Consider the following 144,179-nt stretch of genomic DNA (forward strand, 5'->3'; position numbering starts at 1 on the left):
TCAAGAGGTCTTTGTTTCATTATCTTGTATTTATTTTATTCACTTTCTTCCAAAGTAACACAGACAGTTCTGCACAGTCAATGTATTTCGCCCACGATTTGGGCTTCTTCAGGGCATAATAAGACTGGTTAATTCATTAATCCGACAGATGTGGGGTGATCCCGTCTTCTCCCATTTAGTGCTCAGCTTAACCGTGTAATCCTTGTCTGGATGTTAATCCATTATTATACTGGTACAATCTGGCTCCATTCAATAATCCAAATTCGACAAGCAACTGTTCTATGCCAGACGTCTGAGACTGTGTCTGGCCATAGCGATAGGCACAGAGTCAGCATTTTCCATAATTCAATGATTATACTTCAAAATGTGTTGATTCAGGTGTGTATATTTGGACTGCATTATACAAATATGCATAACTTGTGAAAAAATACTTACCACGAGTACTTTCCCATTGCTGGAGTCTGGACCATAAGTGCCCAGTCCTGTCCATGGATAAATACTGCAAAATGGACTAACCTGGATGTCAGCGCCAACAGGGTAGTTTTCTACGGGTTCAAGAAGCTGCTGTAAAGGGGGGCCCTGGAGAAAGGAATTCATGTCGGAGACTTTAGGGAAGAAAAGAAAATGGGTGAGTTTGCAACCCAATAGCAGACTCAAAGCAGGCAGTTTTCTGCCACGCTCGGCTCGTCGGAAAGCCAACTCTTTTAATTTGAACAGTGGTAAACTTTACTGTACCACCCTCTAGCAGTTGCTTTGCCATTGTGGCGGTCTGAGAATGGCTGTCAATGGAGATGGTGCTCCAGCGGTCTTTTGTTCAGCAAACCTTCAACATCGTAACACAGTAGGCAAACTGCCAACTGTGTGACAGGGAGCCTGATGCAACGCCGGTCTCAAGACCACCAAAATCGTAATTGGACCCTTAATTTGGTTGTGTCAAACTAGTTACATCTTTCACTTTAATTATACTGGTTTTGAAAAAGGTGTTTCATCTTGGATAATATTATGACCGCAAGACTGCTGTTGGAAGCAGTTCTAGGGAAGGATTTACTCAAATTCTATGCTTTTTTGAGGGATTACTCCCAATGGTTTAACTGCATTGATCACAATCACGTGCTGGGTGAATTAAACATAGGTGTATTGAAGATTAATTAATGAGATTAATGAGTGTGCGCAATATGGAGATGCGAGTTGGAGTCCAACTTGCAGCCTTTGATAAATTGCAGCTTCTTAGGACATTGGTTTAGATGCACTATTTTACCATTTGAATTATTCTGCTGCATTCAAAGTCAGCACCTTCTAACATGGTTGCATTTTGAAACCCTTAATTAATGTTATGATGTCAGGAGATTACCTCAAGACAAATTGAACTGTTCTGTCAAAATGAACAGCCATTACTACGTGCAAAATTAATAGTATTCTTAATATAATTAAAAACCAAGCTAGAGGATGCCATCACTGCCAAGACACCATGGGGCCTTACCGAGAACTATCACAACTTCACAAGCTGCATTAATTTATATGTTTACTCATTTAAGAGTTTTTTTAAGTATGAATATTTTATGTTTTGTATTGGTGCACCAGATGAGGTTGTATGTGGCTTTCTATTTTTTTTTCCTTTTAGATTTCTATATTTTTATTAGTGCATGTTTTGAAAACACAACTAAGGCCATGACATGTCTCAGTATTAGACAAGATATTGACAGGAAATGCATTATATTTATAGTGCTATGGATATAATAGTAAAACTGTCGCTTGAATGGCAAAGAATCATCTTTCTGTTGCGTTAGCGCTATAAACTCAAAAAAAGGACTGCATCCTTACTGCATGTAACTGGAAGAGCGGAAAATACGTACATACACATAAACACATAGACATGTTTCAGCATGCTTGAGTGATATACAAGAAAATACTTTTATTTACTGAAGCTTTAACGTGCAAACTTTATTACATCCAGCTTGGATAACTGTGTGATGAGTATCGTTCCTATTATTATTATTATTATTCGTTGATGAGGGTCACTTTACACATTTATTTTTGAAACAGATGCCCAGTGTTGTACCATCCATGTTTTTCCTCTATAAAAATAGGAATTTAGGGTTGTGGTCATCCATTTTAACACTTACACCAGTATTGCACAAGAAAAGTAGGTCGCAAGAATGAAAATAGTTCAGGTTACAGTACGAAGTGAGTGGCTAGAGATGCAGCCTTGACAATTTACATTTCTTTTTTTTCTGTTTTATATTAAACCAGACACAATGACTCGCATAGGACCTACTGTGAATAATGAGGCTCTAATTGCTTCTAGTAGATGAGGGTGACACCATAAACTGTGCCAGTGCAGCAAAATAGCACACTAACAAGACCGCAAATAGCAGCGATTTAATAGGCAAAGTATAAAAATAAACTCGAGTGTGGTATTTAAACCAAGCCTACTGTGTTATTTCTAAGTCAGAGGCAATTCAAGGAGGGTCAACAAAAATATAAATGGCTTGTGGAAATGCTCTTGCTTTGGGTACTGCTTTTACTCACAGTGTATGCTGAGAGGAGAACGCCTTTACACAATCATTGTTTAGCTGGTAAGTAGGACATCTGCGGCAGAATTAGTTAATTATAAGGGACATTTATACAGCTATATGTGTACAAAACAAGGTGAAAAATATGGTTCTCATTAGTTGTTAAGTGTTGGGAGGAAGAACATATGTGCTCCTTTCTGCTGTGAACTCTGCATAGTGGAAGAGGTGTGGCGCCGCGGCCAGGGCGACTGACGCTGGAATCTGGGGATCACGGTTCGATCCCCGGCTCCGGCGGCAGGTCAACCGAGCACCATGTGACTCTGGGCAATAGCTTGCTTAATCTTCCCGACGGCCCCCAGCGCCTAGAGACCCTAACGTGATTGTGCGCACAAATGTGGTTTTATATTATTATTATTATTATTACTATCCTCTTACTTTGAATTTGTGATGTCTGCCACTCTTCACTTGACATTTGTACTGGTGGTCTTGTCATGACAGCCGCATTTAACAGGGCAAATGTGTAGAAACTAAGTAGGGCTCATTCTTCTCATTTGCTTGGATTTGAAATGTCAACGTAGAAGCACTAGTTTTATATAGTGTGATAATGTATTTGACTCATCAAATGATGGATATCCCCTAGGCCATTACCGGAAGTATTTCCTAGTGGTAAATCTGGAAACATATCTAATAACACCCTCGCCACAGTTAATTTTTCAATTGTCTTTTGCATCTTTAAATATGGAGGTCGTACAGATCATTAATGCATTTACATCGAGATACATTTTCTCCAGAGTAGGAAACCGCAATGTAGGCTCACATTAGGAGTGGGCCGATTATTACCAGCATGTGGTTTGCTTCTGTCACCATACAACTCGGAATTATGTGTTGTTTTGATCTTTTTGTTGCACCCGGTATACAGGCTGGTGCGATGAAATATGTATCTCATAATACATTTCAGCACGTCTAACCTGCTGGAATTTCAAATGAGAAATTCCCCGGTAAATTAACTAACGTGACATGCAGATTTTAGTACAATAAGCATCAAAATCCATCCCTATGTTATGCGCCATTTTATAAGCGAAACTCCCAATAAGCGATAATCATTGCAGACGATTAATTCCGAACACTTCGGTAGTGGAATTTATCAAAACCTGGGCCACTCGTAATGAGGGCTTTAGAAGGAATTAATGCACATTCCAAAGACACCATTTCGGATGCTTTCCGCCGAATGTGACCAATTTAAGGAGTGTGTGTACTGAACCTTTTTTTTTTTAAGTTTGAAAGCTTTATTGAAAGAATTGATATGCAATTACAATATGACATCAGCAAATAGAATAAAACATAGAGCAAAACATATCGAAAAACCAAATCTACTGATGACAATACTAAGAAACCAAGCATTTTCTTGATTTTAAAAGGGAAAGGTAGAGGGAAGGGAAGAGGGTAAATAGAGACTATGGGGCCGATTAGGATGGAGGATTTTCCGCCTCCTCCGGGCCGGTGGAAGCCACCTCCGGCCCGGAGGAGGCGGAAAATCCTCTGCGGAGTCACCAAAGACCCACCGCCGCATTACGATGGCTGGTGGGTCTTGGTTTCTGTCCGCTGCTTTTCCGCCGCGGTCGGATTACAACCACGGCGGAAAAGCTCTCATTTGGCTGGCAGTGTCTATCAGACACCGCCAGCCAAATTAGGATGCATTTTTAAACATGCTTTTCCGCGGCGGTTTTTCCGCCGTGGAAAAGCATGTGTACTTTTGATTTTGGGGGCCCGTTGCGGGCCCCCAGGGTGTAGGCGGGTGGGGGGTGCACATGGGGGGTACCTATGGTACCCCCCAGTATTTACATTCACAAAGCGGCAGGCACCGCGCGGTGCCTGCCACTTTGTGCATGTAAATGTAAAACATGCACTTTTAACATTGCGGCGGGTGCTGCTTGAAGCAGCACCCGCCGCAATGTTAAATATCCAGGATGTGACCGCCAGGGTGGCAGTCACATCCTAATTTGCACGGAGGGACCGCCGCAGCCCATGCGGACGGTCCCTCCACCTCTGGGATGGCGAACGGACGCAAGTCCGTCCGCCATCCTAATCGGCCCCTAAGTTATAACAAAAATTATGCTTATAGAAATTTAACAGCATGCATGGCAATTGCACAATGAGTAAGAAAAACTACACAATATCTGAAAAACCTTATATTATAAAGAAAACTGTGAATTGTAGGAAAGAAAACAAGTAGGAGAGAGTAAAGATCCTTCAGGGAGGCTTAACATTTTCTGAGGAGAGAGAAGTGTATCTCCGGTTGGCGCAATGATCTAAATATGTAGTAAGGGGCAACCAATAAAGTTCAACAATGCGAGAGGGTTTACAGGAGGAGGCAAATACAGCATCGAGTCTATGAACATGACATAATGATTTCCACCAACAACATATGGAAACCTTGGTAAGGGACTTCCAATTATAGGTAATATGTTGAAATGCAAGAGCAAGCATTAGGTCAAAAAGACCAAGTGAGTGTAAAGGGAGATTTAAAGAGTCTGAAAGACTCCCCATAAATACAAGAGTAGTGGAATAAGGAACAGAGAGAGTACAAATGTGAGAAATATAAGACCAGACTTGCTGCCAGAATGCAGCTACAGGAGGGCAGAAAAAGAAGAGATGAAGAAGATCAGCGTCAGGTGTATCACAAGTCCAACTGTTAGAGTTAGAGGAAGGAGTAAAACAAGAGGGAGAAAGAGGAGAAAGGTAGAGTCTATGATATAGAAAAAATAAAGATTGAGTAAGAGAAGCGGAACGAGAAGTTTTCAGGGTTTTGGACCATAGCTTATCCCAGGAAGGAATAGGCCATGAGAAATCTAAATCTTTTTCCCAAGAAGTCTCCAGTTCAGTTTTAGCACGTTCAGGGTTAGGAGTAGAGAAAAAAACGGTAAATAAGGGAAGCTTTAGGGAGAGAGGCAAGTATTATGAGAAGAGGAGAAGGAGGGGATGGTGAATTTGAAGAAGGAAGAGAGTAATAACGGTCAAGAATAATTTCCATAAGAATATAATATTTCTGAGAAAAAGAACGAGGGCAATGAAATCGTGTTTGAAATTGGGGGAAGGAGCAAGGTGAAGTACCATCGAAGAGTTGATTAACCCAAATTATATCCTTAGATCTCCAAGAGGCCCAAGCGATAGGTCTGTTATTGAGCAAAATAAGGGAATTATGCCAGATGGGTGAGAGTTAGAAAGATTCACGAGAAGCAGACAATGGAGACAGCAATGGCTTCAGAAGAGAAGAAGTGTGTTTAAACAAAGGGAGAATGGTATAGGGGGATTTGGTAGTAAAGCGAGATACATCTTGAAATGAAAAAGGCAGTAATAAGGACTGTTCAATGTGGAGCCAAAGGGGAGAAAAAGGAGACTGCTCTGATGATAACCATCTAGAAGCTTGACGTAAAGAAAAGGATTTATGGTAGAGACGGAAATCAGGGAAATTGACACCCCCATTTGATTTGACCTTGCGAAGAGCTAAAAAGAAATCCTAGCTTTTTTACGATTCCGAAGAAATTTGGATAAAACAGAATCAATACGATTGAAATAGAGAGCAGGAATATGAACAGGAAGCATAGAGAGCATATAAATAAGAATAGGGGCAATCATCATTTTAATAGAATCAAGACAACCCCACCAAGAAAGAAATAAGGGATTACAAGAAGAAAACAATTGTTCTATCCGGGAAATAACTGCAGATATATTTAATTTAATGGAGGATGAAATAGAATTGGAAAACAAGATACCAAGATATTTAATTTTAGTACTATTCCAGGCAAAACCAGTAGAAGAGAAGTAATGCGGAAGACAATATTTGGTTAAGGGAAGAATTTCTGTTTTATCAGAGTTGATTTTATATCCTGAGACAAGAGAACACCCATTGAATTCAGCCAATAAAGAAGGGACAGATGTTTCCGGATCCGAAATAAATAAAAGAATGTCGTCAGCATACGCAGAAAGTTTTAAGTGATTATCCCCATACAGAAATCCAGAAATGGAAGAATTATTACGGATAGAAGAAAGAAAGGGTTCGAGGGCTAACACAAAAAGAAGAGGGGAGAGGGGACAACCCTGACGAACACCACGCTGAAGAGTGAAGGAAGAGGAAAGTTGACCATTAACAAGAACCGAGGCTTTTGGCATAGAGTATAAAAAAGATATAAAGGAAATAAATTTAGGACCAAAACCGTGCCATTGTAGAGAGGCAAATAAAAAGGACCAATTAACTCTATCGAAGGTTTTTTCAGCGTCAACAGAGATAGCTGCTAAAGGAATAGAAAGAGAAGAAGCTTCATTTAGGACATTTAGAAAAAGTCTAGAATTATCAGAGGTAAGACGGCCCTTAACAAAACCGCATTGCTCCTTCCCAATGAGGTGAGGGATGAAAGGGTCCAGACGTAATGCAAGCAATTTAGCAAGGAGTTTGTAATCTACATTGACTAACGAAATTGGGCGGTAGTTTTTACAAAACTTCGGATCGCGGCCTTCCTTATGAATAAGACAAATAGTAGCGTCTTGAAAGGAGCCTTCGGCCACACCAGAAGAACAAAACGATTGGAAAAGAGAAAAAAGTCTAGGTAACAGAAGTTCGGAAAAATGTATGTAAGACTCAACCGGAAAGCCATCAGGGCCTGGGGTTTTACCTTTGGTAAGAGAGGACAGAGCAGTGAAAAGTTCATGCAGAGAAAGGTCTGTTTCAATATCCGAGAAAGTAGGTGGAGGAACAGAAGGTTTGGGCAAATTGTCAAAGTAAGACTGAAGAAGGGAGGGCGTAGGTGGAGCTTCCGGAGTATATAAAGTTTCATAAATCGATTGGAATTGGTCAAGGATGTCTTTATCCGTATGAAGTAGAACATTAGTAGGGGAATAGATGGACTCAATAAAAGTATGCTCTTTACAAGATTTAAGATAATTGGCCAGGAGTTTACCTGATTAATTGCGGCCACCATAATAACATGCACTACTGCGAAGGAGAAAAGAGGAAGCAGAGTCAGTAGTGAGCTTGTTAAATGCAATCTTGGCACGGAGAAGTTCAGATGACATACGAGTGGTAGAGGAAGAATAGAACTGATGTTCGAAACGTTTAATATGGGCCAAAGCAACTTTACGCTTTTGAATAAATTGTTTCTTCTTCTTAGATACAAAATCAATAATGAAGTCGCGCACCGTAGCTTTAAAAGAGTCCCACAAGACATGAGGAGAGATATGAGGGTCAGAATTGAGATGGAAAAATTCATTAGTAAAGGAACGAAAAGAAGAAGAAAAGGTAGGATCAGTAAGTAGTGAACAATTAAAACGCCAACGAGAGGATTTAGGAGAAGGAGGAAGCAAGTCAAAGTCTGTAAGAATCGGAGCATGATCCGAAATTACAATAGGTTCAATAGAGGAAGACAATACATTTTGAGATAGAGACAAGGAGAGAAAGATATAATCTAAGCTAGAAAAAGAGGCATGAGGCGGAGAGAAAAAAGAAAAATCTAAGGTGTCTGGATGAGTGAGTCTCCAAGAATCAGAGAGATGTGCTTGAGAAATAGTGTCCAAAAATTGTTTATGAGGTTTGTGGGGAATAAAACGAACAGAGGACTTACGATCCAAAAACGATCGACTAATTGATTGCAATCACCTCCTAAAAGAAAAAAGTCATCTTTATGTTGGATACATTTGCTGGTGATTGATGGCCAAAAGGAAGAATCAAGTTGAGTAGGTCCATAAACATTAAACACGGTAATAGGAATTGCATTAATAAGCAACTTAGCTAAAACCCATCGGCCGTCACCATCTTTTACTTCCAATAGGATTTTACATTTCAACTTTTTATGGATAAAAACAGCAACACAATTTTTTTTATTGACCAAAGGGGAAAACAAAACAGAACCAACCCAATTCCTTCTCAATTTTAAAGATTCAAGGTCAGAGAGATGGGTTTCTTGTAGAAGGAAAATATCGGGATTATAAGAGGAGAGATGAGAGAGTACTCTCTGCCGCTTAATAGGATTATTAAAACCTTTCACATTCCAGGAAACAACTCTGAATGTATAAACAGATTAAGCATAATAACTTCAAAAAGTGCAAAAGAACAAGCAAAGATCAACAAATTGAAACTAGAAAAAAGGAAGAGGGAAAGTAGGGAACAATGAATACAAGGGGGCTTAAGGGAGAGGTGAGATAGGAGAAAAGAAAAAGAATTAGAAAAGAAGTAGGGAAGGAATAGACAGAAGAGGCAGCACAAAACCCTAAGGATGACTGCAAAAACATACCTGAGAGGGAGGTACAAAAGGAAGGTGGGGAAATGGCGACACTTAACAAGATGAACCAGCCGAGGAGTAGGGACACAACCGCATCGGAACGTCATAGAACCACAAAAGGAGATCACAATGAGGAGGGAACAAAGAGTATAAATCTGTGGGAGGGAAGAGAAATAATTAGAACCAAATTTTGACAGGAAAATATGTTACGAAAATTACAACACTGCAACGACAAGGTGATAGACAATAACGGATAAAACAAAGACAATCAATGTAGATATTGGAAGCGCACAGGAATCCTGTAAAAAAAAAAAAACAACTAAGAATGAGAACTTGAGAACAATTAGAACAATTACAAAGCATCAAAAGTAACTAAAAACTGTTCAGCCATTAGATGAAGAGGAGGACTACATGCCACCGTTGGTCTGCAGAAGAATGAAGTTTCGAAGTTCAACAGGGTCTTGAAAAGTCCAAGTCTTATTTTGATAAGTGACTTTAAAAATGCAGGGGTGGAACAGACCATAACGTGCCCCTAGGGAGCGCAAAGAGGGGCGAAGAGAGAGGAATTCTTTCCTTCTTGTGGCGGTAGCATTAGATACATCTTGAGCAAGGAATACACACTGACCCAAACAAGAAACTTGACGCTTGGCTCTAGCAGCAGTGAGGACTAAAAGGAGGTCAGTACATTTTAAAAAAAGTATGATGACTCCACGATGCTTCGTAAAGGCAGCTGTGCACAGACCAAGTCTATGAGCTCTTTGGATACTGATGGAAGTGGATGGCGGCATGTCCAAGAGCTTTGGAAGAAAGGAGGTAAAAAATGTCACCGGATCGTCCCCCTCACGAGATTCCTGCAGGCCATAAATACGAAGGTTGTTCCTTCTGTTTCTATTTTCCAAATCCTCCGTGTTTTGTTGGGAGGAGAGAACAGACTTTTCCAGGGAGGACATACGCTGTGAGTTGGATTGTATTTCAGGAACTTGCTGCTCAACTGAAGTGATCCGGGCATCCATGACCGACCATCTTTCCTTTAGGAGTTGCATGTCTTTATTTATTCCTCGATAGATGGACGCAATGCGCGTATTTCTTCCAGAATCAACTCCATGGAGGAGGAAGATGATGTTTTGTCAGGGGAAGGAGGACATGCTTTAGGCGTTTGGAAGAAGATGCAGGAGGTGAAGATTTATTGGAAGTAGCCTGCGCAACAGAAGAACGATGAGGAGCTGAACAAGCCATTGTTGGTGTCAAGATGGAAGCACAACAGTCTGCAGAGGAAGATTCTGGAACACTCGTGGAGGGAACAAAAATAAATGTAGGTGTACGAAGCTTGACAATATGAATTAATATGCCCAAAATGTATCTGAAAAAACGTGTATAGTAAGAACCTGGTATTCAGACAAAAATAAAACTGCAGCAAAAATAAGCAATGAAGCAATGCAATAACTCAAGCCAAAGCTAAGCACAATTTATTTATTTATTTATTTATTTATTAAGAGTTTTGTATAGCGCGGACAAGACCCTTGGGTATCAGAGCGCTTCACATTGCATGAGGTAGTTATATTCTTACATTGTCAACGTAGTTTTCACATTATTATGAGGTAGGTACATAACTTATACAGGCGACAGTATCCATAAAATTTCTACAAGAGTAATAGCATAAATTAAGACAAAACTTTCAGTAAATAGTGGCATATAAGTGTAAAAGAGTCAGTCAGTCCTGATGGATTATTTCTTGTGTGTGTTTCAGCTCCAGTCCTTAAGCAAGATTTCTGACTTCCCGTGCCTCAACTATGGAAGGAATTTACTCATTAGGAAGATCTTAGTTTCCCTCTTAAAGGTTGCTGTATCTTCAATCTTTCTGATGTTTGAAGGAAGTGAGTTCCATATTCTAGGGGCTGCTCCTGAAAAAGCTCTGTCGTAAGTCTTCTTCTTCCGGAAGATGGCGGGTCTCAGCATTAGCTCATTTGTGCTCCTGGTTGGTCTGTTACCTCCAGAAAGCTTAATTTTCTGAGCTAGGTATTTGGGTGTATTGTGGTGGAGCGCCTTATGTGTTATGCATGCCATTTTTAGCTGGATTCTTGCTTCGAACGGTAGCCAGTTTAATGTCTTCAAGTGTGGCGATATATGGTCAAATTTCCTTGATCCCGTGATCATTCGTGCGGCTGCATTGAGACAAGCTTTCAGGGGCGCTGTTGACATTTTTGGTAGACCTGCTAGCGTAGTGCATCCATATTCAATCCTCGCTATAACTAGTGACTGAACTGCCAGTTTGAGGTCTGCTTTGGATATGAATGGTTTCACTTTTCTGATGTAATTTAGAGGGTAGCGGGCGCTTTTTGCCATTGCGTTAATATGTGCTTTCATGTTTAGTTTCTCATCTAGAGTGATTCCTAGAGATTTTGCTGAGTCAACTAGAGTAGGGGTGCAGTTTAGTGCTGTTATCATCTTGGACCATTCCTTCACTTCTGTTTGTTTCTTTGGTGGAGATATTAGCAAGAATTCAGTTTTTTGTGCGTTTAGTTTCAAATGGTTGATCGATAACCATTGCAAAGTCAGTTTTAAGGTCTCATTCATTCTCATAATGTCTTCCCTGGATGTGATCTTGATGTAAATGTGGGTATCGTCGGCGTACATGTGGTAGGAAATATTAGATTTTCGAAGGATTTCAGTGAGAGGTTCGATGTAAAGGTTGAACAGTGATGGTGATAAAGTAGAGCCTTGAGGGACTCCAATTGAATTAGGGCATGCTGGTGAGAGTGTTTGATTGACCAGGAATCTTTGCGTTCTATTCTGCAGGAAAGATTCAAACCATTTTAGGACGTTTCCAGTTATTCCCATCCTATCATGAAGCCTGATTAGTAATTTTTCATGATTGACCGTGTCGAATGCTGATGATAGGTCCAGGAGGATAAGTAGACATGTTTGATTGCTGTCTAGTGCCTGTAGTGCATCATCGACAATATGTAGGATCGCTGTTTCTGTGCTATGACCTGTCCTGAATCCTGATTGGCAGTCGTCTAGTAGTGAGAACTTCGTGATGTGTTGACTTAGTTGATTTTGGACGCATTTCTCTATTAGTTTGGCCAGCATAGGGATGTTGGTCACAGGGCGAAAGTTATTTGGATCTGCTGGGTCCGCCGTTGTTTTTTTGATGATAGGGATGACTTGACCTGTTTTTAGGCAATCTGGAAGTATCCCTTGTGATAGGAAAGCGTTTATTATTTTTGTCCAAATGGGAATCACAATATGGTTTATGTCTCTGATGCATTTAGCAGGTAGAGAATCACTGTAGTGGTTGTTAGGTTTGATGTCTGATAGTGTTTTGGTTACGGTATTTTGATCCAGTAGTTCGAAGTTAACCCATTGAGCCTGGTTTTTTGTCCTATTGTGGTCGTTTTCTATGGTGCTGTTGAGGTTTTGTCTGACCATATTGCCAGTGTTATCAGCCTCTTTCCCGAGCTCTCTTTCAAGTTTGTTTGCCTTGTCTGTGAAGAATGTTGCGAATTCTTCACTACTTATTTGTGTTGTTGTGGTTTCTTGGTCGGTTTTAGCTAATTTATTGGATTGCTGTTTCAGGATCTCAAATAATTTCCGTGGTCTATTTTTGGCGTTATCTAGCTCAGATCTGATCAATTCTTTTTTGGAGTGTAGTATTTATTTGTTATATTCGCTTCTAATTCTTCTAAGTGATTTCAGTTCTGGTGATGCTGGGTGTTGTCTCCATCTTCTTTCTGCTAGTCTTAGTTTCCTCCTTTCTTCATTAAGAGTCTCACTGAACCATGGGTTTTTTATCTTCTCTGTGACTCTTTTCAGTTTCAGAGGCATCGTACTGTTGACTATATTCGTTATTGTTTCAGTGTAGTGATCTGTAAGTTCTTCCACACTTTGGAAGTTGTTTGGTGGAGTCAGTTTTTCCTCACAGCTTTCCACTAATAATGATATATTCGGATTTCTAGTATCTCGCAGCCATTTCTTGTATCTCTTAGGTTGTATCGTTTTGTTCTTATTCATATTGTTTATCAGGAAAGTTATGGCATGGTGATCTGACCAGTCGCATGGTTCAATTTCTATAATTGAGGTATTGTTAGTTTTAGATATTATCCAATCCAGCGTGGCTCCTTTTTCATGTGTTGGCTCAGTGCAAACTTGGTTAAGATTTAACTCCGTTGGGAGGTCTTTCAGAGCGTTGACTTGTTTGTCTTGGTTGTCATTCCAGTGTAAGTTGAAGTCTCCTAGGATAATGTTGTTATTTTCAGAGTCGGAGTCGGTGGTGATGATTTCCATTAAATTGTCTATGAAGGTTGAATTATTGCCTGGCGGGTGGTAAAGTGCATGTAGATTGCACATTTGATTATCTGCTGATCTAATCTTGAGATTTAGGTGTTCACAGAATTCGTGATGTTCTGATGGCACATGTTTGACTTCTAATTCCGATCGGTAAGTGCAGGCAACCCCACCCCCTGTCTTTTTTTGTCTGTCGAGTCTCACAATACTATACTGTGGGGGTACTAGTAGGTCCATACTAGGAGATGAGGATTCCGATAGCCATGTTTCCGTCAGGATTGACACATCTATTTCTTTGTTTAATATGAAATCAGCTATGTCAGATGCATGTTTTGTAGCCGACCGACAGTTAAGGAGTAGGCATTTTAAAGGTTTCCCTGCTAACCTTGTGTTCATGACGTGTGGTTCCGTGATTAGTTGTACTTGTTTTGGGTTGTTATGATTTGTTTTCCTTTCCTTTCGTTTCGTTTTGAAGTTCTGTTAGCATCGATCTGGACTGTTCTGATTTTTTCGCCTTCAGTAGGGTCAGTGGACTCATAATCTTGAAGTAATGATAGCGTTTCTTCTTCCGTAAGATGGTAGAGGTTCCTGTCTGGGCGAATTTGTCTGTTTGATAATGGTAATGCCATCTTATTTCCTTCTTTTTGACATTTAATAAGAACTTCACTGATGTACTCGACTTTTTTATGGGTGCTAAGAGTGATTTCCAGCATCTTTTTCATTTCTTGTACCGTAGTTAGAATACTGATCATCTGAGTTTGAAGCTCTTTGATTCTTCTACGAGTTAGGGCTGCTGTGTTAAACGCGTTCGTCTTCCTTTTTCTGTAGCCTTGTTTTGCGTTCACGCTTTTGAATTTTGAACTCATCATCGGATCTCTTCCCTTTTTGTCACTACTTTGGTATTCTGCTCCTTCTCTGTTCATGTCGTGGACAACCGTTTTGTCTCCGGTATCATCAACAGTTTGGTAGTCTGCTCCATCTCTGTTCATGTCGTGGACAGCCGTGTTGTCTTCTATGTTGACATTGTTTTGGTTGTCTCCTCCGCCTCGGTTTTTGTCGTGTGCTGTCGTGTTTCCTTCTATAATATCCTGAGTTTGGTTGTCTTCTCCGCCTCCGTCCCTGTCGTGAACATCCGAGTTATTGTCCATCTCATTCTTTTCCACGTTCTCCTTTGGTGTATTACTCAACTGTGATGACCTGCCAGAGTTTTTCCTCAGATATGTTTTCCGTGTGGCATTTGCATTTTGTGTATCCAATTCAACTCTTTCTGTGTTCTTCCTAGTCTTGAGTGGTTGTGTTGAAACTTCTATCTGAGATATTTTTGGGGCATGAAGCATGAGGCGTCCAATTTGTAACAAAAGAGTCTTATGGGAAAACATTCCAGAAAAAATAAGCTTGTGAAAGATGCTCAATAGACATGAGGTATGAATGAATGGCAGTAGAAAAGTCTAGGTGAAGAAACATTCCTTTGTAGAAACATGTAGAACCAAAATTACAGGCTGAGTCTATATAGAGCGTTTGTAACAATCTGCCACATGAGGTAAAAATTAGGAGAGGCAGGAGAAATGCAGGTCCTTCAGCAGTAGTTCAGAGAGTGGCAGGGTGACGCATAAGGCAACAGGTGGAGATGTAGAGCAGGAGGCGCAAAATTGACAACAAAGAAATGTCTTAAAGGAACACTCAAATGCGCCAAAATGTGGAAAAAATAGTAAAAGCTGCGAGGCATACCAATGAAAAACGTGGTTGAAGCAGCACTCCAGGGTAAAATAGGCCAATGAAGACAGTAAATGAAAGTCATAAAAATAAGTTCAGGAAATACATTGAGGAGATGTATTGAGGTCCACGTGAAGGGAAATGCTTCAGCAGCTATACAAAAGTGGCAGACCATCATAAAAATACTGCCAGAACATTGAAACTGCCATGCTCACCAGCGCAGACGAGATTCCTGTGGTGCGGCGAAAGGCAGCATCAGCTGGCGGGAGAAGAGCGCGTGAAATGGCGGCGAGTCGCTCCGCTGTGAGGAAAATGGGTCGCGGCCGTATATCAGCGCTTACATGCAGGAGAAATGCAAGAAAGGTCCCTTCAATCGCCGCTTACATTCCGACAGCCTTCTCTTCGTCCCAAATGGACAGAGAAGGGCAGGAGACGGAGAAAACACCAAAGGTCCGTTCCGACGCGGCGGAGACCCCATTCTAGGCGGCCATCTTCATTGGCGCCATAGCCACACCCCCATAATGTTTTTTTTACTGAGGACTTTGGTGAGGGAAGGCGTGGAGCTCTGTTGTCACTTTAAGAGTGAAAGGTGGAATGGGAGTGTAAGGACTGTAACCATAACGGAATCAGGACTTTTCTAAAATCTCTCCTCTGACGATAGATATTGAAACCTCTCCAGGCATTGCACACTGGTTGCTTAGGTCTCTGCGGTACCTCTTCCTGTATGATTTTATATTCTTCCACTGGTGGTGCCCTGCCCAGAGACTTGTATAGTTTCAATAGGACCATATGGATGAGATTTAGAGGCTATGCGTTAGTAATAGCAGACATATTCTAAATAGTACTCACCCTATAAAGTTTCCCTTTTTATTTAAAACATGCTACTACTAATCACACATCATGCACGTCCAAATTAGCCATTGTTAAAAAGCCCATTCCTGTCTGACCTGTGCCACAGTTTAGCAAAAGAATGCACCACTGAACTTTCAAATCTGGAATCCCACTGGAAAATCTACAGACGGGCCTGTTTCAGCATATGAGAGTGTCATTTTCATGGATTCGGAAACCAGGCACGGCAAACCTACATCTCATGCCTCAGGCTCTAATAAATATATATTTTCATGTTTGGAAACTAGTGTTTGTAGAAATGTTCCTGTTGTGGTGAATAAAAAACTGTAAATGTACCGTATGTTTGATCAATCATATGTAAGGGTGCATCATTCCTAGCCTTTACAACTCAGAAACATCGACTGTAAACAGCGACTGTACCACAATCCCCACTATATATACATTTCAAGGTACATTAATCACTTAATGGAGTTGATAATACTATAAAAGATATAATATATAAAAAAGGCACATAAAATACAGACATTGTGCAAAATACGCCATGCAAAACTCTGCACCTCACCAAAATAGCACATAAGTGTGTTGTTTTACTTATCCCATAATTCAAGTACCTAAAACATATGGCTATTTTACAGTTCGATTCAAACCTGTAACACATAATCAATATAAAATTGCTACCTTTTGAAACAATACATAATATGGGAGGCAAGAGTGCTGTATACTTCAACTACCCCATTTAGCCCTTAATCTAAAAGCAGACCGTAGAAAATTTGTGATACAAAGAAGTGTAAAAACATCTAGTGGCAATTTTAAAAATACCAGGGCCACACGCCCCTGTCTAAATCTGGCTTTCTTTAGAAGGCCCTTTAAAATATCTTCTGGGGTATGCATTAAATGGGCAAAGTAGTACAACATGGAGGGTATCCTGTGGAGACCTATTGTCACAGCCACTGGGTCTCTTCAGTTCTGTGGTCACCGAAAACCCTGCCGGTACCGCCAATAGATGGTGCAGAAGATTTAACCTAAAGCGGGTAATTAATAATCTATCATGAGCCCTGCTCGTCAAAGACAAGTAAGGTTCAATACCGTCAGTGGACTTAACTACTAGATATTCTCTCACAACTAGTTTGACAAACTCTCTGTCCTCACGTAGCCTCATAGGATGCTTAAGGAACTAGTCCTTAACCAGTGCCTTATCCTGAGTGCTCATATTGAGCGGGTTAATAAATAACTCTGCTCAGGCCAAACTCTCCAAGGACTCCATCACATACCTTAACCACGGAATTTTGAGCCTGTGATCGAGAGAGTGTCAGCCTTGGATTTCCAGTCTACAGAATGTTGCCTCCTCATTTGCCCAGATCTTTGCAAAGCAGAGAAGGGGTTTGACTGCCACCAGATCGGCGACATATCTAACTACGAGCTCTTCATGGATAATATGCACCGGAGTTCTCTAGGGAACTTTCAGCAGGCGCCTCAGGTACTTGTTCTCCTCGACTTGCAGCTTATCAGTATCAATAAATCCCCACACCTCTCTTCCATATAACACTTTACCACACCACATTGAACTATATAATTTTAAAACCTGCTCTGGCGTCCACCGTCCTAACCAATGTGCAAATTTCGATATTGATCCTGTGGACCTAACCATAGCTAAACAGTTCCCCTCTAACTGATGTTTAACATTAAATGTCCGTCAAATAATATACCCAGATATGAAAAAGACTGAACTTTGCTTAGACAGTGGGAACCTATTTTATAATTGTAGGGTTTGGGTGGTTTCTTCCCATTTCTAAAATATATGATTTCATTAAGTTTGGGGACATATCCAAATTTCCATGAAAGACACAAAGCCATCTATTAAAAGCTGCAGAACCTTAGTGGTACGAGCGATGAGTACTGCATCGTCTGAATAAAGCAGGACAGGAACAGGGCGAGTACCTATCCTGGGACTCTCTGCCTGTACATCACTCAGGACCGAGTCAAGACCATTTATCTATAGAGTGAACAAAAAGGGTGCTAATATGCACCCCTGTCTAACCCCACTGGTGGTACATTTAAAGGGGCCTGGTATTTTCCCCTCCTCGTTATATCTAACCACTGCCGTGGTGTTACAATGTAAAGACTTTAAAATATCAATTACCACCGGTTCCCCCCCAAGTCTACTCATAATTAACCAAAATTTGCCATGATTCACTCTTTCAAAGGCCGCAGTAAGATCCATAAATGCTAAATACATTGTCCCTGATTTAACTACTGTGTATTTAGCACTAATAAGATATAAATTTAGACATTGATCTGTGGTAGATTTTCCTGGTCGAAATCCAAATTGGATTTCTGCTATGACATGCTGCTCCTGGGCCCAATCCATCAGTCGATTTAAAACCACCCGCCCCAAGACCTTCGCCGATACATCAATAAGGGAGATAGGACGGTAACAATGGGGGCTATCTCTATTACCTTTTTTTAAAATAGGGACAATCGTAGCAGTGGATCATGATGCCGGTAGTACGGTGTCCACTGCTGCGTTTAGGACCCTTGTTAGAAGGGGCGCCCAGAGCTCGACATTACTACAAAAAAGATCCGGTGGGATCCCATCTGGACCTGTGCCTTATTCCTAGTAAAGCCCTCAATTCCCCTAGTCACTTCATCCAGGGAAAATGTAATTGGAGAGACATTCTGCTCCAAATGATACACTTGTGCTTGGTCCAAACCCGGCTGGCGGTTGCACAGCCCCTTAAAATGCTGCTGCCATTGCGCAGGCAAAATGTTATTACTTAACCCCGGCTTATTTGCGTCTTTAAAACAAGGGTTATTAACAACTCGCCAGAAGCGAGTAGAATCCTTCAACTCCACTGCCTCTGTGAGTTCTTCCCAGACTTGCTGCTGCAGTTGTCCCTTATGCCCCTTGACAGCTTGCTTATATTTTATACGTCAAGCTGTCACCCGATCCCTGTCCCTCAGAGAGTGCTTTAGGGCAACTTTCAGCTCTTTTAAAGCATGTGAGCATTGTGGATCAAACCATCTGGGGCTGTCCCTAATAGCCACATGAGTTGGTGCTTTCTCTGAGTCATTCCGGCAGTGGACCATCGGTTGTGCAAGGGAACCGCCGTTCCCTGGCGGTGGCGTGGCCGAGGGCCAATGCAATATGCTGGGAGGGACAGGCACAATCTCACCCAGCATGTTACGAGTTTCCCTACCGCTAGCCTTTTCATGGGCCTGAGTCTGCCATGAAAAGGCTGCCGGACTGGAAACAAAGGGGGCCCTACAGGGTGCCAAGCCCCCCTCATGGGGATGCATTCAGGGGGGCACAACTTGCCCCCCCCCCCATTTGCTTGCACCCCCAGTTCCAGCATGGCATGGACGTCACCGCCTGTTTTTCTGGCACCGCCATAGAAAAGCCAAAAGACTCGTCCACCTGCACAAGTTGAACCCTGTTAGAAATGGAGGCCTCTAGTTGGCAGAGGTATGTACCTAGGTCCAAATAGGGACCCTTGCTTCTAGTCAGGGTAAGGGGAATACCCACTTTAGATAAACCCTGCTCACTCCCTGGGTAGCTTGGTACGAGCAGACAGACTTATCCCAAAGGCAATGTGTAAAGTATCTGTACTAAAAACACACAGTAAAACAGTGATAAAACCACAAATGTGCACCACACCAGTTTAGAATAATAAAGTATCTTTATATAAACTCAACAAGACCAAAACAACAAAAATCCAACATACATGTTATAAGAATATGACTTTTAAAAAGGATTTAAACAACTTAGCCCATAGAAAACTACGGATGCATGATTTCTCTCAAAATACCTGTAGCTGCAACAAAATTCACAAGGCCAAACAGCCGCAGAGATGGGAAGCGTAAAAAAACAAAGAGATGCGTAAGTTCCTGAGACCACGGGAAGGTGATGCAACAGTTCTGCTGCACGCAGGAGAAGTGATGTGTGGAATCTGGTCTGTAGGGGAAAGTTATGCATCAATTCTGTGACGGATCTGGTCTGCGGGTGATGCATCAGGAAAACGTGCCACACAGGTATGATGTGTGGAAATCTGGGATCTCGGTGATCGATGCAGCAGCTTCGAGTGGCACTGTGTCAGTTTCTTCAACCGCAATCCCTCAATGCTTTGCTTCTTGCAGTTGCAACAGTACTGCGTCGGATTCGGCAGCAGCGCAGCGATGCGTGGAGATTTCTCTTGCACATCGGTGCTCTGTCGGAAAAACAGCGGCAAGAAGAGCGATGCATCGATTTTCTTGTTGTTGCGTTGTTTTTCCAGCTTCCAAAGGCAGGAACAAACTCCAGAGGCCCAATACAGTCACAGGCACCTCTTAGCAGGTCAGAACTCCCAAGAAGGAAGTTCAGGGGAGCTGGGAGTGATGTCTTTGTGTCCCTGACACTTCAGAACAGGAGGCAAGCTCTACTCAAGCCTTTGGAGATATTCCTCAAACAGGGGGACACAGCACACAGCAAAGTCCTTGTCCTTTCCTTGGCAGAAACAACTACTGCAGGCTAACCCCAGACAGCACACAGCAAAGGGACGGTACTTCTCCAGTTTCTCCAGCTCGTCTCCTTGGCAAAAGTTCTTCTTGATTCCAGAGGTAATCTACACCTTTGGGGTTTCAGGTCTAATACTTATACCCCAAAAGGTTGTTGTTCTCTTTTTGCAAGGGTCTCTGAGCCCAGTCCAAACCAGTTCTGTCATCACAGGTGCAGCATGACAACAGGGGGTAGAAACAGCATTGTGCAAGGGAGACAGACCCTATTCAGGTACAAGGACATCTCCTCCCACTACTCTAAATGCAGCCAAGGTCTACTCAGCTCAGCTCTGAGTCTTTCAGGAAGGGCTAAGCACACCTCAAACCGTCAGTGGCTGTCTACAGTGAATACACATCCCCCGCCCCTGTCACTCAAAAACCAGACAGTCAATTCACAAACAGGCAGAGGCACCCGGATTAGTTAAACAAGAAAATGCCCACTTTCTAAAAGTTTATAAAGCTAAGGAGTTAGGTCCATACAAGGTGTGGGGTAGGCTGGACCCTATTATATTAGTAACACACAAACAATGTGCCTACACCCAACTTCTTTTCAAACACTTATTCTTAACCAGTGGGGCAAACAAAAAAATGTTTTTCTTAAGTTTGACCCGGTATTTTTATTTATACCTGTCTACTTCAGTATTTATACATTACTTTTTTCCATTTTGCAAAAAAGGAAAAACTATACATTCAATATATTTCAATTAGCCTATACATGACTATTTACAAACAAATATTTACATTACATATACACATTTATCATACATTCCACAAATAATACAAAATACAAACAAGAATTATTTTAAATTTTTCAATAGAATTGATCTATATCCATAAGAAAAGAAAGGGGAAAAAGTCAAAAGAAGGAGCAAGTCTTCAATTGAAAGTAACTTTGCAACTAGCAGAGGCCAGTTAAAACGCTTAGTGGTATTAATTGCTCCCTCGGATGTGCCGACGCGTTTCTAGTCCAAGGAAATCAATTCCTGGACTTTCATCAGGGCATTGTCGCTTATCTGTCAATGTCTGATATCCTGGCCTCTCTCGGTGAAACAATCCCGACTAGAAAAATGTCAATCAGGGAGAACCAATTGGAACAACAATTTACACAGGAAGCTCTTGCACTTTTACAGTGATAAGCAGTGGCAAAGTGCCCAAAGCATCTAAGCTAGCAAAAATGAAATCCAGAATACCAACAAAATTACCGGAGGTATAGGCAAAAAGTCAGATGAAACCACGTCAAAGATGCCAAGTATAACAAACTCATAATCAGGTTGGCGGTCCTTGCGCAGCTTTGACACAGCTGTGCCAGCGGAAAGCTGGCGCAACTGCACCAAAGTCATAATTAGCCACTAAGACATTAGGGGCCAAATCTATCTATATTCGGAATAGCGATTACCTGATTGCGATTCTCTGCAAAATTGCTATTCCTAATTTATGAAACTCATGGAGTTTCATTTCATTTAGTGATTTCTAGTGAGTCATAAACTGACCTACCTCATGGATAATTACTTAATAGAAAAGAAGAAATAATTTCTTGAAATAAAGGTAATGATTTAATCAGGAAAGCAATTGGAAGAACTTTTGTTTATTGAATGCACATTTGTTTAACTTGGAGGAGAAACCTAAGGTTTCAAAGTAAAAGTGCACACATCCACCAGGGACTGGTGCGCCTGACCTGATAAATATTCATTGATTCCAGGCACTGCCAGACACAGTGCAACAGATGTAGAAGCACCACATAAAACTCGAGTAATTAGAGAACGTTGAATAATTGAATGCACCCAGAACTATTATATGCTAATAATGAGGTAGGTCACAATTTGTGATCACTTAGGAATTGCTAAAATCAAGGGATGGTGGCCTGCTGGGGTCAGAAAACCATCATGTTTGTGATTGCTTCTGAATAAAGCAAGCATTTTTTTATTGAATCCTGCCCGTTTTCCTAAAAAGAAAATGGCATGCATTTAAAAAAGAAAAAAGAAAATGTTTCTTTTCATTCTACGGACCACTGCCTGCTCTTAAATAATTTTCCACAACCATTCACAAAGGAGAAGAGGTCCTTTGGAGACCCCTGCCCGTTTGCGAATGGGTGATCACCTACTTGAAGAAGGCTGTAAAATGTGAATGCTTAGCAACCGCATTTTGGTCGCCGAACATTCTTACATACCACTGCGATTCGGAATTAAGAAGGGATGCCCTAAACATGCCCCTTCCTAATAGCAAATCAGTATGTATTCACAATTCCATATTGTGATTCAGTAACATGTTACCAAATCACAATTTGAGAATGATACATACCAAAATGTTTTTTTGCCGTCGCAAACGGCTCGATTCTGCGAATTGGGCGGATAGCGCCCAGAAAAATACTTGATACTTCAGGCCCTTGATGTTCTGCAGAATTACCTGTATTTTTAAGAATGGCTGTAACATTAATAATGTCTGAACACGTTAAGATATCAGAGATTGTGTAGTTTGTGGAATTTTGAGGTCAAGGACTCCAGGGACAATGCTACATCCTTGTTTCATCGTCCAATGGCCACAACAACAAATGATATGAAGATCAATGTTAGACGTTCTATTAAGTATTAACAGTTCACAGTTCTGAAAAAAAAATCCAAGTGATATTAACAGACACTGTCAAAGACAGTGATCCTGCTGTATGTTAAGAGATAACACAGAAGAGCACAGGTTATATTTCAGTGAGTCTCTGGTGCAATTAGAGCCAAGGGCAATGCTATGTGGCTGAAAGTACGAGTATGTCACATACTGCTGGAAATATGAGGTGGCAAGGCATTAATATTAAGTATTGGTGACAGACACTTCCTCCAGGATTTTTTAATTTTGGGAGCACCATTGGGAAGCTTGGGCAGAAACTGGGAAGTGCTGTGCAACGCTGGGTAATACAGGTGACAGCTGCTGTCTCAGTTTAGGGGGTTCATGTGCTGTGGTAAGACATTGCCAGAAGGTCAGATGAAGGGGAAGTAAGGGATTAGGACAATACCAGGAAATAACACTGTGTGTACCAGAGGCAGCTGCTGAATGTGTTGTGCTGTAAATGTCAAATGACATATGAAGAAGGTAGAAAAACAAAGAAGATTGGAAGTTTTACCCATGGAGCAATACCTGCACTCAGTCGCATTTGGGAAGACGAATAGGGGCTAGGGGCTAGGGGACAGCATGTGGTCATAAATCATTCATAATTTATTGACTTTGTAGAGTAGGCGGTAATCCATTTTCAAAAGGGAAGGGGTCCCCAAGGGACCCCTTCCCCTTTGTGAATGTGGATGAAAATCTTTTTTAAGAGCAGGCAGTGGTCCTATGGACCACTGCCTATTCTTAACAAATGAAAAGAAAGCTTTTTATTTTTATTTTTGTAATTCAACCAATTTTCCTTTAAGGAGAACGAGCTGCTTTACAAAAAATGTTGCTTTATTCAAAAAGCAATCACAGACATGGTGGCCTGCTAACTCAAGCAGGCCACCATCCCTATGATAATAGCCATCCCAAATGGGTCGCAAATTGTGACCTACCTCATGAATATTGATGAGGCAGGTCCATTTGTGAGCTATTTGGTAATCGCAAAATGTGTCCCAGACACAATAGCACATTTGATTCTGCAAGTCTCTAATTGCAAGTCACAAAAAATCACAATTAGAAACTCGCAAAACCAAATGGTAGTGCATTGGGTCCCAGACGTACACAGGTCTTTTGCATTTCTTATCTGGCCAAATTGCAATTTCAGCCCATTAAGACTTGCAAAACAGCCTTTTTCTATGTACAAAGGCCTTAAAGTAACTGCAAAATATGATTTCTTCCTAGGAGAAATCGCATTTTGCAATTCCCTTAATAGGAAATAGCAAATAAGGAACTCCTATTTGCGATTTTTTAGCACATGTACAAAGCATTTCCTAAATGCAAAATGAGCATTTTGGAAAAGCAATTACCATTGACTTCAAGTTCAAGGTAACCATGTGCAATCTAAAAAGAGCACCCCAAGAAGCTTTTATAAATTTCAGTAGAGCCCACACATGCCCCTAGGGCATATGTGTGTTCTACATGTGCAACACTAGTTTTGGGGTGCATTTTGGGGGTTCTGTGATGTACGAAAGCCAATCACAATCCAATTTTAGTGCTGCAACAGTTTTGTGATTTGGTAATTTTTTATGAACAAAAATAGTGAATCGCAATCATAGAATCCCTAATTGCTACTCACAAACGGTATGTTGAAGGCTGTCGCAATAAGCGACTACTCACAAAAAGGCCTGTTTGCGAATGCAATTTACCACCAATTCAAATCAGGCGGTAACTGTGTGCAAAATATGAAAACTGGCCCAAAATAGAGCAGGGATTTCCACAATGATTGCTTTGTATATGATTATAAGGAAGGTTCGAATGCTGGCTGCTGAACAGAGGAGGAGACGGTGACAACAGAAACATTTCAGGCTGGCCATTTTTCAAACAGAGAAAGAAATATTTAACAAAAACAGCTAGAAAGCAGTAGTCTGCTCAGCATTTCAATCACCAATCATGTTTCGGTGTGGTGCTTGTTACACCTATTGGCCTCAGACAGTTACCCAGGTGGGATTGCTATTACAAGAGGGGTGTCTCAAACTGCGCTATCACATTTTTCCTGTGCATTTCTAGATGACATACTTCAATATATCCACTGCTACTTATACCTACCTAGGACTGCTCAGGAAATGCAGAGTACCAAATTATATTTTTCAGGATTGCCAAATTTCCCCCTTTTGACCTCTTTTCAATCTTGAATATCTTTATAGGAACAGGAAAAATAATCATTCCTTCAATATTCAAGTTGTATATGACACCCACCATTTAATAACTGATATTGGGCCATAGTATCCAGGAGACACCCATGACTCCTGCATGTTTAGGCACAGTAGAGTATAGAGATGGCTGGAAAGAGGGGAGTTTGATCATGTGTATTTATTAGGTAATGAAATGTAAATAAAGTTTTGCTTTTTTCAATCTATTACAAAATATATGTATGCTCACTCAAATGTATAGGTTTCAGGTGATTTTGCGTAAGCCCTACATCCCTGGATTCTGACACCATACCGTACCCGCACCTCCCAAAAGTAACAGCGATACAACAATGCACATAATTGCACCAGGACTGTGGCTGAGAGGACATTTGGCCTACTGAAAGCTTGTTTCCGGTACCTACATAAGAGTGGGGGTACCTTACAATATGTGCCTGAAATTAAGTGTAAGACAGTAGCAACTTGTGTCATCCTACACAATATTGCTACCAGGAGAGACCTACATATTGTTGTTTCAGAGTCAGAATCAGAGGATGAAGATCCTGGACCACTTGTTCAACAGCAGACAGATGAGAATAGATGAGCGGAGAGGAGAAAGCGCAGGGACGACATCACCACACATTACTGCTCAAGGTAAGTTATATCTGAATGTACAGGAATTAAGAAATTGTACGACACTTGTTTTATGTTCCAAAGTAAAAATCTCTTTATTGTCAGGCGTCTTGCATGTGTTCAGAACCAATCTGTAACTGTGACATGGAAATATAACATAATGTCAATATGCAAATCGGTTACAACACAGACACGAGAAAAGAACAGCAATGTAGATACACCCTGTTCTGTGCCCTTAAATGCTCCCTGTTACTGCGTCCAAAATGAAATGTGCCATCATGTTGAGGTGTAGGAGTATAGCTGCTACTGTGTCACAGCACATGTGCATCTGAGGCAGAGATGCTACTGATGCTGGACATATCCTCACTAAAATGATGGTATCCACCTACCTCACTTGCAATTTGGCCAGATTATGTAGCTTCCACAACAGCCCCTAGATACATCCACAATGAAGTGTCCCATTTCCACCTGTTTCATTACAATCCACCTTGACAAGGCAGAGATGGCATGTGCTAACCTTCCAATAGACCTTTTTGAGGCATTCAAACATGCTGCACTGCTCCTCTCTCTTCGCCTTTGATGGGCATTGTCCTCTGCCATCTGTTTGGAATATTTTCTCATGGGCACTTATTAAGATGTTCATTTTTGTGTTCATCCTAGATTGTGTTGTCTGATTTGCACTTTTCAGTAGGAACTGTTTGTTTGTTTAGACAACATAAACGTGATTGTGACAGAAAGTTTTCTATTCACCCCCTCAGGATATGTTAGCCTGTAGACCTGTTTACAGTGTAACCATAAGTACGCATAAACGTGGCAAGGTCACCACTGGTTTAGACAAAGCTCAGAATATGACAACCCTGACTCCCATGGGATAGTTGTAAAAGATCTAAAACCCTTTTACTCTGTCAATCGTGCTCACTCAGAGAGATACACAAGAAATACAAAATGGGGAGTTTTCAATATTTATTGAGACATTCTGATTCTTGTATAAAATGTATGCACTGAAATAAACAATATACATAAGCAGATAAAAGTGATTTGCAATATAAGGACAGTGAAAAGAATGAATTATTCTACCACCGTGCTAAAAAACTGTATATATGCTGGCATATACGTATTGGGTATAGTGTACTCCAGCTATGTGTTCCCTGACCTAGCTGCCTAGAGCAGGTATTCTGCTTAGAATCCCCTACTGGATGATTTAACTGCCCATTACCTAAAGGCAAGGTATGCAGGTTCCCATCTTGGTTCCAAGTTGGGCATCCTTCTTGGCAGAGAGTAAACAGAAATCAGCTAGGCTGAGGCTCTGACAGTGTGTTTACATTGCAATAATAGAAGAGTGTTCCTCGAATTTGAGCACGGAAATGCATGTGTATTTTTCATAACATCATCCATGCTTCCATGTTGAGGCTTCATCCAGACTGACATTGTTTACTCCCTTTGTGATAGCCATGTCTCCTCATGGACAAATTACAAACAAAAGCATTTGCGCAATGTTGTCTTTACCTCGTACTAAATATTCAAAGTGTCATGATAGTGTACTTACGAAGTGGAATTGTAAACAGTGTTGAATCAGAGAAACTAAAGTCATTGTGTCAAAACAAAGGCAACTTAAGAAACGCATACAGGCAAAATGGTAGTGTTTCTTCCCCGGCTCAACCTAGCCATGTGACAAATGATTATCTGCAAATTGATTGGCAACAATATTCAATCCCAGAGAAATTGTTTGCTGCATGTTCTAAAACGTTTGGGTTATGATTTTCATTTATTTATGCTGCAGACACTGAACTTGTAGCATGGAAGCCTCCAGCCCATCAAACAATGGTGGATTATCAGCAGTTGGCTGAGATACAGAAGCTTGCTTGCCATGAGATGTATTATGGCATTGACAAGCACACACTGAGAGATGCTGCTGTTGTGGCCTGACAACTGGGTGCAGGATGGAAGTAGATGGCTGTATAACATCATAGTCTTTAACCACTGATGGTGGCTGTGGCGAGAAACACACATTGCTTGAGTGGCCATAAGGTGTAGTAGGCTGACTCTATAACAAGATTGTATTTTTCACCACCATGTGTGCCTGTTCTTTTCCCTCAACATTTGTTTTATCATCTTCTTCCTCTGGTGCTACTTAATGTTGTTATATGGGGAAGATATTTCTCTTTGAATATTATCATTTCTTGAATAAATGTCTGACACTGAGTACACTGTGTTACTTCTTGACTACATGTCCTATATGTACTAGAAATAGTGTTTTTGCCAAGGAAACATCTTGTATTATTAAGTCTGTATTATGTTCCATTATACATGCTATAAAAGACAGTTTTAAGGTAATATATGTTAACATTACAAACACTTACTTTGTAATGTTGCTTGTGCTGATGTCTCAATGTTATTAAAACCAACAACGACTTCTGGCTCCAAGGTTGTCTCCACCATTGACTCTAGTGTAGTTGGTGGGGGTTAGTAGAGGGAATCACTCAGGCGCAGTACTACTTTGTTAGTTTGGGACTTGAGGTCAAAACACCTCTTCCGTATTTCTTCTAAGGAGCTCTGTGCCACACATACAGCAGTTTTTGCTGCGTCTCCTGACAGATTTAACTCTTCTGTGTCTTAGGCACAGTTATAGATGCCCTCCCAAACAGGAGGTTATGATTATTGCAGCACTCCTCTATGAGTATATCCTATTCTTTTTCAGAAAACCTACATTTTTCTCTTTCTTCTCCCGGCCTCCTTTTGTGGGTTTTGGCTGCCCATTCCTGTTGTTGGTAGTTGTTTCTTGGAGGTCCCAGTTACAATTTTCAAAGACAGCAGTTCTCCACCTCCACTCTGGCTGCTTTTAAGGCTTCAAATGAATATCACTTCCTGGTCATGGGGTCTTCACCCTGAATCAGAAAGTACTTCTCCACATTTGCAAATGCTTTCGCTATTTGCAACTGCGTTCGCAATTTAGGAAATAGCTAAATGTGATTTACAAAATAAAGAAGCGACTTGTTGTGATTCACAAAAAATAGCAATTATATAATTGCTAATTGGAACTTTTGTACATCTATCCCTAGAAGTAATAAAGCGATAAGAGGGGGATCACACAAGCTAACACATGTTTTCATTTCCTCATTATAGCCACTTGCACAGCGATCAATTGAATGGAAAAATGTCCCCCACTTCTCGTGGGTGGTACGAAACATGTCAATGGTACTTAATTTTCCATGAGGCCGTTCCATAAGTCCCTAATACACCTATAATAGGTTTCACCCTCAATTCTCAACCCTGACACCACCTCAAGCCCCGTGAGAGCTTACAGAAGTATGACTGTGGTAAATTCAAGGTATTGGATGTTCCTGTTAGTGGTCATCTCAGTACATTTCTAAACACTTGGAGAATCACAGATTCTTGGGTGTACTTAATAATTGAAGATGGCTTTCATCCACATCTTGTGAAGTTGCCCAGTACCATGGTTTCCACTAACATTTGTCTCATGCTGTCTAGCTCAACAACAAACTATCTTCTCATACTTTAATAAAAAAGCAGTCAGAGACCTACTCCTGTCCCCAGAAATGTGGGTGGAATATATTCCATTCTTTTGTAGCTGTTAAAGCCTTGAAGGGAATCTAGATAAATAAAATCCTAATTCTAGGTTAGCTATTTTGACCACAACAATTTTGGTTCTCACTCATGAGAAGACTGGTGAAAAACAATTAATTTAGTCTGGCTCTTTCTCCTTTTCTGCTCCTCAGCATATTTCTTCCCTTTTAAGAAATACTTTGCCTCGGGTTGAGATCTTTCATGTTTTCTGAAACAATTTTTGTTACTATGGGCCAATGCATATGGGTAAGACATCCCCCAACCCGCAACAGATAATCTCCGGCAACTCGTGTTCACAGAAGTAGGAAGTAGCTTGGTCATCTGCAGATGATTTTTTAGCATAATCATTAGGGTGGGGCCAAATACTAGGAGAGTGCCTGGTTGGAATGTGTTAGTTTCTCTGTACTAATGTATTGTTTTTTTGTGTGAAATGAATAAGCTAAACCAAAGGTGATGATGGACGGAGCGTTGACAATACAAACACTCACCCCCAGTCAACTGATCTGGGTTTAATCCATCACCGTTCTTTAGCTCACTCTGCCACCCCAGTTCAGACATGGCCATATGCAAATCAGTCTGACCCTGTGCCTCATGGGAACAGTCCAGCCCGAACTGCCAAGCCATGTCTTCCCTGGCCTGGAATCAAGCTTCCCAGGACCGGTTTCTGGCATTACAGCCATCTTCAGCCGGGCTTGCTTGACTCCGATGGCATTTACTTTTGACTATATTGCCAGCCAAATCTTCCTTTTGGCAGATTCTGCCACCAGCAGGGACTGCTTCCCAAACAATTTATTGTGCTCCTTTACAACCTCCTCCTCCAAGACCTGCAGCTTCATGGTGCTGAATTTAATCGTCGTCTTCCTCTCTGCAACTTCACTCTCTGTGTCTTTGCTTGCCATTTTTTCAATTACCCAGGAGTGAAGTTTTCCAGTGGCTCAAGGGCTCTGCTCTGCTCTCACAGCCTCTCCAGTAGCTTCAGATTGCTTGCACCTACATGGGTGTGGCCACTTCCAGGTTGGGAGGAGGGGTGGTTGCACATGATTGGCTGAATCCTGTGTTTTTTCCAGTTTGGAATAGCCGATTCGGTATTTACCAAATCAGAATTTATAGATTCGGTTTTTACCAAATCGGAATTTACCGATCGGTGTTGAGGATTCGGTATTTATTTACCGAACTGTGGGCAATCCTACGCCTCTGTTCCCAATACTGTTACAGAAGCTTCAAGAAACCTGTTTGATCATTCATCTTACACCTTTAATGTATTGCATGGTTACTGCACTGCTATAATAACAGTAGTTTCTGATACTTTATTTAATTAATTGTATTGCTGTTCTCTTTAGAAATCTCAAATCTTTATGTGGCCGAACCAGGCATAGTATGTTATTTTATGCGTGATCAGTGGCTTCACTACACTCTTTTAGAAACCCTTTCCATGATCCTCGCTAGTCATCCCTGGCACTCCAATCAATATTTACTTTCTCTCAGTAATTTGTTAACATCAAGATAAAGAGGGTAAGGCGCTGTTGTCGCGATGCAGATAAAATATGGAATCCTAATTACTCACCCGGGCACTAGTTATCTCAGAGCCCAACATGCAGTTTTAAACTGATGAAGGGAGGTTGACTCACTAGACACAGTTTATGATCTCGTCCTACTGGGAAATCAGAGTTTTGGGGTTGCTCTCCTTTCAGAGCAAACCCATGGCCTACCTGTGCGAGGGTAGTTTCAGTGTTACTAAAAGATATACAGCTCCTGGTCTGAGTACTGGTTTCTTTGGTATTTTATAAACCTCGTATGTTCGCTCCTTTTTCTAATACCAACATCACAGGAGGCTTCAGCTCTGGCTGACACTAGGACATTCTGCCACTCAGAAACCCATATTCACTTGCCTTACAGATATAATCCTAGTAAATGCGTTCCCAACGCAAAAATATCCAACTGTCCATTTAACCTTGCTCGGATAAAGTAACACACGAACCGTACTATTCCAAGGGCGCCGGCATGACCCATGCTAAACTGTTGTTCACGTATTTAGATAACATGAAAATGAAGGCATTCATACAATAAAGTACATGAAACTATGAACGAGCCCGCTAATTTATTTTATACACTTTATTGGTTTATGTTTATTACACATTATTTTTCTTCACGCTCACACTTCGAAGTTGGGCACAAGCAAGTTGGTAACAATAAAACACCTCTCAGTGTTAATGATGAAATGTATATCCTAATCCCCAGTAAAATGTAGCCTGGGTTTTGATACTCGACTGACTGTCATACTTGAAGGATGTATTTTCTTCTCCAATTATCTGCAGTGTCACTTAGTAAAAGGATGCTCAAACTTCATGACATGTCTAATTTGTGACAGTCAGGAATTTCTTCGCCATCTTCATGACAAGAAAATAATTCTGCAGAATAAAATACTGTATATTCATTAACAAGCAGTATTATATTCCACCGTATCTCCTTGTAAATCTGCAAACATGGGATTTCTGAACAATTTTCTGCAGAGCACATTTGAAATGGGGTTTCCTTGTGCCTGTGTGTGTGATCGAATTACCATCCTTAGTTTAGGAAATTATGCAAACACAGAATTACCCCACTGGTTGTACGACATCAACCCACTTTATGTATAATGCATTGACATTTTCATCACCTCCTATCTAGTTGTTTACCCGTAATGTGTTTGTCCTCTGTAGAAGCAGTGCTGCTGGGAGCATACCTTTGCAGTCATACATTAACCTGATTCATTCTACAAACAAATTAACCATAAAATAACAGTAGTAAAACAGATAACTAAAATGTTTGCTATGTGGTTCTCAATCCCTTCCTGAAACAGATCTGGGCTGGAGTTAATATAGATTGATCTTTCGCCCAGAGCTCAAGTCTCTCAAGAGTATCCCTACTGTTAGACCTGGCACCATTGGCGTGGGTCTCCCTTCCATTTTTGCTGTTGCCTTATGTATATTTGCTGTTGTTAGATGGTCCGGGCACTGTGCCATTGCTATCCAGTGCCGCAGTGCAAATTCTCCCTATTGTAAATTGATGTATTAATCAGTGGTTCCATGTTTGGGTATTTGGTTTACTTATTAGACCCTAGTCTAGTGCACTGAGTGTGCCCAGGGCATGTAAATCCAAATGCTGCTGGTGGGCCTACAGCACTGGTTCTGGCACCCACACAAGTAGCCTTGTAAAATGTGTCTAAGGTCTGCCATTGCATAGCCTGCATGCAGTCTGGTACTGTCATGCTGACTGGGCAAGTGCACCCACTTGCCAGTCCCTAAACCTACCCTTTTCTTCATATCAGTCACCCCTATGGTATGCCCAAGGGCAGGGTGCATTGTAAGTAGAAGGTAGGACAAGCCCTGGTGTGTGCGGCATGTCCTAATAGTGAATTACAGCCATTTTCGTTTTACACTATTGCAAGGCTACCTGTTCTCTTTTGGCCAGAAAGGGCTGTTAGATTATTACATGTTTATAATCCTAACTGTCTCAGAGAACACGGAAGAAATTCGAGTTTAGTATGCCTGAACTCAGAATAATAAAATGCATCTTTTAGTGAAGTTGATTTTAATATTCTGTGTTTGCAAATACCACTTTTAGAAAGTAGGTATTTGCTTTTCTAACCATTCAAACCTGCCTCTGCTAGGTTGTGTATTCCTTTGTCTGGTTTTGTAAGTGACAGGGCTGGGGGATTCCAAGAGACAGGCTCAGTCACCCAGTGGTGAATAGAGAGATCTGCATCTAGATGGGAGGGAGGAGTTGCACCTGAACATTGCATAGGGCTGTGCCTGCCTTCCACAATGCTGGCTCCACCTCCTGGGTAGCGGCAGATGCCTCTGCCTCGCACACTGAAAGAAGAGAAGGAGTCCTGTAAACAAAGTGCTCCAGGACTGTACTTGCCTTCCACAATGCTGGCTCCACCTTCTGTGGGGTGTCTGATGTGCCGGTCCTGCACACAGAAAAGAAAGGAGAAGTCTGGTAAACAGAGTGCTTCAGAACTGGTTTGGACTGGGCAAAGGCCCCTCTCCCCTCACAGAACAAAGTATTTTGGGGTATAAATATTGGGACCCTGGTCCCATTAAATTAGATCACTTTGGACTACAAGAAGAAAACTTTACTGAGGAGAGTAACCAGAAGAAACTGAGGAGAGACTATTCCCAAGCTGAAGTGCTGCTTGGGGGATTGGACCTGCAGTGGTTGCCTTACTGCCAAAGGAAGGAGAAAGGAACTTTGTGTACTTTGCTTTCAACTTGTGAAGGATCTCCAAGGGCTTGGAAAAGAGCTTGCCTCCTGCTGAAGTCTCAGGGACAACAGACTTCACCCCCCCAGCTCCCCAGAGTTCTTTTGGAAGTGCCTGCTGCTGTTTTGGGCCTTCTGAGGAACTGCATGTCGCAAGGAGCTGGAAGCGCGACTCAATGAGAAGAAGCGTGTCGTCGTCGCTGTGCCTGCCGTTGCAACTACGAATGAGGGTGTCGCCTCTGGAACTGTCGCACTGCACCGCATCGGAGAAAAGCGTGCCGCAGAGCAGAGGAAGCATGTCGCCGTCGCTGCTGCTGCCGTCGCAACTCTGAAGGAGGGGGTCGCCGCTGTAGTTGTTGCACTGCACCGCATCAGGAGAAGAAACTCGCAAAGAGGTCAGAGCGTGGCGCTGAGCCGGCCATCGCAACTCCGAAGGAGGGTGTCGCCGCTGGAACTGTCGCACTGCACCGCATCGAAGAAGAGCACCTCGCATCACCGAGAAGTGCGCAACCGTCGGAGCTGCTGCCGTCGCATCGTAGATGATGCCGCTGTAGTTGTCGCATCGAGTGGAAGCTTCCCGCATCGTGGGAGATGAGTGTCGCAGCTGGAGCTGCTGCCGTCGCATCATCAGGGTTTCGTCGCTGCAGTCCACACATAGAACCGAGAACTTCTTGCATCCCCGAGAAGCCTCTGGAAGATCTTCACGTCTCAATTCCTTTGTATCTGAACTTTACCGCATTCCCATCGCTGTGACAGTGCATGTTGTGGAAGCGCAACGCAACCTAAAGTACATTGACGCAGAGTGTCGCATCTAAGAACTGAACTGAACTAAGCTTAAATCTACCATCTTAAAGTAATAGTATTGTGTATTTTTGTCGTTAATGGTCTTGTGGTAACTCTATATAAAGTATACTTACTTTTTATATAAAACCTGTGTGGTGTCCATTTGTAGTGTTGTCACTGGGTCACTGTATGTGGTCACAAATGCTTATCACACAACACCTCTGAGATAAAGGCTGTCTACTCGTGCCAAGCTACCAAGGGGGTGAGCAGGCGTTATTTTAGGAGTGGAATCCCCTTATCATGACTAGAGGCGAGGGTCCCTATTTGTCACAAGTACCTACCTGTGCCAACTAGAGACCCCCAAATCTAACATTGTTGGTCAGCAGAAGGGATTCTGGATTTGCATTTGTGACTCATGTACAGTGACTGGTGAACACTACTTAGTGAGTGCAGACCATAACAATACCACATATTTTTTGGTAGATTCCTTTTTGGATTTTTGTTCTATTTTTGATAGATGCCTGGATCAGTTGTAGTAGAGAGAGCAGAATCAATAGCCTCTGCTGATCTTGAATGGGAAGAAGAGAAATTGGAAAGCTACAAAGTTGCACAGCTGAAGTATTTTTGCAAAAAGTTCAATGATTGGTTCAGATGCTCCGTCCATCACCACCCCCTTTTGTACCGCTTTGTTCGCCATAAGTTGGCAGGGTATGCTCAGACGTGAGTCCCTTGCTCACTTTGCCACTGGATTCAAGCAAGCCTGGCTAAAGACAGCTGCAATGCCAGAAACCGGTCCTAGGAAGCTTGTTTCTGGTCCAGGGAAGGCATGGCTTGGCAGTTCGGGCTGGACTGTTCCCATGAGGCACAGGGTCAGACTGATTTGCATATGACCATGTCTGAACTGGGGTGGCACAGTGGGCTAAAGAACGGTGATGGATTAAACCCAGATCTGTTGGCTGGGTGTGAGTGTTTGATTGGTTCAGATGCTCCGTCCATCACCACCCCCTTTTGTACCTGTTTGGTAAACAAGCACACACTGGTGCTCCACCCCGGCAGATGGCTAGTGTAGCCTTGGGGGAGGAGATGGATGTCCAAGGTGGGTGGGGTCCCGCACAGATGACCTTAGTCTCTTCAGGAGACTGTGAGATGGTCTCAGACGCACAGCTGCCCAGGAACACTAAGAAATATGGGCAGCGAGTGACCGTCAATGGCCAAAAGGTGGAGGCTCTTAGAGATACAGGAGTCAGTGTGACAGCTGTCAGGTGTCACCTGGTAACTCAAGAGCAGATTATTCCACATGCATTCTGCCGAGTTGTTGCCACCGACAACACAGAGAGTCATTGTCCAATGGCTCAGGTTCCCTTTGAGTGGGGGGTCTCTGGTACTCTTCAGGTAGCTGTGAGGCCCGCCATGCCTGTTGACTGTTTGTTGGGGAACAATTTGGAGAGCTCCCCTTGGGAAAAGGTGGAGAAAACAACTCACTTGAAGATGGTTGGACTGCCTGACTGGGCGTGCGTGACCACCCGGTCAATGTCAGCCAGTAGGGGTTCTCAAGAGGACCTGGAGCCTGAGAGGGAGGCCCAGGAACCTGCCGAAGAGAGAAGTGGCGGGGCATGGGAAACCGGCCCCCGAAGTTTCTGCTGCCCAGGAGGAGGTAGACCCTGGGGGGATGCCCTGGAGCCTACCGGGGAGCAAGTAGCTGAACTGGGGGACCTGCCTGAGCTGACCCATTGGCAGCAAGAAGGAGGCCCCTCCAGGGAAGAATTTTGCAAGGAGAAGAGAGAGTGCCGTTCTCTTGTGGGCTTGTGGCAACTGGCTGCAATCCAGAGAGCAGGTGATCAGTCAGGGTCACACTTGATTTACTGGGAGAATGGTCTCCTGTATAGTGAGCCTAAGGTTGCTGAACCTGGGTCAGCCTGTGTGCTGGTGGTACCCCAGAAGTTCATAGCCTTCCTACTGGGGCTGGCTCATGATGTGCCATTAGCAGGACATTTGGGGCAGGACAAGACCTTTGGAACGCTTGTTGCCCACTTTCATTGGCCCCAAATGTGCAAGAGTTCAGATACTCATTGCAGGACCTGTCAGATTTGCCAGGCAAGTGGAAAGAGTGGGAGCAAGCACAAGGCTCCTCTCCAGCCATTCCCTGTGGTCAGTACCCCCTTTGAGCAGGTGGGGATTGACATTGTGGGGCCACTGGACCCCAAGACAGCCATGGGCAACAGGTCCATCCTGGTCTTGGTAGACCATGCCGCCCGGTACACGGAAGCCATACCTCTGAGGACAGTGACGGCCCCTGTGGTGGGACGAGCACTGGTGGGAATTTTCTCACGAGTAGGATTCCCTCGCGAGGTAGTGTCTGACCGGGGAACCAACTGCATTTCCAAGTATATGAAGTCCCTGTGGCAGGAGTGTGGTGTGACTTATAGGTTCACCACTCCTTACCACCCCCAAGGAAATGGATTGGTTGAAAGGTTTGCCCGAACCCTAAAGGGCATGATTATGGGTCTTGAGGAACCTATGAGGCATAAGTGGAACGTCCTCTTACCATGCCTATTGTTTGCATACAGTGAAGTGCCACAGAAATCTCTAGGGTTCAGTCCCTTTGAGCTTCTTTATGGACACCCAGCTAGAGGACCTCTGAGTCTGGTCAAAGAAGGCTTGGAGCAATCTCCCAGGAAACCTCCCCAGGATGTATATAGCTACATGCTGGCCTTCAGGAACCAGACAAGGCATTTTAGGCAACTTGCTGAGGCGAATCTGGTAAACCAGCCAGAAGGAGATGAAGCGCTGGTATGACCAGAATGCCACTCTGGTAGAGATTCAACCTGGCCAAAAAGTGTGGGTCATGGCCCCAATGGAGCCCTGCGCGCTCGAGGATAAGTGGACCGGACCATTTGAGGTTGTGGAGCGCAAGAGGCCAGTTACCTACTTGGTGAACTTGCAGTCTCCTAGGAACCCCTTGAGGGTCCTACATGTCAACCGCCTTAAGCCCCACTTAAAGAGATCTGAAGTGGGCATGCTCTTGGCAACAGATGCTGCAATGAAGGAGGCGTCTGAGCCTCTTCCTGACCTCCCGTCAGCCTCAGAGCAAGATGGATCAGTTGATGGTGTTAACCTCTCTTCCACCCTGACCCATGAGCAACGGAATGACTGCTGCCAGGTGCTGGGACAGTTTTCTGATCTTTTCTCCCTGGTTCCTGGTGTCACAGTTTAGCGCGTTCTTGATCCCGAAGGCTGTAGTGCCGGGTGCCACACCCGAACGCCGGCCCGAACTCCGGTTCTGTGTGGACTACAGAGGGCTCAATTCAGTCACAAAGACTGATGCGCACCCTATCCCCAGAGCTGATGAGCTCATAGATCGGCTAGGGACTGCACGGTACCTCCGCACGTTTGACTTAACGTCTGGGTACCGGCAGATCGCCTTGACAGATAGGGCCAAGGAGAGGTCAGCATCCTCCACACCAGATGGGCATTTCCAGTTCTGTGTTGTGCCCTTTAGGATGAAGAATGCCCCTGCCACCTTTCAGAGGTTGGTCAACCAGGTGTTGGTTGGACTGGATGAGTTCAGTGACGCCTACCTGGATGACATCGCAGTGTTCAGTGCCAGTTGGAAGGAACATCTGTGCCACCTCTCGGAAGTGTTGATGGTGCTGCAGAAGACAGGCCTCACGATCAAGGTGAGTAAGTTCCAGATTGGGCAGGGTTCCGTGGGGTACTTGAGACACCAAGATGGGAGCGGCCAGGTGGTGCCTCTACAACCCAAGATTGAAACCATCCTGTCTTGGGAGCCACCCAAAACCTAGACAGAGGTGAGGGCCTTCTTAGATCTCACAGGGTATTATAGGAGGTTTGGCAAGGGATATGGCAACATTGTTGCACCTTTGACATAGCTGTCTTCCAGGAAGCAGCCCTAGAAGGTGATCTGGACTGACACCTGTCACAAAGCTTTTGAGGCCCTGAAGGCTGCCATGTGCACTGTGCCCGTGCTCCGGGCACCGAACTTTTCAAGTGAGTTTATCGTTCAGACATACGCTTCAGAGCATGGTGTGGGAGCTGTTCTGTCACAGATGAATGAGGAGGGCCTAGATCAACCTGTAGCCTTTATCAGTAGAAGGTTACTTCCACGGGAACAGAGGTGGAGTGCTATTGAGCGTGAGACATTTGCTGTGGTCTGGGCACTGAAGAAGCTGAGACAATACCTGTTTGGGACTCACTTCCAGGTTCAGACAGACCACAGGCCCCTCAGATGGTTGATACAGATGAGGGGTGAGAATCCAAAGCTGTTGAGGTGGTCTATTTCCCTGCAGGGTATTGACTTTACGGTGGAACACCACTCTGGTAAAGAACACGCCAACGCTGATGGTCTGTCCAGATTTTTCCACCTTAGTGAAGAGAACTCCCAGAAATCAGGGTAGTTCTCCCCACTTTTCAGCTGGAGGGGACATATGTTAGACCTGGCACCATTGGTGTGGGACTCCGTTCCATTTTTGCTGTTGTCTAGATGCTGTGGGCACTTTGCCACTGCTATCCAGTGCTGCAGTGCAAGTGCTCCCTACTGTAAATTGATGTATTAATCAGTAGTTCCATGTTTGGCTATTTGGTCTACTTATCAGACCCTAGTCTAGGTCACTGAGTGTGCCCCGGGCATGTAAATCCAAATGCTGCTGGTGGGCCTGCAGCACTGGTTGTGCCACCCACAGAAGCAGCCTTGTAAAATGTGTCTAAGGTCTGCCACTGCAGAGCCTGCGTGCAGTCTGGTACTGTCATGCTGACTGGGCAAGTGCACCCACTTGCCAGTCCCTACACCTTCCCTTTTCTTCATATCAGTCACCCCTATGGTAGGCCCAAGGGCAGGGTGCATTGTAAGTATAAGGTAGGACAAGCCCTGGTGTGTGTGGGGTTCCATGTTTAAATATCGATAACAAAAATATAGATGTAAAAATATCGACTACAAAAATATCGAATCCCTATACTTAAACAGGTAAGTACAACAATATCGACTCAAAAATATAGATGTAAAACATATAGATGTAAAAAATATCGACTTTAAAAAATAATATAACTTAAAATAAATAATTAAATAATATTAGTATTATTAACAAAATAAATTAAATTACATTTATATTTTAACTAATTATAACAAATACACTTAATTTAATGAATATAAACACAATAAATGTGTACATATACATATATTTTCTTAATTACATTTTAATATTATCTTTATTTAATTTATAAACTTTAATAATTATATAAAAATAATATTCTATATTTAATTAACACATTAAAGTATTAAAACATAATAATACATACATTTAATAGGAAAATACAAACATTAGTAGTGAAAACATTTGATAGCGAAGGGGTAAAAATTACTATTCCCACTCCAAAGAGTGCAACAGTAGGGAAAGCATTGGATAGTGTAGGGGTAAAAATTACTATTCCCACTCCAGAGGGTGCAACAGTAGGGAAAGCGTTGGATAGCGTAGGGGTAAAAATTACTATTCCCACTCCAAAGGGTGCAACAGTAGGGAAAGCGCTGGATAGCATAGGGGTAAAAATTACTATTCTCACTCCAGACAGTGCAACAGTAGGGAAAGCGCTGGATAGCGTGGGGTAAAACTTACTATTCCCACTCCAAAGGGTGCAACAGTAGGGAAAGCGTTGGATAGCATAGGGGTAAAAATTACTATTCCCACTCCAGTGAAAGCAACAGTAGGGAAAGCGTTGGATAGCGTAGGAGTACAAATTACTATTCCCACTCCAGAGAGTGCAACAGTAGGGAAAGCGTTGGATAGCGTAGGGGTAAAAATTACTATTCCCACTCCAGACAGTGCAACAGTAGGGAAAGCGCTGGATAGCGTAGGGGTAAAAATTACTATTCCCACTCCAGAGGGTGCAACAGTAGAGAAAGCGTTGGATAGCGTAGGGGTAAAAATTACTATTCCGACTCCAGTGAGTGCCACAGTAGGGAAAGCGTTGGATAGCGTAGGAGAAAAATTTACTATTCCCACTCCAGAGAGTGCAACAGTAGGGAAAGCGTTGGATAGAGTAGGGGTGAAAATTACTATTCCCACTCCAGAGAGTGCAACAGTAGGGAAAGCGTTGGATAGCGTAGGGGTAAAAATTACTATTCCCACTCCAGTGAGTACAATAGTAAGGAAAGCGCTGGAACAGAAAACAACAAAAAAACTAACTATCAAAAAACATTTTTAATTTAATTTCCAATATAAACATAATTAATATATACATTTAAATATATTATTATTAACAAAGATAATACAAATTAATTAATTACACATTATTTTAAACTATAATATCCACTACACATACCTAAAATTAATTACAATTACATTTAATATTTACTAATTAATGAAAATTAATATATTTTTAAAATTAATTAATTAATTAATTACCAGCTTTCACACCATATACACTTAAAAACCCACAACACACACCTAAAATAATTACACATTTACAATTAATTATTACTGATTAATTAATGATAATTAATTTTAAAATTATTTATTAATTAATCAATAATACATTAATTAATTACCACCCTTCACACCATTTCACGTATGAACTCCCCAACACACACCTAAAATTAATTACACAATTAACATAATTAATTATTAATTGACTAATTGAAATTATTTAACAACTAATTATTAATTAATTAACACATTAATTAATCAATTATTTTATATAATTAAATTACTTCCCACCCTATTCCCCTATAAACCCATTAATAACTAATACAATTCCAAAACATATAATAAAAAAACAAACAATTCTCATTTAAAACACTAAAATACATAACATTATTATTAAATCAATATTTTTGTAAACTATATTTTTGTAAACGATATTTATTACAACTATATTACTGTTATCGATATTACTTACCTGTCAGTCGATATTCTGGTCAAACTATATTTTTGTTGTTGATATTTGTTCCACTCGATATTTCTGCGGATATATTAATGTCAGGCGATATTTCTACGTCGATATTAGTACTCTGCACCGTGTGTGGCATGTCCTAATAGTGAATTACAGCCATTTTCGTTTTTCACTATTGCAAGGCTACCTGTTCTCCAAAGGCCATAATGGGCTGTTAGATTATTACATGTTTATAATCCTAACTGTCTCAGAGAACATGGTAGAAATTCAACTTAAGTATGCCTGAACTCGGAATACTAAAATACATCTTTTAGTGAAGTTGATTTTAATATTCTGTGTTTCAATCAATCAATCAATCAGGTCATTTGTAGAGCGCACTACTCACCCGTAGGGTCTCAAGGCGCTGGGAGGGGGGGGGGGGTGCCGCTACTGCTCGAACAGCCAGGTCTTGAGCTTCTTCCTGAAGGAGAGGTGGTCTTGGGTCAGGCGCAGATTGGTCGGAAGTGAGTTCCAGGTCTTGGCGGCCAGGTAGGAGAAGGATCTTCCTCCTGTTGTCGCTCTTCGGATGCGGGGGACGGCGGCGAGGGCGTGGTTGGTTGATCTGAGGAGGCGCTTGGGAGTGTAGAAGTTGATCCGGTTGTTGAGGTAGCTCGGGCCTTGGTCGTGTAGGGCTTTGTGCGCGTGGGTGAGGAGCCGGAAGGTGATTCTCTTGTTGACCGGGAGCCAGTGCAGATCTCTCAGGTGTCCGGAGATGTGGCTGCGTCGGGGGATGTCGAGGATGAGTCTCGCCGAGGCGTTCTGGATCCGCTGGAGTCTCTTCTGGAGTTTGGCAGTGGTTCCGGCGTAGAGGGCATTGCCGTAGTCCAGTCGGCTGGTGACGAGGGCTTGGGTGACCGTCTTCCTCGTCTCGGTGGGGATCCACCGGAAGATCTTACGTAGCATGCGCAGGATGTTGAAGCATGACGAGGAGACGGCGTTGACTTGTCTGGTCATGGAGAGGGAGGAGTCCAGGATGAAGCCCAGGTTGCGTGCGTGGTCCGTCGGTTTGGGTGCGGTGCCCAGGGCGGGGGGCCACCAGGAGTCGTCCCAGGCGGAGGGCGTGGAGCCCAGGATGAGGACCTCCGTCTTGTCTGAGTTCAGTTTCAGGCGGCTGGTCGTCATCCATTCGGCTACGTCTCTCATCCCTTCGTGCAGGTTGGCTCTGGCGGGGTCGTTGGTCAGGGAGAGGATCAGCTGGGTGTCGTCGGCGTAGGAGATGATGTTCAGGTTGTGTTGGCGTGCGATGGCCGCGAGGGGGCTCATGTAGACGTTGAAGAGGGTTGGGCTCAGCGAGGATCCTTGGGGTACGCCGCAGATGACTTTGGTGGCCTCTGACTTGTACGGTGGTAGGCGGACTCTTTGTGTTCTTCCGTCGAGGAAGGAGGTGATCCATTCCAGTGCCTTCTCCTGGATTCCGATGTTGCTGAGGCGCTGTACTAGGGTGCGGTGGCAGACAGTGTCGAAAGCCGCGGAGAGGTCCAGGAGGATGAGGGCCGCTGTTTCTCCGTTGTCCATCAGAGTTCGAAGGTCGTCGGTGGCGGCGATGAGGGCGGTCTCGGTGCTGTGGTTCGCTCGGAAGCCGGACTGTGATGGGTCGAGGGATCCATTCGTCTCGAGGAAGGCGGCCAGCTGTTTGTTGACGGTCTTCTCGATGACTTTGGCCGGGAACGGGAGGAGCGAGATGGGACGGTAGTTCTTGAGGTCGGTGGGGTCTGCTGTGGGTTTCTTGAGGAGAGCGCTGAGTTCGGCGTGCTTCCAGCTCTCAGGGAAGGTGGCGGAGTCGAAGGAGGTGTTGATGATGTCCCGCAGGTGGGGTGCGAGGACAGCGTCGGCTTTGTTGAAGACGTGTTTGCAAATACCACTTTTAGAAAGTAGGTATTTGCTTGTCTAACCATTCAAACCTGCCTCTGCTAGGTCGTGTATTCCTTTGTCTGGTTTTGTGAGTGACAGGGCTGGGGGTTTCGAAGAGACGGGCTGAGTCACCCAGTGGTGAATAGAGAGATCTGCATCTAGATGGGAGGGAGGAGTTGCACCTGAACCTTGAATAGGGCTGTGCCTGTCTTCCACAATGCTGGCTCCACCTCCTTGGGAGTGGCTGATGTCTCTGCCCTTCACACTGAAAGAATAGAAGGAGACCCATAAACAAAGTGCTCCAGGACTGTACTTGCCTTCCACAATGCTGACTCCACCTCCTGTGGGGCGTCTGATGTGCCGGCCCTGCACCCTGAAAGGAAAGGCGAAGTCTGGTAAACAGAGTGCTTCAGAACTGGTTTGGACTGGGCAAAGGCCCCTCTCCCCTCAGAGAACAAATGATTTTGGGGTATAAACATTGGGACCCTGATCCCATTAAATTAGATCACTTTGGACTACAAGAAGAAACATTTACTGAGTAGAGGAACCAGAAGAAACTGAGAAGAGATTTTTCCCACGCTGAAGTGCTGCTTGGGGAATTTGGTTTGCAGTGGTTGCCTTACTGCCAAAATAAGGAGAAAGGAATTTTGTGTACTTTGTTTTCAACTTGTGAAGGATCTCCAAGGGCATGGAAAAGAGCTTGCCTCCTGCTGAAGTCTCAGGGACAACAGACTTCACCCCCAAGCTTCCCAGCGTTCTTTTGGAAGGGCCTGCTGCTGTTTTGGGCCTTCTGAGGAACTGTGTGTCGCAAGGAGCTGGAAGCGCGACTCAACGAGAAGAAACGTGTTGCTGTGCCTGCCGCAACTCCGAAGGAGGGTGTCACCGCTGGAAATGTCACACTGCACCGCATCGGAGAGAAGCGTGCTGCAACGAAGAGGAAGCGCGTCGCCGTCGCTGCTGCTGCCGTAGCAACTCCGAAGGAGGGTGTCACCACTGTAGTTGTCGCACTGCACCACATCAGGAGAAGAATCTCACAACGAGGTCGGAGCGTGTTGCCGTCGCTGTGCCTGCCGTCGCAACTCCAAAGGAGGATGTCTCTGCTGGAACTGTTGCACTGCACCGCATCGAAGAAGAGCACCTCGCATCCCCAAGAAGCGCTCCGCCGTCAGAGCTGCTGCCGTCGCATCGTAGATGATGCCGCTGTCGTCGTTGCATCGAACGGAAGCTTCACTCAGCGTGGGAGAAGAGTGTCACCGCTGGAGCTGCTGCCGTCGTATCGTCAGGGTGTCGCTGCTGCAGTCCACGCATCGAACCGAGTATTTCTCGCATCCCCGAGAAGCGCGCCGCATCTGGAAGATCTTCACGTCTTTATTTCTTTGTATCTGAACTTTGCCGCATTCCCATCGCTGCGACATTGCTTGTCGTGGAAGTGCAATGCAACCTAAGGTACATTGACGCAAAGTGGCGCATCTAAGAACTGAACTGAACTAAGCTTAAATCTACCATCTTAAAGTAATAGGATTGTGTCTTTTTGTCATTTATGGTCTTGTGGTAACTCTATATAAAGTATACTTATTTTTTTATATAAAACCTGTTTGGCTGAAGAATATCGAAGCGATATAGGGCAAGCTGTATCAAGATAGCATTTTGAGATTCCCTAATTGCAAATCATAAGGATCCACAATCAGGGAATCTCAAAATGCAATGTATGAATGTGTATATAGCACATCTTTTGCGATTCCTAGGGGGTCGTAAATGACCTACCTCATGAATATTAATGAGGTAGTTCGCAATTTGTGACCCCCTAGGAATCGTAAAAATCACAGGGATGGTGGCCTGCTGAGATCAGCAGACCACCATGTCCGTAATTGCTTTTCAATAAAGCAATCTTTTTTTTTTTTTGTAAAGCAGCCCATTTTCATTAACGGAAAATGAGATGCTTTACAAAAAGAAAAATGAAAAGTTTTTTTTTCATTTTTTATGAGCAGGCATTGGTCCGTGGGACTACTGCCTGCTCTTTAAAATGGTTTTAAAAACATTCACAAAGAGGAATGGGTTACCACCTACTTGAAGTAGGTGGTAAAATGCGAATGTTTTGGGGCCGCAATTGCAGTCACAAAACATTCATACATATTGATGCATTTCGGTATTAGGAAGGGACGCCCTAAACACGTCCCTTCCTAATACTGAATCGCAAACCCATTTTGCGATTCTGTAACAGGTTACCAAATTGCAAAATTAGGTTTGTGCCATCAGAAAAGCAATTTTTGTGTTTGCAAATGGGCACATTCTGAGAATCTATCTGTTTGCGGACACAAAAATGCTTGAAACAACTGACCCACAGTGCATTAGCAGGATGGATTAGATTAGATTAAAAGTTTATAAAGCACTTGGTTACTCCAACAGAGTGTCCCCACACTAAGACATATCAGTCATTAACAGCAGAGCCTTATGCACCAATGAAAAAAACCCTAATCCTTGCATAGAGGATCTATGCGCAAACAGCAGCAATTAACACCAATATCTCTATATCCTTTTGCTCCAATGTGATAATCAACTGAGTGTCATCAGCCTATGACACCAGTTTCACCCCATGTTTCAATACAATATCTGTCAGTGGGTGCATATATGCATTAAATAATGGTGGACTGAGGGCAGAACCCTGTGGTACCCCTTCAGTCAGAAGGCGTATTTCAGACTTAAATGCACGTTGTAAAACCTGGAAGGATCTATTCTGTAGGAAATGTTTGACTCATTCCCATGTGCTACTTCTGACACCAGCCTCCCACAGAGGCTCCAAGAGAAGGCCGTGGGTGACCAAATTAAACACTGCACTGAAATCCAGCAAGATCAGTGCTGCCATCCTTCCCTCATCAACTCCTCTTTTTAGCGACTCAGAAGCCAGGAGTAAGGCCGATTCGGTGCTGTGAAGTACCCTATAGACAGATAGAGTTTCATGGAGTACCTAGTATTCTTCCATGAACTTAGTCAATTAGATATATAAAAATTTCTCTGCAATTTTTGCAAAGAATGAGAGCAATGATACTGGTCTCAGATTTTCTGGAAGCGCAGGGTCTAGAGATGGCTTCTTTCGTAACTGCACCACCATTGCGTGTTTCCTGTTGTTTGGAACCTGACCCGAGCTGAAAGACAAATTCAGCAAATTTGTGAGCACCAGTGCAATAGCTTCCTTCTCTCGTAATAGCATATTAGGAGATAGTATCCATGGGAGAACCCAATTTGACTACTGACATAAGTTGGAGTACGTCACTTTCCACTGGTGGATGAAAAACAGAGCTTCCCTCACACAAAGTTTCACTCTTTGGTGGAGCAAAGATATAACTCCTGCTGGGTTCAGGGAAGGTAGCATATATCTTCTCTATTTTTTCAAGGAAGGAACCAGCTACTTTATTACAGTAGTCTGCGGAAACTGGCAAAACTGCTGTGCTGTGCTCCAAGGAAGTAAGTTGTTTAACAATACTGAAGATATTTTTGGAGTGTTTTTAGCAGATTCAATATTATCAGTATAAAACTCCCTGCGCTTCTGCTAATTTGTTTGTGATAGAATTTAAGTGCTTCTAGATACTTCAACTTATTCAGAGTTCACCCTCCAGCAGCGTTCAACGCGTTTGCATTCTTTTTTAAGTAATGCTAATTCCTATGATAACCACTCCGCTGAAGGATTTAGGCGGACACTCTTGTAGGGTTTAAGAGGTGTTAAGGAGTACAGTGCCTCCTTAATCCAAGAGGAGACTTGTTTATCTGCTAGCTAGGTGTCAGCCACTAATTCCGTTGCACTTGAGGCCAGTTTGGCCCTAAAGGAATCAGGGGTAAGTGATATCCATTTCCAAGTCAATATGGACTTTGACCGCTATCTCAATTTACTAGGGACCATCCTAGGATTTTCAATCCTAAATGGGAGGATTGATTGGTCAGACCATACTGTAGGCACAGGTGGCAAAGCTTCCACCTGAATACTGTTAGAGAAAATATTATCTAAAATATGGCCCTTGATGTGCGTAGAAGTGTGGACTGGTTGTTCTAGACCCAAGGCCTTTAATCCCATTATCAACTCACCGATTTCTCAATTTTCCTTGTTATTCAAATGTAAGTTCAAGTCCCCTAGGATTATGAAATTTGGGTAGCGGATGGCATAAGGGGGCATTGTTTCAGCCAATTCATTAATAAATGTTCTAGCCGATCCTGGAGATCTACAAATAAGGAGAACCACAACTGACCAATCGCTGTTAAGAGACATAATAAAGAGCACAGCTTCACACCCTGACATTGGCACTTTAGTCATTTTTACCTGGTATTCTTTTTTCTAAATCACCGCTAATCCCCACCCCTCCGCCCGGGTCTATCCACTCTCAAAATAGCATATCCTTCTGGGAATGCTTCCAGAGTGTCTGGTGCTGGTTGTCCATGCAGCCTAGTTTAGACTAAAAACCAACCCTACTGGCTTTCAATCCGTTAATAACTCACAGATTTCATGGCTGTGTTTACTTAAAAACCTGCAGTTTAGTGACAGTCAAAGAAAGGAGTTATTGGTGAACTCCATGACCCCCTCCCGCTTCCCTCTCTTTGAACCTGCCATGAACAAAAAATTGCATTTCCCACATCCCTTCCTTCCTGTACCTACTGTAATGGAGTATAGACAATCTTTATCGACTGTATTCCTCAGAGCCAAAATCTGTGCTGACGCGTAGCAAACTGTGTCCCTTGCAAAACAACCAGGGGTGCACCCGCTGAGCACCTGCCCTTGCATGTCTATAAGTAGTGTGTAGGCTGGGAGCACTAGAACGCCCCACTAGCACTTCGTACACGACGACCGGAAGTGAACCAGACCTGAATATACGTCACAACGCCATCTGCTTAAATAGCAAAGCCGCGGCACACCTGGGCGGGAGCACCTTCAGGCTAATAGAGCGCCAGGAAGTGCAGTGCCTAACAGCTCCACAGTAAGTGGTCCCAACTAACAAGAAGTTAAAAACAGTTCAAACGCTTCCAAGAAGGCCCCCTTCAGCTAACACAGCTTTGCTAAACAAGTAGGTGTCAACATGTAAAACCAGTTAAAAACACGGAAAACTATTAACTGTAAAAAAAAAATCAGAGACAAAAATGTGCAACAGCAGTAAACTCACTGATGTCAGCTGCGCGCCCGCCTTTGCATGTCTATAAGTAGTGTGTAGGCTGGGAGCACTAGACCGCCCCACCAGTACTTCTTACACTATAACGGAAGTGAACAAGACCTGAAAACACGTCACAACGCCCTCCGCCCGTCACTCAAATGGCAAAGCTGCAGCGGACCAGGGCGGGAGCACCTTCAGGCTAATAGAACGCTGGGAAGTGCAGTGCCTCACAGCTCCACAGTAAGTGGTTCCACCTAACAAGAAGTTACCTTTCTTAAAAATAGGGATTATTCATGTTTTTTACTATGACAATCGGAAAAAACCTGCTCCTGCCACATTTAGAACCATGATAGTTGAAGTTGAAGCCCATGGTTTATGAAGGTTTTTATATATGTCCACCAGGAACCTGTCTGGGCCAGTGGCCTTCCCGTTACTGCTTTTATTTAGAGCTATGGTAACTCCTTAACTGTGAAAATGACCTTGGTCTCTAAGGTTAACAGGTCATTATCAGATAGAGTAAATCCCTCATTCAAGTTGTAGAAAATCAGAGTGAAATGATCTATCTAGTTGTGTGAGGATATTATGCAATCTATTGAAGGGAATGCTTTGTCTCATAAAAAAGGAGCTTTCAATGTTTTCCAGAACAAAGTTATTGGAAAGTGGATTATTGGTAGGGGTAAGTATTCACCTACTACTAGTAATAAGGACACCAACATGGTGTAGGGGCCGGTAAAGGTTGCAGTAAATTGGCCCTTGCTCAACCCTTAGTAGCTGAGAATGAGCAGCCAGGCCTAACTTAGGAGACAGGAGTGTAAAGCATTTAAAAAACACCAATACATCAAATAAGTAAGACACAACAAAGAATACATTTTTATGAACAAATATTCACCCAAATGACAAAAATCGAATGAAGGAAACTTGAGCTATGAATTTGTAAATATTAACCGCTTTATAGTGCTTAAAGCCTATAGTGCCACTGTGGGACATCTGGTTACGCTTGACCAGTTTGAGGCTGACTGCGATAGAGCCCTGGGCAGATACACTAAGCGAGATACCCTGGTCAAAATTTTACCTTCACACTTTTCTGGAGCTTTTTCTTTTGACGTTGTTCGACCTTCGGCAGCAAGCCAGATTCGGAGAGGGTTCACCCTTTCCGTGAGGCTCTGGTCAAATCCTGAAAGTCCAGAGCTCTGGAGCTTTGAGCTGAATGAACCTGAAATCCTGGCCAGGTTGCATTTGAAGGTAGTCAGCTTGACTCTTGCAAGTTCTGGACCACAATTTCCACAATGCACCTGGCCAAATGCTTAAAGCTTCACTGGATGAACTTCAGGGTGAGAACCTTTGGTGGAGATGATGCAGGTGGGCTATGTTAACATGTACCATGCAGGGAGATCACTCCTTACTCATCCTTGAAGCAATGCTGAGTGCCCAGGACTGTCGTATCAGATTGGGCAGCAGTCGCAGTCATTCCGAATGCATGACTTTGTGTACAGATCTAGATTCCAGCAGGGCAGTCCTTCTTTTCCTTGTAGTTTCAGGCTGCAGATCTGAGAGACTATGCATTTCTCAGATATTTAGCTCAACAAAGCAAAGTCCAAGTGGGGGTTTTTGTAGCAGCACAACAATCTCTCCTGGCAACGTGCAGCATGTAGACCCAATAGCATCTGGTTACAAGTTGCACAGTGTCTAAAAACATGGTGTCACAGCCCCTGTATTTATACTCAAAATGTCATTAATCCAGAGGTAAATTCAAACAAACTTTAGGAGTGCACAATGCCTCCCCCATTTAATCCCAGCCCTGGCTCCAGACACACTACAGGAGTGCAGAGACAGCATTGTGAGAAGATAGGGAAGTCCTATTCAGGTGTCAGTGACAACTTCACCTACCACTGTAGCCCAGGGAGAACCAGCAGAACATGCGGGGCACACCTCAGCTCCCTTTGTGACTGTCTCAAACAGGACCCTGTCAGTCTAGACTAGAAATTGATTGGAGTCAGGCTGCAAAGCACAAAAAGTCATAAGCACACAGATAAACCCACTTTCTAAAAATGGCATTTCTAAACTATTAATAAAAAATCTACTTTCACCCATAAGCAGGAATTATCCCCACTGTTCCAAACATACCAAACATGGTAACACTATTCCTTTCCAATCAAAAATGACCACTGAACACACATATCGGTATATTCCCAATGCAAACCTATGAGAGGAGCAGCACTCACAGCAGTGAGAAATCACATAGGCTGTTTATCACTACCAGGACATGCCACACAACAAAGGCACATGTCCTATCTTTTATGTAGACAGTACCCTGCCCATAGGGTAGCTAAGGCCTACCTTAGGGGGGATATATGTAGTGAAAGGGAAGTGTAAGGCTTCGCAAGTACCTTTACCTGCCAAGTCACTGTGGCAGTAAACTGTGCATGCAGGCCCTGTAGTGTCAGAGGCCTGAGAGAGGTTTGAAAGGCTACTTCTGTGGGTAGCCCAAGCAGCACTGCAGGCCCACTAGTAACATTTAGTTTACAGGCCCTGATTATACAGGATACCACTGTACAAAGGACTTATAGGTAAACTGAATATGCCAAACAGGTGTAGACCAATCATACCAAGTTTGAAGGTGAGAGCACATGCACTTTAGTAAGGATCAGAAGTGGTAAAGTGCCCAGAGTCCCAAAGCCAACAAAAACAGTTCAGAAAAAAATACAGGTGAAAGGCATAACGTTTGGGGATAACACGCAAAAAGGCCCAGGTCCAGCAATGCTTCTTCCTGTAGTTGTTTTTTCCTGGCTAAAATAGCTTCGTTATATTTTGATATTAATAATTGAATTTACCCTATCCTTTGGTTTGTGTGATGGGCCATTTTCAAATATCTCATAACAGTTGTGCATATCTTATCAAACCATCCTTTGGGGCCCAGGAGCTACAGTGTCCTGGTATCATTAGCAAGGAATTAATTGCTTTCAATATATTTACATTAGCCGGGTCTAAACGATCATCATATCCTGATTACAAGTAGTAATTATAGTACCAGTAAAATCATTCACATTAACTCCTGACCCTTTCATCCTGATCCTATGTATTCTGCTACTCTGAATAGTCACGGCTGTAGGATCCTGGTGTATTGCAGCCTACAGTGTTAGTATCTAAGGATTATGATTGCTAATACAGTTCACCTCAATCTGAGGCTGAACAAAATATATTAATGGGTTCGGTGAGGAGATGATATGATCTATTGTTGTCAAGACACCCCCACCAATAAATGTCGGAAGAAGAGTTAGTGATGGAGAGGGAGTCTGCTCTACAGTGTTCACAATGTATTTAGCTAATATATAGTTTAAAGATACTCCATAATCATTATGCACAAAGTGAACAAGCACATCACATTTATCATCAATTAGTCCACATACTTCCTCCCTAGGATAGGAGCAAGTGGTCTTATTAAAATCCCCCCATCCCCAAATTATAAAGGTTTCCCTTGTGTATTTATGCTTACAAATATCTAAACCCTTTTCCAGGACAAGAATCAACTTGGATTGAGTCTGATCAAAAGTATTATTATAAAGATGAATGATCAGTAAGTCAGGAATGAATATTCAGTAAGTCAGGAATATTCTTTTCTGCCAATGAAATAAATTGGCTAATGGGTGACTCTGTAGAGCACTTAGAAATTAAATCAGAAAATAAAGAATAAACTAAAATAACAAGAGCGCATTTTGCCATGCCAATCACTGATAGGGATGTAGGTGTAACCACTGAAAGAAATCATTTTGTGCAATTTTGATCCATGGATCAGGTTTCTTGTAAGCAGACTACCTGCGCGGTTTCCATATGTGTCTGCCAGTCTAACAAGTTAGTTTTACCAGTAATTCCTGCTACATTCCACTGGCCTACTGAATTTTGCAAATTCGCGATTCGCGAACTTGCGTATTTATGAATTCGCAATCCGCAAAATTCGTGAACTTTTGCGAATTTGCTGATTTTTTTTGTGTTCGCAAGGGTTTCTGCCAGTTCGCGAGGGTTTTTTACGAGTTCGCAAACGCAAACTTACTTGTCGGGTCGCAACGGTCGCGACCAAGTTGTTTCTACGTCTGGTTCATCACAGCGCCCTCTGTTTCGCTACTACCACCCTCTGGTTCACCCATGCCACCCTCTGGTTCATCACTGCCACCCTCTGGTTCACCCATGCCACCCTCTGGTTCATCACTGCCACCCTCTGGTTCATCACTGTAGATTATCGGGGGAAAAGCACACCTGTCCTGCCTCAACTGACATGAATTAATTTGGGGCTGATTAATGTGTCACTGAATTTGAGCTGGCACCTGCTTCCTTAGCTGTAAGTGCTTCCTAATTAATAATGAGCTTGAACTTTTGCACCTGCTAAGTGCTTTCAGTTTTGCAAAATTCGTTAGCACACCTGCCCTGCCTCAACTGACATGAATGAATTAGGGGCTGATTAATGTGTCACTGAATTTGAACTTCCAGTCTGGCACCTGCTTCCTTATCTGTAATTGCTTTCTGTTGCAGTGTAATTTTTTTTAACAGGACCTTTGTGGCATACTTGTAGCTATTCTCGGAGCCTGCTGTGAGGGTCAGAGCAGGGTCATAGAATAGTTGCAAGTAGGCAACTGAACTCTGGAGGGGCCCCTCAGGAAGCACTACAGGGAATGGTTACTAATGATGATCTTGAACTTTTGCACCTGCTAAATGATTTCAGTTTTGCAAAAATCGTTTGTATGCAATTTCGCGCGATTCGCGGGGCGCGAATTTGCGCGAGATCGAATTCGGAAGCCGCGAATTTGTGCGAATATGCAATTTGTTTTTTGCGGCGTGTTAGTTCGCGTGGTTTTTTACATTTTCACGAGCCGCTTGTAGCGCAACGACATAAAGTTACCCTAGCGGTCGAACATGGGTGCGGCCATCTTGTTTGCATGACGTATTTCCGCTTCTGGGCGCTATGTGTAATCTCGCGAAGTGTGCGGCTCACTAGTACAAGTTCACGTGTGATCGCGGGGGAAATCGCGCGGGAACTTACCCACGCGGTCGTGAACGGGCACGGCCATCTTGTTTTTCATTCATTGCTATGGTTCTGGGCATCCTTTCTGTATCCTCTCTCAATCTCTGCCATCCTTTGTTTGTTTGAAGTTTTATTTTATCTATTTTACTTATTATCTATTCCTCTATTTTTCTAGCTCTATATTTTTGTGTTTTCTGCTACTTTTGGTTAATTTTAAACTACTTTTTTAAACTCTTTTCTTTTCTTCTTCCCTATTCTATTTCTTATTTCTTATTTACCTTCCTTTCTGCCCAGACCATGGTAAAGGGAGCCGGGAAGCAGCCCGAGAAGGGGAAGGGTCCCGCACCCCGTGCCCGGCTCCCGTGCGGGCGTTTGAGGGGGGAGCTAGTGATGCCACGGGAGATCTTTAGCGCGGAAGAGGTGGCCGCACTAGTATACTATGTACAGCGCCGCCTCCCCAGGACCATCGCGGCAGGCGGCAGGATCGCAAGCGGCTACGGGATCTGGGAGCGCCGGAAGCGGTGGGAGAAGGTGTGCCGGGCAATGTATGAACACTCTCGGGTCCGGCGCACCTACAACCAGGCCACCCACCGTTGCACGGATATCCTGGACCGGGAGCGCGACCTGCTCGGCGTCGAGATCCCCGGGCTTGGTAAGTAGTAGTAGCTATTTCATCACTACTCTGTTTTCTCCTGCTCTGTGTGTGATTATATTGCAAATTTTTGTTTTTTACGAAGAGCAATAATGCTGCCGATTACATTGTAGGTAAATGATATTTCAAAATCTTCTGTGCATTTCAGGTGCACTGCTCTCCTTCTCAGTAGCGTTGCTACTATGCTTATTATTTTTTATTTTGTGTTCATTTCATTGGCCTGAGAAATTATGTATGAGTGTAGTTTACAGAACTGCGTAATGCTAGACACTAAGGGGCAGATTTGCAATTACCGGCGCATCCCTGCAAAGTAGCAGGGATGCGCCAGTAATTGTGCGCCACGCCACCACCACCCATGGTGCGCCGTATTTACAATGCGGCGCACCATGGGCCTAAAACATCACCGAAGCGTTACGCATCTGTGCCGTAAAGGCGGCGCATTGCTGGAGTTGCGTAGCAATGATGGCGCAGCTCCAGCAATGCTCTGGGGTGCCCTATCTCCCCAATGCTGCATCAAGCCGTACGTCTGCTTCAAGCAGGCGCAGGGTTTGAGTGACGCATCATTGTGCTAAAAGTGACTGATTGAAATCTTGTAGATTTCCACAGCCACTTTTAGGATGCGTTCCTGCGCAGGAACACCCTCCCTTGCGCCGGAACGCCCCCTGATGGCGCAGGGCTTTACAACGTGATGCATCTCCCATATGCGTCATGTTGCTAATATACGTCGCACCATGGCGCCTCTTTTGTTCTGCCGCTGCGTCACAAAAGTCACACAGCAACGGAGCAAAAGAGCTGCAAGGGGCTTGTAAATCTGCCCCTACAGACTCAAGTCCAGTCCTTCCTTTGTACACCTGGCAATAAGAAGAAATAGTGGTGGTGGATTGATAGTTTGAGTATTTTAATGACTGGTTAATGTAGTAGGAAACTTTTTAGTGTTGCGGACTGCTGCCTGCCAGTCCTAGGCGAACCTTTTTAGTAGTTTGTTTAGTGAGTTACATAACTTTCCAAGTCGACGGTCCGCAAATCAAGCAATACTAATATCGTAGTAGACCACATGAGATAGGTCAATATATCCAGTGGAATAGTTGTCTATTTGCTATTTCGCCAAAATATTTTGTTATTGTTCTTTTGAAATGTTTGATTTGGTTGACAACAATCATCCATGTTTTCGGGTCTTTCTTTCTTTCATGTTGTAAACCAGCTCCCCCCAGGGGCAAGAGGACAGAGGAGGAGGTGGTATCGGCTGCTGCTGCTGTAGAAGGTCAGGATCGGTCAGGCGAGGGCTCCTTTGCAGGCCCCGGTAAGTTTTCATTTTAATATAGAGTACCTATTTTTTCCTAGTGTTCCTCATTCGATTTTTTCTAAATCGTCTTTGATCTTCTTGTAGACTGTATCTAAATTCTCATCCTGCCTCTACTATGACTCCCTGTGGTATTACTAGATTATTCTTATTAGTCTGTCTGTGTAGCTAACTAAGATTGCACAGTTGGCAACAGGTGTTAAACGAAACTCCCATTCTAGTCAGCAATAGCTCTATGCACTGAGTGCAGTCCTCTGGGATTGTCCATTATGTCTTTTCAAGTCTTCTAAATGTTTATGATTTGACAATTCCCAATAATAAAATGTGAATGACCACCAGGAAAGAATAAGATACTACTTTACTTTTGGTTTGGATAGGAGGACAATCCATACTACTACTGTTGCGGGGACAAATCTGCACAAACAGAACTATGGACACTAAATAGTGCATTCTTTATCAATTATAATAGGCGCAGTTAGACTTTCCACATACCTCAGTGATAACAGACTTTGAAGAACCCCCAGTCTCCTTACTGACTAGATAGTGTGGCAGAGTCATTTAGCTCCCGAATTCATCGATGATTGATCCCCAATGATGATTATCCAACGCAGGGCAAGAGTACGGAGTCAGAGTCCAGAAGTGTCAGAGGCACGGACTCATGCTTGCAAATTGCAAAACCTTTTGCTCAGTCACTCCTGACCAAAAACCACAGAGTCTATTTAAGTTTTAAAGCTTTATTAAAAGTAAAAACATTGATTAAAATCAAGTTTGTCATAAAACATAAACGGTTGATTAAAAATGGAAAAGCGCTTAGTGATTTATTTCACACATTTATTGTGGGCGAGCCGAGCCCTCACCTGGTTTGAACTTTAATTTTTCTTTTTGGTGCTGAATCGTTGGTCACTCTGTCCTAGTGATGATGATCTGATCTTGCTCTTGTTCTTAGAAGTGAAGCTTCTGTCTGTTATGAGAAAAATGGTGCGTGTTAAAAAGCAAGCATTCATCAGTTGTGCCAAAAAGTGCAGCAAGACAACACCCTTCCCTTGAAAAAGGGACATTTTTACTTTAGAGTAGACAGTCACAAATTATTAGATTGGTTTCTGTATTCACATTTCTTCATTCCTAGACAAAATACTAGTGAGTGGTGTATGTCTATGACATCTAACATTCTTAAATGTACTTTGTAGGTGGAACATCTGGTGCCGGGGCCAGCGCGGAGGTGGAGGAGGGCACTTCTGGGGAGGAGGCGGTGCAAGTGCCGGAGGAAACTGCTGTGAGCGTTGCCTTGGTAGTGGCAAGCTCTTATATTCCTTACTTATTGAGATTGCAGACTGCAGAGTGTGCTCTCTGCACGGGTGTAGTATATATGTTGTACAGTTAAGTCACTATACTGTTAAGAAGGCTTTCAAATTTAAAACAAAGTTTTTATCAACCAGGTAGTAACCTCCTCTACATTTACTTCAACTTAGCGGTGAATTTTTTTTCGAGAATCCAAATCAGATCTGAGATGAACTTGATGGATGGGATGAACGAAAAGCGAAAGAAGGGTGTAAGTAAGTGTGGAAGGACGAGCAAGTTAAAAGTAATGATGACTGACAAAGAAGAATGATACGTGTTTGATTGGTGCCCGAGGTGGCTGGGAAGGAATATGATGCATGGCTGGGTAAAGGATGAAGCAAGGATGGGTGGAAGGAGAACAGCCTGGGGGGGTGAAACAGAAACTGAATGTGTGCGCAATATATCCTTTGGTTGAAATTCAAATGCAAGTCAAGCACGGATGTATGGCTTGCGGTTTCCCAAATAAAATGAAAAGGTTGTTTTCCCGTGAGAAAACGTAAGGTTTGTCCAGATGAGAGACATGAAGAAGAATGATTGACATATAGTTTGAATGGATGGATGCCTGGATCATGGTACTATCTGACTCTTAGATAGCATATGTGTATCTAGAGAGAGTAGACGGTCACTGGATGACCTGAGTGTTACTTTGAAGAGCATGTAACACCACACCTGCACGTCCGTTCCAGTGTAGGAAAGGCAAGGAAAAGAAGTTTTAATTTTGTCCGAATACTACCATGAATAGTAGCAATAGTTTGTATTGCAAGCACAGCATATATCCGGCTATTACGATGGCCACTCACTACATCTGTTAATAAGTTTAGTAGAACTCGGTCATTCATGTGTGGATGTATCACTGTTCACTCAATAAAAAGCAAAGCACCTAAAGTCATCCCATATGTAAGCAAATACAAACCATGTGCAGTGATAGATAATCAGATTATTTATCTTCTTCATTTTCCTTTTCTAGTATTCATTGGCACTGTAGGGTGAAAGTTAAATTAATTAATCAGTAGCCCTTTGTAACAGAGTATTCTCAGTGCCACCCGTAATAGAAAAGTAAGAGCATCACCACCTGCATGTACAGTAACGCAAGTCTGTCTCACTCATCATGGCGGGCGTCTGTTTTTCTCGGGTGCAAGTTGACTGCGCTGGCATTATGCCGGCTTACAGAAGTTAACGTACCAATTTTGCTAAACAAGAGAGAAGAAGAAGAATAAGACTGGTGTACTGTCATACTCGACTCTAATGGAGTGAGTCCATAGTGCTCGTAGAATTGATTCCTTAAACTCCCACTAATGTTAGAGCAAGGATGAAGAAGTGGGAGGTTAGATAGATACTGGCCACAATAGTTATGTACTGCGCTTGCAAGTTGCTAGTTCCACTGTGACACAACTTTCTGCTGAATCATTTTGTGTAAATCTTAAAGAGCATTGGTTACAGACTATGTCTTTCTTTCTTCATATAGATGCTCCTTCCAAACCAACACGGAAGGAGCTGGCTAAAAGGGCCCGGCAACGGAGGCTGGAGGCGACTGTTGCCGAATATCGGCGGCTGGTGGCCCAGGAGGAGGGGGACACGCAGTCGACCACAACATCGACCGGGACAGCTGCATCCTCCTCCGCGCTCCCTTGGTCAGCCAGTCAGCGCAGCAGGTCTCCAGCGGTACGGAGCCGGGGTACCGCAGCCACCCACCACCGCCGAGCAGCAAAATAATCAGCTGCCCCCCACAGCAGTACCAAAAAAAGGATGCACCGCCTTTCACTCAGGGTGCCCTACCTCGAGCAGGAGCTGTTGAACACCAAAACCCTGCTCGAGACCCTCCGCAAGGAGCATGCCGACCTGGCCCGAAAAGTGAACAGCAGCCAGCAGTAGGAGGAGACTGTCCCTTGCCCCTTTTTTAAAGACTTCTGGGGGTGGGAATTGGGAGTTGTTTTTTTTGGACTTTTCACGGACATTTGTTGGGGTTAGGGAGGGGGGTGGGTTGGGTTGGGTCTTGCGGGAGATTATTTATGTTAGGGATATAAATATACTTTAAACGTTATCTTAGCATACGTGTTTTTTACTGCTTTTGAGGCTGGTGGGTGGGGTTTTAACAGTAAGTTTGTTTTCCTGAAACTTAAGTGGCATCTTGATTCAAGTTGTGTAAGTAATTGCCCAAATGTTTTCAAAACTAAGTGCCTCTCACAGAGTAAGTGAATTTAATAGTCCTAGGACTTTACTAGTACTACCGTCAGTCTCTCGTCTCTCCTAATACTCCATTATACTACCGCCCCCCAAACGCTTATCTTACCTGTCATTTGTGTTTGGAAATGGGGCTAGGCACAGGGCTGGCTGCATGCGAAATGGCTATTAAGGTTTGCAATCCTGGGCGGATGAAATGTCATCATTGCGGTGGTACTAGTGGTGTTACACAGTGGCAGTTGCAGCATATGAAAAAAAAGAAAATGAAACCTTGTTTGTCCTTACCGTAGCATTAGAACGGTACGAGAGAGAATATAGCAGGTGACAGTACACTAGAGCAGTGCCACAATGTAGCCTAACAAATGGTAAAGTATTGAAAGTATAACTACTACTTGCGTTGAATTTCTTTGACATTGGCTACTACTACAAGAAATAGTACTGAAGGTGAAGGACACAGCAGCGTAATCATTTGCCACGTCTAGGAGGAGGATGTTCTTGATGATCAATCAAGTTGATGGCGCACATGAAAATCTGCTTTCATTTGCCAATAGTCATGGGTCTGTGTCAAGCTGAGTAAGAATATATCCTCGGATTCCTTCACCAGACTGTTGCTATGACCTTATCCTCCCCAGCAAGTGTGTGGAATTATTGCTGTCATTTAGTCACACATCAATCAAAACCACACAGCCCGGGGGAAGAGGGTTAGGGTTTGGAAAATGGATGGGTATGGTGGTTTTTGGGAAAGTTTTGTTGAGAGAAGAAGAAAAAAAAGCACAGCATGGACAAACAATAATTGAAGATAAACAAATCTTGGGGTACAAAGCTATCCATAAATCTTTTAAGTGACATAAAGGAAGTGCATGCACTACTGCATGCATGGTTACTGAAAAGTAAGTAGCACTTTCGACAACCGTGAATGAAAGAATGCGACAGTACAGGGCTGCAGTAATTATGCGTTTTCACTTGCCTATCTCTGCACTCAGAGAAACACTTCGTACGTTAAAATAGGCTTGAAAAATAGCAGAAGTAAAACCTATACAATGGCTGTAGGGATGAATTTAGAAGCAGAGATCAAAGAAATGCAGAGTCACACTCATAGAAGTTCACAGCAATAACATTACTTAAAAGATAATTAGAAAAGAACGGATACTGTATCTGTATGTTGTTGTAGCTGTCCTGTTGAATTTGGGAAGTTGCATGCATCCAACCATTCCTCTTATTAGCGGGACTCCTCCATTCCATCTGACGCTCCGTCCATCAATGTTGGTGACCAGAAGACACCCTGTCCACTGCCTGCCTGGCGGATGCTGAATTGCGGCTCGCTAATATGAAGCCTGACTTCATCCTTTTTTCCCATTGAACAGGCTGAAACCCGGCCTGTAATTATTGATGGAAAAACAGGAAGTGATATTAGAACACCACTGACAAATAAATATAAGGTATGTACGCTGTGTAGTGCAAAAAGTCACACTTTGAGTTTCCTAATAGACAGTACAATATTTTTGAAAGTGCGTACTATGTCTGAGTCTCCTTTTGAAGGATAAATAAGTATGGGCGAATTAATTTAGCGGATCTTTCCCCTCAAGCTAGGTGTACTGTAAACTGTGTCTTAGAACAAAATTATACCTTCCCAGCAGTGCTCCCAGACCCTTACTAAACCCAGTTGCAAAAATGTAGAAGACCCCCAATCAGATCTCGAAAAACGTGCGATACTGCTACCTGTCAGAGGCCTAGTAGAAAATGGTGACAAAACGTACTTTGAAAGTAAAGTAGGCCCAAATCCCCCCTTACCCACCATGGATTGTATTCAAACCACTTGCAAGCAAGCACAAGTATCCATACCCAGCATTGCTCCAAGACTCGCAAACCCCCCCACAAACACCAGGAACCCCCACAAACAGCCCCCCGAAAACGGTAGAGTGAGCGAAATCTCAGAAAATGCAAAAACTTTTTCCCCAGGGATTGTCTCCAAAACACTTTCTTTCGGGTAGTAGACCTTCCCAGCAATGGCCCCAGAACTGTCAACCCGGGCGAAAACAAGTTTAACACCCCCAACAAGCCAAAAGGCAAAACCCGGGAAAAGCCACACTTAGAAAACTTTGGGCCTACCTGGAATTCAGTACAAATGCGCTCTGCAGCTAGGCCCCAACTCCCCTTTTCCACCATGGATTTCCTGTAAAACAAATGCAATCAACATTAGAATGTGCCAGCAGTGCTCACAGACCCCAAAACACACCCCCAACAACCTAAAAGCCCCCCAAACAGCACCCCAGACAGGCAAGTGATCAAAAGCGCAAAAACTTTTTCTGCTCCGATTTTCTCCAAACCACTTTTATCCGGTATTAGACCTTCACAGCAATGCCCCAGACCCATCAACTCACCCGCAAAGAAGTAGAACACCCCCACAAGTGCAGAGTCTTTCTTCATTGGGCGTAATCCAGCCATCTGCTTTGAGGGAAATAGGAGTCTGGAGGAGGAGGATAGAGGAGCATGTTCTTGTGAACTTGTGAACCTGAGGAATGCAGACTGCGGCACCTTCAAATCAATAAGCAAATAAGTGAAGACAGTTCTGCTGATGGGCTTGTTTTTGTGATTAGGTGATTAAAGTTTTTTATATAGATTTTGCAAAACAAAGAAAGACAGACACACAGTAATAAAAGTGAATAAGGACGAAAAAGAAAGTTAGTGATTCATTGACTCATTTTCAGGGCTCGGTGTCAGGGAAGAAGAGCTCGTCCTCAAACTCTGTGAATTCAGACGGGAGTAGGTCAGTTAACAGAGAAGAACTTCCCTCATCTAAGTTGGTGTCCTCTTCGTCTTCTTCCTGCGTGCATTCTCGAATTTTGTAATCTGGTGGTATGAAGTACTGATTCATCTTGATCATTGTTAACCTCTCCACATTTTTGGGCGAGAGGCGGGTCCTTTTGGAAGTTACAATGCCACCAGCAGCACTGAAAACACGTTCAGAATACACGCTTGCGAGTGGGCAAGACAAGTAATTTATAGCCAGGTTGGTGATCTCTAGTCACACATCTCTTTTCCCATGCCAATACGCCAATGGGTCATGATGAACATAGACCTCTGTTGAGTCATTCAGATGGGCCTGCATCATCGACTCAAGGTTCTCCAGGGTTCCTCCACTTTGCTTACTTTTTTCTGGGACCTTTTGAGAAGCAAACCCGAGCTGAGTTAGCCAATCCTCTTCTTCACACAATATTACTGTTGTGTCTGGTGCAGATGATACGGTTGCTGGTGTCGTTAACGGCTGAGAGGGAAAATCACTCACTTCTGCCACAGATGCAGAAGTGGATTTTTTTTGCTCCGGATGGCCTGCTGATGCTGATGTACTGCCTTTTCCTTCAATTTCCTGCCGTTCTCTTTCAAACCGAGTGGCTGACATAGCTAGACAATGTTTGTACTTTGTAACATCTGCGTCATCAAAAGGAAAGAATACTCTGCCTGCCACTGCCTTTTTGCACCGTGGATCCAGAATAGTAGCAGAAATGTAATGCTGTTCTGTGTGGATCTTTTCAAGACGTTCATCGCGAAGTAGGCGCTGTAATAACTTCTCCGCCAACTCAAATGCTTCTTGCTTTCCATCTTTTTGAAACGTAGAAGACACCGCCTTCAGTTTGTCCTCTAGCATGGACAACAATGGGATAGCTTTTCCCAAATTACAGTCCTCCCTCCTGACTGCACGCGTGAAGACGTCAAAAGGACGAAGCATGTCTGTCAGGCTTTTAACTAGCTCCCATTGCTCCACCTGTATCCTCAGGTCTATCTTAGGTGTACCCAGTTTAAAGAAATACTGATCGACTACCGCATACTGCTCATACAGACGCTCAAGCATGTAGAAGGTTGAGTTCCAACGTGTTACCACATCCTGGATGAGTGCTTTCACTGGCACTTTACGTTCATGTTGCAGGCACCTCAGCTGCTTCCGGGCCTGAAAAGAATGGTTGGAATGTGTGCACATTTTTCGGCAGGTGGTCAGTAACTCGTAGACTGGACTTTCTTCATGCAAGAATTTTTTAACAACCAGGTTTATACAGTGCGCCAAACACGGCACTCTAAAATAGTTACCCTTATCCATGGCCTTAACTACATTGGCACCATTATCCGTGGAAACATAACCAATCATGCGTTTTCTTGGGGACAGCCATTAAAAGACCTTTGTGTTAAACTCATGCAAAATGTTTTCTGCTGTATGAGTTTTCTCCATGGCAAACATGGCTACTGTTGCATGTTTCCGAGCAGCTTTATAAACTTTGTCCGCGTCAACACCTGCGTTTAGCTTTGCTTTAACCCCTGAAAAAGAGACCCAGTGTGCACATGTAATCAAGGGCTTGGCAACTGGTCCACATGTCTGTTGTCAGATGTATAGTGTGAACAGCACTCTTCTGCAAAGCTGCCCCAATCACCTCCAGCACATCTTCATGTAGTGCTGGAACCGCAACTCTGGCAAAATAGAACCGGCTAGGAACCTTCCATTTAGGGCAGAGTGTTGCCACCATTTCAAGAAAACCCACCCCTTCCACAAAAGAAAAAGAGAGAAGGTCCAGCGCTAGCACTTTAGCCAGCTTAGTGTTATACAGACGTGCCGTTGGGTGGTTGCGTTCAAATGGCGCATCAGAAAACAACATGCTTCTAATGGTGGGCTGGACCATGATTTTACGGGATGATGATGACATTTTCGACCCAGTTACGCTCAGTGATGCTGTTGAACTTTTTCGCATTGGTGTCTCATTCTCTCCCACACTCTTAGTGTGGCTCATATATCTTGCAGGGGGTGTGCTGCTGACAGGGGTACTGGGTGTAACTGAAGAAATGTTTGACGCTTCTTCCTCCTCGTCATCATCAGATGAAACATCAACGGATACAATTTGTTGACTTGCAATTCGGGCTGCCTTGATCTCCCTTAGGTGCGCATGCCATTTGACAGTGTGCTGTCTTTCAATATGACCTCTCTGGCCTCCGGTACCATAGTTGGTACCAAGCTTACCACGACTAACTCGAACCTTACAAATGGTACAAATGGGCTAACACTAAAGAAGTCCCAAACTGCGGATTTCAAATGTCTGTGGAGGGCGGAGGAGGCGATACTGGGAATGCTAATGCCAGATGAAGTGGAGGATGTGTGTTGCCGAAATTTACTACGTTGTGCACTTACAGCACCACTAATTGAGGAACTGGAGGTCGAGGTGGATGGAGGTCCCTTCTGGCGAGAAAATATGGAAGCTGTAGGTGGTGGTGTACTAGTTAACTGCATTGGTGGTGGTCCCATTGACACGTCGCCAACATCACGCTCAGCAGCATTTCGGGAAAGGGTAAAAATGTCTGTTTGCTACATGCCCGCTGAGGCTGGAGTGACGTCTATGATGACTGCGTCGTCGTCGTGAGAGTCTTCATCAGCAGGAGTATATGCCACTTCTTGTTCAGCGTCATCATCACACTCCATAACTATGAGACTTTCGGGGACCTTCCTTTTCACGCTTATCTACCTTTGTCAGATCATGGTGTGCCTCACTCTCAGACAGCACTGGTGGTTCCCAATTTTGATCCATTTCATCAGAAGAAAGGGGGCTTGAAGAAGACGTAGACACCATCCTTGATCTTTTCCTTGCTGGGGATCTGGAAGACAATGAATCATCAGAAGGAGTGGCTTCCTCAGATGATACCTCTTCCTGAATGTCGATTTCCTGATGTGCCCCTACTTCGGGGGGAACAACTATTGTGGGCACTTGTGCCGCTCCATGCACCTCTGCTTGTGCCTCTCCTTCCACATGTACTTGGGCTTGTACTTGCACATGTGGTTGTTGTTGCGGCTGTGGTTGTTGAACACTCGTCAGATGAGTTACAACAACCTGTGTTGATTGAGGGATGCTGCTACTTTCTTGCGATGAGCCAACATCACTGGTCGATGGTGATTGAACAACTATACTGGCTGCCTCTGCAGCACTCAAGGGCTTGGACCTAAGTTGGCGTGGTGGTGGTGGTACTAAGCCCAATGGAGCGGAGGTGCTGCTCCCAGCATGGTCCCCAGCAGACCCCGCTGCTGCTGCAGGCGCACTTTTTTCCCCAAAAAATGTGGCGGTCGGCACACCAGTCTCCTTGGTAAGTGGCGCCACTTGCTTCTTCTGCTCCTTTACCGGCAACTTTCTTGCTAGAGGAGCTACGGGCAACTTTTTTTGGGGCCATCTTCTTCAGATGTCAGAACAGCAGGCCGCAGTTGCACAAGTTGCAGAGTTGTCTGTGGCCACACGTGACGTTGTGCTGCACACACCGCAGCAGGACTTCTTCCTGGCACTGATGAGGAACGATGAGGCTGATGATTCGGATTTCTGCACCTAAAAGCAAACGAAGCCAGAGGAACATCAGTTAAATAAATGTTGCATATGTAGCGCTTCAATTAATAGTTTGCAAGTAAGCATTATTATTATGCCCACCCCCCAAAATGGAAAGACCTCTAAAATGCACCACTGACAGAGTGCCCCTGGGCATAATGGATTAAAGCATGGCAGACTGGGTGCAGGCCTATGGCACAACAAAGCACACTGCCTGGCTTCAAAATGGCCCCTAAACCCCCACCCACATGGCCAGGCCCTGCCTGGACCAGGCCTCAAAATGGCCCCCACCCACCTGGACAGGCCCCCACCCCCCCAAAAAAATCGAAAAACACACAAAAATCACCTCAATCCAATGCCATCCATGCCCTCCATGATGTTTACATTAAAGAGACCCCACAGAAAGACTCAGTCCATGCACCACTGAGTACCCCTGGGCAAAAGGCCCCAACAACGACCAAAAAATCAAAAAACACACAAAAATCACCACAATCCAATGCCATCCATGCCCTCAATCATGTTGAAATTCAAGACACCCCACAGAAAGACTCGGTCCATGCACCACTGAGTGCCCCTGGGCATAATGGATGAAAGCATGGCAGACTGGGCGCAGGCCTATGGCACAACAAAGCACACTGCCTGGCTTTGAAATGGCCCCTAGACCCCCACCCACATGGCCAGGCCCTGCCTGGACCAGGCCTCAAAATGGCCCCCACCCACATGGACAGGCCCCCACCCCAAAAAGTCGAAAAACACACAAAAATCACCACAATCCAATGCCATTCCTGCCCTCCATGATGTTTACATTAAAGAGACCCCACAGAAAGACTCGGTCCATGCACCACTGATTACCCCTGGGCATAATGGATGAAAGCATGGCAGACTGGGTGCAGGCCTATGGCACAACAAAGCACACTGCCTGGCTTCAAAATGGCCCCTAGACCCCCACCCACATGGCCAGGCCCTGCCTGGACCAGGCCTCAAAATGGCCACCACCCAAATGGACAGGCCCCCACCCCACCCCAAAAAGTCGAAAAACACACAAAAATCACCACAATCCAATGCCATCCATGCCCTCCATGATGTTTACATTAAAGAGACCCCACAGAAAGACTCGGTCCATGCACCACTGAGTACCACTGGGCAAAAGGCCCCAACAACAGCCAAACAATTGAAAAACAAACAAAAATCACCACAATCCAATGCCATCCATTCCCTCAATCATGCTGAAATTCAAGACACCCCACAGAAAGACTCGGTCCATGCACCACTGAGTACCCCTGGGCATAATGGATGAAAGCATGGCAGACTGGGTGCGGGCCTATGGCACAACAAAGCACACTGCCTGGCTTCAAAATGGCCCCTAGACCCCCACCCACATGGCCAGGCCCTGCCTGGACCAGGCCTCAAAATGGCCCCCACCCACATGGACAGGCCCCCACCCCAACCCCAAAAAGTTGAAAAACACACAAAAATCACCACAATCCAATGCCATCCCTGCCCTCCATGATGTTTACATTAAAGAGACCCCACAGAAAGACTCGGTCCATGCACCACTGAGTACCCCTGGGCATAATGGATGAAAGCATGGCAGACTGGGTGCAGGCCTATGGCACAACAAAGCACACTGCCTGGCTTCAAAATGGCCCCTTGACCCCCACCCACATGGCGGGGTCCTGTCTGGACCAGGCCTCAAAATGGCCCCCACCCACATGGACAGGCCCCCACCCCACCCCAAAAAGTCGAAAAACACACAAAAATCACCACAATCCAATGCCATCCATGCCCTCCATGATGTTTACATTAAAGAGACCCCACAGAAAGACTCAGTCCATGCACCACTGAGTACCCCTGGGCAAAAGGCCCCAACGACTGCCAAAAAAATCGAAAAACACACAAAAATCACCACAATCCAATGCCATCCATGCCCTCCATGATGTTTACATTAAAGAGACCCCACAGAAAGACTCAGTCCATGCACCACTGAGTAACCCTGGGCAAAAGGCCCCAACAACAGCCAAAAAATCGAAAAACACACAAAAATCACCACAATCCAATGCCATCCATGCCCTCCATGATGTTTACATTAAAGAGACCCCACAGAAAGACTCAGTCCATGCACCACTGCGTACCCCTGGGCAAAAGGCCCCAACAACAGCCAAAAAATCGAAAAACACACAAAAATCACCACAATCCAATGCCATCCATGCCCTAAATGATGTTGAAATTCAACAAAACAGTTGTATCATGCACCCATAACTAACCCTGGTCCTACTGGATACTGTGGCTACCCACAATATATTTTATTTAATGTTCTGAAAAAGTTCCAACATTGTAGTTGCAGCAACTGTAATGCCCCAAACAAACTTACTTGTGAAATTACTAATCCAAAAGTGACCCAAAGAAAGTCAAAAAGGTCTCAAATCCAAATATCCAGCAGCATTCACAAAAAGTAATCCTTCCAGGTCAAGATCCAAATCAAAGTGGTCAGGACATGAACGAAGCACTGGGAGGAGCCTGCTGGACAGGAACAGGAAGTTGGAGACTGGGGGGCACTTCCTTCCTCCCACCCCCCCCCCCCCCAAAATGGACTCCTTGCAAAAAAAAGTGCAGGCAAAGGTCAACCTGAGGAGTTATTCTGGTAAAAATCATCATTTTCAGAAGGTTTATGCTGCCTGCTGGTGGATTTCTTGTGCAGAATTGCAAATTTTGCAATTTCGCGAGCGCGAGATTGTTGCTGCCCGCCGCATCTACGTGTTCGCAATTGTTTACTCCCGCGATGCCTGATCACGGGCCTTTATGATGTACTCGCGTTGACAAACTCTCGCTGTGCAAGGTGGCGGGCCGCGATGACGTAATCGCGGTCGACAAACTCCCACGGGATCACGCAGCAAGATCCAAAATGGCGCAGCACACGCAAACATGGAGAAAAACAACTCTTCAAACGCTGAATGACGGTAAGTGAACGCCGCACGCCGCAATATTGTATTTGTCAAGCGCAGCCAAGAAAAAAAATCCGCTGTGTGCGAATTTGCGGCAAATTTGTGAGAATTCGCGGATCGCGAATTTGCCGAAAATCCGCAAATTCCGCGAGCGGAACGGATTTTACGCCCATGCTTAATTGTAATATTTGTAGGCTTCCTTGTAGGAATATTACATGATTTGCTTTTTATCCCAGTGTCAAAAGCCATATTACTCATACATTGCACATCAAAACTATTGGTATAGCATTCCTTATCATGTCAATGGACTGTTCATACAGACTTTAGATGTCAATCTATATATTTAGAATCAAAAAGTAAAGTCCAGTCCAACAGATTGAATTGTAACTGCATTGTATTGTATTGTAATTGCATTTGTATAGCGCTACCCCTGACGAGGCGTCAAAGCGCTTTTTAGGCAAATAGCACGTTACTCCGGGACACATAGAGGATTAGCGTTGAATTAGTATAGTGAAACATGCAAGTAAATTTTAAGTGGTTAAGTCAGTTATTTGGATTTGGAAGGATAGCAGAAGGACAGAAGAGGAAAGAAGGTTTGTATGTATATGTTTATGTTTGTGACATTTTTATACATTTATAGTGCTTCTAACCCCTGATGGGGTCTTGAAACACTTTTTTTGGTGAGTAGCAAGCTACTCCGGAAACCCATAAAGGATTGGTGGTGAATTAGTTGTAGTGTAGTTCCTATATTCCCTATAGGCTCTGCGCATTGGAATAATATCTTCAGTAGTGTAGACGTAGGACTGAGGTTAACTAGGTCTTTTACTGACGATATTAGACTTAAGTTTTGTGTGCCAGCTAGCTCAGAGTACACTAGAAACTTTCTCGAATAGGCGAGGAGGAGTTTAACCTCCCTGGATAGACAAGAAGGGATTTAGTTTCTGACAACCATAGAACATGACAACTTTGCTCTCCCTGATCAAGAGTATATCTCTAGAGTCGTGTGAAAACAAAAGACAGCTATTTTACTTAGTCAATACGTGCATACTTAGTTTCACCAGATTGTAGAGAATAGAAGAGACGGGTGTTTTCAATAAAAGGTGTTATTTATTGATCAGTCTCTTTTCTCACACAAGAGAAATGAATCGCTACAATTGTAATACTGATAGTTAAGTAAAGTGCATACAGTAAAAGCAGGATTATAAAATAATACTGTAAAAGCATTGATATGGTTTCTTAGCCATATGTTACTTTAAAATGGATAAAAGATATACATACATATATACATTGACTAATCGTACTCAACTGGTGCTTCTAACTACGCCTACCCCGGTGTACCTGACCTAGGCCTAATACATGGGAGGGAGTAAGTAAGTAGCAGTTTAAGTTAAGTTTGTTTTGCCAAGAGTCTGACTCAAGAATTCTCTGTAAGGGGTTAGTCAGTTCAGTACCTGGGATTTAGAAGGCAGGAGGACTGGTATCTCTTTCTCAGGACTCGGTATCCCAGTTACCCGCGAGGGCAAGCTGGAAACGCTGGAGGCTGGATTCCTCGGCAAGAGGAAAGGCAGCGTTTTTCTTCAGCGCGTCAAAAGGGGAGGGGCAGCGTCCGTGGGCTCTCGCATCAGCTGGGCTCTCCGGCAAGTAGTCGCTGCTCCAAGCTCATCACCACCGTGTCTTTACTTAGGGCAGTGTTGGTATATTTATACCTGAAAGGTGCCGGGTTTGACGTAAGGATGGACATCAGACGTCAATTAAGAACTGATCGTTCTTACATTCTTTACAGGAGTTCTCGAACGAAATCAAAACAATAGCAGGGGGGATTTCCCAGGTTTGCTGGAGGCTTGGTTTGTTTAGAGAACTCAGTGTGCTTTCTAGGGGGCTGGAGGAATAGTGCTTGCTTAATGTGACAGCATGCGCTATGACTAATTTATGAAACTGGTTTCTGTGCCGTTGTATGGATATTAGTGATTTATAACCGGACAAGGGTCAGAAATTGGAGTATCGATACAGGTCCCTAGATAAACACACTACACCCACTCCACGAATTCATGTCTATATTTACTAACCTAATCAATAGTAAACATAACTAATAGTGCATGTGTATACCGAACCACCCCAAAATACATTTTTTGCATTTGAAAATAGGCATATTCGAAATACACGAAAATGAGTATAGGTACTGTATGCATTCAAGCAGTGTAATCATTCAAAAAAAGGATGCACAATTTATCTCAGCATGAATAATTTGCGAAAATAACACATGAAATGGCTCTTAATACAGAAGAAAAAGTGCGAGACCACTCCATCACATATAAACACAATTACTTGTAAATACGCTAGAGGCTGAGGTAATGTATTGTCTCTAGAGTTCCTAAAAATAGAAGCTCTGTCCTCTAAGAATAGTTCTACTTTAAGCAGAAGATAAGTGCCAAAAAGTAAATATTTTGGAAAAAAATTCTCGTTTTCAGGGAAAGAAGGAAAATAGTTCCAAATTGTCTAAGTAGCTCTGTTTATTAAAGCTGAAGGCCAAATTCAGAGTTCAGGGAACGCTGTGTGCACGTTTGCTTATAGTCACTCTCTCTGTTCTGGTGAAAACATCATTTCAGACAGATTTTCAAAAAAACAGTTTACTGCCTCAGGTGAAAGTTCGACCAAGTTGGAAAATGTCGCTACCATGCAGTCGTGCGCATGTTCGCTTTCAGTGATGTTTTGATCAGCATTGCTTACTGAAGGCCGTACCTGGTTGATGCTGCTTTCATCCTGTACTTCACTACCCTTCAATCGTAGTGGTGAAGTCTCCACGAATGCCGTCATCAGGATAGGTAGCCGCTGGGGACAGCACAATGCATGAGCCTTTACTGGACCCAACAAAGTATCTGCATCCAATGGTACTTCTGATTGTAGTGTAAGACATGTGTCCAACACGCATTCCTCGCCGCATAGCATGCATCTCAATACAGGTAAGACACAATTCTGCCATATGGGTCTGAACGAAAGTCTTCTAAAGAATGGTTCTATTTTTGTTGCAGGTGTGCCGAGCTGGTGACATGAAAGGTTATTTGAAGTCCCTTCACAGGCCCCATGTAAACTTATACCCTGACATAGAAGTATACCACTTAGTGATGTTTCACAATTATTACCACTAAGAAATACACTCTGTCCTGTATTACTATAACATGTGTGTGTATAAGGTAAGTTCCATGTTGACTTAATGTATCCTTTACCCAACCTTTCATACTGGCCTGCCTGTATATATTTCTCAGAAAAGGGGGTGGTCTCTTGACTGGGTGAGAGTATTCTGCTTAATTCAGAGACTCTGTCCATCACCACCCCTTGTTGTAAATATGTATATATTTCTGGCAGTATCGAAATTGGAAAGTCGTTATCGGAATAGTTATGATTCCATGTATTATCCATTCAAAGACAGGTCGTTCTGACATTGTCAATGGTAATCTCTCAAGTTTTTCAATGCTCAGAATTGTATACTCTGCACCCTTTTGTGCCAAGCTGATTTGTGTATCAGTAAGGTTAAAGATACCGAATAATGACGTTGTGTTGATTAAACGCCAAGGCACGTAGCCTGAACGCAGATTTTGTAACGTCCAGCCAAGCTGTACAATAGAACGCAATTGGGACTGACCATGTTGTAACATCAGTAAGTCTTGCTCTATTATATCGATTGCAGATGATATAATACTGTCCAGTGAATATATTCTGGAAGACAGAGTCATTAACCCATTGTCCACAACAGAAAGTGATTTTTCCAAATTAACACGGTCAATTTCCCGTATTTTCTCTGCTGTTTCAATTTGAGTTACTTTCCAAGCTTCGTTGTAAGCTGTATATATAGAGGCCGCTATGAAACGTTTTTGACGCTGTTTGCGTGGTCCCATAATGAAATCACGCAAGTCAGCACCTTCTTTAAGTAAAGTCAAGTGTTGCTTAATTTCTGCCAGTGTGGATGTTCGTAGCCATTCGAGGCAGAGTTTTCCTACACTGTATGTAGTTACAATCCCTGGATGTTGTCGCTGGGAGTATCTAGGGTCTGGCCTGGTTATTGTGAACCCCCTGTTTTTTGTTCAGGAATCTATCTTGACAGTTATTTGTGTCTGTGGGCCATATCAACCATTTTTTCCAATCAGGATGTGTTCTGTTTTGGTTTAAAATATGGGATACGTCTATCTCATCATCTGTAGTGTTATTACTGTCAGGTGTTGGTTTTGGAATAGACGGTTTGTTTAAGTCTTTAATTTTGGCTAGGCCAAAACAGGTTGTCTGTTGAATTTTGTCATTCAAGAATATAATTTGTTCTGGGATCATGCAGGCTCTAAACAATGATTCTATACCTTTGACCTGCCAATCTCTTGTACCCCAGATTGTTTTCGTTTCAATGTTATTGTTCCAGAAATCAAAACCGAATGTATTCATTTTGTCAAAAAATGTCTCTGAATAGATTAATTTTGTATTTGTAAGCATGGTTTTCATTCCTGTCTTATTTACCAGTTTGAAATAAAACGTTTCTGCATTACTTGTGTTAAACCCTGAGAAATATGGAAATTTTTCATAAAATGTTTTCGAACTGCCTTTTGGTGGAGTTGCACAATGTTCCCATTGGTTATAATTAAAAACATTTCTAGGTTGAGCAGATTTATGCAGATAATGGTTACCATAGTGGTTGTAACAGTACATCTGGTCATAATTAGATGAACCCTGTAAATAATCATGTTCTGTAAATTTAGCTGACATAACTAGGTCTGACATCATACCATTAATACTTTCAAAGTCCCAATCATCAGCGAATGTGCTTGGTTTTACAAAGTCACTTAATGAAATCTTGAATTGATGAGAATACTTCAAGAGCTCGACCGGGCCATAGATTTCGTAATCAGTTTTGTCCCATGCTACCCCACCGGGTATAGGATTGGCTGTGAAGTTTACTGAAGAAAGTTCTCTTTTCTCGATGTGTGAAGACTTGTGTGGTTTTAGGACCAAGTTGATATTCTGACTTGCTGTGTCCATTGTAACATATGTTCCCTCAATGAAATGACCCAAGTATAGTACCAGGATGAGCCAAAGTATGAGGACAAATACACCTTGTGCCACCCAAAATTCAATCCATGGAGAAATCAGATAGGTTTCTTGTAGTTGATGAAAGAGTTCTTTTGCTTTGTCTTTAAAAGTCTTTGATGGTGTCGGCAGTTCCTCAGGTTCGCTCGGATCCTCAGAAAAATCATCGAAGTTGATGAAATAGCCTGATGCAGTTCTGTCAATTGTTTCAATTGCTTCTGGATTCCTTTTTGTTTTTGGAATTTGCTTTGTTGCATTAGCATAGTCAGTGGTTACATCATTGTAGACTGGTGTTTCTTGATGCATTATTGTGATTTGGGTTTCAAGAGGTTTAAGTTCCATGGCTTTGTTGCATAGTCCTTGTTGATTCACTGTAGGTTTATCAAATGTGATTTGTGATCAGTTTGAATCTCTATGTTTGTAGCAAACTTTGGTGTTCTGCTATTTCTTGGGAGTCCACTTGGCCTACTACTTATTATCGGCCACATGATTGTGGTTTAACCAGGTCGATGGATACAACTCGGTTCTCCTTTTTACCAGCAAGGGGCGGTAGTACAACTGATCTTGTTCCGTTGATAGCTAAGACAGGTACTGCCTTTCTGTAAGAAGGCCCAAATTCCTTCTTCACCGTTATTTTCTCTCTGACCAGATCCCCGATTTTTGGAATCCAGACAGGCCTTGCTGGGACAGGTGGTTTCTCTTCAGTGGTTGTTGGCTGTTGTTTAAACTTTATGTTGCTCAGGTCTTTTCTTGTTTCATTTAAGTCCTGTAAAATAGCCAAACGATCTTTGATATCAAAGCATTTCTCTTTAACCACTGAAGTTTGACTATCGAGGTCCAGGATTAACATTCTAGTCCCAAACAATTGTTCGTACGGACTGAGACCTCTCAGAGAATTTTTTGGCAGATTATTAAGACTACGTTGGACACTTATTAAATGTTTGACCCACCCAACCCCCGAACCTAATACCTTTGCCGTTATAGATTGCTCTATGCCTTTGTTTTTTCTTTACACCATCCCGTTTCCCTCAGGAAGGAAGTGATAAGAGTCCCGCAATGCAATGCCCATGCTGGCCATGCCCCCCCATAAGCTCGAGAGCTAAAGGCAGGACAATGGTCAGAATGTAGCATGCCCCTTGCGTATATACCATTATAGACTCGCAAATCTTTTTATAACAGTTCAGACGTCAGCCGAGAGCTGGGGTCTACATTTTAAGTGATGATAGTCTCTATATGTTAATATGACGCATTATTCATACTGGGTTTTATATATTTATTGTTTAATCCCATCTTGAGCGAAACGCCATGGTAAAACACCGTCTCGGTCGCCACTGCGATCTCTGTTGCAGTTTGGACAGTTTTTCGCAAATATGTGATGTTGCAGGCTCATTCCTGGCCACCAGTATGTGGATTGCAATTCTTCCAGAGAATCCTTTAGCTTAAGGTGTCTAAAACCATCACCCATATGTGCGTCTGCTATTAACAAGACTCTCCTGTTCGTGTTTGAAATTACTCTATCCCCCACTCCAGGGATTTGAGCAAAAGGAACGGAGTTTGCATCGATAATGTATGTATAATTGAGTGGATAGTTGATGGGTAGCGCTGAGCAGTCGCCTTTTGAGGACGTTTTCACCGCCAGCATTGTTTCCCCGTCAACGTATTTTCCTGAACGCTTTTTTGTAGCTACGGGAGCCGATTTAGTTGCTTCCGCTTTGGCTGTCTCAGCCAATGAATTCCCTGCAGCGTGAAGGCCATCACGCTGATGACTCAGTGAGTGTATCACGTGAGTCTTTGGTAGTTCTTTCCGTAAAAGAACTACTTGTTCCCAAAGCGATTTTTGCTTGATTGTGGCACCTGTGTCATCTTTGTAACCGTTTTGAATCCATTTCTGTAAATCGTTATTGTATGATTTTACGCAGTAATACGAATCGCACACTATTAGTGTCGGGAATTCGCGATCGGCATTATCTAGCGCCATTTTTAACGCTATTATTTCAGTATGTTGTTCTGAATTATTTTCTACTGAATGTGTTTTAGTTACCAGAGGTCTCAATTTATCTCCGCGCCACACGTATTTAACAATTTCGCATGTGGCGTTATAGGCTTGTTTTCCCCAAACCGAGGGTTGTGCATGTCGGTCTGTATATATAACACAGGCGTACTGTCGTATGGGCAGAATGTCGATTGGCAGAGGGTATTCTCTTTCGTATTCTAGATTTTTTAATTTTTTCATTTCCGGGTCAAAATAGTATTTCACTCTGTCTGTAGCAAGAGAATTTTCCCATTGTATCCATTTTGGATTTAATGCCATAGTAGGTAAATTACATGGGCTTGTTAATGCCTCAAAGGCTGATTCTGCTGTCCTGACTGTAATCCGTCTGCCGTCAGCTTGGTATCTTTCTCTTGCTACAGCTGTTTGAACCGCATGAACAATGTTTTCCTTAATGCTGAATGTTTTTTCAGCTTCTGTGTACAAATGTGATTTGTATGCTATTGGTACCGTTTCTCCCTCATTAGAGGTCAGGTATGTGAATCCGCATCTTCCTGGGATGACTCGGATTACAAGGTTGCGTGTGTTATCACGTGTTTGCAATTTTGTTTTAGCTAACATATCTGTTTGCAATGATCTCAAAATTTCTGTGTGTTTTTGAGTCCAATTGATTGTTTTAAAATCTGGTTTTATTAGGTCATAGAAAGGTTTAACCCTCTCTGCATAATTTATAATGTACGTTCTACCGAAATTCAGGAAACCTAAAATTGATTGTAAGTTTTTCAGTGTTCTTGGTGCTTGGATTACGGCACATTTCTCTAGAAAATTGTCTGCCAGGCTTTTGCCTTCACTTGATTCATATCCTAAAAACAGGACAGTCAGATGGGCAATTCTTGACTTCTTGAAGTTGAATTTGTAACCCTCTGCTGCGAACCCAAGTATTATGGTGTTCACTCTTTTCAAGTGAGTATCCAAGTCATCATCTATTAGATAGATGTCATCGACATAAGATAATGCCTCATCATCATACATTTGTAGTAACTCTGTTACTCTCGCTGAGAATAATCCTGGGCTGTTCTAGAACCCCTGAGGCAAACGACAGAAATCTCGCTGCGAGCCATTTATTGAGAAAGCGGTCAAATATCTGCTTTCAGGTGCTATATTTTGACAAAAGAATCCATTAGAGATGTCTAATGTTGTTTTGTATTTTTTGCACACTATGCTATTCATTAGTGCTGCACTGTGTGAGTTTTGTACTGCAAATGTTTTGCAACATGAGTTAAGGTGTCTGTAGTCCAAAACTAGACGATATGAATCATCTGGCTTGGAGACAGGAAACAAAGGATTGTTCATTTGTGAGGTGCATGTTTCAATCACCCCCTGGTATTCAAGTTGATCTAAGATCTCCCTGACCTGTTTTTTTGCTTCTTGCTTAATTGGGTACTGCCTCTGTGCAGTTGGTTGTGATTTTAACTGGATTTTGTGAGGAAAAGAGTCCTCATCCCATCCCACATGGTTTTTATATAATGCAGGAGCTTGGGCTACTGCCCACTTTCTTGCAAGTGTATATTTTTTATGAATTGGAATGTGATTTGAGAAGGCAGGCATAATCATTTCTTTGCCATGAGGGCACTCCCTGACTAACTCTGGTGGCCAGTCTTTTTCAGCTAAAAGGATGTCATAGCCTTTGGAGAGATTATCCCAAAATAGACCCCTTATTTTCCTAGTCTTATCTCCCCCTATACGTAATGTTATTTCGTATATTTTATGAGGTTTGCTAACTCTGGTGTCTGCAGTTTCCACCTGAATGTATTCATTGTGTCCACTGTCTCCAGATGATTCATCAGGATCTTGCGAGCTATGCTCACTTCTGCTGCGCTGTCCAGCATTGTCTGAGCCCACTCTCCGTTTTTCAGCTGTGTCCTCAGGATCCTCGGCATGTTTGATTACTTTAATACTGGCTACCTTCTTCTTTGGAAATTGTAACTTTTTACTTTGATGAGCAGGTTCCTTGTCTTTGGACTTGAAGTGCTCTTCCCTTTGTTCTGACCGTCCTCTTCTTTCCGATTTCTGCGAGGAAGTCTGAAAAGATCGAGATGGACGTGTATCAATATCTTGATATCTATCAGGTTTCTTCAAATTATCCCTATTTCTAAGGTTGTATTTTTTCTCAGAGGGCTCCCTCTGGGGAGACTTGTGTCCCTGGTCCGGAGATCTCTCTCTCCGCCGAGGAGACCTTCCTCTGGACTGGAATCTTTTTTCTTTGGGAGTGGATTGTTTATTTCCATCCCAGCTCTTTTTTGGAGCGGTTAGATTGTTTTTAATAAATACCTTTTCAGGATTTTCAGTTAGTTGGGGTTTCACTGGTTTCCCACCCAAACTATCTCTTCCTAGTTCTTCATAGGATTTTTCTATGATTCTGGCAAGTTCAAATGGTTGTTCTGCTATATCTGTTTCTTTCAACTTCTGGCAGATCGCAACACATGCTGCTTCTCCTTTTATGTTGGATAACAATAAAGCTGAGACCTGCTTGAAGTCTTTCAGTAATTTCATACCCAGAGTTAAAGCAGGCTCTGGACCGTATTCTTTTTGAATATGTTTTAGCACATCTGCTATTACCGCCATGGACGGAACACCATGTGTTTTTGTGTAAATGGAAGCAAAGACTGTGCCCCAAGTGTCACAGTCCTCCACATGTGGTGCGATCCCCTTTGGAAGACAGATAGTCAGAATTCTGTGTTTCTCAGTAGGGGTAGTATCCGGAAATACTGCCTCTATTTGAGTGATTTTCTGTGCTAACCAGAATGGAATTTGTTCCCGTTTTATGGGTACTTTACCCAGACATGATTGTATGTTCTGTGGTGTGATTTTATTTGTGTTCCCCTGATGAGGGGTCAGCTGTGGAATGTTAATAGCTGGTTGGACTGTTGAAGTCCGCATTACATATTGGACTAATTGTCTATGTATTTTAATCAGTTGTTTTAGCTGTGCTAAAAGTTCTGGTATTGACATTTTTTCAATCTCTGGATGTGGTGTGTAGCTGGCTAGAACCGGCCACGTTGCTCCTGGTCTACCTAGTGGACCGAGCCTGGTGATGTGATTATTATGTTTTAGGGCACCTTTAAACCAGAGCAGGTGCTCTTGGTATTTTAATGGGATTTCCACCTCCTCGAAAGGAGTGTAGTCATCTGGAGGTTCCTCTATTTTATAATAGTGGAACTCTTTTGTGACAGCGTTTGCTGCTGGAAAGTTTATCCATGAATAGAATACCTCTGTCTGCCGATATTCGTGTGCCTCAATTACGAATATGACTGTACCACCTCTTGGTGTTAGTCCATTTTCTATAAGTTTAAGTGTTATAGTTTTTCTTATGCTGACCGGGATGAGTATTGCATCCGGGTCTTGCTGTAGGAGACTTGTGTCTTCCGCTAGGAGTTGAGCTGCTATTCTAGCTGTCTCCCTCTCTTCTTCAGTTTCTGACATTTTTACTGACGGAAAGGTTTTTGTTGCAGATCAGGTTTCCAAGGAAACAAAGATTAGGTGCACAATATTTTGGAACACTGTATCCTTCAACGTTGAATAAACCAAAAACCATACATAGGAGTCTCCTCCTACTAAGTTTGGTGGATGTTTAACCTTTGACCCACTCCAGACGTCTTTGGAGTATTTATGGGAGAAAGGGTCTGTGTGAAAAAGCACGACTGAGTTACTCTAATGCCTTGCGTTAGATTTATCGCCTTACCAAACGTTGGGCGTCATGTAGTGTAGTTCCTATATTCCCAATAGGCTCTGCGCATTGGAATAATATCTTCAGTAGTGTAGACGTAGGACTGAGGTTAACTAGGTCTTTTACTGACGATATTAGACTTAAGTTTTGTGTGCCAGCTAGCTCAGAGTTCACTAGAAACTTTCTCGAATAGGCGAGGCGGAGTTTAACCTCCCTGGATAGACAAGAAGGGATTTAGTTTCTGACAACCATAGAACATGACAACTTTGCTCTCCCTGATCAAGAGTATATCTCTAGAGTCGTGTGAAAACAAAAGACAGCTATTTTACTCAGTCAATACGTGCATACTTAGTTTCACCAGATTGTAGAGAAAAGAAGAGACGGGCGTTTTCAATAAAAGGTGTTATTTATTGATCAGTCTCTTTTCTCATACAAGAGAAATGAATCGCTACAATTGTAATACTGACAGTTAAGTAAAGTGCATACAGTAAAAGCAGGATTATAAAATAATACTGTAAAAGCATTGATATGGTTTCTTAGCCATATGTTACTTTAAAATGGATAAAAGATATACATACATATATACATTGACTAATCGTACTCAACTGGTGCTTCTAACTACGCCTACCCCGGTGTACCTGACCTAAGCCTAATACGTGGGAGGGAGTAAGTAAGTAGCAGTTTAAGTTAAGTTTGTTTTGCCAAGAGTCTGACTCAAGAATTCTCTGTAAGGGGTTAGTCAGTTCAGTACCTGGGATTTAGAAGGCAGGAGGACTGGTATCTCTTTCTCAGGACTCGGTATCCCAGTTACCCGCGAGGGCAAGCTGGAAACGCTGGAGGCTGGATTCCTCGGCAAGAGGAAAGGCAGCGTTTTTCTTCAGCGCGTCAAAAGGGGAGGGGCAGCGTCCGTGGGCTCTCGCATCAGCTGGGCTCTCCGGCAAGTAGTCGCTGCTCCAAGCTCATCACCACCGTGTCTTTACTTAGGGCAGTGTCGGTATATTTATACCTGAGAGGTGCCGGGTTTGACGTAAGGATGGACATCAGACGTCAATTAAGAACTGGTCGTTCTTACATTCTTTACAGGAGTTCTCGAAGGAAATCAAAACAATAGCAGCGGGGATTTCTCAGGTTTGCTGGAGGCTTGGTTTGTTTAGAGAACTCAGTGTACTTTCTAGGGGGCTGGAGGAATAGTGCTTGCTTAATGTGACAGCATGCGCTATGACTAATTTATGAAACTGGTTTCTGTGCCGTTGTATGGATATTAGTGATTTATAACCGGACAAGGGTCAGAAATTGGAGTATCGATACAGGTCCCTAGATAAACACACTACATAGTATGGTGTAATACGAAAGTAATTTGAGTGGTGGATTTTAGTCAGTTATCTGGAGTGAGAAGGATAGTGGAGGGATAGAGGGGAAAGAAAGGTTTGCATTCATATAGCGCCTGTTACCCTTGATGGGGTGTTGAAGCGCTTTTCTGGAAAATAGCAGGCTATTCCTGAACCCATAAAGGATTAGTGTTGAAAATTAGTATAGTGAACTATGAAGTCATTTGAGTGGTGGATATGTTAGTCAGTTATTTGGATTGAGAAGGGTAAAAAAAAAGGGTTGCATTTATATAGCGCTTGTAACCCTGATGAGGTGTTGAAATGCTTTGTTGGTGAGTAGCACGCTACTCTGGAACCCATAAAGGATTAGTGGTGAATTAGTATAGTGGAATATGGAATCAGAGAAGTGAACATGTTAGTCTTTTATTTTGATTGAAAAGGATAGTCGAGGGATAGAACAGTGAAGGATTTCTTTTTTTAGGTCATAGCAGTAGGAGGAGGCTTTTGGATGAGTAAAAAGGATTTCTGAAGGGGAAGAGTCAGAGGGAAGAGTTTAGAAAGATTTGTTTTGGGGGATCGGTATAGTAAAAGAGGTGTCAGATGATGCAAGGAGGGGTACAGCAGGAGAGAGTCAAGAAAGGGTTATTTTGGGGAACATACTAGTGGTATGGGGTTTGGGATAAATGAGAGAGTGGGTGTAGAGGATATAACGATAGATGGATAGGATGAGAGATAGGATAGTGAATTGGAAAAAGTAGTAGAAAGAAGTTTGAGATGAGTCAGAAAGTTGGGCTAGACGATATATTGAGAGAAGTATAGGCTGAGAAATAGGGTAGTGCTTTGAAAATGCAAAATGAGTAAAATGTGATAAATATGTAGATACATAAATACATTGTAAGTATATAGATGCATAAAGGAGGTAAGTATTTGCAGATTAAAGATATTGATAGAGGCAGTGGATAAGAAATAGGGTAGTGCTTTGGATATCCTTTTTCAGGAGAAAAGTAACAGACACACAGATCCAAGTATATGGGGGTACACAGATGCCTAATGGAAGCAAGTACATGTAGACCAAAGATGATTTTTTTATTTTTTATAACAACATAATTATTGTACATGTTTATACAAAGCAATACCCAAAGATAGGCACGTATCTATAGTGAAAATAAATGCTTATATACAAAGGGACAAATGCATAGGGAGGGTATTAATGAATGGGTAAATGGGCAGTATTTCTGGCCCAGGTCTCGATCAGACTCAAACAGGCTCACACAGGCACTCACTCTTGTTCTCTCCACCCTTAGCTCCGACACCTGGGTGGAGATGCCCTAAGCCTTGGCCATTTATAGCCCTAGTAGTCAGGTGACCCCTTCAGCCAATGGGAACCCTAGACTTAACACTATACAATCACAGCACTAGCCCTGAAATCTAGAACCAATAGGAGACGAGGACCTTACAACCAATCTTAGCCTTAGTCCAAGCACCCAATCAGTTTAAAAAACCCTGATCTCTACGTCCAACAGAGGCCCTAGCCCTGCCAGTAGTCTCAACCCTAGTCCAAGCACCCAATGGCGCAGGAAGCCCTAGTCCCTACTTCCAATAGAAAGCCTAACCTTACTTTTAGTCCCACACCTAGTCCTGCAATCAATCACACCAGAAGCCCTAATCGCTACTTCCAATTAAAGGCCTCACACTAGTCTTAGTCCCACCCTAGCTCCAACAACCAATAACACAGGAAGCCCTAGTCCCTACTTTCAATAGAAATCCTAACCCTAGTCCCAACCCTACACTGATTGAATCACAGACCCTGAAACCAATCAGAATCCTCAAATACCCAACCAATGAAGACACTAACCCTAATCCAATAGAAACATCAGATACAGCCACCAATCAGTGTACACATGTACCAAACACTATCAGAGTATATAAGGTCCCAGCTACCTCAGACAAGGTTTTCTGGCCAGGGATTTGGAAGCTGCTCCTCTATTCAGAAATCTCCTAGGAGACAGACCAGATCAATCCAATCAATTCAATTCAATTTAAATAATCTCGGTGATGGTTTTGTGTATTTATATAGAGCGCTCATCACTCATGAGAGTATACAGGAGCTTTTTAGGTGTGGGCATCTGTCTCCTGGTGAGGTTAGTCAAAGAACCAAGGGGTTTATATCCAAGAACATGTGATAACTACCGCAAGAGTAGCGTAAAGCAACTTTCAACATCGCAGCCCATTGCTGGAAAATAACCCTGTGTCAACGTGAAATTCACAACCAGGCGGAAGCATGCGATAGGCACCAGATAACGCGTCAAATGTCAGCGTGAAAATCAACACCACGCCGCAAAAATGTGAAACGCAAATGCAAAAAAAAGGACAAGCCGAACCCCACAAGCCCCACAGAGGTACTGGCAGGAACCCCGTGTCTGGGGAAGGGCAAGGACAAGAGAAAGAGGAAGACGGGGTTCCGTCCGCAGGAAGACCGGATCCTCATCACGGAGGTGATAGAATACCATCAACAACTGTTCTGCACCTCCACTGCAGCACTGGCAACCCAAACGGAAATATAGCAGGCCATCGTCACCAACAACAATGCAGTTGGAGTGTCGAGGAGGTCATTGGAGGAGGTCTAGAGGCGCTGGCATGAAGTGCACAGCCAAACCAAGAAGAAGCTCTCTGCCAACAGGAAGGCAGCAAGGGCGACTGGAGATGGGAGTCCTGCGCCACAGGAGGAGCTGGATGCGCTGAAGGAAATGGTGGCCACAGTCAGCAGTGTGGGGATGGTGCAAGGAATTGGGGGCCTGGACACTGCACGGTACGAAATGACCCAACAACAACAGGGTGAGAAACGACCAGGGACGGGAGACGGGGGAGAAGGGCACAATGGCACACATGCACAATTATGTGTAGCACACTGCACACCCACAACAATCATGGAACATGTCATTGATAGCCTTGGCACACTGCAGCACACATAGAAACGCCAAGTATGCCCCATCCACATTGTGACCGAAGGGGCCCCCTCCATATCTCTAATATCACAACCGACCCATGCACATGTGCTGAATCCAGCAAAGCAGCAGCTCTGTTACCCACACTGACTATGCAAGTAACACTGCATGCCCGATAGCATGGCAGCGGCCCAAAAATATGAGATGGCCTACAAATTGACATGGAGGTAGCCGAGTGCGGAACACACCCTTAAAGGAGCAGGTCACACTCTGATATGTACACGTGCACACACAACCTATTCCGTACAATGCACGCAGCAGACGAACAATACATAAGGCCACAAAATCTGCCCGAGAGCACATATGACCCAGTCAAAAAAAAATCAGACTCCGAAAAGCACACAATTCAAAGGCACTACGCCTCAAAGGGAGAAGGATACACATACTTAGAGCCGCAGGGGCAACTCATCCACAATGCAGCACACACACAGAGCAATCACAGAACATCAGCAATGACCGCAATGAGGTACAAAGTGCAACACCAACACCTCAGGACATGGCTCACAACAGTTCCCGCACATGCAGAGTAACTGTCCACTCACATCTGGCATTGCCTGACACTGTGTTGAAAATGCACGGGTACTACCACACATCCGTCATGTAGTCGTACCACACACTGACTGCCATCAAATAGCCAGCTCCACCAAAACAGTGACAATGTACATTGACATGCAGTCTGAACATAAACATTTGCAAATCATCAAAATACATGTGTAACTCTGTTGATATAAAAATCTGCATCTCCACTTTCACATTGCAGAGGGACAAACAACACCTCCCACAGGGCACACCTCACTTCACATCATGAAAGATGAAGAGGACAACCTGCATATATGTCAAGACACCCTCCAACGGATAATGGACAGCCTCTGCACACCATCCCCAGGAACAGGGCAGGCCAGCTCCCCCAAGGTGAGGCCACCACCTACACAGACCACACAGCAGGAAACACAAACCACCACGGATGCCTCCCAGCACACCCCGACCAATACATGGAGTTCCTAGAAAGTGTGTGGGGTTGCCAGGTGGAGTTGACTGAACAGCTGCTGGTGGGTTTTGAACACGTGGCAGCCAAACTTGATGCCAAAAGTAAGCTTCTGGGTCCCATAAGGGGCCACGTACAGTCCCTATCGGACACCCCCTGTACACACCATGCTCTGCCACAGACCTTGGCTGACTTTGCTGGAGCCATGAATCGAATACAAGAACTGTGTGGTCAGACAGGCACCAGCGATTACAGCACAGAGTTTGCACAGATGCAGCAGTCAATGGAGACCATGGAGCAGATGTAGGCTGGAAGTATGTATGCCACGGCTGGACACCCGCGAGTAGTATCTGGGAACTTCAATGCCCTGCAGTACTTCATCTTGCAATTGCTGCCACTGAGCCGCTCACAGATGACTGCAGTGGGAACATCGACACACACAGCTCCGACCCCTGATGGGTCCTTGGCACACAGTGATGCTGCCCCATCACCTTCGCAGTCTGTTGTGTCAGTGGCACACAGTGATGCAGCCATCACCACACACCAGACACAGAACCCATATCAGGGGAGTAAGATGGGGATGGGAATTACTGTGTGAGGAAGGAGGCAGTAGCATCCATCACCGCCATATGCCCTGTCCCTGCCTGGTCATGACCTATGCATCACACCCTGGGGAATACCTCCTACAGACCCCCGGAACACTCTGCAACATTCAGCTGGACCCCGACACAGACTCCTATTTCATCACTGCTGGACAATCACACAGCAATCTAGCTGTGGACTGCCCTCTCTAACTTTCTAATCACTTCTCAATCCCCAAAGGACTCTGGTTGGCCCACCACTGAGCTTGCATGTGATGTGGGCTTGGATGGCCATGTACAGCTCCAGCTCCGTCAATCACCTGAATGTGAATAAAACATTCTAAATCACACAGATGTGTCATTACTATGTTCTCTCACGTATGGAAGTATGGCTGGATGTAAGGACAATGATTGCACCTGAAGGTACACCCTGGGCACTGACATATATGTGCATGTGCATCCCTGAGACACATGGCAAATTGGATGACTGGGAAGGTGAGTACGAGCTGCGTCCCCATTGCACATCAACCACAACCTCACGATCCCCCAAGTAGGCACACGTCCATGTGTTGAATAGGGCTGTGTGTAGGTGTGACCAAATCGGAAGCAGGCCAGAAGTGGTGTCCTACATCACATGTGTCAACAGAACTTCACAACGAACAACTACTTACACACATCTTTGAGGACGCATTCTGGAATGATATATGACATTGCTCCACATGGTCAGAGGTTGGACACCATACTCACATTGCTGGAGTCACACAAGTGAACATGTCGGCCAGCACCTATCTCTAAACAATGTCTGGCTCACAGAGGTTGAGCTTGCACAAGGGACACACCCCCATTACACATGCGTCAGTCAGTTCCTCACTGTGTAGGGATGATGCTCATTGTGGCACACGAGTGGACAATGAAATCAACACACCTCACATTTAGACACCAGTAGGGTGGCATAGACTTTATTGGCATGTGCGTGTCAGTACGGAAGAGGCAACAGCCACAACAGCCAGGGGCATGCTTCAGACACCTACACACAGCATGGGTACATTTCGATGTTCAGAAAATGTTGGTGCAAACATGGACGACACTGTCCATGGTATATGCATAGTGCTCTGCCACCGGAGTGCACCGATTGTCTGCTCTGCTGACAGTGATCAGGTGATGGTGTCCGACAGGTTCACATGTCGTGCTAAATTGCATTTTGTGTGCTCTCCCCCAGCAGTGTGTCTGAATTAGCAACCTTTTCACACAACGCTGTGTTTCTCCAACCATGGACCTGCATCACCTTGCACAGGTGTGTGTACACACGCGTTGTTCCAAGCACATGTATCCAGAGTCCGGACGATGGGAGACGTGTCCACTGTTATGGTGGCATATGTGAGCAATCCCTACGATGCAACAAGTTGTTGGGACCTGTGCTGTGGGTCACAATCAGATGGGGCTGCAGGAACATAGTTACTCATCCATGAATGTCAGAGCAGCTTCATGTGCAATGTGTTCCACTAGTACGTTGTTGTCGTGTTCATTGAACACCAGGGTGGGCCAATCCATTAACTGGTCCGGGCAGGTGTGCTCAGCCCACGCCATTTTACCAATCTGCAACACAGCCCAATAGTGGAGCGGCTCGATGTGGTCACTACACATGAGGAATTGTACAATCTCCCATGCACAACTGCCAATACATACGCAGTATGTCAAGGCATCCCATGCACGGCTGTCTTGGTTACACTCCTGTTCGTGTTCCAACAGGGGGCGCAGACACAAGTTATAGTTCATGGTAACTGTAATGGGTGGGGAAATCTGACTTTTTGTGCTACAGTTGTCAGGGCCCAATCTTAGTGGTGGCACGTTCTTCACAAAAGGCTACACCCAAGAGCCATTATAGGGTAAGTTTAAAGGATGGAGGTTTCCAAGTATTCTATGGTGATTTTCAAATGCGTCATATTTATTTATTTCCTGGGACTGCAGAGACCTCTTCACTACACATTCCAAGACACACGACCGCCTTCCACGAACCTTGCCTTGAAAAAGCCCTCGCCTGATGGTCCACTTGGGCGAAACACGTGTCGGCTGTTTCTTTACTTCGCTTTTTGTTCTATGCATGGGAAAAATAAATACGACGCATTTGAAAATCACCATAGAATTCTTGGAAATCATTCCACATAACTACATACAAATTGAAAAGGCACTAACCTCCATCCTTCTCTAAACAATTCATAGTTCAATTCATCTTCGGTTGTGTTAGATAGGCAGACATCCATGGGACACTCAAATGTGCATGTTTGGCAGAGGAACCAGGGCTGGACACATGTGACGTAGGCAATGTGGAAGCTCAGGCGGTAGCTGATCCACAGCACTGCCAGTGGCACTGCACCCAGTAAATGCAGCATACGTTCACGGTAGTGTTCCACGTGACGGGCGTTGTGCATGTGCCCGGTATGGCCTGCCATTGCCTTGGTGCGTCTCGTGGAACCCGCACTCTTCTGTACTGCGGCAGTTGTGTGGAGGATATGCCACAGCCATGAGCAATGATTTGAATGTGTGTGCAGTTTTGGGCTGAATGGGTTGCTGTTTCCGTGTCAAGGGTATCCCATGCGGGGGTACCTCAGACAGGGGCTTCTGTGTGTGGGTTGCGGATAAGTCAGATAGTTCATTTGCACAATGCGTGGTATGGGAGTCGTCCACATCTGTCATGGCATCTCTCTTAGGGTTTTTCAGGTGCGTTCTGGACTAAGGTCAGAGGCACAGGTGTCCTCCCTCCTTCTGCATTGGAACAATGGAGCTTTCCTCCCTGATGTTTGTCTGACCACTACTTGTGTTTTCGGAATGTGATGTGGCATTGGTGCTGAGATTGGGACCATTTTTCTGTCTTAAGCCAATCATTTGGAATGTCGAGACAATTTATGAATTGTTTGATGGCTTAGAATTTGATTGTTGTATAAAAAAGAAATTTTTCTAAATATTATTCTTGTGGGTATCACCTGCCAGATAAAATTAGGATCAGTGCAGGGATTCCATTTCTACACGATCCACAGTCCTTCCTTTTCTTTTTCTTTTGTCACTCACGTGTAAATGTTCGCTTGCTTGAAATTGATGTCTGTGTTTGAGTAAACCATCACGCTTCCCATTTACCTTCCAATTTCTTTTCTTTCATCACGCACTTGTACATATTCACATATAGATTTTAGCACTCAGTGTCTCCCCTCCTATGTATTTATAAAAAACTTTTGATTGATTAAAAGGAAAATGTTCAAATCCTTTGCTTACTATATATAAATTCAAAAAAACTAAAAGAATTCTAAAAACAAAAAGACTAATAAAAGATTTTTGGAAATTCATCTCTGGACTGAAATAGTGGTCTATAGAATATGAGAGATTTGTGGCTCATCGTTCTATTTATTTTCAAAACTATTGAGCAGTACTGGCACTTTGTTTTGTTGATGAGATTGGGACACAGCATTGCGCTCATGGTTTACGGATGGCGATGCAGACACACAGGTGGTTGGCATGTGGGGCTAGGTGCCCTGCGAGGCCTTTCGCTGCTTGTGCAATATCTCTCTGTCTCTCTCTCCCTCTTTCCTTTGTTTAGCACATGGCACACTTTCTTCTTTTGGATTTAGTCTTCCGGGCTGTGTCCTACAGATTGTCTAGTGAGGACCCACTAGGACTCATCTGAATGGTTGTTTGGCTTTTGTTTGAATGGTGTTTTGTGTTGGTGATTGCATTGCTGTATGACTGATTATCCATTTTCAGGCCACACATGTATGTTGATTTTCCTGCTTTTGCGACATCAGGCAAAATATTTCTTATGGTATTTGTGGTGTTGGTGAGCAGTTTCTTAGTCCGGGGTTGGGGGTGGGCCCGGGTAGGGTGGTGCGGGCCTGGGTGTGGTGTTGAACGGTGTTGTGGCCCTCTTGGTGTCCATGCTGCATGTTCAGTTGCTCGGGGGCATCTGTTGTTCTTCATGTGTGGCTCTGGGCTGTGCTCCCTTTTGTGGTGCAGACTGTGCTCCGACTTTACACCAGGTCAGAGCAGGTGTTAATTTCCTGCTGCTAACGCACCTTATCGCGTGTTTTGTGTTCTTATCGCAGTTCTGGCTGATCTTTGTGAATATTGAGGTGTCGTGTTTTCTTAGGTTCTTGCACGGGAATGCCTACTCTGCATCTCATTAGAGATAGCTGCGGTGGTCCTCTGTGGCGATGTTTTTTGCGGCTGCCATCTCAGGAAAACTGGTGCTGTGGGCTGTTAGCACCAGCTTGTGAATGGGGTGGTACATTTATCACGACTTTGGCTGTGATAAAGTGCCGTTAATTTGGCGATAGCTCCTTGCGAATATGCCCCCAAGTCTTTAGCTTCTTGTGGAACTTGAGAAGGGATGAGGAAGCTTTGATGTGATGAGGGAGGTAATTCCAAACTTTAGGAGAGAGATATGAGAAGGTGAAGCCTCCTGCTGTGGTTTTGCATATGCAAGGTATGCGTAACAGTGAGAGTCCAACTGAGCGGATTTACCTGGAGGATGTGGTTGTATATGCAGCTGTTGTATTGTGCTTTGAATGTGTGTGTGAGCAGTTTGAATTTAGTGCATTTGTTGATTGCGAGCCAGTGCAGTTCTTTGAGGTGTGGGGTGATCTGGTGCGTGCAAGGAGGGAGGTTAAGGATGAGTCTTACAATGGCATTCTGGATGGTCTCGAGCTGGTTCAGGAGTTTCATGGTGATTTCTGGGTAAAGTTTGTTGCAGAAATGGAGTCTGCTGGTGATCATGTCTGGTATGACTGTTTTTCTGTTATTCTCTGGAAGCCATTTTAAGAATGATACCAAGATTTCTTGCATGGGTGGTGGAGGAGTGTGAGGGTCTGAAGTTAGTAGGTCACTAGGTAGAAGCCATGCAAAGGTTTTCCCTCCAGAAATCACTACTTCACTTGTGTCTGTGTTCAGTTTGAGGCAGTTAGTTTTTATCCATGTAGCTACCATCGTCATGCAGGTTGAGAAGTTGTTTTTAGTAGTGGGGGTCTTTCTAGCAGGGAAAGTATCAGTTGTGTGTCATCTCTGTAAGAGAGAATTAGAAGAGTTAATGTTGTAGGATCTGTTGAGGTCCACTAGTGGGTCATGTAGATGTTGAACAGTGTAGGGGTAAGGGAAGATCCTTGGGGGACTCCATATATGAGGTTCTTCGCATTTGATGTGTTGGGTGGCAGGTTGCATCTGTGTTCTCCCTGTGAGGAAATAACAAATCCAGTTGAGGGTTGGTACTTGTATGCATGTCTTATGCAGTCTTCTAATCAAAGTAGCATGGAATACCATCTAGAGAGCTGCAGAGAGTATGAGTAGAATAACGACTGCTGTGTCTCCACAATCTATGATCATTCTGATGTGATGGGTTGCTGGGGTGAGGGCAGTATCGGTGCTGTGATTTTCTCAGAAACATGATTGTGTGCTGTCCAGGAGCAGGTGTGCATTGAGATGGTGAGAGGGTTGCTTTTTGTGGCTTTTTCTATCACTTTGGCTCATTCTGGTAGAAGGGGGGGTCGGGTGGTAGTTCTCTAGCTGTGTGGGGTCTACAGAGGGTTTCTTTAGCAGTGCATTGACCATTATGTGCTTTCAGGTTTCCAGGAACTTCTTTGAAGTGATGGAATTGTTCATGATGCTGATGAAGACTTTGGTAATAGGGACTGCTCCCATGTTGTAGATGTGGTAGAAGCAGGGGTCTGTAGGTGCCTTGGAGTGGATGGTTCTCATGATGCAGGCTGTTTCCTCTTTGGTGAGAGATTCACAGACTATTAAGGTAGTTCCTTCGGTGTTTATGGGCAGACCTGTGGTGAGGGTGTAGGTGCTCGGTTGGGGGGGTCAAAGTTGTTGTATATCACTTTGATTTTGTCGCTAAAGAATTCGGAGAGGCTCCCACATTACATCAATCCAAGTGACAGAAAAGAATACTATTGCTGAAATTTCATTGTTTTTTACTCACAAATATCTTTCTCATATTCATTTTCCCAGTACTTCTTAAATTTAGCTAGGATCAACAACTGCAAATTTCACTCTCCACTAACTAATTTGCTACTGTTGAGAACCATGCAACATTAAAAAGAAAATACAATGTTTACAGTAGGAAATTGTATTGCTGGCTAAGAAGGGTGGATGCTCCATTCCAGTAATAAGCATAATCCTTCCAAGGTGAACCACAAAAGTTACTAAATAAACCTGTGCTTAACCCTCAGGTAGCTTGGCAAAAAGTAGTGAGGCTTAACTTAGTGGCAATGTGTAAAGTATTTACGTTGTACTCAAACAGTAATAATGTGAAAGCACAACACAAGTAAAATTCCAAACCAATTTCAGTAGAACTGGAAACATCGTTTTTTTAAGTTTTAAGTGAAAATAGTACCAAAAAAGCAAATTCCCTCTCACATTTATCTAGTCACACTGGACTGAGGGAAAATCACAAGTACAAGCTGACCGCGATGGAGTGTGGGTTGGATACAGGGACCAGGTTCATCCCTCTGAAGAATTACCTTCTCAAATCAGGGCATAGAGTGGCATTTGGATTGGCAACAAAGAAGATATTGGCAGCACAAGAAGCAAGTCGAGCATCGCAGATGGTCACTGCTGTAGCGCAAAGCAATGGTTGTCGGTGGAGATTTGTGTCAGCGGTCAACTTGGGCTGTTGTGGCGAAAAGCAGGTTTCACTGGAGTTATCATGGGCGTTCATCACGGGCAGTCGCTGTCGATGCAAGAGCAGGTCCTGCTGGAGCTTAAGATTGCCAGTCATCACTGATGGTCAATTCTCAGCCCAAAGAGATTGTTTCATGATTGTGAGGAGACTAAAACGTATTTACGTTCATCTTCTTTTCAGGAGGAGTACACTCTGATACCAGCTAAGGGTCCTGAACCTGGGGGATGCCTCTAGGGGGTCAGGAATATCTCCAGCACAGGCCAGCATTAAGGTTCAGGCAGGTCCAGGGAGGCCCAGTTGGTGCTGATCATCTGAGCAGGTGCTAGGAGGCCTGTGGAAGCTGCTTGTGCCCTTGTAGATCAAACAGGAAGTCAGACAACTGACCCTTGTAGTCTGTTTTAGAGACCAGGGTTCAAGGTAAGCAGGTCTAATCTTTCTTCTTCAGTCAGAAGGACTGTCCTTCTTCTTAATCTTCCACAGTTCGAGGAGTGTTCTGATGAAAGGTTATGAAGTTCTCACTTTTATACCTGGTGCCAGTCTTTTTGTGAAGGAAATTCCTGACCTACCCCCCAAAACTGGTTCTGTTCAGTTCTTACTCTGGTCTTGGATCCAAACCGTGTAGGGTGACAAGGCAAGGGCAGGCGTGGAGTTAGGTTCCTTTGTGTGTGCTCCATGGCAGGGAAATTTGAAGTGTAATCAGGGCAGGGCACAACTCCTTCCCGGGCATCCTGAGAGGAAGATCTATCTACTCACATCTAGGCCTCTTGTGTCTCAACGTTTAGAAGCAATACATAGCCTACAGTAGGAGAGCCATTCACAATGTTGTGACAGAAAATGCCTACTTTCTAAAATGTTACTATTAAAAAGAATTTTGAATTACAATTTAATTGAGTGGGGGCCTGTTCCATCTACTCGGGGGCACAGAGACGCTCTTCCAGCGCGGAGACAGTACCTTTCTTGCCGCATTGCTTCTGGGCTCCACACGCTGTTGGTCTCCCCTGCCGCCGTTTCTACCATCGCTGCACGGCCGCCGCAGGGGGAGACTACAGCTCCCAGACATCCTCACAGCACCGCCCACTTCCGCCCTGTTGCGCCCGGAGGCGCTTAAACATCGGACGCTCCCTCGGTGGAGCGGGGGCCTGTTCTATCAACTCGGGGGCACAGAGACGCTCTTCCAGTGCGGAGACAGTACCTTTCTTGCCGCATTGCTTCTGGGCTCCACACGCTGTTGGTCTCCCCTGCCGCCGTTTCTACCATCGCTGCACGGCCGCCACAGGGGGAGACTACAGCTCCCAGACATCCTCACAGCACCGCCCACTTCCGCCCTGTAGCGTGCCCGGAGGTGCTTAAACATTAGACGCTCCCTCCGCGTCGCGGATGCGCGCGGGCGAAGCCCGGGCAAAGTTCGGGCCGTCTGTGGCCATCCGGGGCAGGAGGAGGCAGGGCTGGGCCACCGCCCCGTCACCTATTTCCACCATGGGTAAGCGCAAAAACATTACTAACTCCGAGGAGGGGGTCAAAAAGGCCAAGGTTGCTAAACACTCCGAGTCAATTATTTCATATCTGACCTCTGCGGTAGGGGCTCTGTCCAAAAAAATAGCAACTGCGCAATGAGCTGGGTTTGTTATCCCCCTCACCCATCGTAGAGCCCAACACATTGGAGTCAACCCCCGCCTCCGGCATTCCCTTAGAGCCGGAAGTGATAGTGCTTAAACCATTGCCTTGCCCGGGGGACGGTCCCTGTCAAGCCCAAGACTGCTCTTCAGTACCATTGCCCTCCAGCCAGTCTCTGGGGCCTGGACCTCAAATCACAGCGCCTACCAAAAAGAGGAAAAAGATAGAGGGTGATAAAGTTGGTAAACAACTGGACATGAACTCAATTGGCGAGCACTTGGAAGCGCTATTTGTTGCACGGATTGAACCCCTGTTAGTAGACATTGCTAAAGACATTGTTGATACTATGAGTACATGCCTTGCTGGGTTGTTAAAGAAATGTGCCCTGATTGATGACCTAGCTAAAAATCTTGATTCTGCGCTGGTTCTTAAGAAGACGGATATGTGAGGCGCAGAAGTTACTATTGTGAAATCTGCAATACCTTTGTCTCCCCCATCGTTATGTAAGGGAAAGGCTGTAAACACCACCAGAGAAGGGGTCCCAGGTAATTTCCAAAGTAGATTGCCTAGTACTCAGTTAACCGCAGGAGCCCCTGACATTCCCCAGGAGGCTAATAGCCCAGTAGTGGGCTCAAGGCCCAAGGAGTGCCAATTACATCTGGACCTCCCTCCGGCAGCTGCGCCCTTTCTTGCTGTGTTCATAGGGGTACCCCCACTAGCACATGGGGAGATAGAACCCACAGCGGCACTAATACATAAGGCCAGTCAATGATGTGCTGACACCAGTAGTGGGGGAACAGTAATTTGTACCAGGAATATTATGGCTAGAAGGGTGGGATGGATTGGACAACGCCCTAAATTTGTTAAGGGTGACTGCGTCATAGTTAATTTCGATAGCTTACATCTGGCAGACAGGTTGTTTTGGGACGGCTCAGAGATACAAGGCAGTGGGAACATGAGATCGGTCCCTTTGGGCTTTTTTTATCCGCCCCCAGTTAGAAAACATCTTGTCATAGAACCATACAGTAGGCCATCCCAGCAGGCCGCACATGGCAATGAATGGAGGGCGGTATCCAATAGGACCACACAGGGCAGAACTATCCCCATAAGAGCAGGTTTGGATCCAGTCCTGCCTAATAGATTCGCCCCACTTACTGATATGGAGGATATTGACTGACAACCAGCCCCATTGCCGTCCCCCGAAATTGGGCCCCAGCGGGAGGAGGAGACAACACTCTGCAAACTTATTAGCTGGAATGTTGCAGGCATGAGAGCTAAAAGGGCAGATCCTTTGTGGGTTAATTTTGTTTCCAGCTATGATGTGATAGCCATTCAAGAATCCTGGGATACCTCAGCAAGTTCATGGCTGGACGGATTTGCCAGCTTCTCCGTACCGGCAACACCTAGTACTGCGGGGAGAGCCAAGGGGGGTCTTCTTCTCTTTTGTTCCCTGCAACTCAGTGGGTCGTTTAAGCAATTAGAGTCAGGTTCCCCCAACCTCTTAATTTTGGAATGGATTGTCTCACCGGTCTGCACACTTTTACTAATTAATTTTTATAATTCCCGGGAGAGGGCAGTGGATACTGATCACATTGCCTCCCTGTAAATTTTTTATAGTAAATTCAGTCTAATTAAGTACAATACTGTTGAGCTCATTTTAATGGGCGATTTTAATATCCATGTATGTGATTCTCCCTGTTATTCAGGTGAATATGAGGGTTTTGCGGGTGCGACTACACCTCATTTTGAACACACAAAATCAGGAGAAGCGCTTGAAGTGCTCTTAGCCGGTTTTAATATATATGAACCTTATTACACGGGGGGAGAGAGCCTACAAGGGTACGGACCATGGGTCTGTCATAGACTATATTTTTGCCTCACCAGGGATGATCTCTAAGATTAGGAAATATAAGGTTATTGCTTCATCCTATAGCGATCACAACCCTTTGCTATTAGAGATGTTATGGGGAGATTCCCAGTGTAAACGGGTAGGCCGCTCTCAGGTCTGGACGGCAGTGGTGCCTACCGACCAGGGTAGACGGCTCAAGTGGGGCAAGGTGGTCCCAGAAGATTTTATGGCAACCTTACTTCCTAAAATTGAGGGCCACATAGGGTCTTGTTTGGACGAAAAGGCCCCTAATCAAGTAATTATAGAGGCTTTTGAATCCATTTGTACACAAGTCTCGAGGGACTTGACGTCAAATCAAACCCAGAGATCTCCCAGGCCCTTCAAGTGGTTTGACGCCAACTGCTCGAGAATTCATAGGCATCTAAAGCAAGCACTCAAATCTAACCCAAGAGACAAGGTCCTCATCGCCAATCTGAGGAGGGAACATAAACTACCTTTAAATAGGAGGAAAAATGCCATCAAAAGCGATGCATGGAATAAATTACTTGCCAGATAGCAAGCAATTTTGGGATATCATAAACCAGCCGTTCTTTGCAGGGGTAGATAACGCAGTCACTGGCTGCGTTATTCTTGATGAGAGGTGGCTTCTCCATTTTAAAGAGGTATATGGTGACAAGAACAGCTCAGTCCCTTGTGATACAGAGGCAGTCCGGGTTTCCGTCCCGGTAGAGTTTAATGAGGATGAGGTGTTGAAGGCAATTCTAGAGACCTCGAAAAATAAGGCGCCCGGGCCTGACGGCGTACCTGGAGATCTATATAGACACTCCCCAAAAATGTGGTCTCAGGTGCTAACTAATGTCTTTCGTGCAGTTAATGACAGTGTATCCCCCGCCACCTGGGCGACCTCCATTATAGTGCCAATATTTAAAAAGGGGCAACGTGAGGACCCAGCGTGTTACAGACCCATTTCCCTCTTCGACTCTGCCATAAAGATCTTAGGCAGAGTCTTACTGTTTAAACTGAGGGTAAATCTTGAGGTCTGTGGGGGGCTCTCAAACTTACAATACGGGTTCAGAGAGAAACGAGGCACCCTGGTCCAATGCTCCAACTTGCACCTTATAATCTCCAAATACACGGTAGCCGGGGAGGGGTCACTTTTCTTGGCCTTTATGGACCTCTCCTCGGCTTTCGATTTGGTCAACAGGTCCAAGTTATGGTCCATTCTATTGGAGATAGGGATAGATGTTTCACTAGTCACCTTTATGGCCTCTTTACACCAGGAGCTATTTGCTACAGTACGGGTCACAAAGGAAGGTAGTTGTATGCCCAGATTTAGGTCGGAGAAGGGGGTGCGCCAAGGGTGCATTCTGGCCCCCCTCCTTTTCACCATCTACATCAATGGGCTGGGAAAACATCTAGAGGCAGGGGTGGCAGACGTCCCGCGTGTAGGAGGAGTGCATGTTCCGTCCCTCCTATACGCGGACGACACAGTCCTAATAGCACGCACTGGTAAAGGCATCCAGGCCTTACTGGACCTTTTTGAGTCCTTCATGGAGAACCTTGACTTAAGAGTCAATGCAAAAAAACATCACACTCTATGATAGTAGGCCGACAAAGATGTAAGCCCAGATCCAAAACTTTTATCTGTAAGGGGGAGGTGGTTTCAAGGGTTTCAGTCTTTCCCTATCTGGGGGTCCTTTTCGACGAGAGGGGGCCGTGGGCTCCTCAGATTAAGGCAAAGAGTTTATCCTTGGCTCGTTCCACGTCTGCCTTGTTGGGCTTTTCAAAAAGGTTAGGGGCTAGGCCGATGGAGGCACTTTTGAAAGTTTATAATAGCAAGTGCATTCCTATCGCGACTTATGGGTCCGCTTTGTGGGGCTATGCCACTCTTGATAAAATTCAAATGGTTGAGAATGGGCTTATTAGACATTTTTTATCTGTCCCTAAATCCACCCCTACCTTTTCCATCCATGAGGAGGTGGGCTTGTCCTACATTACGGACAAGCAGAAATTGGCACCCCTAGTCTTCTGGGCTAAAACATGGCTCAATTCAGAACTAACTTTGAACCATGTAATTCTGGCGGATGTTGTTTCCATGGATCACGCTATGAAAGTACCTTGGCTGAACTATTTAAAAAACACCTTTGCATCCCTGGGAAGACCTGAACTTTTTCTGGCACCACTTAGCATTAGGAGAGAGGATGTTAAATGGATTAAGCACAATTTTTTGGAGAGGGTACGCTTAGGCATAGAGGAGAAGGAACTAGCGAAACCATCAGTAAGAACATACCTAGTGTTAACCACCACCCCCTCTCTGGAACCGTACCGTAAAATTGTCACCAAACCTCTACACAGATTTTTGTTGACAGAATTTAGGTTTAATATGATTCATTACTCATTAGGTTGCTACCATTCGTGGGCTAAACGAGAAGATGCCCCCCCTTGTGATTGTGACAAATTTTCTAATCAAGATACCATGCATTTTATGATGTTTTGTGGGTTTTATGCTACCGCAAGGAAAAAATATTTGACACCTGTCCTGAGAGAGGCTGGCTTTATTCAAGTCAGGCCCGCACTAATTTATCTCCAGATGCTGGGCAACACTCATATTATCTTTAGTGTTGCAAGTTTCTTAGCGGCAGCATTTAGAAACAGGAACAAACGAGTTTCACTGAATGTTTTATCCTAATCATGGTATCGTTTTTATTGATTTTAATTTATGTACATATGATGTCTAAAGACTAATAAGGACTCAGCTCCGTTCTTGTACATTAATGAATTGTTGATTTTTCTAACTTGTCTGTAATTTTATTGCCTTTTATGATTTCTTGAAAATCGAATAAAGTGTATTTTGACTGACTGACTGACTGAGTGGAAACAGTCTTTGCCTATCTGGCTCCAAACTGAAATCAGTACTTATTAAGTGTAATAATGTAACCCAGTGTTTAGTCCATGGGAGAAATAGTCATGAAGCAATGTAAAATAAAATGGAGTTTTCCCTACTAGGACATGTATTCATTCTTTATTGTATGAGTAATTAAAATCTTCACAAAAGAAGATTGAAAAATCAACTAATAAGAGCAGCATCAAATTAATTTCGTGCCTTAATACAAAGTAAGTGCAAATATGCGGGAAAAGTGCAACTTGGTATGCAAGTGAAACCTTCAAAGGGGAAAGCCGCAAAAGGCCATTGAGCATTCTCGTAACATCGTTATTTCAGTTCAACCTTATACAGTGCGATGTTATCAAAAAGACAGCTCATTAAAAAGAGAATACATATAAGTAACCACAAATTAATTTGATACGTTAACTGTTAATACAATACACATAAAAAGTGCAACATGGAATGCATACAATAAACAGCTCTGAGTAGACAGCCCTAAAAATGTCAATGAGCATTCTCCCAACATTGTCTTTTTAGTGGATGAGTTCAGGGCGAAAAATTACCTTACTCAGTTAATATTCAAATGCTCCACGGTAACAGTCCATTTAAGAGTCAATGGTTTACAGGCTATGTTCCCTCAATAGTCTTCCTGTTGTTACAACAGATTTAGCAAGTCTTGCTAGCTTCATAGAAACCTCCCACATTTAGACATAGGTCACTGCATCATTACAGGTTCTAAGGCCATGCTGCATAAATATTGACTGTAGCAAAATATTTCTTTGGGATGACAGTGCTGGGCAACAACTTAATAAGTGGTTAACAGATTCCGATGTATAGGCACAAACTTTGCACTGCTGGTCTTCTGCCATTTTTGATCTGCGGTGTGTTCTAAATTCCCTTATTGGCAGCACCAGAAGTCTAGTAAGCAGGATGCTCTTTAGGGCTTGCCTCCGCATGGAGCCTTCAACTATGGCTGTCAGGCAACATCCTCTTGTGGTTTGCAAATGATATCTTAGCAGCCTTTTCCCCGATTACCCTTACCTGTAGAACAACGTTACCAATGTCTGACAGCCAGGCACCAAGGTAAGTATATTTGCGGGTTCTGGATATATTTAGGGGCCCCAATTCTATGTGAACTGGTGTTTTTACACTCGCTTTCCGAAGATTAAGACCTTAGTCTTTGCAGGATTCACATTTAAGCTGTTTGTGATGTTATAATTGTGTACATGCCAATGCAAGTGTGATCTAATATTACCAAGTCATCTGCATACTGTAGAATTGGCAGTAGCGGCCAGTGGAGGGAGTTCCATGGGGCGGTGAGGCTGGACGGGTGAGTCGCAGAGTGGGGGTTAGTAAACACCGGAATATGGATGAACGGAGGTAAGTAAACAATTAAATAAAACGCATTTCGTTGTGTGCGCTACATCGCAATTCGTTGTATTTATTTGTTTACTTACCTCCGTTCATCCATATTCCGGTATTTACTAAGCCCACTCTGCCCCGCCCCCGTCCCACCTTACCACCCCACGGACTCCCTCCACGGGCCGCTATTGAGAATTGGTCATTTGAAGGGTTCAGCTCTGAGGGGGATAGAGATTTCTTTTGACAATGCCAGTCCTAGGTATGAGGTGTACAAGTTAAATAGCATTGGAACAATTAGGCTTCCCTGTTTTAGACCTTTATTTGGTTTAATTTTTGGGGTGACAGGTGTGGGTTAACCTAATTTGGACCCAGGTGTCTGTATACAAGGCTGTTAATGCCACCAGTAGAAATTTTGGGATTGAGTTCATGCTGTAGCTCGAATATGTATTTATCTTGAGAAAGCTAAATACAAGATGTGTTTGATACAGGAATAATTGGTTTAATTAAACACTTCTGCCGGGAATACATATTCAGAACTGGGTCTGAGGACATTCTCAACATACAATTGATCTAAACGAGGTTTTGTACATTTCTTTAGGTATCATAGAATGCTTCATTTGATCTTTTTTGTTAAAGAATGGGGGCCTTATCTTTGGCCTAAAAAATAAGGTTCCTGATAACAAATGCAGGGGGGCCTTGACCTGACACAATTGGGGGCAGTGGGTAAAGAGTCCAGATATCCAGCATGAGGGGTGCATTATCAATGCATGTGCTGTATGTGCTGAGTCCTGATTGGGTGTGTGTTCCTAACTTCATGTGGCATCTGACTTAATGGTGTTTTCTGAATGTGCGCACCCCTCTGACCATGTGTGCTTTATTGGAGCTAATTTCCCTGGACCATTGTGATATCACTGCAGCTATCCGCAGGATTCACCTGACTTTCCTGTTCACACGTTTGTCTGCTAGCTACATGCCAGCCCACCTGTGACCTGTCAATCAGTAACCTCAGGCCTAAGTCTCAGAGATGGCGAGTTGAAGACGGGTGAATTTGATATTAGAAATGCGATTCTGTTCTTACATGTAAATGTATCATTATTAACATTGACATCAACTTTTTCAATATTAACATTCCCCCTTATCCAACCAATACTTCATGACAATGACATTATTGGGGATTTGTTGTTCATCAGTTTCGATCACGACTACTTTCCTAGTTACTTGTATTCTACCCAATTTGAGGACTGCATTTTTACAGCAGGAAACCCCCAATTGTAGAAAACCACACAAAAACAATAGCAATAAAAAAACAGGCAGCATTGACGTTCACAATCTTGGCACACGCCCATCCCTCCATTGCAGTCATTAAGTCTAACAAATATTGATGTTGCATCACCATAAGGTGGCTGGCTTTAAGTTCCTTCTTTATCGAATTAAGACTGATGTCAGTACTGTTCATCAACTTGAGCATTTCCTACCAGTTATCTGAAACTACTGGGCATTCCATTTTGTTTGTAGGAAAGGTATGGACCCTTTCGCTGATACTTGTGCATCAGAGAACAGTCTGAATGGTTCTGGAATGTCCTTGTACTGAGCACAGACAAAATAATAGGAGTTCTTTCTCTCGTCCAGGATCCTGTGTTCACCGCCTGAGGCTCACGATCGAAACGGTCAAGATGACTCTGGAAGAGTTGTGTGGGACTATGATCCAGACATTCAAGAAATACTCTGGAGCTGATGGTAAGGATGGAGAGCTGAACCAGGAGGAGCTGTCCAAGCTTCTGAAGGAAGAGTTCCCAGGTCTATCTGCCTCTGGGAAAGACGAGGACCTGTCAAAAGAGGTGATGAAGACGATGGACTTGGATGGCGACCAGAAGGTTTCCTTCAGAGAGTTTGCCGTATTTTTAGCACGTATGAGTACGCTAATGGAGGAATGTGAATCCTGAGCTAAACTCATTTTTCTCAGTTTAATAAAAAAATAGGAGTTCTTTTCTCACAAGCCTGATGCAACATAGTCGTCTTCTTCTCTTTAGCGGGCGTAGGTACAAATCGAGCAGTTCTTCTCCAGGAATGACCAGGATTGGGGTGTGTATGGTGATGAGGGAGCAGAAGCCACATCCTCTCGGGATGAGCTATGTGTAGTCAAATTTGCCACACTGCTAGAAAGTATGCATCAGTGTGGAAGTACCCAATTGCATGTCCGGAATGTGCAGGATTGCCCCACAGTTTTAATTCATGCCCAGAGAAATTGTTCCTTTAGCTCTGAAATACAAGGAATACAGTGTAAGTTTCCATACAATTAGGGCTTGCCCCTTCGTTTCTAGCCATGTATGTCCACTCATCTTGGTATCTTGGTATCCCAGATTTCTTGACTTGGGGTATCTTAGCTGTTGTTAAACCCTCCCCTATGAAACTCATTACCCTATGTATCAACAATATGGATGGCCCTACACTCGAGCTCCATGTCTGGAGTCCATTTGTTATTAACGAAAACTGCCCCAGATACGCTAAGGGCCACCCTGGGACTACAGATGGAAGCTGAGGTGGACATGTTGGTGCACTGGTTTGGTGGCAGTGCTACCTCCAAGAATCTCTTCTCTGGGAAGTCTTGGGGTCAAAAAGCATATTTCTTTATGGTGCCCCTCCTGCGCACCCTATCAAACTTAGTTTAAATGTCGCTAGGCTCAGTGAAAAGGTACAGTGTTGTTGGATTAGTCTCATATCAAGTCATATTCGCTACAAATTTGTGAGGTTCTACCTTTATGGCTTGTAGTTTTGTGCTAATCCTACATATGTATAGGTGGAGAAGTCATTTTGCGTTTTTGGGAGCAACCTCTTGGTACAAGAAAAGCCTACTGCATGTAGTATCAGCGAACAGCTGTAAATGACCTAGCTGTTGTGTTTGAGTCCACAGTGGTTATGTGCTGATACCATGTGTTGTGTAAGAGGGCGCTGTGTACTGCATGTGGGATACTAGTGTTTGGTTCTGTGTAATTGTGAGTGATATGAGAGTGCTATGCAAGCACTGTGATAGTTCCTGGGAGGATCTTAAACAGGGTACACAGAAGTGCAACAATAAATAACTCATTAAACAGTGCAAGTCATGTGATGAATCAAAGGGGGGTGTCTGTTGTCCTCTAGTAATTGGCAGTGTCTTAAGTTAAAAAGTTTGAGGCAAAAAGTTCACAGTACAGTCTGTAGTTCTAAATGTGCACACTGTAGATCTTATTGGGGTTCTGATGTGGCTGCTGAAAAGGTGGTGCACTTGAACTGTTGATTGCCGACATGTTGGATAAGAGTTACATTCATTGGTTAGTTCGGGCATCAGTGCATCATTGCATGTGCCATTGTCAAACATTTTTCTTCAGGATTCCTGTGTTATTCTTTAGGGGTCTGTTCTTCACACTCCATTCACACAATTTTAGTGAGGCACCGGAAGGTAGCCCTAGTCGAGGTGTCTATTTTTGATGGTTTACGTTGAAGGGTGGGTAGTGTATCAGTTTTGTATTAGTAGATAGATCTCCCCCTCGCCATACCTAACTGGGTGTTAGTCTGGTGACAGATTTTTATGGGATGATTATATGGGTGGCATACATTTTAGCTAAGGTTTTATGGCTGTCGCCATCCATTCTCTCATAGTGCGTGCATGGAGGTGTTATTGGTACGGGTGGTGTCTTCTGCCTGAGACAATGTGTAATGAGGGGGGTGTTGCTCATTGAGTGCTTTTGGTGTTTGCAACACGCTCTGAAGTCCCGTGTTTACCCCTATAGTCCTTGGCATGCAACGTGACCCTCATTGGGCCAGGTGCCTTGGCTACTCCCTTTTTCTAGTTTTTTGGGCAGCTAGTTTGGGCTTCTTTTTGTTTGTCTTTTGGGTGCCTCCCTAGATCTCATGTGATCTGTTGTCTCATTTTTTTCATGAAAGCAGAGGTGGTCAGGTAGGTGTTCCGTGTCCCTGTGCACTCTTCCTTATGTCATGTTCAAGTGTTTGGGGTTGGGCTTACTGCTTTCTCTAGACTGGATACGTAAGGCCTTGCGTGTTGGCTGGGCCTGATATGGATGTGAGCACATTCTGCATTCTACTCTTGCTCGGAGCTGTGATGGACTTTGCAGACCCTTCCTCCAGCCCCCTTCCATTACCGGCCACATCTTTCTGGTGTGTTTGGATCTGTGATTCCTGGCTTATTGCGCCGGACCTCTGATTATTGGACATGCTCCTGTCACTATTGTGGAGGGGTGTGGCATGGTGACCAGACTGTGTAAATTTGAACAACTCGAGAGGAAAGAGGAGAGGAAGCCTCACTAGGGTTACAAGGTCACAGAGAGTCCGGGGCTACGGCCATGCACTACCGCCGAAGTCCTGCCTGATGATGAAGATCCTGGACTGCACCAGCCTTTTTGGACTCCTCACTACTCTGGTTAACCTCCCTACTGACTCACCGTTTTAGAGATGCTTTGCAACTTATTGGTTTTTATGCCTGCGCTGCTGAGGTTATAGGATCTTCACCATCCCAGCGTACCTGAAACCTGTCTGCTGACATTTGAGGACAGCTTTGTATTAGAATTAAAAAGGGGCATCCATTTTATCAGTGGCTTCTAGCTTTTGAAGGCATGATTTGAACCACGCGCCATGAAGGAATTTTGGTCTCAGGCTGGATGGTTGACAATTGTGCCCTTTCTATTTGGTGATTGGAACCCGTCCCAATTTGATTTGGCTACGGGGACATAGGTGCCTGCATTTAAGGACTGATTGTGGAATCACCCTGCCCCCCATTGGCAGACTTCCCCCCTGTGGTGTGGCCCGCCAGCCCTACCCTGGGGGATCAGCTATCAGCTGCAGAGTAGGGCCTAGGCTCCAGCAGAAGACCTGAATGGCAAAGTCTAGTGAGGATACCTGATCAACAAAGCAAATACAGTAGCCCTGAATTCCCGAGCACAAGTAATGGCTTGTATTCTTAATATTGTCTTCTTAATCCTTCTTTTAATTTTTTTACAGGAAGTTTCGAAGTGTGGGTGAAATGTGTGGCTTGCATTAGGGGTCTTAATTTATTGCCCATTTGGCATTTGGGTTCTGCATTTGTCGGAAGGCATTACCCCCCAGGCAGTTACCCCTCCCTGCTGTGGCTGTGGCCTTGGTCCCTGTTGGTCTGGGTTCCCTATCTGTTGTTGCTGTTGCCATGTGTTTGTCCAACTACCTGATCCTTATTGCAGTGGTGCGAGGGCTGACTGACCTCCCTGCGGCTAAGTGTATGGTGCATTCTGGTTTTCCTGGGCTTGGTTTTGATAATGAAGGTTTTGTGGGGCCTGGCCCTGACTCATTGACCTCTACTCGAAGTATGCTTTTAGTCGGCATCTGTCTGCCATGTGGCTCATTCTGTGAAAATAGTAACATTCCCTAAACTCTGGTTGCAGCCAGCCACACTGGTGTTTAGCATTATAGCTATTGTGGAACCCTCTGGTGTTTTGGGGTGGAGTCCCGTTTAAGGCTGGTGCCATTTCAATGCTCGCACCCAGTGCTGCCCCCTTGAGGGTGGTCTTTTCAATTTATTTTGGACCAACTTAGCTAGGCTTCTCTGGGCTTGCTTCTGTTTTTCCCTATCATTCTCTTGTTTCTTTTTGTGATAGTGCAATATGTGGCCTGGATCTCCCACCAGGGTTTGGTATATAGCTTCAGTTTCCTGCCCAATCCACTTAGTATCTCTGTGGGCAGTCCCTTTTTGAGGATATGAAAAAAGAATGCAACTTGTGGGCCTGTGTCAGTTTGTGGCTGTCCTGTCTCTTGTCCCCATCATTTCCTCATCCTATCCAGAAAACAGTTCATAGTTTCACCAGGTTTCATAGTTTCTTCCATTCACCTTCCAACATCAGGGAAGTCAGGAAACATTTCCATTAGGGCCGTCCATATTTGGTGCCTGTACGAAATAAATGCGGACCCATTATGCTTGGTGTTTGTCAGCATGATTGCTAGAATGCGAGCTTGGGCAAACACCATGTTAGTCTGTTCTCCAATAAGATTACTTATCAGACTTTTGACATCGGCTATCACTACGATTATTCCTGCTGTGTTCCTCTTAAAACGTGAGATCAATTTCCCTGCTCCATCTAACAATGGTGGTGATTTGGTTCTTAGTCCTTCTTTATCCATCTAAGCCCATGGCACATACATGATTCCTGAGATACCCTTCTGTAGTAGTAGGTACATTTTGGCTTTGGCTAACTCCACTGGTTTCTCCCTAACATAGCGTTCCCATATTCTTAGGCAATCCTGCACGTAGGGAAAGTTCCATTTGGGATTTCCCCTTACTGCTGGACCCAGTCTTCCTCTACAACTATGTCCTCTGGTCGAAGGATTCCTCCACCAGTCAAGGTCTATCGTACTGGTTCTTTTCCTTTGTCCACCAGGCCAGCAGGTGGCAGAATGGCTGCACGCAGATCTCACCTTCCTCCTGGGCCACTATCTCTCTTGGGGTCAGTCTATCTGTTCTGCGTGTTCGGGAGGAGCAGTGGACACCTTCTTCGCTACTCCCCTCATGTGCAAATAAAGGTGCTATCTTGTTTCTCCTGCACCTTGGTTGGGTCTGCACCAGGCTACCTTGATCTCTAATTTCCCGGTTAGCCCCTCTTCCACATTAATATTCTGGTGAGGCTCGGATCTCCACCAAAATCCTCTCATCTAGATCTACTGTCAGATTCCTCTCAAATCGATACCCTGTTCCTACCTCCGCTCACCTCAGGTGGAGGGGGCAATGGCTCTGCTTTCACGCAGTGCTTTCAGGGTGCGAGTTCTCTCTCTCTCCCTCCTTAGTTTGCCCCTTTCCTCTAAATTCCATCTCGGTTGTCTTATTCACTCTGAACTATGCGCTGTTATTCTTGGTCAGAATTTGCCTTCAAATTTGCTTTCTGTTGTTTCTTCACCTATCTATGTAAACCCTGTAGCTACACTTTCATCATGTGATCCTGGAGGATTCTCCCTTATTTCAGATACCAACAGTGTTTAGAGACCGGTAGCACTGAGAAAACCTTTTTGACTAAAAAATAAAACCGAGGAGGCGACCCTAAATCACTCCCAGTGTCCACGCATCTCTGTCACACCCAGCAGTACAAGCGGTGAGGCCTCAAACCTGCATCACATCCAGGGCACAAGCGTACCATCTGTGTCATGCCCAGCGGTCCCAGCAACAACCAATATTTACCTTTCCTAGCATGCTGACAATCGGTCAAAGGTGACCTCCGCGGGAATGCCTCCAAGGCCGCCTTGCGACTACTCAGTTTGGACACAAAATAGGTAGCCTGACAGATTTCTGTCAGTGGCTGGGCACTCAGGTTACATTTTTTAGCTTCTTCCTAGTTTGCCATACGCTAAATGCTGGGACTAAGGGTCAGATGTTGTCTCTTACCCACTGTGATGGCGGCTTCAGTATGGACTTCTGCCCCAAGGATTCAGCCGAACTTTCAATCTATTACGGTGTCTGCTCACCTTTCTTCTTGTGCAAATGTCAATCCATGAGGGTGGGGGTCCCTTTCCTTCAGCTGCCTTAAGGTTCGAACTACTAATCTCTCCTATCTGGCCCATCCAAAATATCGCTCAAATATGAAAAACAAAAGACATGAGGTATTTGGCAAAACAGGAACATTTAGTTTAATGGAACGCTTCAGCTGGGAGCACAGTTAAAGAAGCGGATCTGAGGACTGTCTCAAAGTACAATCAATCTAAACAAGGTTTTATACAAATGTTTGGGTATCATAAAATGCTTCAGTTAATCCTTTTTTGGTAAAGAATGTTGGCCTTGTCTTTGGAGTCATAAATAAGGTTGTTGATACCAAATGCAGGTGGGCTTGACCATGTGTTAACACAAAGGGGTCCAGTGGGTAATGTGTCAAGATGTCTGGAATGAATGGCATGTGATAACTGCCTGTGCTGTGTGATAACTGCCTGTGCTGTGTGTTCTATTTCCTGATTGGGTGTGTGTTCCTAACTTCGTGTGGCATATGAATTTATGGTGCTTTGGGAATGTGCGCACCCCTCCGGCCATGTGTGCTTTACTGGGGCTAATCTCTCTGGACCATTATGGTGTTGCTGTGCCTATTTGTGGCGCTAACCTGAGTTTCCTGTTTATGTGTTTGTCTGCCAGCTACACGCCACCAACTTGTGACCTGTCAATCAGTAACCTCAGGCCTAAGTCTCAGAGCCCGCCTGACCATGTGTTTCTGAGTCTGGGTTGATGGAGAGTTCTAGACGGGTGACTTTGCTAATAGAGATGCGATTGATTTCGTTCTTAAATATGAATGTATCATTATTAACATTGACATTGACGTTTTCAATATTAACATAGCAAGCTCAGCCCATAGGATTCCCTGATCAATGCCACAAAATATCATACTGTAATCTACAAAGCACGCATACAGCATGGTTGAGCTCTTTTTTTACTACCTTATCCACCCAATATGGGCAATCACATTATCCATTGTTGATGCCTCTTGGTAAACCCCACTTGAAACATATGGGATAATGATATTGTCTGAGACCCAGGCCTCTAATTCACTCAGCAGTACCTTGACAAAGGCTTTCCCCTCCAAATACAATGAGGCAATTATTCCGTAATTCTCAGGTATTGTGTTATTGCTTTTTTGTTGAATGTGTGCAAGAGGGAGCCTTTCCATGTGGATGGAATGTTAGAGGACAGGATGCATTCTTGGAAGAGGATATTCATATCAGGTGCCCAGAGATCCACGTCTTCTCTGAAGATGCATCCCAGTACATTATTTAGCTCGTGAGCGCCGTCCTTCTGGATTGATTGAAGTTTTTTTATAATTGGCTTCTCTTTATGGTCTTCGGCAGCGTCGTCTAACAAATCATCCAAGATGTCCATTGATTTCTCATTGTCAACGTATATACAATATGTGTGATCGATCAATTTTCCTGCACTAACTGCATTCTCTTTTCTGCCAGTTTTGGTAAGCAGGCCATTTATATAGTACAAGAATTTCTGTGACTCAGGTATGTGTTTGCTTCCTCTATGTATTTTTGTTTAAACACCCAGGCTGTCTTTTTATGTTTTCTCCTTGCCTCTTTTAGAGCTCCATTTTGGCCGATTGGCCTTTCAATCTTGTATACCTAATTTCAGCCTTCAAACACAACTTTTTGCTTAGTTTAAATGTTATATCCTTCCTGCAGATTCTATTCGTAATTTTAGGCAATTGTGATTTGACTTTGAGCCTGTTGAAAGCTAGTTCTGCATGCAGATCTCTCAGTACAATGCCCCAAACGTTGGCTATTGAAGGAGGATTTTTTCATAATGTTGAAAAGGTCTGTGTTGTTCCTTTCACGTCTGGTTCTCATGTTTGTTGCCTTTACCGCAATTTATCCTTTTCATTATGGGGTTAGCTTCAACGGTCAGAAGCAGTCCAGCTGGATTTACTTGTGTGTGGATGTTAGAGCTCAAGTTGATTTTAATTGTCAGGGGGTGATGGTCTCTTTTACCTCCAATTATGACCTTATATTCTGTTCATCTGGTTTGCAGGTAGTTGCTCAAAAACACATAGTGCAGTGTAGAGATGTGTCTAAAGGTGGGTTGTTGGGCCAGCTGCTTACCCATATCCAAGTAATGTTTTTGATGCAGGCCTCAAAGCTGTTTTGATTGGCATCCTTCCTCGATCATCCTAGTAGACCTAAGTTGTGTGTGTTAAAGTCACCAGCCAAAATAACTACATGACCTGGATGCTGGTAAATAAACACCTGAATCCGGTTGCAGATCTCTATAGTAGCCTTCTTTCTCCCTTCCTTTTCTAGATTATTGTAGAGAGTTAAGAGAATGATGGATTTAGATTATCCATCCAATGCTAGATCTGATAGTTTGAGTGCCTTTGTGTTTGTATTTCTTTTATTTATTTTTAGCTGAAAATCAAGCTTTATGACGGTAGAGAAGCTGTCCCAGGACAATCATATCCTCAGGATCAAACCGATGCTCAAAGGGGTCCACCTCTCGACAGCCCCACGTTTGGATTAAGAAATACACAGACATTGGGATGGTCAAGCAGGGGAAGGGAAGAATGGGGACAGTGGTGAGGGAGACCCGGTGGCTCCAGAATCTACCATTGCTTGAAGGCAGGAATGTTTATGATTGATGTATAATATTATTGAGATAAAGAAATGTTCTTGACCAACCAGAGGTCCTTTCTTTACTGAAGGGATGTAGACTACGCTCGAAGACTTCCCTTTGTTAGGTCTTGAGCTTTTTAGTTTTCCTTCACTGATCTTGTTGCAATGACTACTGCTTGTCCCATCCAAGGGCGAATGTACTTGGGTTTAACCACCCATTCACTCAGAAAATGCCCCTTCTTGTCACAGTATAGACATAATCTGTTCTTTTGACTGTATTCTCTTTCATCGGGAGTCAGTGAGACACGGAATGTTTCTTTTTCCATCGGTTCATTGGGAACTGTTCCTTGTTCAGGTGGCTTAGGACGGTCGATACGCAGGGAGTAGCTTTCATTCTCTCTAGTATATTCTTTGCGTTCTCATAACCGATGATCCAAACGCATAGTTAATTCGATAAGATCGGAGCAAGTTTGTGGCTGTGGATCAACCTGAGCTATAACATCCTTCAGATCTTCCCTGAGTCCTTGGTAAAAAATGGCTGCCTGTGTACTTTTGGGCCAATCAGTTTCTACCACAAATCTCCTAAATGTGTTAAAATAACCTATCCAGTGTCTTTGAATTCTTCTTTAAAGACGTCCCAGTCGTAGAGCATGTGATTGTCTTGCCTAACATTAGGGACTGCCCACTGAGCTGCATCTTCTGCCAGATATGAAATAGGAAATGCCACCTGGGATTGATTGGTGGAAAAGGTTTTGGTTTACAATTAAAGTGCAGAAGAACCTGCATAAGAAAAACATGTACCTTATGTATGTTCCCGAAACTTTTTTTGCGGAGGGGCGAGTGGTATAGGGGTTGGGATCTCTACTACCATTGAGCTGGTTGTGAGCTGAGAAGGATTACCAAAATCAAAGGGATTTCTCTGCCTTCTTTCAACCCTTTCCTGTAAAGTCGTCTTTTCTGAGCGAGATGCCGTAAGCGCTACCTGAACGGTTGCTAGCGCTGACAACACATCATCTAAGGTAGCCATTCTGGAATCAGCTTGACCGGGAGGATAATTCTCTTCATGGGCCAATTATTCTGCCTCAGACCAATCGTATCCTCAGGATCGAACCAATGCTCAAAGGGGTCCACCTCTCAACAGCCCGAAGTCTGGATTAAGAAATACACAGATTTTAGGATGGTCAAGGAGGGGAAGGAAAGTATGGGGACAGTGAGGAGGGAGACCTGTGGATACAAAAGAGAATATAGTATAGGAATATTGAGGCAACTATCATGACCCCCTTTAGCAATACTTATATGTACCCATGACTGTAATTACCTGTAAATAAAGAAAATGCACTCTCACGAAGAGGGGAGGTGAGCAGCCGATCTCAGATCTTTACACTGCATACTGGAATAACAAAACAGAAGACCATATCAATACTCTGATCTCTTGCTGAGCTGGATACACCTATACTAATAAGCTGTACGTATCTCTAATCCTCTACACCTACCCTCTGTATCAGTGAATGATGCTAGGTGAAACTAACGGACCGACCACCTACTGCTGACCACTCCCTGTTGAAAGGGAAACACACAGCTTAAACACACAGCTTATATAATATAATCAAAGTATGTAGTAGACTTCTTTACATCATCTTGTACCACATAATAAATTAATTGCCAATATTGTAATGTTAAGGGACTTTCCCTTTCACAGAGTATCAAGATATGGCATCAAAAGAAACAAAGAATTGTGGATCGATCCAGTTCGTCAATAATTGGTATAAAGTGATAGCACAATAAGCAAAAAATAAGAATGAGTAGTTCCGTGAGTTAATGTCACTCTCCGATATCAATAACGCCACAAGTTAATGTATGCTTGAATAACTCCCCTGCAACAGAGAAGTCTCAATGATCCCCTCCAGAGGTAATATACCTTGTATCAAATGACTAAAGGTTCAGGCAAAAGACAATGACCTGCAGATTTCCCTCGCAAAAGTCCCTATGCCAAAGGACTTACCAACGCATGGAAAATACAGGAATGAGAAAGTAACGGAAGAAATATCAGTGAGAGCTCATAGCGGTACCTTCACAAACTAAGTTTGCAGAAAAAAGGTAAGCGGTGCCCAAGGCACCCTTACCCGACCAGGAAATCAGTGAAGCCTCAGAGAAACACTGCCAGAAACTGTCAGGATACATCCAGAATAATCGGCAGCTTCTCCTGCCGGTTCTCCTCCTTTTCCGGGTTTTCGGGATCGCGCACAACGGTGCGGCAGAAGTCAGATGTTCTCCGCTTCTGGGAAATGTAGTTCTTTGCAATCCAACATCGGCTCCTTCACACAGAGCCTGTCGGTGGACCCTGCAAGTGATCCATGACACAAGCCTCCAGAGGTTTTTCCAAAGATGTTACTCCTCTCTGCTGTCTTTGGTATTGCGTGGCAGCCTAGGATTGATAAAGGTTCATTAGCCCAGATTTCCTGCAGACACAGCAGAATCCCAGTGCTCAGAAATTCAAGAGCCTCTTTTTCTCCAAGACAGTAATTAGTCCTTCTCTATTCCAGCTTATTACACTTATACTTTGACTCGGCTTATTTCTATTTTTTCCAAAGTACTAGGAGCTCCGTTGGTCCTCACATGTTAAGGTAGCCAATCGCCATCCCCAGATAGCTTGTTGGTTGCAAGCTACGTCATTAATAGTGTGATCCCTTAGATGTGTGTCACCCTCTTTTTTGGTAATTGCAATGTTATGTTCTTGCCACATTGGGGCATTCATTTACATTAGCCTTTCAAAATACTTCAGGCGCCTTTGGGAACTGTTAATGTACTACTATATTTGTTGGTTAATACATGAGGAGGAGGTGTGGAACTCTCCTATGGAAATACCGAACTCCTCAAATTGCCTACCTTCCTTGATTACGTGCTCTAATGTCACAATGCCCATCCACTCATCATATAACTTTATTCAGAGTCATAAAAACATCCATAAAAGCAATAATACAAAAAAAAGAGAAATAGCATACATATATCTAATTCATTTCAGTTTCTAGTGAAAATTACAATTTTATACAAAGACAAAAACGCGGACTTCTCTTGTTAAAAACGTACATCCAGTTCATTTCGCTGATATTGATAAATTATAGTTATATGTAATGTAAAAATAGACTCAAATCATTAAAAAGCTACTAATTATAAGACTAGTTTTACGGAATTCCATTACGAGTCATTCATAAGTTTTTCCATTCTTCCCTTTGCCAATACAGTTGTATTTTGGTTTCGTGGTCAATTCCACATTACTCTTCTTCCCACTATATTGCCTTTCTCTTTTGTTCGTGCTCTATTTATCATGAACACAATGGTAACAGATCGTGTGTTTTTTCTAGTATAAAGAACTGCCCATTGAAAAGACGTCATTCCACAGCACATCTCTAGTGTTGGCAATGATCTATACTACTATTATAAAGAGAGAAGTCTGTCCTTTGAGCCAGGTAAACTCGAAAAGTACACCACCAATCTAAACACCCAAGACAACTATGAAAACCTCAGGGCAAGCAGAAGGACATAGGCGATATAAAAAAAAAAAATATACGTTATTTAAAACATTTACGAATAAGTAGTCCCTAGAAAGTAGCGCCGGCCGCGACGTCTGCGTGATGACATCGGGAGCGCGGGGAGAAGCGGCGTTCAGGAGCAACAGGAAGAGTGGAGGACATGAGCGCGGGGAGGAGCTGCGCAGGACAAGCGGAAAGGAGCGGCGAGAAGCGGAGAAGCGGAGGAGCAGTGGCAGCGCGGGGAGGAGCGGCGGATGAGGTGAGGTGGCGGACAAGCGGTCAGGAGCGGCGAGAAGCAGAGGAGCAGTGGAGCGGTAAACACAAATGCGCAGGGAGGAGCGGCTGATGAGGTAAGTCAAGCAGCCGCGGGTGCGCAGCGAGGGACGGGCGGGGGCCATGAACAGTGAGTGATAAAGTGTGCACAGCGAGGGACGGGCGGGGGCCATGAACAGAGAGTGATAAAAAAGCATTTTACACAAAGTCGGGACGTCGGGGGCATCAAAGCGTGGGCATAAGCGGCCAGGACCAACTAAACGGCCGCTCTGCTGCGCCTCTCCGGCTGCGATGCTGCCCCCAGCCCTTTTCTGCCCCGGGCAAGGCCGGGGCCGGCTGCTAGTGCTAATATAATAAAGAGAGAGCCCAAACCTTTGAGGTGGGTAAACTCACCGCCAATCGGAACACCCAATACAGCATTGCAAACAACAGTATCAACAGATGGACACAGGCTATACAGCAGCCCAAAATATGCATTAGAAGGGGAAAAGAATGTTTTTTGCAAAGTAGTCCATTGTGGGCGTGTGCGTTGTGCTGTCGGCAAAAGACTGCGGAATTTTACCGCTTGCGAGAAGCATTCTGTGTGGGACTAGCGTTCCAATACGAGTGGGCGTGTCCTTCAGCCTTGTTGTGGGCGTTGGACTATGACGCGATGTTGTCGTCTACATACAGCCAGGTTCTGAAACTGGGATGGTGCAATGAGCTAAAAAACGGTGTTGGGTTTAGCCCTGATCTCTTGACTGGGTGAGAGTATTCTGCTTAATTCAGAGACTCTGTCCATCACCACCCCTTGTTGTAAATATTTTTGTCCACCCTAAGCGTGGAAGGGTATACTCAGATGTGAGTCCCTTGCTCATTGCACCATCAGGATTCAAGCAAGCCGGGCCGAAGACGGCTGAAATGCCAGAAACCGGTCCCCGGAAGCTTGTTTCCTTCCCAGTGTAAGAATTGGCTTTTGTAGTCTGGTCTGCCCTGTTCCCATGATGCACTGGGCCAGGGACAGACTAATTTGCATACAGCCAGGTTCTGAAACTGGGATGGTGCAATGAGCTAAAAAACGGTGTTGGATTTAGCCCTGATCTCTTGACTGGGTGAGAGTATTCTGCTTAATTCAGAGACTCTGTCCATCACCACCCCTTGTTGTAAATATTTTTGTCCACCCTAAGCGTGGAAGGGTATACTCAGATGTGAGTCCCTTGCTCATTGCACCATCAGGATTCAAGCAAGCCGGGCCGAAGATGGCTGAAATGCCAGAAACCGGTCCCCGGAAGCTTGTTTCCTTCCCAGTGTAAGAATTGGCTTTTGTAGTCTGGTCTGCCCTGTTCCCATGATGCACTGGGCCAGGGAAAGACTAATTTGCATACAGCCAGGTTCTGAAACTGGGATGGTGCAATGAGCTAAAAAACGGTGTTGGATTTAGCCCTGATCTCTTGACTGGGTGAGAGTATTCTGCTTAATTCAGAGACTCTGTCCATCACCACCCCTTGTTGTAAATAGTCTAAGTGGCGTAGGCTGGAGCGGACAAACACGTTCGGAGATGGAGCGAACACACACGCGTCGGCTGCAGTGGAAAAAAATGTTCGCGGCTGGAGCGGACACAGTTTACATATTGCAGTGGCGTCGGCTATAGCGGACAAACACGGTCGCGGCTGGAGCGTGTTAAGGTACATATTGCAGTGGCATCGGTTACAGCGAACAAACACGTTCGCGGCTGGAGCATGTTAAGGTTTTAAAATAAAAACACGTTCGCAGCTAAAGCGTGTTAAGGTTTTGAAATACAGTATTATTACCTACCCGAACCATGGAAGAAATTCTGCTTTCATGCCCGGACAACGTCGGGACGGGCTGCTAGTTGTATATACAGGTATGCAGGACGACATTGAATAAAATACCTATTCTTAATAAGCGGGAGAACATACCTCTTTCTATATACAGTGTAAAATTTAGAAAAGAGTACCACGTGCATTGTGTTCTGGGGCATGTTATTATTACAAGGGCAGTTTGTGAGATTTGAGGACCAATCATTCATAGTGGGGAAAGTAATTAATCTGTGGAATGTATCTAATCTTAAGCACGTAAGAACAAACCTATGGCTAACACTTAAAACGGATTTAAGATATGGCTTGGTGGAAAAAGTAGTTAAAATCAGTTGATTTTTTAAAACACTGGGTTTACAAAGTTCAGTAGTCAGTTTTAGTGTTTCCAGGTGCGCCATAGCTTCCTTTTTTAGCAATTTGCAGCTGTCCAGTTTTTGTTCCACAACAGTATTGGTTCTAACTTAATCATATCTTCAACAAAGGGAGCACCAAGTTCAGTGTGGGATAAGTATAGTGACGTACTTTTGGGTAATGCTAATAGGTATCTAAAAAAATAATTTCCTATTACTTGCACACCTTGAAGTTTCTTATATCCCCATATACCCGCGCTATATAATGCTATGCTGAGGCACTTTGCTTTGTATATCTTCAGTATCATCTCAGGGGGATTTGAGCCCAGTCGTATCGCAAAGCTTCTGAGAGCCCAGCATGCCTTACTGAATAGATTCTGTCTATTTTTAATTTTATTGTTCCATGAACTGGCTTTTTCGAATAGGATGCCTAAGTACAAAAAAGAGCCAATGAACCCAATCTTTATTCCAGTTATTGATATATCTCCACATTTCGTGGTTTTCTTCCCACACTTCATGATGTAGGTTTTTGATTGATTCACATGGAGGCCCAGTTCCTTTTACATAGTTTGCAAAGCCACTCAGCAATGACTGTAAGGCCAGTGGGGTGCAGGCCATTAGGACTGCTTCATCGGCGTAAAGGAGCGGGACAGGGCGTGTGCCTATCTGTGGAAGACCTTTTGCAACTGCCACCAATGCCTCCCCCACACTGTCAATATATAGTGAGAACAGGAAGAGGGCTAGGACATATCCCTACCTCACACCTCTCTCCACGCCGAAGGCTTCTGTGCATTCTCCTTTGGCACCAATTCTAACCTTGGCTCTCCACTCTGTGTATAAGTCTCTTCAGAAGCTAATAATCTGAATAACTACCCCCATATCTTCCAATTTTGACCAAAGTTTTTCATGTATCACGCAATCGAAAGCTGATGAGAGATATACAAATGCTTAATAAAGCATCCCCTTTCTCAACATAACATACTTCCCAATAAATATGTTTAGGTTTAGAGGTTCCCCTCTGGATTCCAGTCTGTGGTGGCCAGAAGATCTGAGCCAAGCCCCCACTCCCAAAGACTCGGTGAGAAACCTAGGAGTACGTTGGGATAACCACCTAAGTTTTAACGCTCAGGTACAAACAGTGGCAGCTTCCTGCTTCGCAAAGATCAGGACTATTAAACGGCTCATTAACTACTTGCCGGAGGACTGCCGTAAGACTGTGATCCAGGCATTGATAACATCCCATCTTGACTATGCCAATGCACTATACCTTGGCATCACAGCAGGCCTATGTCAAAAACTTCAGACGGTCCAAAACGCCGCCGCTCGGCTGGTGGAGAGAATCCCTGCTAGACACCACATCTCTCCACACCTCCGTAAACTGCACTGGCTACCCATTGCTAAAAGATGCATATTCAAGGCCATGACGCTGGCTTTCCGAGCCTCAAAAGGCAATGGATTGGCCCATCTGAAAAGCACTTTGCGACCGTATGTCAACTCCAGGACTTTACGCTCCAACTCCCTATTTTTCCTGGAAATTCCATGATTTAAACGTACTCGTGCTGGTGGAAAAACATTTGAGGTCTGCGCCACTCAGCGCTGGAACAAGCTCCCGATAGCCTTACGTACTTGCCAAACAGAATCGGCATTCCGTAAGTCACTGAAGACCCATCTTTTTGCCTCTTAATTGGCTTTCTTGATCCTATGCCCCCTGCCTCCAGAGTTCTCAGCGCCGGGACGCCCCGTTGGGGCAGCTGTGCGCTTTATAAAATACACAAATAAATAAATAAATAAGACTCTGTTCTATTGTACCGATCCCACTACGTAAACTGTATTGAAGGTCTGATAGTTTTTGATGTGATCATGCCCAATTTTGTAGCCTCTCTCAAATTATGCGGCCTGCTATTTTGGCTAGGGGGTCGATCAGGGAGATTGGCCTATAACATGCAGGATTTAGGCGGTCTCCCTTGTTATACATGGGAACAATAATTGAATCTTTCCATGTTGGCAGAAAGACTGCGGTACATATAGCCCTCAAAGCTATGGTCAATAACAGTCTTTAGAGGGCAATGTTACTTTTATACAGATCTACGGGGATTACATCGGGACCTGGCACTTTGCTTCTTTTACTTGATTATATCGCATTGATGACTTCGTACAAAGAAAACAGGGGGATAGATGTGGTTTGATGGGAATTTAATGTGTCATTATTAAGTTGTCCTTGGGCCTTTGAGTTTGTCAGGGAGGGTAGAGTATAAATAATTGAAAAGTGCCTAATCCATTCTTCTTCTCGGATTGCAAGTTCAATTTTAGGGGCCTCCTCTGGCTCCACTGACATGAATTAATGGTCTTCCAGAAGGTTCTTTCATCATTACTGTTGCTTGCCTTCTGTAATGTTTACCAGGCAACCTCTCTTAAATAAATGTTCCTTTTCTTCAGAGCTTGTTTATAAAGTACTCTACATTGCTGAAATTCATTGGTACTTCTAGGTGTTCCGTGCAATGCCTCGCTCAGGCTTATAAGCTTTTGTGCATGGTACTTCAAACCACCCCATTTCCATCTTTTTTTTGGTTCTACTGTTATTAACAAAATGGCTCTCCCTTAAACCCTGGCATATAGTCAGGAAAGCCACAATAACTTCATTGGGGGGAGTAGTGCCCTTTTGGCATAGATCGACGGCCTCTTTATTATCACCTATCAGTTGTTTAAGGAGTTCTTCTGGAATAACCTAAGTCCAATGTAAGGTATAGCCATTACATTGTGCTAGTTCTATTCTTTCTGTCTGGTAGGCGGTCTTATTGTGCCCTTTTTAAAAAAATGGATCAAGCGATAACTGTACTCTCAGAGGAAAATGATCACTGAGCAAGATTGAGTGGGTAGAAAAATTAAATGCTAGATCAACAAATCATTTTGTCAATACAATGTGATCTTTAATACTATTACTTGAGCTCCCATTAAAAGTTTTTTTCCTGGAAGCGTAAAGGGTTGAGATCTCATTGGCGAATGTTAAATCAAATTTATGCAACAGGTAATTAATCTTGTTGCCATATATACTGTGCATAAAGTGAGACTGGTCATCGTCCTCTTAATATGACATACCACACTGTTTATTCGAGTGTGCAATACTGTGGCACATATTAAAGTCACCTCCCCACAGGATCACCAGGTAATATTTCTTGGGACTGACAGTACCCTCCAAATCATTATTTAATCCTGTATAACATTTATGATTTGTTCCATGGTGGCATTATTATAAAAAGGTATTATTGTTAAACTAGCATCACCTTCTGACTCACAAGCCATTATTTGATAAAAAAGGATTATTTGCAACAAATATAATATTTGTAAATTGCAACGTGTTAGCGATGTAGGTACACAGGCCCCCTTTTGCCCCGCCATGGCTTGTTGGAATAGATGAGGTGAAATAAGTTCTATATGCGTTTATATGAATAGCTTCTGTAAGCCATATCTCTTGTACACATATAATTGGGTAATCCACTATAAAGACTAGCCACTCTGAAGTCTGTATTTTGTTCTGCAGTCCTGCCACGTTCCAAAATTAGCAACCCAAAAGTTGTGTTGATGTACAATTTTCCTTAGATTTTGGAATGTATGTAGGATCAGGTGGGGGACTGCCTACTATCAGTTGAGGGACTGGGACCTGTATCCGCTGTATTTCCTGTGATGTTACCATTAAATTATTATCCATATGGTTGGCTAGGACGCTACCTTTAGCCGGATGAAAGTTTGTGCCCTGTATTGGCCGTGCATCCTGGGAAGTTACCGTGGAGACGTTTCCGTCAGTAGTTATACCAGGATTTCCCTGGCTACATTTCTCCTCAGCTAGGTGAGCCTCCCCTTTGAGTCAATCTAAACCAGCCAATGTAGACAGACATTGAAATCTATTTGATGTTTGAATGCTGTAGTTTGGGAACCTCGGTCTCTGACCTGTACTAAAAGGGGATCTTGAGTTATTACTTGGATATAACGGACGGTAGAAATAACCCAGAGGTCGAACGGAGACCCTATTACCATCAATGTTAATATGCCCTGTTCTGTAGAAAACCACCTCGACCTTCTCAGGTGATCCGAAGGACAATACCACGCAGTCACCAGTCTGTTCTTTTTTGCCCTTGCCTACCCATTCGACTCTCCTTGCCATCTTAAAATGGTTAAAAAGATGTTCCGTTAGTCCCAATCTCATGCCCAACCAGTTTAAAGATGTATTTCTTAGAGAGATCCAGTTCTCCTTGCTATTTGGGGTTAGGGAAGGGATGTTTGTTAAAACTAGCACATAAGGGGTTACTACTGGTGGAAGGTTCAGTCGATCTGATATATGTTCTACTTGCTCTCTAAACTTAACAGTATGTTCTTGGTTGTCTAATGCTGGGACAGTGTCACCTGTTCCCCTGTGTCTGTCTCCAGAAGGTGCCCCATTCTCTTTCGTCCCCAACACCTTTTTACTAGCAATATGGCTATGGGGGCATAAGTTAGGGCCTAATGGTACAATATCATCTATAGATCTCTTACTTAATGATTCAGTGACAGATTCTGGAGGTGGATTGAGGACTGTAATATGTGCCGAGTTCGTCTTTTACCCAGCAGAAAAAATTGTCAAGAGTTTCAGACACAAGCTGTTTTTTGTCGCTACTTTCGATAACCTGGATTGTATTGACCCTAGGATTTTATTCACATGTTGGTCAAGGATTTTAAGTGCCTCTACCAGAGAGTCCAGTTTACTCGTAATTGTGTTACTATTAGAGTCTGGAAGGGTTTTCACTGAAGCAGTTTCAATTTGGACCAGGCCCTGTGATGAATGATTAGTTCCCTTCTTGTTCCTCGTTGTCTTACCACAAGGATGGAAGGCTGTACCCTGGAATCGGTGTTTTTTAACGCGTTTAGGTGGCAGTGAGTTACACCTAGTGGGGGACAGAGAGTCAGAGATACATTGTTTGCAACCGTTTCCCTTGTTTGCTCCCTCCTCTTTGATTGCCCTGCTAGGAGCTTCCCCCTCTGTCGTTTCTCCAGGGATTACTGGGTCATTAGCCAGGGCCTGAGCTGTCGGTGAACAACACTTACAACGCAACTTTTACATCGCAGAGCCTTTAAAACACAACCATTAGAACGCAAACTATTACAACGCATTGCTCTGGGGGGCGCTCTAGGATAGGGAATAGGTTAATTTACTATCCAATAACCTTCCCTAGTGTCCACGGGGACTGGAGTTGGAATAGTAAATTAAACTATTCACTATCCAGCACCCCAAAGCACTATGCGTTGTAATGGACTGCGTTGTAATACTTACGTTGTAAAGGCATGCGATGTAAATGCATGCGTTGTAATGTCATACCTCCTGAGCTGTCATGGCCTGGGCCACTTCACCTAAAGATTCCTCAACTGTTAGGATCTGTTTTTCGATGGCCCCCATTGCGTCTGTGATATATTTTACGTAATTTGTGATTTTTCAAGGGAATGTGCTTTTTCTAAAGTGGCTGTGTGCTTTTTTTTACCCATGTTCAATTTCCCTATTTTTTGGGGTAAGTTATACTTTGGAGTTGACAATGGAATTTGCCCAGCTGTTTTACTACAGTGGGTCAAGTGCACGATGGAGAAAGAGGGTAAAAAGACAGGCAATAGTAATAATATTAAACCATACTGTATGCATATATATATATAAATATCTGCCTTTATCACTCCTTCCCTCTTCCAAGGTCATTTTGTGTAGACTCACACTCAATGAAAAGTACCTTTAAAACCTCAGACTTCAGTTCCAGATATCAAAATGTAGCTGCTAGATCATACGAAATGCCCCTGATAATCCACTGTTAGGGGGCGGACCGCCCCGTCTCCTGTCGCCGATGAGCCCAGGACCAGCCCGCCCTTGCCCTGAGCTTCTCCCGGGCACAGCCCGCGCACGTCCCGCGACTCAGGGGCCTGTTGCTGTACTAATGCACCTCCTGGCTTTCTCAATAGCATGACGTTGGCGGTGCCACCCACAAAGCACGGAGGGGACTGAAGTCCTAGTCCCTTGTCTGGCCTCTGGGTCGGCTTGATCAGGTGGCTGGCGGTGTGTGGCAAAATCTGCCAAACGGGCTCCCCACCCTAAAATGCATCCTCCTCGGCATACGCTCTGTACACAAACACACCATGGAAATCTGAAACCTACTCCACTCTCTCTCGCCCGACGTCGCCTTCTTCACAGAGACCTGGACAAACCATTCTCCGCCATCCCAGACGGATACAAGATCCAGAGGAAAGAGCAACCCAACCACCCAGGTGGAGGCCTTGCCATCGCCAACAAGAGCACCCTCCGCCTCACCACCTCCAGCAAAACCTTCCCCTCCGCCGAACACCTGCACATCCAGATCCAGACCACCCCCTAAGCCACACTCAGAGGAACCCCGTCTACAGACCCCATGGCCCCCGAACACCCTTCACCACCACCATCACCGACTTCATCGCACCGCATGCCATCGCCTCAACAAACTACATACTCATTGGAGACCTGAACTTCCACCTCGACAACCCGAACGACCCCCAACTCCACTATCCTTTGTGACAACCTCACCAGCATCGGACCTAAACAACTCGTCAACACAGAGCAGGACACACCCTCGAACCCATCTTTGCGGCAGGAAACAGCATCCAATTCAGTCACACGACGCAATCACCATGGACCGACCACCACTGCGTACACTTCGCCATCAACAATCCCAAGGCACCCAAACCAGATGAGCAACTTAACTCCACCCTCACCCAAGACAACCACACCTGGGCACCGGATGCAAACGATGCAGCCAGAGAACTCCACAACGGGATCTCTGACTACGCAGATGAGCTTGCCCCGCTACACAACCCTGACAGACAACGCCCCAGGAAAGCTGCCTGGTTCACCACCGCTCTCCAAGAAGCCAGACGCAACTGCAGATGCCTGGAGAAGAACTGGAGAAACACCAAGACAACCGAAAACCACACCACCTACAAGGACGCCATGACGGACTACCACAACCAGATCAGAGCCACCAAGAGGAACTTCATCCACAACAAAATCCTGGCCAACTCCACCAACTCCAAGGAACTTTTAGTGTCATTCAAGAATTCACCAACCCACGCAGCGAAGCCACAGACATCACCCCATCCCAAGACCTCTGCGACAAGCTTGGAACCTATTTACACCTCAAGATCAAAAACTTCTACGATAACTTCATTGACCATCCAGCAGGAGCCACAGATGGCCCCCTGCCCCCAGAAACACCAGCCAGCCCACCATCTCCAATTGGACACCAATCACAGATGAAGACATTGCCTCGACCATGAAAAGCATCCATTTGGGGGCCCCCACCGACCCCTGCCCCCATCACATCTACCACAGAGCTGCGGCTGCCATCGCACCTGAACTACAACGCACCATCAACACCACCTTCAAAACAGGCACCTTCCCAGATGACTGGACACACACAGAAGTCAGACCTCTGCTCAAGAAGCCCACAGATGACTCCACCGACCTCAAGAACTGTCGGCCCATCTCGCTCCTCCCCTTTGCAGACAAAGTTGCAGAGAAAACAGTCAACAAGAAACTGACACGATTCATTGGAGAGAATGCCGTCCTCGACCCGTCCCAATCCGGATTCCGAAGAAACCACAGCACAGAGACCACCCTACTCGCCGCCACAGATGACATCCGCACCCTCCTGGACCAAGGCCACTCCGCAGCCCTCATCCGACTTGACCTATCAGCTGCCTTCGACACCGTTTTCTACTGCACACTAGTCGCCAGACTACATGACGCAGGCATACAATGAACAGTCCTGGACTGGATCCAATCATTCTTCACCAGAAGAAGCCAAAGGATCAGACTCCCACCTTCCTCGCCGACCCCATGAAAATCACCTACAGAGTCCCACAGGGTTCATCCCTGAGCCCCACCCTCTTCAACATCTACATGGCCCCCCTCGCAGCCCTCATCCAACAACACGGCCTCAACATCGTATCCTACGCCGACAAAACCCAGCTCATCCTCTCCCTCACCAAAGACCCCACCGCTGCAAGACGTTGCAGTCTGGATGACCAACAGCTACCTGAAGCTAAAAGCCGAGCAGACAGAAGTCCTCGTCCTCAGTACCACCCCTTCTGCATGGGACAGCACCTGGTGGCCTACCGCCCTCGGAAGCCCACCTACCCCCTCAAACCATGCCAAGAACCTCGGCATTGTATTCAACTCATCACTCACCATGAACGGACAGGTCAACGCCGTCACCTCCGGCTGCTTCAACACCCTCCGCAAGATCTTAAAGTGGATCCCCCCTGAGTCAAGGAAGAGAGTCACCAACGCACTCATCATCAGCAGACTGGACTATGGAAACGCACTCTATGCCAGTATCAACAAGTCCCTACTCTGCAAACTCCAGACAATACAGAACACCGCCGCCAGACTCGTCCTCAGCATCCCCCGACACAATCACATCAGTCAACACCTATGAAGTCTCCACTGCCGTCCGCGGAGAAAAGAGTTACTTTCAAAATACTCACTCACGCCTACAATAGCCTAAACAGCAACAGACCCAAATGGCTCAAAGACAGAATCACCTTCCACTTATCCAAAAGAAACCTCCAATCTTCCGACCTTGCACTGGCCGAAACCCCGTGCATCCACAGAACAGGCAGAAGATCCTTCTTTCACATTGCATCCAAGACCTGGAATGAACTACCGGGAGACATCAGACATGCCCCATCCCTGAACACCTTCAGGCAAACCGTCAAGACCTGGCTCTTCGGCTAAACAAATCTGCGGACCCGCCCCCCTCAGCGCCTTGAGACCCTCACGGGTGAGTAGCGCGCTTACAATTCCTAGATTGATTGATTGAATGAACTGTGCATAGAAGTGAAGCAATAACTATCCTCCTTCAAGGTCACAGTGGACTGAGCACATATGCGGTATGGTTAGGTTTCCACATACTGTTCAGGGACACTTCTAAGTTTGTGTTCTGCTTCTCTTCTCCTTCTGGTTTTCAGGCATGGATGGTGTCTAGGGAGCAGTATAGTTGCAGAATTAGGAGGTCAGCCGGCAAAGCTGCACTATGGCGCAGCCATCTTGCCGCACGCCCTCTCGCGCCCCCCTAATTATTGGATTTTGGTTTTGGTCTTCTTACATTCATAAAAATATAATCTATTGTTCTAAACTGGTGTGAAGTCTTTCTGTTGTATTTTCACTGTTTTACTGTTTGAAGTGTTGCACATATACTTTACACATTGCCTCTTAAGTTATGCATGACTGCTCTGTGCTAATCTACCATAGGGTAAGCACAGGTTAATTTAAAGCGTGTTTCTGACTTACCCAGACTATGATTGTGATTCTTGCTTGAACAGGGTGTTGTATGGCTTGTACTTTCTCAAGTAAATCTGTGCATTTGTTGGACAACATAAACGTTGAACTGGTGCGGGACTGATTCTGAGCAACCTTCAAGATATGCTGACCTTTAATCTTGCTAGCTCACAGTGCACCGCCTGCACCCCTAACCCCACAGGGTCAGAATATTACATCCCTGATCCCCCATGGAAATCATGGTAACAGATCTAGAACCCTTTCGCTCAGCCACTTATGTGTATCCAAAGAGATACCCAAAAAATGCACAACATGCGGTTTTACTATTTATTAAAGCATTGTGATTCTTGAGTAAACTACTTGCACTGCAATGATTAACATAAGGAAACTGAATAATGTTCTTAGCATTATGAGAATGATGCAAAAGGTGAACAATTCAACCATTTGCAGATTACAGAAAACTATATGCTTGCATACAAGTACTGTAATATAATGTAATCGTACCTAGAGCATTTTACCCTATCTTGTCTAAGGTGAGTGTATCTGCCAACTCCCTTTTGGGTTGTCGAACTACCCATTACCTGTGGGTAAGTGCCAGTAAGCTGCATGTCTTGGTGTAGAGTGGGACCCCATCTCTCGCATGAGGTGACAGGATTCAGCTCAGCTGGAATCCCGGCATTAACCAACCTCTCAGTGCTAGCAAAATGCTGCTCTGAATAAACCAAGTCTTGATGTGATATATATATAATAACTTCCTTCATGTTACCATACCAAAGCCCCAGTTAGGAACTATTGTTTATCCTATTATGATAGCTTAGTTGCAGAGCGTCCAGAAAAAAATCACAACATCTTGCGTGCTGAACTAAGCCCTTGTTCAGAGTGTTCAAGGTGGTCTGATATAGTGCCTATGGAATAGTGTTGTAAGTAAACTAAATCAGAGGAATATTATCCTGTGTATGCATGTGTCAAACATCAATGTGTTAAAGGGGAGAGAAGGCAATTGTTACTGTTTTTTCAATGAACTTGCAGATGAATGGTAGGCGAGTGATGGGCAGTAGTTTGTGATGTCATTAGGGTCTAGAATGGGCTTCTTTAGGCATGGGAGGATGTGCCTTTCTTGAAAGAGCATCTGGGAAGATGTTTGAGTGAGGAAGGCCTAAACCATGGGGAATAGGGGTAAGAGAGCATCCCCAGAGAGAGCTTTGATGAAGGACGAGCCTAAGACATCATCTTCAAAATGGGTAGCTTTGAGGGAGTTCAGTGTGTTGGTGAGATTTGCGAGAGATAGAGCTTTGAAGGCTGAACATTGCATGATTCCATGGGAAGAGGCAAGAGTAAGAGATAAAGCAGACTTGGTGTTGTCAATGAGCTGCTGGATTTTCTGTATTTTTTACTGATGAAGACGTTGATGGCATTGCACATTTCTGTGGAATGAAAAATAGGTGGGTTTGGCAGGGGGTTGATGCAGTGCTTAGTTGTCTGAAATGAAGAAGAAAGACTGCGATAAATTGTCTAGGACTTATCATAAGGCGCAATTATAGACAGTGTCTTTTTTTTCTACAGCTCCCTGCTCCACCTCTCATCCTTTCTAAAAGTAGGCATTACTGATCATTTCAAACTTTTCTCTCTTGTATAGTGAAATGCATTATGCATATTGAATATACCTTGTATTCTTAGCAAAGCACTCTAATAATGATTGGTAGAGTGACGCATTCGAAAAAATATAAATACAATGGTACTGACTTTCAAAGGTAAATTGACATGTTTGTGTAACTTTACTATTTTTCGGTATTCACAAAACTGCAAATACATCTGCGCAGACCCTTCAGTCTTGGTGGAGAACACTGCACATAAAAAGACAGGACAGACCTATCTTATTAAATGCAGAGTTCTCTGCCCCGACTACGGACTCTCCGCAGTCGATCATCTCGAAGTAGTAATCACTCTGTGACTAGATTATTAACCCAGAAATACAGTTCACGAGCCTTCAGCAACCACAAGGCAATGTGTTGTTTCTAAATGAATATATTTACCAATGATCAGGATATCAAGAGGGATATTAATTTTTATCTCATCCAAGTTCACTTTCTCTTAATTGATACTGTAATGTTCGACAGAGAGAGATTGCCACACTTTTTCGTAATTCGAATGACGGAAAGGAAATGTGAAAATGTAAATCTGGCGACTCCTGGGGCTTTACAGCAAGAGAACACAGGCAACTACTGGGATGGTTTGGTTTCACAGAAAAAGTCGTTCAGAACAGTTGTCTAAAGCAGTATTTAAACAGCTTGCGGAGCCATACCTTGAAGGAAATTAAATCTCTACAGGTTCGCCATGTCTTTTCTTCACCTGCCAGCTCTCCGCTTGAGCTCACAGATATCATCAAGATACTGGCAGGACACGTACAGCTTCAGATATCACGCTCGCATGACCAACAAAATGTGAGCTTTAATTCAACTACATCTTAAATATTTACTTTATTTGTCGGGTGTTTCTCAAAGTTCGAAAATGCTTCTAGTACATTCCACTCGCACCTCTTATTATATTATAATATTAGCACGTGTGTTTGTTATAGCTCATCGCAGAAGATATATATGGACGGTATTATGTACTAAATAAAGCACCAGTCACTGTGCATTAGGGGATGTTTAGCTTCTGAGGTATCTCACAGCATCACAGATGATGAAGCTGCCTTCTTTGTTTTGGTACAGAACGCTATGATAGAGTGATACATCCTAATTACACTTTATCCTGTATGCCAGTGGTTCTTAACCTATTGACTTCTGTAGACCCCACTTAATCATTATTGAAATCTTGGGACCCCCACTGAATCATTATTGGGACTTGGTGACTCCCACTGAGTCATTATTGGAGGCGTTTTCATGCTAAGCGATTTGGATGATTTGAATTTCAAAACATTACACAAAAATACAGAGACAAGCATTCATCAAACATATACACAACTACAACAAGCAATTGCAATGCAATCGGTCTCGCCTTTGAGACTTTATATGTATTTAGCTATGCAGCACATTAGCCTGGGTGCTGAAAAATCTATTGTTTTTTAACATGTGGGGAGTGTAAGCATTAAACTGCTTGACACATAAGGTATGGGAACACACGGAGAGAAATATTGCCTTTCAGCTGGAAATGGTATAGTCCAAAGCTCTGTTTTTAATATACAAGATGTGTAGCGAAACAACTCTCTCGTCATATCAAGGACAATGATCTTCTTCACAATTTCTAATCCGGCTTCATTCAAAACTGTAGCACTGAAACAGCCCTGCTGCAAGTTATTGATGATGCGCTGCGGATACTTGATTCTGGGGTGTAATGTCTTCTTATTCTCCTTGAACCTTCTGCAGCCTTTGACACTGTCAATCACAACACTCTCCTTAACACTCTTTAACAGAGAATGGGCATGGAGGGCACTGTGCTTAAATGCTTTGCTTCCTTACTCTCTGATAGATCCCAAATTACCAAAATAGCAAACAGTCTTTCATCTCCTTTGGCGGTAGGTCAAGGTGTTCCTCAAGGCTCTATACTTGCACCCACATTGTTCAATCTCTATTTAGACCATTGGGAAATCTCCTAAGCAAATCCAGGATCTACTATCATCTCTATGCGGACAACACTCAAATCTACCTCAAGGTTGCCTCCACTCACGATCTCTCCATCCTAAGCTCTAGTTTCGACTCCATTCAAAACTGGATGTTAACACATCAACTGATTCTGAATCCCTCTAAAACTGAATTCCTACTCCTCTCCTCCTCACTTTCTCCTCCCCCGGTTCAATCATGGATGGATCAGATGAATCTACTTAACAATAAACCCATCATTGTCGACAGCGCAAAATCCCTTGGTGTCATACTCAACACAAAACTCAATCTACTCTCCCACATAAATTCCATTGCAAAGCCTGCTCGATACCAACTGCACCTTCTTTGAGGGATTTGTGGCTTTTTCCTGGAGCATTACCTTAAAATCCTGGTCCAATAGCTGGTTGTCTCCAGACTGGACTTCTGCAACTCTCTTCTTACTGGCCCCCCAAATCCCACCCCTCCCCCCTTAAATCTGTTCTCCATTCAGCAGGTTGTTTAATATATGGGGCCAAAAGAAGCGACCACATCACACCCATTTTATCCACCCTCCGTTGGCTTCCCATTGAGGCAAGATCTATCTACAAGACTGCCTGTATCACCCACAAAGCCTTGCACTCCTCCTCTCCTCGCTACCTGGCGAATAAACTGAAACTCTCTGGAGGCTCTAGACCATCACGTAATGCAGAAAATCTATTGCTTGAACCTCCCACTTTCAAGAAGGAATGGTCGATGGCCCAATCCATTTCAGGCAACACAGTGAGAATCTGGAACTCACTTCCGCCTTAGCTCCGGACCACCACATCTTCCCAGGCCTTCAAAACTGACCTCAAAGCTCTCCTCCTTCAAAGACACTTCCAAATTTAATTCATGCCCTCTCTATTACCTGAAGGAAGTCCTTCCATTATAGGAAATTCTGTTCTACATGACTATAGAAGTGCCTTTCCAATGTGTTCTCATGGTTTGAGAGTCTGCCATTTATTGCAGTATTATAGTTCTACTTGTATTGTGTACTCGTTTGTATCATGCACACGTCACTTTCCCTCTTGTAATGTATCATTTGCGACCTCTTGTATTTTGTTTCCTTTTGATACATGCACAATTGCTACCATTGCCTCATGTAGCGTAACGTTTGTTCTTGTGTTTTGAGTATCTGCATTTTAGTGCAGTATTATACCTCTATTTCTACTTTGTACGCTTTTGTAACATACACACATGTCACTTTTTTTCCACTTGTAACGTATCATTTGCTTCGTCTTGTATTTTGTTTGCTCTTGATACATGCACAATTGTCACTATTACCTTATGTAACGTAACATTTGTTTTTGTAACATGTTCACTTGTAATTTTTCCTCATGTTTCAATACTGTTCCTATTGTGAAGTGCTCTGACACCTTCAGGTAAAGTCTGCGTTATATAAAAACGGATAAAATCAAAAATCAAAATCAAACGCTGCATAATGAGGCGGGGCCTGCTTGTAATTTGCCTCACCATTGTTCTCTCGGTACAGAGAAGGCTGCAGGAAGCTGCTTGTGCTGTCTCTGCCTCACGCTATGAATTGTGAAAACACCACTGCTTTATCACGCATGCGCACGATGTAAGGCATTGTGTGCATGCGAAACAAAGAGTGCACCCACCAATCACACGCCAAACAAGCATTTCTTAATGCAAAAGGATGCATTTTTACGCGAGACCTATTGCATTGGAAATGGGAGGGTGGGGGTCCAGGAAGGCACGAACGGGAGTTGGGGGGGGCTGAGGAGTGGAGGCAAAAAGTCTCCATTTGGAGTAAACGGGCCAATAGCCAGGGAAGGAAATAAATGACAACATGGCAGTCAGGAGGAGGGACTAACAACCCAAAAATGAATCAAAATGCAGTATTTATGATTAAAGCCAATGAAAAACATAGAGGGAAAGTGGGTGGAGCTTCCTCCCACAATACTGTATACAGCATCTCTCGACAAGACAGTGCATGCGCTGCCTAGCTGAAACCTAAAACTGATTAAATAGTTTATTAAATTCACAAACAAATATAAAAATTGAACAATTTCATTTTAATGGGGAGGTTTGGGCTTTCCTAAATCCAGTGCAGGTAACCCTTTGTACATACATAGTTCTTTTTGATTCATTTGCACTTCACCCATGATCAGTCTGTGTAAACCAACTCATTTTTTAGCCTTCACCTGCAAATTCTATAACATTTACTTAAGGTTTATAATTTTTTGTTTTACATTTTGCTTTTTTTTTTATTTAAAGACACTTTATTAATCTATTAATTTTCTAAGCAGTCGAAGATCCCCTGAGGAGGCGTTGTGAACCACAAAGGATCCCCAGGCACAAGGTAAGAATCAATGCTGTATGGTATTCAAACAACTAATCAATCAGTTTCTTATAAAGCATGACTACTGACCAGTGAGGGTCAAAAGGCGCTGAGTGGGGTGGGGGTTCATCTGCGGTTCAGGTGAAGAACCAGGTCTTGAGGTCCTCCCCGATTTGCAGCAACAATGGTGATTGTCTGAGGTGCCGAGGCAGGGAGTTCCAGGTCTTCACAGTGAGGTAGGAGAAGGATGCTCCTCCAGCCATGGTCTTGCAGATCCGTGGGATGGTGGTCAGGGTCAGTTGGGTGGAGCGGGGATGCCTGGTGGGATGTAGAAGGAGAGGCGGTGGTTGAGGTCTGGCATTGTGGAGGGCTTCGTAGGTGTGCATGAGGAGCTTGAAGGTCATTCTTTTGTAGATAGGAAGCCAGTGAAGGTCTCTCAGGTGGCCGGCGATGTGGCTATGGTGTAGGATGTTCAGGATGAGGCATTCTGGATGTTCTGCAGTTTCATTTGGAATTTCTGGTTGGTGGTGCCAGTGTAGAGTGTTTTGCCGTAGTCACATCTGCTGATGATGAGCGAATTGGTGGTCATTTTTCTGGAATCAGTGGGGATCCCCTTGAAGATCTTGCAAAGCAGGTGGAGGATGTGGAAGCCGGAGGATGAACCAGTGAAACAGTGTTGACTTTGCGGTTCATTGACAGTGAGAAGTCCAGGATGATGCTGATGTTTCGTGCATGGTCCATGGGGGTGTACCAAGTGCTACAGGCCTTAGGAGTCATTACAGCCAGAAGGGGTGGAGTCAAGGATGAGGACTTCGGTCTTGTCTGAGTTAAGCTTGAGGCAGCTGTCCTTCATCCAAGTGGCGACTGCCTTCATCCCATTGTGGAAGTTGCTCTTGGGGGCTGTGGGTTTGTCAGTGAGGGAGAGAATCAGCTGGGTTTCATCAGCGTATATGATGTTGAGTCTGTGGCTTCTGACGATGGCTGCAAGCGGGGCCATGTAAATGTTGAAGGCGGTGGGGCTCAGGGAGGATACCTGAGGCATGCCGCAGCTGATCTCTGTGGGTTCTGAATTAAATGGAGAAAGTCTGACTCTCTGTGTTCAGCCAGAGAGGAAGGAGCAGATCCATTTTAGGGCTTTCTTGTGGATGCCAGCATCATGTAGTGTTGCACAGAGGGTGTTAAAGATGGTGTTGAAGGCGGCTGAGACGTCCAGGAGGATGAGGGCAGCAGTTTTGCCTCGGTCGAGGAGGGTGCGGATGTCATCTGTAGCGGTGAAGAGAGCCACCTAGGTGCTGTGGTTGCCTCTGATGTCTGATTGGGAGAGGTCCAAGGTGTGGTTCATTTCACTGAACCCAGAATGTTGGGTGTTGATGGCTTTCTCGGTGACTTTGGTTGGGAAGTAGAGCAGAGAGATGGGTCTGAAGTTCTTGAGGTCCATCGGGTCGGCAGAGGGTTTCTTCAATAGAGTGTTGATCTCTGCGTGCTACCAGTATTCCTGGAAAGTGGTGGACTTGATGGAGCAGTTAATGGTGTGGCAGAGGTCAGGTGCAATAGAGGTGCTGGCTTTTTGAAGATGTGGTGAGGGCAGGGATGCAAGTGGGTTGGGTGAGTCTCGGGTTGCTAAGCTGTCATAGATCTCCTTGATCATGTGGTGAAGAAGGTGACGAGGTTGTCACAGAGGTCTTGGGAGGAAGGAATGTCTGCTGTCTGTGTTTGGTTTGGCAAATTCTTTGACCACAGCGTTCTTTGCTGTTGTGTGTGTTGGCATTGATGCATTCCTTGATGACTGTTTTCTTTGTTGCTCTGATGAGGTGGTGATGTGCAGTGACAGCAGTTTCGAAAGCTACATAGTCTGCCATGAATTTGCTGCTCCTCCATCTTTTCTTGAGCCGTCTGCAGGTGTGCCTGGACTCTTGGCGGGTGGGGGAGTACCAGCTGGCTTTCTTGGAGGGCAAACAGACACAGACAAATAGTTTTAGTCTGCTCCCAAAGAATTTTTATGAGGTATTTATCTCTTATGTTACATGATTTATAAGGTGCAGCACTACAAACGCTACAAAACTTGGCTGAATGACATGAACCCTGATGATTTGAACTTCAACATCCACTGAATGCCAAGTCACTCAGATTCACTCTGGACATCAACCTCGAGAAAGACATGCCAATAAAAACAAAGACAGCCTGGTACCATCTCTATTCCCTAAAGAAAGCAAACTGTTTCTTCCAGAAAGCAACTTCAGAATTGTTGATCAAGCCCTCGTACTCTAGCATCTGGGTGATATTACATTTGCTCCATTGCCTCCCAGACTTCACATTCATACCCTTTATGCTCATCTTGTAGCTGCAGCAAATTTCTGCCATGTTCTGAAAAACAATGATCACATCACCCCCATCCTCATGGAATGCTATTGGCTTCTGTTGCCAGCCAGCATCATCTACAAAACCAGATGCGCCATTTACAAAGCCTTCACAACTAGCACCCCTATTTATCTTGCTCCCAATCTTTGGTGGCTTTCAGCACACCTGCAGCTAGGACACCATTAGATGGCAGATCAAGTAGTGCAAAAGAAAAACCACACTACTGCAACCCTTTAGCATCTATGCACCCAGGATCTAGAACAACATTCCGATATCCATTAGGAATGCCCCCATGGTGCTCCAACTTAGGAAAAAATTGAAGGCACACCTCTTTAAACAACAATATACCACAATTTATTAACAGCCCACATACCAGCCACCACTCTTGTCTTATGCTTTTATTTCACACTGCACAGCACTCCACAGTCTTTTAAAATTTCCATCATGGAAGCTGTTGTTGGCCAAAACACAGGTCACCCTGAATTTGTGAGACACTGCTCCAGGAACATCACCACATTTACTATTATGTGCAACAGCATGTGTCGCTAGTGTACTTCTCCCTGTGCCACCATAAATTACACACAAAATCACCCTTTGCTGTATATGATCCAATGACCAGTACTCACAAAATGCACAACCTTCAGTGCTACCTTAATGCAGGCAACACAGTACTCTTTGCAGCACATTACCCAGTGCTCCACTGAACAGCATTGCCCTTTTTCTCAGAAGAACATTAACCAGTGTTCTAATATTCTACATTCACCTATGATCTCCCGGTGCACACAGCCCTGTGCTCCTCTGCAGCAAATTAACATGTCCTCTCCACCTGATTCCGCTCACATTATACTCCTTGCTGTACAGTTTGAAAGTTTGTCTAGTCAAATTAGTGCTTGTATCTTTGCCTGTGAGCATTGATACATGTCTGTCTGTTGGACATTTATAAAGTGGGTGTCATTAGATGGGTTGGTTTTCATGTGTATGACTCATTTAGATGTTTTGGACATAACCATTAAAGCCAAGGACAACCAACTCTAGACTACTCTGTACCGTAAGCCTCCCCGAAAGGAACTCCCTTCTGAGGTACAATACCCACCACCCGCGAGGACTTATAGACAACCTCCCATAAGGGCAATTTCTGTGCATCCGCAGGAATTGCTCAAAGAAGAGTGACTACATGGAACGGTCAGAGGATTTATGGAACCGTCCGATGGAGCGAGGTTACCCCAAGAGGCTCACTAAGAGGGTGCAGAGGAGGGCCTGGTACAGCCCACGGGAGAACCTACTCACACCTAAGGAGAAAGAAGCAGGACCCATGGCAAAGATGATAAGCGTCACAACCTTTTCTACTCAAAGCAATGCCATGAAGAAAACTATCAATAAACATTGGGGCCCAATAGCAGACGACATAGAGCAAGACAGTCTTCCTATGCATTCCTTCAAAAAAGCCAAAAGCATCAGGGAACACATCATCCGTTCCTTTCTAGAGACTCCAGAAACACCCTCAATTAGAAACATGTGGATTTACCACCAATCCATGGTCATTTCAAATGTGGGCAGTGCAAAGCATGCTCAACCACCATTCAAATGAAAGAATTCATCTACAGGGACCACATGATCCCTCTTAAAACCTTTTCCAACTGTAACAGAACAATTTAATCTACGGAATTCTATGTCCACGTGATCTCATTTACATAGGCCAGACCCAACAGAAGATCAAGGCCCAGGTCCTCCAGCACTGTAACCGGATAAGATGTGGAACACAGGGAGCACCTCTTGTGGAACATTTCGCTACTATGAACCATAATCTGGATGATATACGATGAAAGCATCCCTAGGCGCGGCGACATTGGTGCCATTATCAATTTGAGGGAATGTAAATGGAGGTCACACCTTGAATGAATGAATATAAGCTTTGTAAAGCGCGAACTTAGCCCAGGGGCATCAACGTGCTGCAGAGAGGGATTAAGATCAGTGATGTCCATACTTAACAGGGTTTACAGATACGTACAGGTAAAGAGCCAGATCTTCAAGGCCGTATGGAATGAGGAGTGTATTTCCAGAGTCGAAATCGAGGGAGGAAGGGAGTTCCACAGGTTAGCTCCAGCCAGCGAAAACACTCCCCCTACCCTCCATCTGGATTTCCTAATCCTGGGAACTGTTACCCAGTTCTTGCTAGCAGTTCTCAGCTCCTTGCCGGGGACATATCTCTGATACTGTTTTTTAATGCCTTCTGACCCATATTGTTAAAGGCCTTGTGCACCAGGCATAGGGCTTTAAACACAATTCTCCTCCCCAAAGGGAGCCAGTGCAGGCTTCTGATGGTAGCTGAAACAGAGTGGAAATTCGGAAGGCCCATCACCAGCCTAGCGGCGACATTCTGCACAAGTTGAAGTCGGTGTAGGAGCCCCTTACTTATCCCTACATAAAGGGCATTGCAGTAGTCTAATCTAGACAACACAAGGGCCACCACTGCCTGTTTCCGCGAGGGTAGGGAGAGAAGCCGGAAGATCTTCTTGAGGATCCGTATCATCCCAAAACAGGCAGTGACTGTACTATTTATTTGTGGGCCCAGAGAAAGGGAGGAATCCACAGTGATGCCTAGATTTTTGGCACTAGAGCCAGGGCAAGGGTAGGGTCCAAGCGTGTCAGGCCACCAAGCCTCCGACTAGATGTCCTTTTTGTCTTTGAAAATTAGGACCTCAGTTGTATACCCATTGAGTCTTAGATAGTACTTGACCATCCATGAAGCCACCGCCAGCATGCAGTTTTTAAAATTTACTGCTGACGCTGCGACACTCTCAGTGATGGAATACATGATCTGAGTGTCATCAGCGTAGGATAACACTTCTAGGCCAAAGGATCTTACCACGCTGGCAAGCGGGGATACATAAATATTAAAAAGGGCAGGACTCAATTAGGATCCCTGGGGAACTCCACAGAACAATTTTTTAGGGGCGGAGAGAAATTGGCCCATCTTGACTCTTTGTGAGTGGTTCAGGAGGAAGGATTTAAGCAGATTGAGGGCAGAGCCCTCAATCCCTCTTTCCCGGAGTCTCCCAACCAATCTAAGGGGAGAGATCATATCGAAGGCTGTTGTCAGGTCCAGAAGGATCAGTAAGGTGGTATGACCAGCTTCAAACTGTTGTCGAATGTTGATAAAAACAACGGTTTAAGCCGTCTCAGTACTGTGTTTACTTCTGAACCCATGCTGCGAGCCATCGAGCAGTTGGTATTCCTCCAAATAGTTACTAAGATGGAGGTTCAGGTGTTTTCCCAAGATTTTGGCTGGGACAGGTAGCAATTTTCCATGTGTTGGGAAATTGGCCAGAGGTAATGACGGTATTAAGGATGGAGGTCAAAGGTGGAGCAATGGCCGCCTGTTGGACTTGGCACTTTTTGCAGGGTCATCCCTGAACTTTTTGCCCTCCTCCTATATTTTTTCTGACCTGTTGTTGGCTATTTTATGACTCTGGGCACTTTACCACTGCTGATCAGTGCTAAAGTGCATATGCTCTCCCTACTGTAAATTAATGTAATGTATGTATTGATTATTGGTTCCATGACTGGATGTTTGGTTTACTTGTCAGACCCTAGTACAGTGCACTGAATGTGCCCAGGGCGTGTAAATCCAAATGCTGCTAGTGGGCTTACATAATTTCAAAAGGGGGTGGTGATGGACAGAGTATCTGAGTTCTTTCTTTCTTTAATCTTTATTTCGTTGTTTAACAACATAAAAGATAGTCAATAAAATACAAATTACACATCAAAAATCATTGATCAATATTACATTTCATCATAATGAATCACCTTATTAGCAAATCTACATTTCATCATGTTTAGGACACACTGTTATGGGTACAGAAATTAGAATAAATATTTAAAACATTTGAAATTCAATTTTTTTTTAAAAGGGCATTAAATTAAATTTATAACAGCCAAGGCAAGAGAGCTTAAAATCACACAACTTGGGTAAACATAGTTCATATTTTAAACGAGTCCATGTGATAGACGATTTTTTTGTTTTAAAAAGAAAGAGGTACTTTCTGTCTTATAAAGTTTACAGCCAATAAAAATTTGCTAATTCCGAACACGATTACTTGACTAGTGTCCGTACTTAGGATTCTGCCAGCTTCCTTATGGGAGGTGCAGCCAATATTGCAACACAAGGGAGCTATCCATTTTTTCCTTGCGTTACCATAACTGGGGCAAAAAAACAGTATGTGAAAAACATCCTCCCTTTGGTTATTGTTACACAAAGTGCAGTGATCATTGCTTGTCTTCCCCCAGCTTTTCTCAGTAGTCTTTGTCCTCAGAGTCCCATATCTAAATTTTAAGTACAATGTTTTGGCCAAAGGTGGCTGGATCTCGTCGAGAAATGATTCAAAAAGAGCCTCACTTTTTGCCATTAAAATTTTTTCAGTTAGAGGACCATGGCTTCTTATATACACCGAGTCATAGCTCACATAGGACCAGAAAGACAGTTTAGTTATTTTCTTGAAGGCAGAATTCAAAGTTTCTGGCTCATTCCAAAAATGAGATAATCCAAGCTTAGTTAACCAAGCTTTAACATGTTTAAGCCAGAAAATTTTGCTGCCACTATCTAGCTCCAAAACTTCTTTCAAGCCATGTTTATAATCAATCAGTTCTGGGGTTGTCCATAATCTGACCCAAAGCAATAATGGTCTCAACATTGCATGATGGTCAGTATGTCTGATGTTTAAGTCAAGAAATAAGGGTACCAGTGGAGTGTTAATAGGGATTTTTAATAGTCCCCTGATAAACCTATTCTCCTGTACTTCAAAAGTCTTGCTACAAAGTGGACCCCATATTTCTGCCCCATACAGGGTGGCTGATTGAGCCTTATATCTAAAAATCTCTAGTGCTGGGGTAACTGCCTTGTTCACACTTTTATTGTATCTTTGTAATATCGGAAGAGAGTTCTGTTTAAACACCAGTTTTGATTTTTCCAACTGTGGGCTCCATCCCATTGATGAATCTAGCAGGACCCCCAAATAAGTAAAACTATGTTCATAATCTAATTTATGGCCGTTTAACATTATGTTTTTTAAAAAACTTTTGTGCGGGTTTAGTGCCATGTATTTGGTTTTTTTAATATTAATTTCTAGTCCCTTTAAGGTGCAGTATTGCTGGAACCTATCTAATAAGGTCTGGAGGCCCGAGGTGTTTGGGAAATGAGAATCGTATCGTCCGCAAAGAGGAGGGAAGCTACTCGTTCCCCCCCCAATCGGGGCGAATCGTTGTCGCAATTCTCCATGTAGGCTGCTATATCGTTAACATAAAGGGAGAAAAGTGTGGGAGCCAGTACGCATCCCTGGCGTACTCCCCTTTTTATGGGGATCTGATCTGTAAGTTCCCCATTTGGACCCCACCTAACTTTGGCATAGTTCTCCTGGTGCAGCCCCATCACAAGTTTTAACAATTCACCTGGGACCCCCTGCCTTTCCAGGGTTTTCCAGAGTAAATCTCGCGGGATTAGATCAAATGCTGCTCGCAGGTTTACAAAGGTCACATATAAGTGACCTTTGTGAATGATAACGTATTTCCAATACAAGCAGCATAACCTTAGTACCTGGTCAATGGTTCCAGTTTTTTCCCTAAACCCTGCCTGAAATTTAGATAAAACTGATTCGTCCTCTAACCACGTATTTATTCGATTTAAAATATGCCTGGCATATATTTTTTGTGTTATATCTAAAAGACTAATTGGGCGATAGTTGGCTGGATCGCCACGATCCCCCTTTTTAAAAATAGTAATAATTTCTGCGCCATTCCAAGTGTCCGGAATTTGGTTACCGGCCGCAATAATGTTAAAAAGATAGTTAAGGTACGGTGCCCAAACACCAACATTATACAGGTAGAGGTCACCTTGGATTTTATCAAGCCCAGGCGCCTTCCCTTGCTTTATTGTGGCAATTGCTGTCTCTGTTTCCTGTAAGTCAAAGACTACCAACGGATAGGTTTTTTCTGAAAATGCAACCATAGATGGTTCTATCAAAACTTCAGTAGGAGTTTTGGCAGCATACAACGTTGTGAAGTGTTTGACCCACGTATTCTCGTCCAGGAAAACCTTTCTAGAACCCTTTTCACGATTATTCCCTTTGGCCACTAGTTCCCAGAAATGTTTTTGGTCCTTGTTTTTAGCTGCTGCTAACATACTAAGCCATAGTGCCTCGTCCCAAGAAGATTTAGTTTTTATTATTGTTTTTTTGTAACTCTTCCTTTTGTCTCTAATTTCTATTGGGCCTTTTCGTTTAACAGCATCAATCAAAGCAGTTTTGGCAAGACGACATTCCTTATTATACCAGGGCTTTCCTGCCGGTTTTACATTTACCATACCCATCCCTTTTTTAGGTTTTTTTGTGAGAAGTTCTAACAATTTACTGAAAAGGGATTTATGTAATTTGATAAATTCATTGGAATCACATCTGTATGGACAGTATGCTTCAAATGTATTAGCAAAGGTACAGTAAATGTTAGCCAGTAGGTCCTCTCTTTCCAATACATGTGCCCATTTAACGGCCCTACGATTGTTGCTAAGGACAATATTATCTGTCGTGGGTAGTGGTGCTAAACCATAACTTCCCTCAATAACTCCCGGCCCCTCTATCAGACTATGGAGAAAAACAATTTCTAATGGAAAGTGGTCACTGTCATATCTCTCCTTGACCCTTAGATCGATTGTAAATAGCCAAATATCAAGTGAGACAATGAGATAGTCTAATTTACTTTCGTACTCTCCCCTCTTGAAGGTAGATGCTCTCGGACTGTCTGATGGCATACGCCCATTGCATGCCCTCAAGCCATGGGCTGTAAGCAACCTTGTAATCTGGAGAGCTAATGTAGTACCAACAACCATTCTATCTTCAATCAGGGCGGGTATCCCGTTAGCAGCATCCTCATCTTCAAACAATTGTACTATACCTATAATAGGTTCGAAATTGCAGTTCATGTCACCACATAGGATTACACTTGCATCTGATTTTAGTGTTTCCATGAAGTTTTCCAACTTCCCAATACATGGTGACTCCTTATTGGAAGGATAAGGGCTATTATACACATTAAGAAGATGGATCACCCTATTGTCCACTGTGGTTATTTCCAGACCAAGGATATCTGGTGAATCAATATTAAGTACCTTTATGCCAATTTTGATAGATACACTGATCCATATTAAAAGACCTCCAGAAGCACGGCCTCTAGGCGAAGGGACAGCCTCTACCTGGTAAGATTTATAACCAGCCCTGTGCATCTGAACGGTGGCCCAAGTTCTTGCAAAACACAGATATCAAAAGTATTCATGTAAGTATTCCAGTCTGGATCACATAGTTTAACACGCGCCCCTGCTATATTCCATGAGACGATTGAAAAAGGGAGAGGTCCCTCAATTATCTCAGAAGGCACTAAAGGTATGTTTAGGGACACACTGGTGATAGCCTTGTTTCCAGTTACGTTAGTAAGGTAATCTATTTTTGGAGGTCTAGACCCTTCTTCCTCCTTAGTCCCTTCAGTACACATTGTATTTACAACCCCCTCAACATCCTCCCTGATCTTTAATCTTCAATCGCACTCCTCCAAACCACTGAATACGTCAAAACTGTTTGATAACTCTAAGGGTGTAAATGGCATCAAATGAGCCATTTTGCTGTATTCCCCTGAGTTGTTACTAGGGGGTATGGTATTCCATCCCGGTAACACAGGAATTGGGGCTGGTTGGTACATGTAGGCGGGATTCCTAGCAATTTCGATATTAGAAAAATGGTTAACAGAATGTGCTTTGTTGGTTACATATTGGTGAGGGAATACTGTAGACCTTGGATAAGAGTATGTCAAAGGGCGTGGTACAATACAGTTATTTTCATTGCCATAAGGCCAGTTCAAAATGTATTGTACAGCTTTTTTATCCCTGAAGTTTATGACTACAATATCTCCCCCTATGTCCTTAGGTCTTCCACCCAACCATGACATGCGTCGGACATGAACTATTTCGCCATTTATGTGGCTTACTTTGGGTCTATATATTGACAACCAATGCATTATTTTATTTTTTAGTTGGAAAAAACCTTCCCGTTTACTACTTGAAAGTTCAGGAACACCGGTAAGTACCACTACAAATGGTACTGCTTCTGGCGGGAGTTCGATGGGTGGTCTTTCTCCCTGGCCCACTCTCATATTGCTTAGTTTGTTCTCAACCGATCTTATAGGTCTACTTGGAGGGATGCTTGTTTCCCTTGCTTGTATATTAGGTATAACGTCTGAAGTACTGCTTGGTATTGTAGATGGTCTGGCCATTGTCATTTTTAGTTGTTTTGGATTAGGAGTAGAAAAGTTATTACTTGCTGATAGTGCTCTTATAGGCAAGCGATTGGTACCAACCGAAGTAGCTGGGTTCAAGTTGTTATGTGTAACTGAGGTTGAGGGGGTTGCTGCCACTACATCTGTTGAAGAGATATGGGCCGTGGTGGGGGCTTTGGGAGGTTTTGTTTTTTTAATAAAACTTTATTGTCAAGTAGACAAAGAAGTTATTCACATCATCAATGTTATTCGTCTGCTGCACATTTAACACAAAGTTTACCTCAGAGATGTATAAAGCACAGTACAGTCCGTAGTCTGAGGTCATACTCACAAGAAGAACAAGGAGAAAGTAATCGAGACTATTTCGCATATAATCTCACTGAGCAATTTTCCATACCCTCCCCCATTTCGTAGTATGTCCTCGTATAGTACAGCAGTTGGTGTGCCAGTAATTGCGAGTAAGAAAAGGAAACTAATTCTATAAAATAAGAAAACAAACCTAACTAAAGCCATCACTTCAACAAAATGTCATACCCTTACATAAACAGTGGTCATCCATTGTATACAACCCGTACCATGTTCATAAACAGTGTTGGGATCATGCTTCACCTCTTTACAAGCCAGAGTAGCATGTTCCCGCCCTCACTTCCTAATCCTCATCCTCCTCCGAGTCTAGGTCCTCATCCTCAGGTAGGGCCGCACATGGTTCGCCCCTATATTTATTCCACGGCATCCAGACCTTATTCCATTTACGGGGACAGGCCCGTAGTACGTACACCGCCCTTTCTTTCACCATCAGAAGGTCCATATTTCTAATCCAGCCAGCTACTGTAGGTAAATCTTGAACACCCCACTTTTGTGCAATGTCTCTTTTGGCCACCGTCACAGCCAACGTGACCCATAGTTGTCCATATCTACCCAGGTCAGTGGGGTCCCAAATGTTCAGCAGGCACTTGCGGGGCTCAGGCATGAGCGACACCTCAACGGTTTGGGAGACTGTGCGCATGATTTGTCGCCAGAACTCCTGGATCAAAGGACAATCCCATATGGTGTGCAGTAAAGTTCCCTCCTCCCCGCAACCTCTGAGACAGAAGGGGTGTGGTGCCCGGTGTATCTTGTGTAGAAGTGTTCTGGTGTAGTAGGTGCGGTGGAGGATTTTGAGTTGGACCAGCCTGAACCTAGCCGAGATGCCCACTTCTTTCGGTGACGCAAGCGCCTCATTCCATTCTGTGTCATCCATGTCACCCAGTTCCCCGACCCATTTCTCCCTAAGCCTCTGCGTGGGGTCCGCCAGATTATTAACCAGTTTTTTGTATGTGAGAGATGTTGCCTTCTGCTCCATAAAGTCTGTCAGTAGCCTGTCCTCTAGTGGGGATGATTCCGGGAGTGCGGTGTCAGGTGGAATTGCGCGCAGAAGGGCGTGTCTTATTTGCACATACCTGAATGTTTCAGTGTGTCCCATACCATACTGTCGCTGTAGCTGTGAGAAGGGAACCACCGAGCCCTTATCCCAAAGGTCACCCACTACCGAAATTCCTATTTGATCCCAGCGTGTAAAGCCTTTGCTGGATCTTAAGTTTCCCAATGACTTAGCATCCCATAACGGCGTCATTCTGGTGATTTTCCCCTTCCACCCCAGTCGAGATTGTGCTGCATGCCATAAAGTCGCCGTATGGAACGTTGGTCCAAGCAACTTCCGAACCTGTGAGTGATTGTACAGTACGGAGAGCATACCGTCTGTCCCTAACTGCGACCAGTCCGCCTTATATGCGGGGTCATCCCGTGAGATGTGGATCCAATGATTAATGGCCTTCAGTTGGGAGGCCCAATAATACAATTGGAGATTGGGTAATGCAATCCCTCCCTCATACCAGCTTTTCACTAGTTTATCCTGTGCTATACGGGCTGGGCCATTGCCCCACAACAGAGTAGCTACCAATGCCGCAACTTGTTGGAAGTAGCGCGGCGCCACCACATGAGGGGTGTTTTCTAACACATAGAGAAACCGTGGGAGAGCCATCATTTTAAATAACGCTGCCCGTCCCAGTAGGGTCAGTGGAAGGGTGGCCCAGTATTTAACGTCCGCGCGTAGCCGTGCCAAAGGTGGCACCAAGTTCGCGGTGTAAAAGTCCGCTGCAGTAGTGGTAATGTGGATGCCTAGGTATTTAAATGAGTCAGAAGTCAATTGTAAGGGGCAGTCAGCCTGTAGGAGCGGCTCTGGGCCCTTGAGTACGAATATTATAGATGTTGACCAATTCAGGGTATACCCTGATGCTTTTCCGTGCTCATCACATAGTGTCAATAGGGCAGGAATGCCCTCATTCGGGTTGGTCATGTAGATCAGCATATCGTCCGCATACAGGGAAACCTTGTCCTCCCACCCACCTTCCCATGCGATACCCCGAAACAGCGGGGTTGCTCTGAGCAGGACAGCCAATGGCTCCAATACCAACGCGAAGAGTAGGGGCGAGAGCGGGCATCCCTGTCTGGTGCCACGTCCCAGGGGAAAAGGCCGTGAGATGTGGCCGTTGGCCACTACTTGCGCCATTGGCGATTTATACAGCAACCGCACCCATGCTATATATTTCGGGCCGAAGCCCATATGTGCGAGGACCGCAAATAGATACTCCCACTCGACCAGATCAAAAGCCATTTTGGCATCCAGGGATAAGATGACAGCTTGGTCGGAAAGTAGATGAGCTCGCGCCATGACCCCATGCACCCTCTGTAGATTCAGTGCAGTACTTCTGTGCGGCATGAAACCTGATTGGTCGGGGTGTATTAGGGTGTGTAGATGGCTGGTCAGACGACTAGCCAGGAGTTTAGCCAGGATCTTCGCTTCTACGTTAAGCAGGGAGATGGGTCGGTACGAGGTACACAGAGTCGGCGGTTTGTCTGGCTTAGGAATGGCCACTATCGTGGCCGTGCGTTGGTCCAGAGGGAGTACAGCCTTGTTGAAACTATCCTTATACATATCTAGCAGGGGTTTGCTCAGTAAGGAGGCCGATGTCTTATACCATTCCACTGGTATTCCATTAGGACCTAGCGCCTTGCCAGACTGCAACGACTGTATTGCTAATTGGACTTCGGTGTCTGTTAAGTCATTGTCCAGTTCCTGTTGTGCTTCTTGCGAAAGCACGGGGACAGTAATGTGTTCGAGTGCCGCCAACGCCTCCCGGTCTGTGACCGACCGGTCTGGTGTGTAAATTCCCTGATAGTGGCGTGCCAAGGTGTCGACTATGTGTTCAGGGTGCGTCAATAGCTGTCCTTCCTGTGTACACAA

Source organism: Lissotriton helveticus, chromosome 6 (genome assembly GCF_964261635.1).
Source record: "Lissotriton helveticus chromosome 6, aLisHel1.1, whole genome shotgun sequence".
NCBI classification, from domain to species: domain Eukaryota; kingdom Metazoa; phylum Chordata; class Amphibia; order Caudata; family Salamandridae; genus Lissotriton; species Lissotriton helveticus.